This window comes from Dermacentor variabilis, chromosome 6 (assembly GCF_050947875.1).
Source record: "Dermacentor variabilis isolate Ectoservices chromosome 6, ASM5094787v1, whole genome shotgun sequence".
Taxonomy (NCBI): domain Eukaryota; kingdom Metazoa; phylum Arthropoda; class Arachnida; order Ixodida; family Ixodidae; genus Dermacentor; species Dermacentor variabilis.
Window position 1 is genome coordinate 135,363,801 of NC_134573.1, and position 121,712 is coordinate 135,485,512.

General features: G+C 47.0%; 2 protein-coding genes and 1 long non-coding RNA gene across 6 annotated transcripts; 1 reads left to right on the forward strand and 2 right to left on the reverse strand.

Annotated features, from left to right (window-relative positions):
• The first annotated feature begins 35,940 nt into the window (after positions 1 to 35,940).
• LOC142585270 (uncharacterized) lies at positions 35,941 to 56,748 on the forward strand. Its single transcript, XR_012829066.1, has 3 exons — positions 35,941 to 36,018; positions 42,296 to 42,445; positions 56,638 to 56,748. It is a non-coding gene; the product is annotated as an uncharacterized LOC142585270 (long non-coding RNA).
• Positions 36,404 to 38,760, reverse strand: LOC142585267 (uncharacterized). The gene is made up of 2 exons (XM_075695888.1): positions 36,909 to 38,760; positions 36,404 to 36,776 (listed from the first exon to the last, which is right to left on the reverse strand). Exon 1 carries the CDS (start codon positions 38,642 to 38,644, stop codon positions 36,980 to 36,982), a length of 1,665 nt encoding a protein of 554 aa, XP_075552003.1. The 5' UTR covers positions 38,645 to 38,760; the 3' UTR covers positions 36,404 to 36,776; positions 36,909 to 36,979.
• On the reverse strand, positions 52,035 to 119,465 carry LOC142585268 (hepatocyte growth factor receptor-like). Of its 4 annotated transcripts, none has more exons than XM_075695890.1 (21): positions 118,839 to 119,465; positions 90,804 to 92,028; positions 86,640 to 86,819; positions 83,264 to 83,395; positions 78,749 to 78,922; positions 74,904 to 75,052; positions 72,568 to 72,706; positions 71,209 to 71,345; positions 68,919 to 69,110; positions 68,638 to 68,749; positions 66,462 to 66,731; positions 65,585 to 65,740; positions 63,380 to 63,617; positions 60,545 to 60,580; positions 58,765 to 58,911; positions 58,061 to 58,147; positions 56,616 to 56,800; positions 56,215 to 56,324; positions 55,970 to 56,132; positions 55,711 to 55,847; positions 52,035 to 55,609 (listed from the first exon to the last, which is right to left on the reverse strand). In XM_075695890.1, the coding sequence occupies exons 2-21, from the start codon at positions 91,989 to 91,991 to the stop codon at positions 55,390 to 55,392; spliced, it is 4,152 nt and encodes a 1,383-aa protein (XP_075552005.1). In that variant the 5' UTR covers positions 91,992 to 92,028; positions 118,839 to 119,465; the 3' UTR covers positions 52,035 to 55,389. The 4 variants fall into 4 exon arrangements, with proteins under 4 accessions (XP_075552005.1, XP_075552004.1, XP_075552007.1 ...); XM_075695889.1 differs by having other exon boundaries at positions 56,616 to 56,803; XM_075695892.1 differs by lacking the exon at positions 60,545 to 60,580.
• Positions 119,466 to 121,712: the final 2,247 nt, after the last annotated feature.

The following is a 121,712-nucleotide window of genomic DNA, read 5'->3' on the forward strand; positions in this document are numbered from 1 at the left end:
CGACCCTACCCTCTCTGGCTTCAACACTGTGTCGGTCAGTAACGAGGGAGGCAGAGTACTTTACGATGATTAAAAAAAAATCTAGCCTTTATTGAACATCCAATCCAATCTGGACGGGGTAAGATGGAGGCCCTTTTCGTGGAAGTTATACCGCACGGGCGTCTCTAGCAGAGCGTCTTTGTGCTTAATGTCTATAGCCCGCCGTCGCACCAGAGACAGACGTTTAACTCGCTGCTTAGGAAGGCGACTTCGATAGCCAAAGAATCTCCTGTGATAGTTGCTGGGGACTTTAACGCACCTAATGATGCATGGGGCTACGTCAGACTTACTGTAAAAGGAGAGAACCTGGCGAGGATCCTGGAGGATCTTGCGTTTTCGGTAATTACGAACCCAGGGTTCCCCACTAGGCTGGGCACGTCAGTTGCGCGAGATACAACGGCTGATTTGGCCTGTGTAAGGAACGTAGGTAACGTAACGTGAGCCAATAAGCAGGAGAACCTGGGCAGTGACCACTTCATACTAGCGGTAACATTAACGGTGGAAGCCCGACTGGCCAGGGTATTTCGAGTCACGGACTGGGAGGAGTTCAGGAAACTTAGGAAGGAGCGAACGAGCACATTTTCCTCGTTCGACGAGGCTATCGAATCGCTAACGGAGGACGTCGAGAGGGCTACTAAGGTAGTACAAACAGAAGCGGAGGTCCTAAGAATGGATCCGCACCTAGCGCATCTGTTGGAGGCGAAATCGTCAATTCTGATGAGGTGGAAAACACAAAGGTTAAATCGTAGGCTGAGGAAGAAGGTTGCGGAGCTTAATAGAGAGATTGAGAGATATTGTGCGGAGCTCAATAGGCTACAATGGGACGAGGTCTGCGCGGCAGTAGACGGGTCCATGCGCTCAGGAGGGAAGTGGAACCTCCTCAAGCACCTCCTGGGTGACGCGAAGACAAAGCATAATCAAAGGCAAACACTTAGTAAAGTCATACACCGGCACAAACAGGAGGGAGGTACTGAAGAGTCACTTTTGAATGCGATCGCGGATAGATACCTTCCTATAGGGCCGACGCAGGAAGAGGATTATCCGCAGATCGAGTGCGCGACGGTAGAGGAACTGGACGCGCCTTTCAAAGAATCAGAGATCAGGGCGGTGATCTACAATTTAAACAGCAAATCGGCTCCGGGTCCGGATAAAGTTTCTAACGGGCTATTACGAAACCCGGACGATAAAGCAGTGGAACTACTTACTAAGGAGGTCAACAGGGTATGGGAGACAGGAAAGGCGCCTGACGGATGGAGGTCGGCTATAGTGACACTCATCCCTAAACCAGGAAAACCCCTTCATTTGGACAACATGAGGCCAATATCACTAACCTCGTGCATAGGCAAGGTAGCGGAGCACGCGATCTTGAACAGGGTTTCCGGGTACATAGAGCGCAGAAACCTCTTCCCACATAATATGGTTGGTTTTCGGCCCGGCCTATCGACGCAGGAGGTTATGCTAATGCTAAGGAAGCAAATCTTTGATAGCGGCACCCGAGACGTGAGAGGGATTCTCGCCCTGGATCTCACTAAGGCGTTCGACACAGTGTTTCATAGATACATTCTGCAAGCCACGGCCGGGATAGGCCTGGGAGTCAAATTCCAGGCCTTTGTCAGGTCGTTTCTCATGAATAGAACTGCTACTATTCAGGTGGGGCAGATTCGGTCGAGCGTGTACGGATTGGGAGCTCGGGGTACCCCTCAGGGATCAGTCATCTCGTCACTGCTCTTCAATATAGCCATGAAGGGTCTATCAGATAGGCTGGGCGGCCTCCAGGGCATCGGTCACGCACTTTACGCAGATGACATCACGATCTGGTGCCCAGGAGGATCCCTAGCTGAAATGGAGCAAGCTCTACAAGCGGCCTTGGACGAGACGGAGGCTTACCTCGCGGACACGGGTCTCACGTTGTCTACGAGTAAATCGGAGCTGTTGCTTTACAGACCCGCAAGGCAAGGGGTTCGGGGTCTGACACACCTCAACCAGCTACCTGTGGCATGATACGCGAATAATGGGCAGAAAATTCCTAGAGTCGACTCAGTTAAGATCATAGGCCTGCTTATAGACGCGAGGGGCTGTAATGCCAGAACAATTACCCAGGTTACAGCCAAAACGGAGAATATGTTGCGGCTGAATGCTACAGTCTGCTTGAAGGCGCTGCTTTCTGGTCAGAGTTGCATCTCGTAGACGAGGATGGAAACAAAATAGAAGGCGATGCGGCAATAAATTAAATCCGAAAAATAGCAGCCGAATCGTTAAAAGGCAATGAAGAGGTGCATTCTCAGATCCAAAAGAAAATCAGTGTGAGCCAGACTATGGAAGCTTCGCTACCAGGTACCTGGACGAATCGGCTAGCCATATACAGCTTCGCTGTAGAACAACGATGCTGTGCATGCTTGCCTCTTGGGTACAGCCTGGTATATGGTATCTGTCTAATGGAAATCCACTTCTGGAATGCAGAGCACGGTAAAAGGCATGAGCCCCTAAGACGTCAGTTATTTCAGAAGAAACAGGCGAGGAAACGCTCTGCTGTAAGGGACGTCGGTGCCCTGACGGGACGGATGGCGGTTGAGTGAGTGAAGCCCCCCCCCCCCTTATACTACTAATAATAATAATATTTGGGGTTTTACGTGCCAAAACCACTTTCTGATTATGAGGCACGCCGTAGTGGAGGACTCCGGAAATTTTGACCACCTGGGGTTCTTTAACGTGCACCTAAATCTAAGCACACGGGTGTTTTCGCATTTCACCCCCATCGAAATGCGGCCGCCGTGGCCGGGATTCGATCCCGCGACCTCGTGCTCAGCAGCCCAACACCATAGCCACTGAGCAACCACGGCGGGTCCCCCCCCCCTTATACGAAGATAATAAAATGAAGTCTTTGCTCACTGTTCTCAGGCTAACTGAGAGTGGCGTGCCGACACCATACGCCTATGTCGTGGAAATACAGGCAATGCGTTACGTTTGATGTTCGCATGAGGGTAATTATGTAAACGTGCGCGAAAGGGGCCGTTACACAAGCGCTATACAAATGAATTTTTTTTAATCATTGTCATGGGAAAATCAAATGTACCACGCCCTTTAAGTTTGCACGGAATGGAGTGAGTCCATATCATTAGTAACATATACTCGGCCAGCGTTTCAAAATGTGTGGTTTTATTGCAGGCATTTGACATTCTCAGTGCAACATGTCGAAAGATACAGCTTCTCTGGAAATCGGGCAGTGATTCCGCAAGGCGACGCAAGTCTGCTCTTTCCATTTTTTTCCCGAATATCGTTTCGGTTGCTCAAAGGCGGATCGCTTTCGCTTTTCGACACTTTTTAGACATGGCTTCAACGGAAAATTATGAAGGGCGTCGCGTCACTTTCCCGGCCCCGCACGACAAAATACAGTGTGGGTGCCGGCATAGTGCACTACGTTTTGTTGCAATATAGATTACAGTGCCCGAAAGCATAGCATGATCCGAGTGATCTATCCCACGAATTCCAGTAGCGCCTTCAGTGCAATAATTGGAATTGGCCGCAAGAGCAGTACGAAGCGTGATAGAAGGAGTCCGGTAAACACATACGATTGTTGGGAATAGATAAGCAGATCACTGAAAGTTCTTGTCCTGTGCCTTGTGGGCACTCATTCCTTAATTGTCTTAAGCGAGAGTGTTTTCGCTATTGAGCGATATTTATGTTTCTCGAGGCAAGCAGCAACATTTTTTTTTATCACTCAGCACTGTGAGCTACCATGCGATGAAGAGTTACGTTATTATGCTCGGGTTCATTTCGATGGCTATTCAGATAGGCCAGCTTCCGCTAAGCCGCATGTGGGCTTCGTCTCAGCGGGATAATTTTCAACAGATGCCTGAATTCTGCTACGGCAAGCTACTGTTATTAGAAAGAAATGGATGATATTCTTTGAGCGTAATTTATATGCAGCCAACAACTAATATATGTGCAGATATGTTACTTGCGTAAATTTGAAATCTTAGTATATTAATCCCATAAGGTGCCGCTCGCACTCCTGTGTAACCTTTCCTCTTTTTTATTGAAGTGAATGTTAGGAGAGGTTGGCGCCTTCATGGTGGCACCGGCTACTCCTTATCACTTGGCAAACGAAACAAATTTGCGTGGAAAGGGAAAATAGCGACGCAAAATATAGCACTCAATGGAACACCGGATGAATAAAAAATATACAGTCCAACCGTGCATGAGTCGCAAAGCTTCGTGCATAAGTTCAGTACACGTACGCATGTTGCCTGCTAGCCAGTGTCGTTCCACCCCAGTCGTGTCCCACCGACGCGCTGAGTATAACCTCCGCATGTGAACTTCCATAACCTCCACGCGACCGCGCATATAGCCTGCACTTCGTGCACCTGCTGACTTCCTTTCTATATATATACTCATGTAAATTGAATATTTGCGGCCTTCCCCCTCACGCTGACTTGCTCGCTACTGTCGAGCCGGCTGTCGTGCGTGCCGCAGATCTTATTGGCCAGGTCGCGCACTTCGTGGATCGTGCGCATGTCGAGCACGTCGTCGATCCCGAGCCTGTCGCGCATTTCTCAGGAGCTGGGCATATCGCGCGCTTCGCGAAACGTCCGCGTATCGCGCGTTGCGCGTATCTTGGTCACGTCGCGCGTGTCGCACATCTCGGACATTTCTCGCATCTAATGGATCTTGCGGACGCCGCAAGACGTCGTCGGCGCCACCGTCGCCATCTTGCTGACGTTGACGGCGCTGTCGCGGCTGTGGAGGCGGCTGCGGATCTCGCGGTAGCGGTACAACTCCGCTTGGTATCTGGGAGCCATCTGGCAGACAGACCATGCCGGCACGGTTGTCGGCGTACCTATGGCACGTACAGTTCGTGCCGCATGACTGTCCCTCTAGTCTTCGCAAGCACTGTGAGAAGAAAAGAAAGCAAAGTACCCGTCAAGATGCAAAGCAGTGCGCGAGCATTATGTTGCGCTGCAGCAAATCAGTTCGAGAGGAGTAATTCAAGGAAGTTGGCCAAGATTACGCCAACGCATTAACAAACGTGGATTTTGTGTTGGCACACAATACTGTAAGGCGTCGTAACAGTCATTTATTCAATAAATTTTCCCATCGTGGTCCAAACCGTGACTCCTACCGGTGGCCTAACAAAGTGCAGATTTGTTTCCTTACTAACACAGCCGAAATATATGTACAGTATATTAGCAAATTGGATACACAGGCATGCATGCGTGGCTTTTCTTGCTAAGCCGCATGATCGGTCGCGCTCGAATTTTTCACCGGAGGCATTTATATCTGGCCTTCTTATTTACTCTTCATTTGGTGAAACATGAAGGGGCCCGATTCGGGGTCCCGAGAGCGTACTATAAAACCTTTTCCGGGAAATTCAGCTGCCAAAATAATGTGTACATTGTCAGGGTATTGATTACTGCCTTCTTTTAGCCCAAGAGAGAGAGAGAGAGAGATCAAGGACAGGAAAGGCAGGGAGGCCAACCAGGCGAGCACCCGGTTTGCTACCCTACACTGTGGGTGGGGAAAGCGGAATAGAAAGAGGAAAGAGTACAACTTTAAACCGAGTGGACTCAAGACCGTTCTCCGAGCCAAAGATACTCGGACGGTGGCCACACCCGTCACTGGCACAAAAAGCGAGTCGTGCTCTAGTGCACTACGGGAAGTGTACCTGCTTAAGAGACCGTTTATAGGGTCCCTGTGCACACTTCCAACCTACAAAAGAAACACGTTTAATATTCTAAGAAAAAAAATGTGCAGACCCCACGCACTGTGAGAATTATTGTAAGCGAAGCTTACTGGGCTGTTCGTTTTCACTTACGATATTTGGCGGTGATGCTGACTGCCATACGGCAGTCGCTATGCGATGGTAATTTTTACCTTGTGTGCACAACTTGTGTTTGTCTACGTGGTACACAGAGCACACAGTGATACTCAGTTGAAGAAAATATGAACAGCGTGCCATTTGCGAGAACGCAGCATTCGGCGCTAACAGCGTGAAGCCTTTCCAAAAAATTCAAACTGATCTGAGCGATAAGATGAACATGAAAAATCAGAAAAACAGAAGATTAAATGCACACGACGTCCTATTCGAAAAATCCTACATCCATACATCCTATCCGAAATACAGTAAAACGGGGTGTGTAAAAATTCATAGCAGTGGCAGATGCATCAGAGAGTACATTCGTGCAATCACGTGGAAGGGCAGGCTGACAAAAAGAAGAAATCGAGAGAGGGCAGTCGACGTACCCCGGGAATTTGTACAATTTCTTTAAGTAATTTCAAGAATGAATCAATGGTGTCGCATGCAACCGCCGCAGCAGGAAGTACATTCCATTCCCTAATGGTTCGGGGAAAATATGAATTTATAAACGCTTAAGATTTGCAGTAGTAATCGTTAAACTACTTAGTGCGGCTACACTTAGCTGATCGACGACTGAGAGGCTTAATATATGTGTCCTTGTCTATGCCTAGTTTTCCATGATAATGAAGATACGTGTGTACTGTAATCGTTTTTTTATATTACCCTTTTTGTAAAACTAGTTCTGCTGTTTCGAGCATTGCACTTGGTGATGCATACCGGCTAAAAAAATTGAATACAAATCTTATTGCCTTTCTCTGTATATTTTATATGTTTTTTTATGCTGACGTCACTATGTGGATCCCAAACGACGGACCCATACCCCAGGATCGGGCGGAAGAAAGCTTTGTAAGCTAGTAGCTTTATCCAACGGGTTGAATTTCTCAAGCAACACCTCAGCTAATCATGCTTGCGCACGGCTTTCTTTTCTATGTATGACACGTGCTCATTCCATTTTAAGTCCAAACCGATAACTGCACCCGAGTACTTGTAGCTTGTCACTGAATCTAAAATGTGCCCATTGATTGAATACTGATTGTTTAATGGACGTCGTTTCTGAGTCGCGGTCGTTGCAACAGATTTTTTCGCGTTGATTTTCATTTGCCGTGCGCTGCACCACGATAGCACTGTAGACAGCGAGGTATTCAACAACGATTGATCAGTGCGACTACGGATTTCTTTATATAAAACGCAATCATCAGCAAATAATTTTATTTTAACTGGCGATATCTGTGCAATCTCATTAATGAATATCAAGAAAAGGGCCCAAGCACTGCTCCCTGCGGGATTCCAGTTAGTACAGCTTTTGAAAGTGAATGTGTTCCGTCGATGTTTACAGTTTGCCGTCTTGAAGAAACGTACGCTTGAATCCAAGATAGAAAGGACTGATTTATAAGAATAGATTTCAATTGTATCATGAGTTTGTTGTGAGATACCCGGCGAAATGCTTCATCGAAATCTAAAAAGACGATATCAACTTGCCTTTGCTCATCCAGAATAGCTTGGAAATTGTGAATGGTTTCTAAAAGCTGAGTAGTGGTTGAAAGCCCTTTACGAAATCCGTGCTGCCTGGGGTCGAGAAAACTATGAAACTCGAGAAAAACTGTTAGACGTTTAAATATAATGTGTTCAAGAAGTTTGGAACATGTGCAAAGTATAGAAATGGGTCGATAGGAAGAAACCAGTGACGAGTCTCCTCCTTTTCGCACAGTAAAAATCTTTCCAAATTTCCGGCCATGAAGCCATTCGGATAGACATAAGGTAAGAATTTACAGCATCATTCGGCATACCTGAAAAGAAATGCGTTCGGGATGTCATTGACTCTAGCAGATCCTTTTGCATCAATTTTAAGTAAAAGCTTTAAAACACCTTCTTCCGTTATTAAAACATCACTAATAGGGGGAGTGCTGTCCTGGGCCGAAAATATGGAACTAATATCTGATGTCTAATATCTGTACATCAATTGCTTGTGAGAAAACAAACACTGAACGTTTTTTGTGCTCAACCTTAGCGACATGGTCCAAACACATCGTAAGACATACCATACTGTGTTCTGATATGCCGTTGACAACGCTAAGTCCTCAAACCTGAGGAAGCATGCTTGTGCTACCCAAAAAGAGATCTAAGATAGATTCTGAGTCAGTCTGTAGGCGTGTGGATTGTTTTACTAGCTGCGTCAGGTCATGATACATTATAAGATCAACAAATGGTTCAACGATCTGTGCACAGGGCTCGGGAAATTCACCGTCCAATACCACTGATGGGAAATTAAAATTACCGGCCGGTAGTATACTGCAGAATGAAGCTCTGCATGAGAAGAGAAATTGATTAAGTTGGTCCCTGAAACTGCTTTCTATATTAGGAGGGCGGTAATGTCCCCCGATAATGAAAGCTTTGTCATCTGTATACACCTATGTGAGGACAGATTCAATTCCAGGAATGAATGCCTGCCAACCGTTCAACTCGCAATGATTATACAAAAATGATGGCGACACCGCCACCTCTCAAACCTCTATCTTTACTGGCAGGCACGTACCCAGGATTTTTTTACGGGGCGAATTACGGGGATTTTTTTACGGGACTCGCGCAGGAAAGAAGCGTAGGCAGAACACTGCCACGAACAAGCTTACAAGCGACAGAGCAAAATAAAGATTGCGAGTAGCGTTTTTTGAATCACCTCTGGAAAAATGAGAGAGAGAGAGTAAACTTTAATGACGACCAGCAGTTCAGTGGGCTGGGCCTAGGCCTCCCACGATGGGACGTCGAGGTCTTGCCTCTTCGCCGCAGTTCATTTGGATCCCTCGTTTACTGATCTACCAAATTAAGTGCCAAAACCGGCTCGTATCGTTATTTGGGAAGTTGCATGACGATGCGTGGCCGCCAGTCCCGTACAACAGCGTAGAGCGCAAAACGCTGCGGTTTTAGACGTACGGCGCTCACCGCGGATGGTTAGAAAAACACCCACAAAAGCACACCACAAAACCGGCTACGTCAAGCGGCTCGACTGATGACCGTAGGAGGGTCATTCAAAACACACGGAATCATTCTCCATTTCCGGTGGCGTTTTCTATAATTCCTTTTTAAGTAAAACGATGTTGATCCATAAGTATTTCAACGAATAACGGCTAAACTTGTTAGTTTTCGCTTTTCCTTCCTGTTTCGCTGTTGCCTCGACTATAGCCCTTAGTGGATCGATTAATTTCTCAATTCCTTGGCACTCTTCTTTCCAGTTACCACTTTTGCACGAGAAGTGTCGTACAATTACGAAGAAACCAGACGATGTATCGGGTGACATTCATATTGCTTTTGGGTTTATCAGTTATTGCAGGGTTTGATGATGAACGCTGTTTCGCATGATTTTATTGTCCGCCTTACCTAACCCATATAGCGGGCATATGGTTTCGAGGAGCTGCCAGCGTTGCGGCGAGCCGTCATTCGAGGAAATAATCATGCAAAAGGAAATGTTGAACGCAAGTGCCGTTTTCTCCGGCCACATACTGACGGCTCACTACGAACTTATCATTTTGTACTTATCAAACCGGCCCACCGAATATTTGCTCCACTAGACCATGAATTCAAATTAGAACCATTCTCCACCCGAACGAACCTCTATTCATATTCACCTTTAGTCCTCGCTGTTAATCATTGGAATCAGCTACCAAAAGATATTGTCTGTATAACAAACCATGACGAATTCACTCGGAGCATAAAGCTTCATCTTAGTGTCCGAGTGACTTTGTATATTTGTCTCAGATTTATTATGGTGCTTAAATTGTCTTGTTAGAAACACCATATACCATGCACAAATTTTATCACTTGACCACTATTTTAGGATTCGAAAGTTCAGCCTCTTTTGCTTATTCTCTTATGCTTTCCTTTTTAGTTTGTAAGATTTGTCTTGATAGTCGTTTACATTCGTTTTTATCTATATATCGTGGTTGTACTTGATTGGTGAATTGACTTAAGGTGTGTATACTGCTCACCCCCCCCCCTATGTAATGTCCTTGGGCCTTTAATTGATTATGGGGTTTTTTAAATTCCTGGCGTGATAGTTCTTACATCGTGACCTGCAGACCACTTAAGTCTACAGTGTGTTACTTACCTCCCAACTATTCATATAATGTGAAAGAAAGTAAATTCAAGTACCAGGCGGAGATATTCACAACAAAGCGCTTCCGCATGTATCAATGTGCATTTCTTCGTTAACGCTCTTAGCGCATTTTTGACTGCGTTTTACTTGTGCCACTAAACTGTATACATCATCATCATCATCACCATCAAGAATACTAACTTCAGGTAGGCGATCTTGCATGGGAACGCATTCATATGGAGCTAGGCAGTCCATGTAATGCGTAGGGCAGACAGCCGGTGGACCATTAGAGTTACAGAATGAGTGCCAAGAGAAGGGAAGCGCAGTTGAGGACGCCAGAAAATTTGATGGGTTTACGAAATTAGGAAACTTGCACGCGCAAGTGAGAATCGGATAGCGCAAGACAGCGGCAATTGGAGATCGCTTGGAGAGGTCTTCGTCCTGCCAGTGGACATAAAGATGGAATAATGATTATGATCATCGTGATAATGAAAAGAGAAGAGTCGTTGTATCCAAGGGGCTCGATGTCTTTCGTGGTAAGAATCATACGAAACCAACCGAGACCGAATACAAGGAAAGCACCCAAGGTGTCAGTTATACTATACAGATTTTTTAATGAATGAATAAGCAAGCCATTTATTTCAAAACACAATAGCTCATATGCCTAACTGGGGAAGGAGTAAAGTGGGTGTGAGCAGGGTGCATTAAGGGTGCAATTTAGGGTGCATTAAGATGTCCATGGCTTCAAGCTTGCCAGATAAACAACAACCCCCAAGTTCATAAGAAAAACTTATTAGCAAATTATTGTTAATTTTCAGAGGAAACTTACGTTATTCGCGGCAAAATATGTCCGTCTCGATGAGAATTCCCTATTCCAGGCTCTCTATGCTCATAGACTTTATATGAAAAGTAGGTCAATTCTTTAAAAAAACCCTGTAAAGAAATCACCTCTATGATATGATTCACATGTAGAAATCATAAACTGGGTGGCTAACCGAACCCGAACCGAAAACCATACCCGAACCGGAATTCCTTTTAGATCCCTTTTAGCGGCATTCTTCACTCTATGTTGATGCCGCCGAATATGGGAACAGAAATCATTACGCAATATCAGTCATTAACTCTCACGGCCAGGTCGCTGCGGCCGCCTCCATTCCTGGCTCTTCCTCGGAGGAGGCGGAGGAAGCGGCCATAGCCCTGGCCCTCACAATTCCAAATACATCAGTTATCGTTAGCGACTCCAAAGCAGCCATACATAACTTCGGAGCGGGTAGGGTCTCTAAGCCAGCTTTTTTTCTCCTCATGGCCCATCCTTTCCTTCAAACTGTGGCATTAATCTGGACTCCCGCGCATGCGGGCCTTGCCGGAAACGAGGCGGCTCATGCCAGTGCCCGAGGATTTACAGTCCGGGCTCAGGCATCAGATGCGTCGGACCTCGCCACGGAGGAGGTGCCGTTTACAGCGCGGGATCGACTTATTACTTACCACGACATCTGCACACACTACCGATTAGACCGCTTAACCTTTCCGCCACTCATGGGCAAATCCCCGCGTAGGTGTGAAGTTCTGTGGCGACAGCTGCAGACTGGCACCTTTCCGTCCCCTTACCTCCTCCACCGCATTCATCCCGCCATTTACCTTTCTCCCTCTTGTAAATTCTGTGTCTCTCCCAGAGCAGACTTAAACCACATCATGTGGGGGTACCCTAAGCACCCCCTTCCCCCTTTCCTCAAGCAATTAATATCTAGTCAGGAGCAGTGGGAGGCTGCCTTGCGCAGCTCCCGGCTTGATCTTCAGGAGGCCTTCCTGGAGTGGGCTGAGAGGATAAAGGAGGCCTTCTTCAAGTAGTTCCTCCCCCACCCTCTATTCCATTGCCCCCTTCCCTTTAAAGAGGGATAAATAAAGTTTTTCATCATCATCACCTTCCGTTGCATGCCACCGCAATTTTTGACCAGCCACCGCAAGTCAAGTAAGCGAAAGCAGACCAATCGCCGACGCCGGCAACGCCCTCTCTATCCGGTTATCTATTTTCAGTGCGCTATCTCGGCCACATCGAAACCCTCTCCACTTGAGCGTGCTCTTCGCCTCTTGGCAGCCAATTAGATAAGAAAAATCTTTCTATGTAAGCGATGTTATTTGCGTTTAAAGCAAACAAAAGCGACCTCCAATAAACAAGGATCGAGAGCATTTCATGGGGCTGCTTAGGTAATGCTACGGGTCACCGCCCGATGCGTGCGTCGGCGGTTACGTAAATTTGACGTCAGGAGATGGGAATAAAAACATGTTGGAATGGTTTTACGTTAGCGGTTCTGCACGAAGAGGCTCAAGCATACAGGGAGCAAACGGGTGCTCAATACATACCCGATTCTTCTAAATGCTTTTATTTCAGTCAGCCCCCACCCCATGAAAACATTGTTACTACCTACGCGTTATGTGCGACATGGGGATAGGCGATAGGTGCGGAGGACACTTTACACGATATATTGCCAGTGTTGATTGCGTGGTCACGCCTACAAAAATACCGGCATGAAGTGCATGGTTAAGATCTGTCATCTGATGTGCGTTTTCTATTTCTCGTTCGCATTGCTGGATCCACGCATGCGCTACGGAATTAAGACGAAAAGGCGAGAGAATATCAGCCCACACTAGGTATTGTCTGTGAACAGTGAGACCTTACAGATAAAGAATGGGCAGGTCGTGCGCAGTTCTGAACTGGACAACGCAGCAGATGACTTTCACAATGGAGAGTGCTTTGTGCGCTTGTCCATGCTACTGCTGATCTCGCCGTTTCTCGATGCATGAGGTACTGACAATCCATGCGATCATTGTTCGTGCGTTCTTATAAAAATCCGGAAGAGTATACATACGATGTTACTGAGACGTCATCACAACGCAACAACAGCGACACATTTATACATGGCTTGGTCTAGCAGTAAAAACGAAGCTAGGTTTTTATCCTTAGTCCAACACAAGTACATCTGACAGAAGCATGTTAGCACATATCGTTCCTTTGCGTTGGCTCTAATGAAAAGCCCAGTGCAGCTAGAAGCTAAAAAAAAACACAGTTCAGCGATTGAAAAATTACCTTTTGATGCTAAAACGTTTTCTTTGCTCGTAGCTTATCTCAGTACGCGTTCCTAAAGGTATGCCTTCGTTTAACAGATAAATTGTGGGGTCTTACTTGCCAGGACCACGATCTTATTATGAATCAGGCCGTAGTGGGGAACTCCGGAAATGTGGACCACTCGGAGTATTTTAACGTGCGCTCAAATCTCAGTACATGGTATTTTCGCATTTCACCCCCATCGAAATGCGGCCGCCGTGGCAGGGATTCAATCCCGCGACCTCGTGCTTAGCAACACAACACCACAGCCACAAAGCAACCGTGGTGGATTATGCCTTCGTTTAAACGGTATTTGCAGGCATGTAAAGGATAATTATTTCCAAAATGAAGAATGCATTATATTTTACACATTATTCGCAGGCCGCGTCCACTTAAACTGCATACCACTGTTATCTTTGGATAAAAACCATTAGATAAACTCTGTTATTAATATTTTAGATTTTATCATTCAAAATAGCATTTATTGTTCAAAGTGCTGCTATCTCTCTAAATTGTTTAGCAGAGCTTTATAAGCTAAATTCGGCTACCACGTTTACCACAACTGGCGTAAATACTACTTGTAGACTCTGCTATCAGGGCGCAAGTCAGCGGCAGCATTCTAACTGAGGCCGTTGTAAAATATGTTATGTTTCTATGTAGTCTAGCTTTCCTTACTGTAGAAAAAAAACTACAAACGGTCTTACATCATGAGTACAAGCCGCAGTAGATCGTGGCTGATTCACATGTGGAAGTCCACATCTGAAAAAGAAAGTGTGATAATATGCATGAGTGCGGGGAATGGATCGGCTTGAGGCACTTTCAACTTCCTTATGCACGCTAAAGAAATGAGAAAACTTCATAAGCCTGTTCCACTTCACTTTAACAATTATGTTGGGCACAAGATATTATGTCCCTGCACTATGTACTTACTCGGCACTCATAACGAATACCGCCACAAAAAACGAGCAGAGCCCCCTGCCTTCCATGAGGACTGTTTCTGCAGAATATCAAAGGTCGGAACGTTGAAGTCGTGCGAATTCTAGGTACAATTTTGCTCCTTTTACCGAAAGCGCATTTATACCTCATCGTTCACCATATTTTCTTTCTTTTTTCACATAAAAAAACGAACAATGTTGCTTTACCTTACTGTCGTGTTGCTAAAATTATTGATGGCGAGCATGTTGAAACATTTTCGCGACAAGCAAGTGTTGCTAAAAAGAAGAGAGCCAGAAACATTGCGTTTCTCGCTTCACATTATATTGTCGGAGACCGAAGAAAGAAGGCACTTTATTGAATTGCCGAGAATTCCGTCGACGTATACGTGTACAGTCGTCCACATGCTGTTCTGCACAGAGACCAGTGAACACGGGACAACAATGACCTAGCAGAATAGTTCGTTGCAACTGCGAAATCGAACAAATCACAGCTGACCCGTGTACTTGTTCGTCTTTTTCTTATGAGCGCGTTTCACTGGCTAACAAACGTTAAACGTTATCGCTCGGATATGGACGCGCCTGCATGTATCGGAAGTTTCTATACTGCTAACGAATGTTGTATCCGTTGTCGACGTTGTCTTTATGTGGATGTTTACTTCTTCGCTATCTGCTACATATCACACTGCTGCACCCACACACACAAATGCAGGGTGCGCCAGGTATTTGAGAAAACACATTTCATGACCCCCACCCCCAAGGTACATAATAACGGCAAGTAACCTTTTGCTGCAGGTAACCGTGGCAGAACTTCAGCTAACTCAGCAAATGAAGAGGCGTATACTTATCGTGTCCTTTGCTGCTGGACACCCTGATTCAGAGATTGCAACATTCTTGAAGGTTGCCCGATCATTCGTATTTGCAGTTCGTAAAGAACTGGAGGCTGCCAAGGGTGATGTGGACGCTGTTTCACAAAGGAAACGACATTTCCAGTGTTCTGACACTCTTAGGACACCAGAATTCCTTAGTCACGTCCAAGGTATCATTGATGAAGACCCCTGGCAAGTCGATGAGAGCCCTCGCCAAGTAGGTGGAGGTTGATGAGGCTACTGTCAGACGGGTGATTGATGAGGACCTTCGCTACAAGTCTTACACTACGCGGAGAGGGCAGTTCTTGCCTGATAAAACCAAGCAGAACCGCCTGACCAGAGCTAAGCGTTTCCTGACCAAACTGAAACACCCAGAGGAGCCTGGAATGTTGTGGTTTTTCTCCGACGAAAAAAACTTCGTCCAGGCCCAGAAGCTGAACCGAAAAAGTGATCGATGGCTGTTCAAAGACCCCGAGGATGTTCCAACTGTCATGCGCACAAAATTTCCAGCACCAGTGATGATCCTGGGTGTCGTGAGCAGGGAAGGAGACGTGATGCCTACACATTTTTTTCTCGAAGGTGCCAGAGTTAACGCTGTTGCTTACACTGAGGTGTTGAACACGGTTATGAAGCCCTGGATTGCTGCTGTAGCACGTGAGAGGCCGTATGTTTTCCATCAAGATTCTGCACCTTCCCACATAGCCCATACCACGCAAGAATGGATGGCCGAATACCTCTACGACCACGTTACTCCAAACATGTGGCCTCCCAGCTCCCCAGATCTCAACTCAATGGACTACTACGTATGGGGCAGAGTTGACAGCGAGTCCAATAGGCACCCACACAACACCCTTAAAGCTCTCAGGGGAGCTATTATTAATGCAACGGCGAATGTTCCGGAGACACACCTCATCACAGCCTGCGGTCGGTTTCGGCAGCGTGTGGAGCCTGCGATTGCTGCTCTCGACGGTTTCAGTGAATTATCTGTATCCAGTATCCGTGTCTGTTTGCGCGTGGGCGTAACTTTGTTCTCAAATACCTGCCGCATCCGGTGTGTATATATATATATATATATATATATATATATATATATATATATATATATATATATATATATATATATATATATATATATATATATATTAGCAGTGAAATAAACTAAAGAACACACAACGTGGCAAATGTGGCCACTGGTTCATTATTCTTACAATATCTAAATTTGGCTCCGACACAGAGCCATTTCTATTGCGGGTAAAAAAGCAAAACAGGAGAACTACTTCATCGCATTGCCTCTGGATGTGGCGCGTTCATACTTTATGAAACTGTTTAGCGTTGACTGATAAGAATTAAAACTATATACAGGTGACTAATTGTCTGCGCATATTAAAGGAATTGTGATGATGCAGCGATAGCTCTCACGCGCCATCGGACGCACCAGGCCAACTTGCACGTACTCAAATTTTTGGCAGCTTTACTAATGTTAGCACACTCCTGCTATGCATTGCACGCGCAGTATTTGGGGGTTACCTCCAAACCGAGCTCAATGACAAGTGAAAATCCTTTAAGGGAGTCGGACGGGTGAATGAGGGGGCGGAGGGGGGGGGGGGGTGTTGGGCTCAGGGCATGAAAATATGAGTAGTGAAGAGGGGCAGAGGCACTGAATGGCTCAGAGAAGAGGTGGTACGCAGGCCGATTTGTTGGCGCAATCGATGGCAAACATTAGACCGTGGCGGCAGTGTAGACCACGGAAGTAGGTTAAAACAACTAGGGGAGAGCATGACGTCAGGCAGCTACCCTCAGCAAGTCAACCTGCTTTGACCCCGCTCCTCTGTTCCTTCAGAGCATATCTGCGTTTTGGCTCGTGCGAAGTAGACCCTCCAAAGTTCTTGTAGCTTTCAAGGCATCGCTTGGCTAGTGAAAACTGTTAGTTAGGACCGCATCGAGTACGTATCCTTTACTCTTAGCTTTATTCTCTCTCACAGACTGCGCTCGCTGGGCCGCTAGAAATTGTCGCTTGCTTCTCACGTGCGGAGGGCCTGTTTATCCTTAACCTTTCCTTCTAATAAAACTGCGCCCTGAAATTTTCACACGACGCTTACTCCTAATCCTATTTCTCTATTTCTTCCTCCAAGGTGAAGTCAGCATGAGCGCCGGAGGTGGCGTAATGGACCGTCGCTCTGTTGGCTGCGGTGGCAGAGTGGTCGCCAATGTCTTAGAGCATCGAGTACGCGTGATCTTTACGTTAGGCCGAGCTGGCATTGTCAACAGTTGAGCTTCATAATTTCTATATTGCGCTGAAGCTGGTTATTTTTTTTTTTTCCTGGGCGTATCGTTTGCACTTACGCGTGACCGGAAAATGTGAAACGTATAGGCCCCATCTTGCTTCTTGCTCTAAATCAGTTATTCGCTAACAGGCGGTTATTCGCTAACTTTTATGCGGAACACTCTGAGAATATGTTTTTTTCTCACTATATCCATTAAAAGTTATTTTGTTCGTCTGCAGTTATTCAGGAAGCAAACCAAAGCTCTAGGTATTGTCCCATGAACCCGCTGTTGATTGTACTCATTCATACTGAGAGTCACCAACAAGTCTACGTTAACCCAAGTGAATGCGTGTGGGCATTATTGCATAAATGTGACTTCAATTTTTTTTTCGAACAGGCGTGAGCCTAAGTGAATCAAGGTGGCAGAAATCAGACCTGAGTGTGAATCAATCGGAGCTTACGTGAGCCTATGATCTAACAAGCAATGTTCCCGGAGCCAACGTTTAGACAAAACATCGTAGGGTTACTTGTTTCCTTGGCAGGGTCTTTATATTCACTGCATCTTACCCCTAGCGGAGAAGAAAAATAAGGGTGTGCGTAAAATAGAAAAGAGGGAAACGGAAATGTTCAAATGGCTTGTGAGAAAAAATTGATTACAACAACACAAGCACTTATTTTTTTTTTTTTGTAAAGATGTGTACAATTTCCTTCCAACTTAATTTCTTCGTTAATTTGGTTATAATATATAAGGACTATCTGTTTCTTTTCCCCTCGCAATGCTCGACAAGACGTATAGATCTAGTGATAACTCTCATTTCTTATTTGAGCTTTTGCGACTTAATTGCACAGTCTTAATACCCCCCACTGGATTTCTTTTAAATGTTTACTTTCTCTCAAATTTCTTTCTTCATTATCCAGCTTTCTAGAGCCTATCTCTGTTTACTCTCCGTCTTTTAAGAAAGCAAGGTCCGCCAGATTGACCATGTCTAAGCATACTTGAAGATCCTTTCCGTTTTTCTCACCCCTACATTTTGGAATAAGCGGCAGTAGAACCCCTTTTCCTCGTTCCGTCACCAATACAAACGAGGACCCTGGCCCTTTTTGAACACTTTGACTTCCCTCATTTATTTTACACGCAAGATTTTTCCCCTTAGTCATCGAGTTACGGCCCTGAAGACGGCAACACTCCTTACGTCGATGCATTCGCTGCAGCGACAACTCTTGCCTGTCCGCGTTCGATCACTTCAAACTTCAATTCTCCTGTGATCCTCTCTTCTTTGAGTAAGATCAATTAAGTCTGAATAATGTGATCGCAAGCTTTATTGAGCCCGTGGAAACGTGCAATATTGAATTCGCATGTTTCCAAATAAATTTCAATGCTGTTGTACAAAAGCAGGCTCAGTGGGAACAAGCTAACAAATCACTTATCCTTGAAGTATATAAAATCTGTGGGTTACCAAGTTAAGCAGTAAATTGTGGGAGCCTATATTTACGAAATTGTTTCTATATGGGCGTGTTTTCTTGGGCGTGTTTCATGGGCCTAATTCATTCGTCTTGTGACGTAATTCTGTATCACGCACACATGTGTACTTCTTGCTATGATGTTTAAACTACTTAGTATTCCTTGCTGCAAAGAGAACAACGTTCTTTTCATCGAAGAATAACAATAACAAAATAACAATAACAAAATAACAATAACAAATGACTTCATTACGAAATTCTTGGTCTATAACACATTCCTGCACAAGGTTTCTTAGTCGCCTAAACACCCCACTGCCTCGTTTATCTCCGCAAAAGGCTCAATAAGCGCTGGAAGCTGCTTGAGATACCAGTGAAACCAGTGTTTACTTTATTATGAAATTTGAGCAAAATATTGCTTATCGTCTGTTTTTCATAGATGTTCGCGTACCTCCAGGTAGCGAATCACGTAGCGATTCCTTTCCACATTTTCTTTTTTGTTTGTTTGTTTGCTTTTTTATTAAGTGAAGCAATCCTTGCCGTTTGACCCCGCTTTTCGGGGAATGGCTGCGGGCTGCTCTCTTACGCGATTGGTCGCCCCCCTATTAGTGCAAACTATTGCCGGATATAGTGCGAAGTGAGGCGGACCGTTTCGGTTGATGTCTTAATAAGGGCTGACGAAACCTCCAACACAAATACTCATTTGCCTTAATACTGCAGTCGTCATTTTTTCATTTCGTCGTCGTCGTCATTTCTTCCTTGCCATGCTGCCGGCCCGTTCTATCATCGTCACTGCGTCATCGTCACGCTTTCGTTATTACGTCTTGGTTATCGTTACATCACCGTCACACCGCCGTAGTCAGTCGCCTTCATTTCATCGTCGTCAATCTTTCGTTGCCATTTCATCGTCATCGTTCCTTCGTAGTCTCTCCGGCGTCCCTTCGTCTGAAATCAATCTTCGTTATTCGATCAACGCCTTTGTCGTCATTCTGTCGCCATTACCTCATCGTCATCACGTTTCGTCGTTTTGCTCACGCCGTCGTCTTCGTGCCGTCGACATCGTTTTGTCTTCGTCGGGCTGGCATTGCCATTGCATCGTCGTCGTAAGGTCGTAGTCCAGCCGTCATGCCCAAGCCAGCGTTGGCCGTGCCATAGTGATTGTTTCATCGCCGTCATTCCGTCGTCCTCATTCCTTTGTCGTAATGCCGTCGTCACTGCACAGTCCTCCTCGTCATTCTGTAATACTAGTTTCGTCGTCTTTCCAGCGTTGTCATCCCGTTGCAGTCGCACCGTTGTCATCGCGCGGTCCTCGTGATCGTTCCGTAGTTGTCATGTCATCGTCCTTCGTTCGTCTTCATTCCATCAACGTCATTCCTTCGTCAGCATGCGTGGGTCTCGCATGTTGCAACGTCACACGTTTACGTTAAGTAGCGCACTTGCCCGGGAAAATCTGCCCGACTTGGTCGTGTGCTGTGTACTTACAAATAGTCGCTAAAGAACAGCAGCGTTGCTGGTAAACACCAGCGAAATTAAGTTTCACCTAAACGGATTCCCGCAGCGCATCGGATCCGTATATTCTCTTTTTTTTTTCTTCACATGCTTCCTTTCTCTTTTGTTTAGCAGTTTGGTCTGCGCGTAGCTAATTAATGTGGTATTTAGCTGCTAATTAACCGCTGCTAATGAATCAATTGCGTGTTCTTGAAGTGTACACGGCCCTTTATTAATGACAATATTTTCATGCATTTTCCTTTGCACAAGTACCCCAACTTTATTATAAGCGCTAAGGTATGAGCAGTAATATCCGTGCATGTTGAGACTTCCACCAGAATAATGAAGAGCCCGTATGAGCTACCGTCTTCCACGATGCGGACGAACAATGCCAGTTGGTGTTCTGGAGCTGTCAGCCAGGCACACTAACATAATACCAAACAGACGGTGCTGACCGCAATGACAGCCCGTACCACATGGTGATCCTCCATGCAGCCCTTTGCACTAATTGGAGAAACGAAAAAACGAAGGAGCAGGAATGAGAGTATAACAGTGCATGAGAATTTATGTCATTTTAAATAAAACACTTTTCGATAAAGTGCAAGCACCAAATATTGATAACGTTACGTTCGTGATTTCACCATACTGGGTTTCAGGACCGTAGATTCTTCGGGAATTAGCATAGTTCATTTTAAATACACTGACAAAAATTTAGATAGAGGCGCTACTCAGGGCAAACAATGCTTCGCTTTATAAGGCCTATTGCTCCCTGTTCTCGTGCAACAGCAGTGAGTAAATATTTGGGGTTAAGGGTAGACTTGTTAAGGCCTAAAAGGGCTCAGTGCTACACCTTTAACTGAATAGGTTCGATAACTTCCAGCGAAAAAAAAATTAATAAGCCTGATAAGTAAGGAGACATTTGGAAACAATGCTCACCTTCCCCATTTCCCCTCAGCACATATTTTATTCTCTTTTCGTTTTTTTTTTCATTTATGCCGGTGCAGTGCCGAAAGCAACTGCCTACTTTTTGCTCCTTTCCTTCTACTATGCGTTACCCACACATAGTAATTCTTTGAGGTTGGCATCTGACAAAGCTTCCCGAGAGCGGCAGATTACATGACGGGCAGGACGCCTCATAACCGCCACGGCTGTGTTTGCTGGAAAATTGGCGGGGTGTGCATATGTGCGCAATCATTCATTCCGAAGTAATCGTTATAAAACATCCCCCTATTACCATGAACAAGCTCCCGAAGGCTTGCGCCTATGACGAATAACAACGACGAAAGAGAAAGGGGCTCAAAATCGGCAGGAGAGAGACATGCGATATATTAAGAGAGATTTCGCGCTGCCTGCATCATGCAGTAAAATAGTATTTGGGCCGCGTGTTCTGGGCGGCGGTGTTTACAGATCCCGAATGTTTTCGTACCCTCTTCAAAAGTGTTGCAATTCCCTTTAAAGTTGTAAACCATTACGGCGAAAAAAATTGGGTCTGCCCGCCCGTCTGTGTCAGCATACCTTCGATTGCTTCATCGACGAAAGAGTAACTATTTGTAACTGTAACTGTTCATTTTTATCGCAGTCCATTGATGGCGATAATAGTGGCTTGTATATATTTCGAGCTTTCTTTAATAAGACTTAGAGGGGCCACGACCGCTCGTTTCATATCTATCAGGCCAACGTCCTGCTCTGTTTGTTCCATTCGTTCCCAACAGATAATTGCATTTGCTTTAGGTTTTTGTCTAGATGCTTCGATGACGAAGTACATTTTTTTTCCATAAGCGTTATTAGTTGAACGTAGGAAACGCGTACATAAGAATTGAACCGATAGCCATGAGGCTATCGGTTCATTTCTACGGTTTATTTCAATACCAGCGATGTGTTAGGGGCAACAGGGCGCTGTTTCCGAAGTACAACCTCAATTTTTCGGCGCTTAAGGCTTGACAAGAGCTGCTGTATACTATGCACATGGCCTTCGAGATTTGGCAGCGCGGGCTTCAAGTCACGCGCGCAGCCCGAACTCAAAGGCCATAGATTACGAATATATGTTTGTAGTATAGATGGCGCCACAAACTAAAGAAAGGCGATGTGCCCCCTGGTCGCTGTATGTGCTCATAATATGGATAAATAATTGGATTAGGTTGACATTTAGTGTACGTTAGGTTTACTCCTACCTTGCGAACACTAACATCTAGGTGGCATCGCAGTTGTTTGCATTTGAGTTAGCGTTCCACTCGGTTTCGCTGTTCTAAAAGACTATAGTTTGTTGAGCGCTTTAAAGCGTAGGATCGCACTAACGTTGCGACGCTCGTTAACGCTAACGCAAGCATTTTACGCTGTACGTAAACTATTAGAGAGTTTTAAATTTGGGAGACGGAAGCATTAGGGCCCCAAGCGCTATAGGGGCCCCAACGCTTGCGTACCCCTAATCTAAAGCTCTCTAATATTGGCGGAACCACATAAAAGGAATTCTTACGTTAGCGGTGCAAGCGTGCCTAGTTCCTGCATCAGGCTCCTTTGGAAGTCCGCTTCTGGAAGAGAGAGAGACATTTCTTACCATATAAAAGCTGGGAAGACTGCCTAAATCAAAGTTTTGACCTTCTAGTCGTCATTTGGGAAAAGAAATGGGTGTAAAAAGAGACATAAGAAGGTATTGACAATGAGGAACAACATCGTTGTTAATGAACCTTGACAACGAGGGCTCTTTAAAGTGTCAAAGCTTCACCATTTTCTTCTGACCGTTACAAACATTAGTGCCGCAAGCGCTCGGCACGTTTCTAGATATAGGTGTTCAAAGAAACAAAAATGTTTAGCGTTGGGCTGCTGAGCACGAGGTCGCGGGATCGAATCCCGGCCACGGCGGCCGCATTTCGATGGAGGCGAAATGCGAAAACACCCGTGTACTTAGATTTAGGTGCACGTTAAAGATCCCCAGGTGGTCGAAATTTCCGGAGTCCTCCACTACGGCGCGCCTCATAATCAGAAAGTGGTTTTGGCACGTTAAACCCCATAATTTTTTAACAATGTTTAGCGTTATAATTGTCCAGCGCTGCCCCACCGCCACCTTAGCGCCGAGCCCATGCTCCCTGAAGGGCTGCAGAAAATAGCGCCTCTTCCTCTTCACAATTCATATCGCACCCCTCGTTCCTAATTTCGTGCGAAGCTCCAATAACCTTGTGAAAACTGTCTCTATGCTTGACGGGGACAGCGACACTACTGGTACAACGACAGTGGGATCAGGCCCATGACGGCACGATAACCGCGATGATGGCGGCGTGGAAAGCATGACAATGAAGACGACTACCGGGCCACCACGACGATGACGCGGGGACAGCGACCGCGGTATGGGGATGACTATGACACAAAAACGACACTCTACGACATTGATGGCAATAACGGTGGAAACAGCACAGTGGCGGCCGCGGCATGGCGACGACGCTCCGTTGCCTAACGAGCAATAACAGCAGAAAGCACTCTATATACGCGAGAAACACTGAATATGATAACTGCGCGTACTGCATGGCGCAGCAGCCGTGCTGCGTTACATACAAGCTGAGTGCCGGCTGAACACTTCTTCAATACGCTGACGCCATTTTACTGGCACATTCGCCAGCATTGGGAACATAGAATTTTACGCTGACACTAATTAATCACAATAAGTACATGCGTAACGCCACATTCACAGGGCGCGCTGGATCGCTGATTCATTCCGCAGACGAGCGTGACATGGCTGTGCTGCAACAAATCGTGCCACCAGCAGTTTGTCTGAGGCGTCCTTGTATGCCTTGATTCGGCGGCCGTGCGGAACTTCATGCCGCATCGCTGGCATTGTGGCCGTCGTCGTATGGATCGGGTTACTAGCTTTCCTTGCTTTCAGATGACCTGGACTTTAGTACATTTTGAGCCAAGCTTTATACCTACTGCGAGTCTGGTTCAGCGGGATAATGTTTTCCCGTGCACGAAATCAAGCAAATCCTTGACGATAAAGATGCAGTTATAGCGGTGTGATTTTTGTGTTCCTCACACCCCTTTATGCACGTAAGCCTGTTAAGTAGCTCTCAAACCACCTCTGATTATTGAAGAGACAATACCGCGCTACTATCCATGCCTTTCCGGTTTTCGTACGTCGTGACGCCAACGCGGTGCAAGTGTTGGGGCCGGGCATGCCAGAAGGGGTAGCTGCCCATGCCGTCGTCCGACTCATCCACGTTAACAGCGTTGTCTTTAGGGAGGAACATGTTCTCATCAAAAACGAAGAGCACTGGGTTTCTTTACAATATCTACATGAACAGTGGAGCATGAGTATCATCAGTCTAGCATGACTGAATTGAAGCACACTGAAGAGCCCAAAAAGTCCGCTTAAGCTTAAACCCCCTCTGTCCTCTCTAGATCTCTATGCCAGGAAAATCTGCCGCCCCACCTGCGTCCAATCTTAGCGTACCAAGTCGTCGAAAGACCCGCGTTGAGGGTGAGAATTCACACAATCACTTCCACACCTTTGTTCACTGCACACACAGAAAGAAGGGGAGCTTCGTAGATAGGGGTTGTCACGCTTGACCCAAACTGGCGCGTCTTAGTTACTGGGATGATCCAGCAGTTACCTGGAGCGCCCGTCAAGAGACCGTGGCGGTTACCGGAGTCCGCAAGGAAACGCCGTAGAGTACCCTTTTCCAGGATTTTTGTGATGGCGACAATGAACCAGCAAACAACACTCGATCCGCCAAACGTGTCTCGCCTTGCTGTCGCCGAAGGTCTGTCCGAGGGGCACGTATTGTTAGCGTCACGAAACGATTCGTCGCTGTGATGCAGGAGAGGCTAGAAAGTCACTATCCCCGCTGACCGGTCGTACCAGAGGTCACTCACGTGGCATCATTAGGTCAAAAGTTGACCATTGGTTCGTATACGAGAAACATAATTTCGGATTCGTCTGCAAGCATGCCTATGCCATGCAGTTAGTTGCACGGCCGCTCATCCTTATCGTTATAGTCGCCCATCATGCGCAATAAGCTGAATTCACTTCGTGTGGCATGCTTTGCGCTACACGTGCGTCGGCGGCGCTACAGCGTGCGGCCAGAAAATTTGGAGGACGCTTAAGATTGTAACGCTATAGCATTCAAAGATCCTCGAGTGCTTCGCATGCTTCCCGGCAACTACAGCGTATGTAACCGTGATGTTCGCCGGGAAACACTGGCGCCGAACGCTATGCATGAAGGCGGGCTTTCTGGTAGAAATGCGGCCTCTCGCGTGGGCCGCGATGCGGCGGAGGCGAACGCCATCCGGAGGTTTTGCAAGGAACCGGGCAAGCCGCTCCGTGGCCTCGAGGATCCGGAGCACGCAAACTGCAAACGCCGTGGCCGGTCTATGTATGGTAGAAGCGCTGGGAATGGGTTTGTTTGTTTCCGCGTAGCATAATTACGTTTTCTCGTACAGTCAAATTACAATCCGATGCTTTTTTGTCTGTAGGTTGTACGTTACACGTACTTTACGATTTTTCTGTGCGTTTTGCCTTGAGAAATTCAATTAGTTCAGCAACTTCTTTGCACTACATTAACGGCCGGCGTGGTTGGGCATGCGAGGTTGGTTTTGCAAATGCAGCGATTTTTGCCGAAACAACGGTCGACGAGGGACCCCGGCGCCATTATTGTGAACAGCAATGGATTTAGAGCCAAGAACACGGTGACGCATAAGGACATAAAAGCAAGAAGAGCGTTGAAGTGAGCGCTCGTCCTGTCTCTATGTCATTCCCTTTCTGCGATGGTGTTTCTGGCGCTAAATTTATTACTGTTCTACATACACCCTTTAGCCCAACAGCAAGTGTCACTAAAATTCTTGTGAATGAGCTTTCAGGCTTACAAAATTAGCAGTGGACTATTTATGTCTCGCTTCACAAATCCAATGCAAGAACGTTCTGCCATTTCATTAGAAAAATGAATTTGCTGAAACGCTCCCTCTGCATAATGAATACCACTTTGAACGAAAGTGCCTTCTTGATTTATCGAAATACAGGTTTAATTAACGTGACCACAGCGGACATTAGCACAGACCCTTTCCCCAGAGTAGTTGCTCTAGAAGAACGAGATGGCGCTTTCGGCGGTTTGCCGCACGTCGCCTCAAGCGAAAGCGCATGAACACGGAACAGTTACCGCTTCTATACTCTGCTACTGTGCGATCAGCAGTCGGAAGGGCAACTGGGTGTTCGCTAACAGCGCATTGTATTCCTTTCATGCTAAAAACCGACGAACACTAAAGGGAAGACGTGTGCAGTAGTTGACTGCAAAAATATTGTCTGGTGTAATAAGGAATGTTGGAATAACACGGAATAAACCTGTGGGACCAAGCCCACGGACCGCTGCTACAGGAGGACTGCGTCACAAAGGGCCTGCGTTGCCGGAACTTCGCGATGCACAGCTTTACTCGACTATAAAAAATTTAACTCATCCACTATCGTTGTAACGCTAACTTCCAAGCAAAAGTCTTCGACCCGGAGTGCCGGCTAGAGTGAGTACCACTTGCTACGCAGTTTCTTGCATGTTATCTAGTCACAGCCCACCCCAACTCAAATTTAAGTTTACGTCCACTCTATCGATCACGTACAAATAATAAGTAGACGAGCGCAATCTCGAATCAGTCCTCCGAAGCGTGCGTGATGGACTGCACTGACAGCGCACGAATGTTCGAATCTGAACGTTTCGGGACGGTACATAGAGTAAGCGAGGGACTACCGATAATACGTCTTTGCTGCAAGCTATTACAAAGTACAGAACGTCTATGCTCCAAGCCTTGTGCGCAGCAAGAACAAGTCTATCGCAGTAAAGCACACCAGCCATTGATTAGGCAGTAAATAAACAATCGGACAGTGACTGCACCGAGGAACGTTACTGACTGAGATACATGACAAGCCGTTGTTTGAAAATAAATGGTAAATAAAATAAACCGAAGAACGAAATGCACTGATCCCGATTCAACTCAGAAGCAGAATGTTTAGACAACTTGGAATACATATATAGCCCCTCTTTTACTAAACCACTTGGACAAGTCGTACTGAGCTCCGAAATTGATTACGTGTTCTCTGAAGCTGTCTCTTAGGCCTCGTGTCGTCCACCCAGTCACCATCTACGGTATCCGCCGAAACAGAGGAGTTATGAGAAGCACCGGCGTCGTGCATATTCATTTTAATCTGAGGCAAGCAATGGACGCATCCTCACTTGTTCACTTGCTCCACTTTATGTAGAATAATGAATGCCGCCACTTTACCTAGGCATCCAAAACTGATATGCCAAAGAGCGCAATTATTACGATGTTGCCAGGTGCGCATAGGTGACGTCATTTTTTTCGCCTTACCGTCGGGCAAGCATTAGCGAGTTCCTTTATCATAAGACGACCTCTCTCGCTTCATAAGAACAAGACAGGCATATTTAATTGGAAAATGTGAAAACGTAATCAACGCTAAAGGTAGAGAGACACGGCTATGATTCAACACATAGCGCTCGAAGGTACAAGTAGGAGGTAGTCGAGTGGTATCTGAAGAAGTGGATTCCATACTTTCATTTCTGGAAATATAATAGCAGTTGTCTGTGTTTTGTGGGGCAAAGAGAAATAATACTACCGTGTGCGAAGTCAAGTCACGCAGATTTAGCTCACAAGGTTTTGGAAGTCTTAAATTTCCTGCTTCCCTACTCATCAAACTTTGTTTAATTGCTTCAGCAATTGTCAAAACCCATGTATTAGGCAAACGTTGTTGACAATGGCACAGATTGGGTTGTGATACCAAAAATTAGCGGCGCAGTAACAGCACAGTGCATAGTTCTCTGTTTTTAGACATTTCTTACCAATAATTACCTCGCTGGAGCCGCCAAGAATGTACCAACAAATGGCAAAAGAACAATCTTAGCTGCTACATCTTGTCACCACGTTCTACTAGTATACCTATCAAATTCATTCATTCATCCATCAATCTATAACTGCCGTGCGTTTCTTTGACATAAAGCCATCTACAATACGCTAATTTCAATACAGCTGTGCAGCGTAACTGCTTTCAAAAGAACCAGGTATTGCCACTTACTCGATAATCTTGACGAAATCGGTCACCATAAGTATAGAGAGTATAGCAGCCTTCATGTTGACTGTTCTTGTAGAAATGCAAGTTTAAAACACACCTATGGATCGGAAAAATGGCTTTGCGATTGCTATTTCTTATGTAATAAGAGCCACTAGGTCCTTCTTTATGTTGTTTTGCTCCACAGGCCTGCTTCATTTCTCTTTCCTATGAAAAAAAAAAAAACACGAAAGGTGGTGAGCGCTCAGTCTCTTTTTGTTACCACACAATGCGAATAAAATAAAACAAATTCCTGTTTTAACGTTGACGTCATCGTACGTAGCATCTGTTGTTAGACGACAGCTAGCTCAAATGAAAGACCAGGCACTTCGCTGGAAGTCCTTTTTTCGAATCCAGCTTATCATTACAAAGCGAATATCTGTGAATGAGAAAATTGTAGAGCAACATGAAAAACTGCCGATGCAGCTTCGTATCGCTCAATACGTGGTACATAAAAGTGTTTTTCCGAGCGTGAAAGAAGCCCGCGAATACGCTCAAAGTGCCTCGAGCGACCAGTAGTGCGGCAATAACCGTTTGCATTGAATGGGAAGGGTGAGGACCGAGGAGAAAGTTGATATCTTGAGAGGAATAAGACAAGGGTGCCTCTTAACTCCGCTGTTTTTTATCATGTACAATGCTAAGGATGGAAGGGGCGCTAGAAGGAATCAATATCGCGTTCAAACTCTCATACAGACAGGCGGGCGCGATAGTGGAGTAGCAACTTCCAGGTTTGTTTTATACGGAAGACATTGTATTGCTTGCTGACAGGCAAAGAGATATGCAACGTCTGGCTAATGTCTGTGGACAGGAAGGTTACCTTTTAGGGTGGAAACTCAAGAGTTAACGAAAGCGGTTTCATGGGTGCCCTTCAATACTTTTCATCTGATCATGAAACTTTCCCGAACGCTTCCTATACGAACAGAAGGTGGCACCAGGGGCGCTGGCGTAAGTAGAAGGTGAGCAATCTACCGCACCAGATGGTCGGGCTGTGTGTGATCATGCAACACTTTCACGAGGAAGGGTGCCTCCCCCACATTTATTCCAGCGTGTTTGCAAAGTGAACATGCAAATTTAACGTTTGCCAAAAATAATGTAATCTGCGATGCGTTTGTGTTTCGTTTGACTGTTCCTATTTGCACTTTGTCTAGTTAGTTAGTTGGATAAGTGAGTTATATCTGACTAGCTAGCTCAATGTGTTAGTTATTGGTTGATAAGTTAGTAAGTTAATTATGTTTGCTTATTTATTATAGTTAGATACGTTATTAACAAATAATTTTGGTGTTTTAGTGATGAGTTGGAAATTGGCAATTAGTTATTTGTTGGTAGTTAGTTTAGTAAACGTTAGTAATGATTTCGTACAATTAGTAATAAGTCTGTAAATCTCGTAATTAATATAGTAATCAGTTCGTTAGCTTTGTTAGTTCGATACAGCAGGTCTTTTCACGCGCAATTACATAAAAGGGCGACGCGAACTTGCTCTGTAGTTGGTTTCTAACGATGCAGTAGTCCAACTGTACAATTAGGAATTGGGTAAGCATCAGATGCTTACGCATTTGAAAAGGAACTTTCCAGTTATGCCTCAGAAAGTTTGATGCTGGGCATTTATCATCTCTAAAAAAATGATAGGTGAGACATTCAGCAAAAAGTAGATCTTGGTGGCTTAAGCCACCGCCCATTTCGAAGGAAACGCTCATAGCATCCATCTATCCATCCATCTATCGGCTGTATGGGTAGATGCGTAATCAGGTGGTCTGTTCTTCTTTTTTTTTTTCACTATACTTCTTCAGGCAGGCTCCTGAAGAAATCCAGCGAGTTGTACGCGTCATGCTGTGCTCGCACTGCAGAATTCAGTTTTGCGAAAGAACCATACCCTTTAGATACTAATTATCGTCTGTAGCGATTGACTACGCCTTCTGTAATGTTGTGATTCCTTAACGTATTATGCTCTATGATGAGAAGTGAAATATGTCAGCCTGATTGAAAGTTTCCCACGATTTTCGCGATGCAGTTCAAAGCGCTTAGTCTGCGCGGCGCATCATATCTTGGCTTACCCAATTTTCTTTAATGTAATTGTTTTCTTTGCTTCATCTACTTTTTCGGCCGTGTGCAAAGCTTTTATTTCACGTATTCTCTTGTTTTGTCTTGTTAAAGCCTTTGATTTTAGTGACCATTTGAATAGCACGGTGTTTATTGTCAAAAAGAACGATGCTGTGCATTCTTACATCTTAAGTAAAGGCGGGTATAACGTGTCTCTCTAGTGGAAATGCACCTCTGGAATTCAGAGCACGGTAAAAGACATCATCCCCTCAAACGTCACGCTTTTTTTTTTTTAATAGGAAAAAGTGGCGAAGAAACGCTCTCCTGTAAAGGACACCGGTGCCGTGACGGGGCGGATGACGGCTGTTTGAGTCAGCCCGTATACGAACAGCATAACATGAAGCGTTTGCTCATATTCTCAGGCTGAGAGTGGCGCCGACACTGTACACCTATCTGGTGGAAATGTAGGCACTGCCTTACGATTGATCTTCGCGCAAGGGTAATCACGTAAACGTGCGTGAACTGTGCCGTTAGACACGCGTTATCCGCACGACTTTTTCCATCATTCCCACAAGAAAACTAAATGTGACACGAACTTTCAGTTTCCACTGAATGGAATCCATATCTTTAGTCCCATATGCGGGCAGCGTTTTAGAATGTGTGGTTTTATTGCAGGCATTTGAAATTATCAGTGCAACATGTCCAAAGGTACTGCTTCTCTGGAAAATGGACAGTGATTCCCCCAGACCAGGCAAGTCTGCGCTTTGTTTGTTTGTTTGTTTGTTTGTTTGTTTGTTTGTTTTGCAAATGTCGTATCGGATTACCTGGCTTCAAGGCGGATCGCTCTCGCTTTTCAACGCTTTTTAGGCATGGCTTCAACGGAAAATTATGAAGGGCGTCGCGTCACTTTCCCGGCCCCGCATGACAAAATACAGTGTGGGTGCCGGCATAGTGCACTACGTTTTGCTGCAATATAGATTACAGTGCCCGAAAGCATAGCATGATCCGAGTGATCTATCCCACGAATTCCAGTAGCGCCTTCAGTGCAATAATTGGAATTGGCCGCAAGAGGAGTAAGAAGCGTGATAGAAAGAGTCAGGTAAACACCTACGATTGTTGTGAATAGACAAGCAGATCACTGAAAGTTCTTGTCCTGTGCCTTGTGGGCACTCATTCCTTAACTGTCTTACGCGAGAGTGTTTTTGCTATTGAGCGATATTTATGTTTCTCGAGGCAAGCAGCAACACTTTTTTTATCACTCAGCACTCTGAGTTACCATGCGAGGAAGAGTTACGTTATTATGCTCGGGTTCATTTCAATGGCCATTCAGATAAGTCAGCTTCCGCTAAGCCGCATGTGGACTTCGTCTGAATGGAATAATTTTAAACAGATGCCTGAATCCTGCTACGGCAAAATGCTGTTACTAGGAAGAAATGGATGAAATTGTTTGCGTGTAATTTATGTGCAACTAACAACTAATATACGTGCAGATATGGCGCTTGCGTAAATCCGAAATATTAGTTTATATAAATACCATAAAATGACGCTCGCGCTACTCTGTAGCCTTCTTTTTTTTTTTCTTCTTGTGTACTAGCCAGTGTCGTCCCACCCCAGTGCACTCGTGTCCCACGAACGCTTTGAGTATAAACTTAGTATGTGAACTTCCACAACCCCCACGCGACAGCGCATATAGCCTGCACTTCGTACACCTGCTAACTTCTTTTTTTATATACTCATGTAAATTAAACATTTGCGGCCTTCCCTTCTACGCTGACTTGCTCGCTACTGTCGAGGCGGCTGTCGTGCGTGCCGCAGATCTTATTGGCCAGGTCGCGTACTTCGTGGATCGGGCGCATGTCGAGCACGTCGTCGACGTCGATCTCGAGCACGTCTCGCATTTTTCAGAAGCTCGGCATATCGCGCACTTCGCGGAACTTCCGCGTATCGCGCGTTTCGCCGATCTTGGACGTTTCGCTCATCTAGCGGATCTCGCGGACGCCGAAAGACGTCGTCGCCACCAACGCCACCTTGCGGACGTTGACGGCGCGGTCGCGGCTGTGGAAGTGGCTGCGGATCCCGCGCTAGCGGTACAACTCCACTTGGTATCGGGGAGCCATCTACCAGACAGACCATGTCGGTACGGTTCCCGGCGTACCGGCGACACCTACATTTGGTGCCGCACTGTTGTCCCTCGAGTCTTCCGAAGCACTGCGGGAAGAAAAGAAAGCAAAGGGACCCGTCAAGATGTGAAGCAGTGAGCGAAGCAAGTCAGCAGACTACTTAATGCGAGAGGAGTAATTCAAGGAAGCTCGACAAGATTGCGCCAACACTTTAACAAGCACGGATCTTGTGTTGGTACACGATATTGTCAGGCGTCGTAATGGTAATTTATTCAATAAATTTTCTCATTGCGGTCCAAACAGTGGTTCCTACCGGTGCCTTTTCGTTAGTAACACAGCCGAAATATATGTACAGTGTATTAGCAAACTGCGTACACAGGTATGCATCCATGGCTCTTCTTGCTAGGCCGCAAGATCGGCCGCGCTCGAATTTTCCGCAAGAGGCATTTATATCTGGGTTTTTTATTTACTTCGCATTTGGTGCAACATGAAGGGGCCCAATTCGGGCTCCCGAGAACGAACTACTAGAAAACCTCTTCCGGGAAATTCAGCTGCCAAAATAATGCGTACATTTTCAGGGTATTGGTTACTGCCTTCATTCAGTCTAAAGAATAGGTTTAATATTAACCCAGAAGAAAAGTTATGCAGATCCCACGCACTGTGGGAATCGATGTAAGCGGAGCTTTCTCCGCTGCTCGCGTTCGCTGACGATATTCGGTGGTAATGTTGACGGCCTTGTGACAGTCGCGATGTGACGCTAACTTTTACCTTGCATGCACCACTTTTGCCCATGTTGTGCGCATAACACCCAGCGAGACGTGTTTTGCTCGAGGCGCCATGTTGCGCGCCATTGTTCGTAGCCTGGGAGAGAGTTAGCACTGTTGATTCCCTGACACGAGCGCATCGCATTGTGACTGTAGTGTTTGATTTGCTGCACAGGCGCTCGCGTGTTGTCGACTTGGCGCTGCGGTGCTGCTTCAGCGCGGCTTTGTGTTTGCACGCCCTGTGTCAGTCGTCCACATGTACAAACTTGTACGGTGCTTGTCTTTTTTTTTTCAGAAATAGCAGAAACGTGCCGTATCATCCCTTGAATTACAATTTTTACAGCTTGTCCGCAACTGTGGCCGTCCAGGCCTAGTAGTAGCGTTTCTTTTATTGAAGACACCCCAAAAGAAGCATGCTTTCCAAGGGCAACTGTCCTTTCTCTCGCGATCATGCCATGTAATAATAATAATATTTGGGGTTTTACGTGCCAAAACCACTTTCTGATTATGAGGCACGCCGTAGTGGAGGACTCCGGAAATTTTGACCACCTGGGGTTCTTTAACGTGCACCTAAATCTAAGCACACGGGTGTTTTCGCATTTCGCCCCCATCAAAATGCGGCCGCCGTGGCCGGGATTCGATCCCGCTACCTCGTGCTCAGCAGCCCAACACCATAGCCACTGAGCAACCACGGCGGGTGACCCCATGTATGCAAGTTGCCACGAGCGAAGAGTGGCTATTTTTCAGCCGGTACCATACTGTCTTACCTGCTATAGAAGGTCAGTTCAAAAGTAAGCGCTGCAGCTTCTGCAATGCTTGTACGGGGGCTAGCGCGTAATTAAAACCGTACAGAGGGCATTGTGTCGACGGCCAGGGAGTGACAATGACCAGGGAGCTCCCGAGGGCACTTTGACGCCGTTCACGAAGTTTGCACTGGAAAGTGCTCACAGAAGCCTCTCCCGCGTCACCATGGCTCCGATTCTGGTCGCAGTAATATAAGGCAAGTTTTCTGGCAGCATAAACCATGCCGTACGTTTAGCATTGTATATAGTATGTAGTAAAAGTAAATGTGGAGAGAAAAAAAGAACATAGTTGTACGCACGAGAGCGCAAGAAATGCGCCGGAAATACATTTGAGCAATATTTTATTCGGCTCCATAATTTGGTCCCAGATAAGCGTCCGGGCGAACTCTAGCATGGCGTGGCCAGATGAAGTAATATGGCAGTGTTGGTGGACTCGCTGAATTAGATAATGAACTAAGTGGTTCTGCGTCAAAGTGGCGCACCTGACCATTTCTATGGGGCATTTTCTTGATTCAGTTTAGCGATGATATTAATATTTAGAAAGTGATGTCAATATAGAAATGTCGATACAGTGTGCAATAACGTAATAACCTTCCAGTATCGCTTAAATTTGTCTATTTCTTATTTATTTTGCAGAGTAAGTTGTGTTTAAGACTGCTGTACCCCACATCTGATATTGCAGCATGTTACATTTTCGAAAAACCCAGTACCTGCGATACCCATTCTCACATATGCGCCATTGAGTATACAAACTCCTTTACTGTTCTCATCAGGTGTAAAATTACATTCACGGAAAAATCCACGTCACACAAGCTTACGTCGGAGGTGCAGGCGCCGGTATCCCATGCATGTGGAATCCTCTGTAGGAACGCTGCTTCTGTAATTGCGAGTGATTAAAGAACCCTTACCCATCCGATACGTTAACCGAGTAAAACGGACAAAAATCGGTCTACGTTAAGGTTGCATGAAGCTGTGATACAATGTCTTAAGAGTCAGCTGTCGTGAGCAACAAAGGACCTTAACTAGGAAACCTGAGGGCATGAATGGATCGAGCCCTTCAGATTAGGTTTAAATTAGGTTGAATGACCTAAATTAATAATAGGCATAAATAACTCATAAGCCAGAAAGACTCAGGAAGCCTTAGATCACAGAGCAAAAATAAAAAGCAGCAAGAAGGAGGCTAAGTACTAACAAGGTCATGGTGAAGCAATCACGCAAAGACTGGGCAATATCATCGGTAATTTCACAGTAATATAGCCTTCAAAAGGAGCCAAGTCTGGTCTCTTCATCCCACGAGATTATAGTTGCACATCCAAGTCGCATCACATTTCGTGAGTCACTTGTGCACTTTATATTCACTTTGCAACTCACAAAAATGACTTCAGGGTTATTTCCACAGGGTTATTCCCTGGGTTGTTTCCAGGGTTAACTATGGAGTACAATTTCCACAGGATGTTCAATCCGAAGTATTACATCGAAAGTAAGCACCCCAAATAAGTACCCCGTCACAAAGTGATACGTATCAGGCATCAGCTTGCATGAAACGTCAGCATCCGAACCCCATAGACTACACAGTAGAGACCCCGTCACCCAGAGAATGGATACGGTAAAGTTATCGTAGCAACACTTGCCCGTTACGTCAACAACAGCAGATTAACCGGTTAAGTTTTAGGTGGGTGTTTCAAGTGGATCCGGCATGCCATTTTCTTCTGTCAAAATCATCTCATGACCTTGACAGAGTCATGTCATCAGTCAGAACGAGAACTTGTGGACTTACTCCTGCTGTTTTGCCATACCGATGCACAGAACAATTGCAACACGTTTTCGCCATGCTTCTTCATCCAGCGTAACCTTCGAACCTCTTCCTAAGCAATTTTTTCGCACGCTTTAAAGAAAGGAAATGCGCACTGGCGCATGAACTATTGTGCTGTCGGGGATAATGCTGCTGTCGAGGACAATGCTGTAAAGTGGTCGCCAGCTATTCCGAGACAATACCTTCTAGCTACTTTCGTACTGTCGTGACGGCATATCGATTTTTGTGAGCCAGCTTTGGAGGTCTGGTCTGCTCGGAAACAGTGACTTTGCTGCAGGAGATACTACTTCTAAAGGTAAAATGCACAATAATATTAGAATTTGCATATTGTCCTACAACTCCCAGGAAAAACAAAGAGTAACAAGAGGAATTGTATGCTGAATTGTAGTATACCTGAAAAAAAGAGGGTGGAATAACCGACTTTTAATACAGTTACGTAGAAGATATCCGAGTGCGAAATCTAGATAAGTTGGCAGCTTTTCTTTCATTTTTCCCCCGAAGGACGAATCACTGATTGCGATAGCAAGATGTAGCTGTAAATGAATGCTCGCGCCTTTGGGCTAACTCTAATTGCTGTCGCTCTTGGACGACTCCGCTAAATTTTGCTGCGTGTTAACTAAGGTGGACGGCGTCAGCCGTGCACGCAGGAGCCTCGAAGGAAGGAACTTCACTCGTTGGGATCCGTTTCGAGACTGGTTTATTTACAAAAGATATTGAAGAAAGGAGAAGGGAAAGGGAGAAGAAACACAAAGTCCACGTTCTCTTTTGGCCGCACCGAGGCCTTCGTCCTTGTCGGGGGCGCCCGCGCCTCGCACTGAGTGGGCAGTTCGCCGAAAAGGCGGTGGAACGGATCAGGTTGTTGGTAGATGCGCCGGCCGGCACGTGCTGCAGTGGGGCGCCTCTCGTCCGTTCGCCGGCTCCCTCTTTCCCTTGTGTCGTCGGTCCCCCAACCACGGGTGCAACAATGTATGGTGCTCGTTGCGACTTTCAACATCCTCCCCCGCAATGAGCGCCGGCTCATTCCCGGCCACCATTGTTAGCACAGGCAGGCACCTCACTGAGCTCGAGTGGGTATAAGGCTTGTACGGGTCGTCGCAGTTCGCTTTGGTTCGGGAGAAGGATCTTGGGTTACGAGCCAATATTCTTGGGACTGATATCTGCCGAAGTTGAGGAAGCTGTTGGCACCATTTATCCCATGTCTCCTGTAAATCTGAGGGAACCCTTTCGTCCCACGCCGTACCTCGCTCCCAGAGGCTCTAGAACATGATCTTTGCCGTGATGGTAATGGCCGAGAGAAAGCCAAATGGGTCAAAAATGCGCGCCGAGGCCTGCAATACGAATCGCTTCGTGTCTTGCCGACTTGCCAGAAATCCAATCAGGGCGGTCATCTCAAAAACGAATTCGTCTGTGTCAGGCCTCCACTCTACACCGAGAATCTTTGTGGGGCCTAGCTCCGGTAGAGTTTTTTGGGCGCTTTCAGTCTCGGCAAACGATGCAATCAGTTCTGGGTAGTTTGATCGCCATTTCCTGAGGTTCATACCTGCAGCCTTGAGTATGGACTGCGATTCCCTGATTATGCGCTCTGCTTCTTCTACACTGTCGGCACCAGTAACCAAGTCGTCTACATACAGGTTGTCACTCAGGATCTTGGCGGTGCGAGGAAATTTCTCCTGTACCGTTTTGAGATGATGACTTAAGGTAGCTGCGAGGAGAAACGGGCTACATGTAACGCCGAATGGCACCCTTGTCATGCGGTACTCTTTGATTGGAGGGAGCGCGTCGCCCTGCCCTGGTGTACTTTGATACCACAGAAAGCGGACAGCGTCGCGCGCACTCTCTGCAAGCTCGATTTGAAGGAAAGCCTTTTCTATATCGGACATTATGGCCACATTATGCACTCGGAATCGAATCAGGATGTCCGCTAGGTTTGGATTTAGATTAGGTCCTGCGAAGAGGACGTCGTTCAGTGACAGCTTTCCCGCCGCTTTGGAGGAGGCATCGAATACGACTCTCAACTTAGTTGTTTCGCTACCAGGCCGGACAACACCTCGGTGCGGCATGTAGTAAATGGGCCCCAGCGGGGACTCACCCAGTTCGTTCGCTTCCTCGGCGTGTCCAGCTTGCAGGTAGTTCCTGATTGCCTGATCGTAGTCTAGAACGGTTTCTTCATGTCGGAGCAGCTTCGCCGTTAATGAGTGAAGTCTGTGCGATGCTATGCTCTTGTTGTCTGTTAAGTCTGACGCGTTTTCTTTCCATGGGAGAGCTACTTGGTATCTACCGTTCTTCTGGGTGATGGTTTCTTCAAAGGCCCGAAGAACGCTGTCTTCTTTGGCGGTCAGCTGTGTATCGTTGACGATCCCAAGGTGCTCCAGCTCCCAGAATGACCTCAGTTGACGAGAGATTTCGTCGGGTGCTGTGGTCACACCTACCCGCATCACTCCGGTGCTCGATAGAAAGGTTGCGACGGACGATGTAGACTCTGTGCCCTGCAATGTCCATCCAAACGCAGTCTCCATGGCCACGAGCTTCTCACCAAGACGCTTGACATTTCCTGTTGCTATATCCCAGTAGTGATCGGCCCCGATAAGCAGCTCAACTCCAACACCAGGATGGTAGCCGTCAGGCAAGGTGTCAGCAAGCTGGAGGTCTTGTTCACGAGCGATGCTAGCCGTGGAGTCGTCAGGTGGTGGGAGGAGGTCACCGCAGATCTCGGGCACCTCTAATGCTTCGATCCGAACTCTGGTGTTGTTGCGCCAGTTTCGCAGCCAGCATTCCACGCGATGACACCTTCTTTCTTCAGACGGTCTCTCGCTTCCGAAGGCGTAGATAGCTAGCTTCTCCCCTCCTATGACGCGAAGATTGAGGCGCCGGGAAACATCCTGTCGTACAAACGTTCTCTGGCTGCCACCGTCAAGCAGCATTCTCACCAGAGCACTGTTGTGCTGGCCCTCCGCATACGCTCGTGCAGTCTGCAGAAGCACACGGGTCTTTCCCAGTGCTGGTCCCACCTGAAGCGATGATTGTACTGCTGTCTCTGCTGGTGCGGCATCTCCGATTGAAGGAGGGTGTGTCGGTCTTTGATTGAGCTCGCAGACGCCAGTTGCGTGTCGTCCAGAGCATTTGGCACACTTCAGCCACCTTGCAGTTCTACATTCAGCGGCACGGTGCTTCTTTTTCGCACACTTGTAACAGCGCCTCTCTCTTGACATCACCTCCTTTTTCTTGGCCATGGGCACGGGGGCGACACAGTTCGCTGGTTGATGTCCCTCTGCACCACAAAATGCGCATTGCGTTTCGCCGTCGGTTACGGTGAGAACAGATGCCGATGGGTTTTGCAGACGAACATCCCCTTTGATTGGCGCTTTCTGTCTGATAGCGGCGTCCTGGTACCCACGGCGTAGTGCACTCTGTGCTCTCTCTCTGCTCTCAACCTCCTCTCTCATAAAATCGAGGAAACTGAGAAGCTCGTGTTGTGGCGTTTCAGGTGAGGCAGCTTTCCGTCGGAAGTACGCCAAGCAAAGCTCACTTGGGATACTTTTACGAAGGACGGTGAGAAGCAACGTGCCGTAGGTGCTCGACGACACTCCCAGTGCCTCTAGACTTCGGACTCCCGAGCGGATTTCGTCGTAGAGGCTCCTCAGCCTTTCGATGTCCCGCAGATCGTGCACTGGGCGGACGTCAAGCAAGCGCGACATGTGGTCCTCAATTATGACGTCCTCCTTCCCAAATCTCTCAATGAGGGTCTTCACTGCGATGTCGTAATTTCTATCGCTGATCGGCAACCCCTCTATGGCAGCGGCGGCTTTTCCGGTTAGATAACTGGTTAAGTATTGGAACTTCGCTATTGCAGGCAGGGTGCTGTTCTTGTGAATAGTCGATTCAAATTGGTTCCAAAATTTCTGCCACGAGCGCAGGTCCCCGCTGAATTTTCCGATTTCTAACTTCGGTAACTTGGTTGTTGCTGATACTGGCTGGAATGTCGCAGGTGGAACGGAACCGATGTGGTATGCTTCCTGCTCTGATGCGTTGCCTGTGACTGACGGAGTTGTCGACCGGCTCTCGTTGGCTGTCTGACTCCTGAGAGCTCTCTTGATCTTTGTTTTGATGGAGCAGATCTTCTCCGTGTATGCAGCGCAGGCTTCTAATTCTGCATCTAATTCTTGAAGATCTATCTTCTTTTCGATGCTCTCGTTAACAGATTTCAACTCATCCGCTTGTTCGAGGATAAGGTCGAGGTGTTCCTCAAGCTCACCGACTTGGATGGTTGGCGATTGCAGTAGGTCGCTGGCAGCTGCGATGATTTTTTCGATTGCTTGTCGCAGGGCAGCTTGCTTCTTCTGTAGTCGTTCCATGGCGCTTTCGATGTCAGCAGGCGAAGTATTCCCGGGTTTCGGCACCAAAAAATGTAAATGAATGCTCGCGCCTTTGGGCTAACTCTAATTGCTGTCGCTCTTGGACGACTCCGCTAAATTTTGCTGCGTGTTAACTAAGGTGGACGGCGTCAGCCGTGCACGCAGGAGCCTCGAAGGAAGGAACTTCACTCGTTGGGATCCGTTTCGAGACTGGTTTATTTACAAAAGATATTGAAGAAAGGAGAAGGGAAAGGGAGAAGAAACACAAAGTCCACGTTCTCTTTTGGCCGCACCGAGGCCTTCGTCCTTGTCGGGGGCGCCCGCGCCTCGCACTGAGTGGGCAGTTCGCCGAAAAGGCGGTGGAACGGATCAGGTTGTTGGTAGATGCGCCGGCCGGCACGTGCTGCAGTGGGGCGCCTCTCGTCCGTTCGCCGGCTCCCTCTTTCCCTTGTGTCGTCGGTCCCCCAACCACGGGTGCAACAATGTATGGTGCTCGTTGCGACTTTCAACAGTAGCGTTGCGCCCGAACTACGCGGACGCTGCCCTAACTACACGTGGGCGCGGCATGTAGGCATGACACTACATGGGAAGGTTGGGGGATCGTTCCCCACCTGCGGCAAGTTGTTTTTTCATCCACTTTCATTTCAATTAATTTATCGTTCTTTATTTCATTTATTAAGCCCTAGTAATTACCCCTATGTTGTCCTTGGTGTCAGTGTTTGTTGGCTTCTCATGAAGTTGGATGTACTTATACTAACCGGCGGTCAAACTGGTGCCCGACAAAGCCGGCCGCACCACGTAGCACAGCCAGACCGTAGCGTACGAGCGCGAGCACGCACTTAAGCCGCTTCGTGCACAAAGCGAACGCTGCGAATACGCACTACAATTGCATGCGCCTGCAGTCTGCTACGTAGCGCATATACCGCGGCCGCCGCGAGGTGGCGCGACGAGTCCGCTGGCTGATCGCACCGCAGCTTGCTGAGGACAACCGCGTTTTGCTTACGCTTGGAGCGTCGGAGGCGCCGAAATCGCAAGTAGTGCCGTCTACGTGAACATCTAAAATCAAATTTGAGCTACACGCCATGGTCACGTTTAGTAGGCGGAGCGTTGTCGGCACGCCCCGCTCCACCGTATAGGAGCCTTCGCAGTGCAAGTCATTGAAGGAGGAGCGGAAGCACGGCGAAGGTAAAGCCCCTTAAACTTCGTAAAGTACCGCCACGCTTTGAAGAATGCCGCCTCCTATTCGCGTGCTCTGGCCGAGGCCGACGCAGCATCGCTATTGGCCTAATAGCATCACGTGGCCCCTCGCGCCATTCTTCAGCGCCATTTTTGCTCGAGAAGCGTCTACGGAGTGGCGAGGAGCGCATGTTGGCGCCGTTGCTACGCTCGAGCGGCGTAGGCGGTGCCACGGTCGAGGAGGGAGCGTGAAAGAGAGGAGAAACGGAGACGCGAAGGCGGAGGAGGAGAGTGCCACTACTTTACGAATTTTAAGGGGCTTTAGGCGACGGGGGGGCGGGGGGGGGTTGATTGCCAAAACCTCCACTCGCGCACATGTTCTGGGGGTGTTGAAACGCTCTTCCCGACTCTGCCTCAGACAAGTGGGAGAAGTCCCTCCCTCGGAAGCTCACTACTCGCCGACCAGCAATGAACCGTCCAGCAGGACCGCGAAGCGGCGGCCAGGTACTCCCTGTCCTGTCCCTGCGTGGGAGACACCCGCTACGCGCTGAGCGCGTCCTGCAGGACCAGACTAAATTTTTCCAGTCCAGTCCACGTCTGCTGAACATATTGAAGCACTGGATCTATTTAACTAGATCCTAGATCCTGTAATAGCCTCTTTCAACTTGAAATCCATTTCTCCACATCGGTAGGAAGTGGTGCAGGGGCCCCTTTAAATTGTGTAATTGCGTCGCGCCCACAACCCCAAAAGTTGTAATTAAAAAGTTTATTTACTAAAATTTTAGTAAGTCGTTATTGTATGGACAAACCTCGCGCAAATACAACTGTCAACGCTCTGAAGCTTGGTCAGTAAAAGTTATTTTGTCTCGAATCGACAATATTTCGTAATCAGGAACAGTTGTCGTACAAACACGCTGTATGTATGCCATTCCTTGTTAATCTTTCCTGAAGTGTGTGAAAAATATATTATGGCGAAGTAACCTTTAAAATATTAAATCGTATCTTGAGTGTGTCTTTTTTTCTTTTCTTTTTTTTTCTGCACAGGACGAAACTACGACGAACTTCACCGACCTGTTACCGAACCTTGAGTGAGGGAACGAGAAGAACCGAGAACCGAGGGGCCCGATTTTTATTAATCCTATCATGAGAAGCCAACAAACAACGAAACCAAGGAAAGCATAGGGGAAATAAAGGGTAAATATACTTTTACTCACCAATTGAATTAACGAAATGATAAATTATGGCAATGAAAGGGGATAAAAAACAACTTGCCGCAGGTGGGGGACGACCCCACGTCTTCGCATTAAGCGTGCAACCTCACTCACTCACTCAAGTGAGTAAGTGAGAGAACTTTATTTGGGAGGCAGAAATATATTTCGCGCGGAATCTTCGGCTAAGCAAACAGTAATATAACCACGAAAGACGGAAAATCATATCGGGAACGCACCATTAACAACTACCAAGATATCTCGAGCGCGCTTGTGTTTAACGTTCAGGTTAAATGCGGCCTCGGTAATGGTCTTTAAAAAAAGCCAAGCGGCACAAGTTTGTACTCACTCGCCAATAATACTGACGTCCACCGCCCAGGAAAGGCATAATATTGCAACCTTCATCTTGGCTTAAAGTCCGAGGAATATAAGTTCATACTACTCGGCGGGAAGGAATATTCAATTGTTAAATTTCATGGCTTTGTTCACATCTGGGGAGCGTCGTTGAATCATCCGACACCACTGCTTGGATTTTCTCTTCTACGCTGAAGTAGAAGAATGTAGAACAAAAGGATCCTGCGCGGGCGGAGCACAATCCAAACAAAGTAAATAAATCATCTTGAATCTGACATACATTTTATTGTGCATTGTGAAGAACTACACCGATGCAGCGATAGCGTGGATGTCCTTTTACGCCGTGTTCGATATCGCACTTTTGACTGCGTCTTTGTGAATCTCTGTTTGTTTCGAGGTGTTTTGCAATATACAGTGACTATGAACCGAAGCGAGGTCCACATTACCTTGCTGATCGTACGCTCACCTATTCCGCCTAAACCCAGTCCTTTGAGGGGCTAACAACTATTGATCGACGCAACCGATAATTACTAAACAAACTCAAAAATGTTACCAAAACGCCACAATGTTCGAAGAAAGCAGCGAGCATGACCGCCTACCATTCACTACGAGTACAGTCGGCGTCAAGAGCCTGCAGGATGAGGGTTCCGCGAAGAGTGCGAATTTCCGCCGCGTTCTTGCTTGCAACCAGTAAATGAAACAGAACAGCGAATCCATGTAAATGACATGTCTAATGATGTATTTGATCTGTAGATGTTGTTTATAATACGCTAATTTGCTGACTATTGACATCACCATCAATGTTGTTATTATTAACCGAGGGTCCCACTACAGTTCTTTCACTTTGGGACCCTCGTCTGTATATTTGTCATGTAATTACTTCTTTTTTTTGGAACGAATAAATCTGAATCTGAATCTGAATCCCTACCAATTCTAATCGTTGTCACTGCCTCACCTTTCGGAAGAAACTGCAACTGCGTTTGTTCTTGAAATCGCAAGCCGTAAGAATGTTCATTTAGTGTTGCGCTAAGGCCTCCTACAAGCCGTAAGCTAGCCGTCTTCTCCACGCATTTTCGTGGTCAGGGGTTAGCATTCCTGCATGTAGAAAACTACAGGTTCCTCTCTGCAAGAAATCTCACGTGTAAGAGCAATCCTTTTGGGTCTTCATACGAGCGCAATAAATAAAGGCAACCGTGGTTATATTGTCGAATCAATTTACTGTCTTAATAACCGTGAACGCACGTGTGAGAGCTTACCTTTCTTTTGTAATTTTATTATTTATGTATTCATACACTTATGCCTCAGATTACCTTGAGGGATGTTTCACGCGACGGCTAGGGGGAATCAAGGAAGATTCATTTAATTGCAGTCTTGAATTTAACAGCGCCCTAATGGTGGGAGGCCTTCTTCGGGTAGATTTTGTATGCTAGTCGTTGGAAACTCGGAATTTCCAAATGGCTCGAGCATGTGGAGGAAACGTAGTTTTCTGTGACTTGTGCGTAAAGAGTGGCGACAGGCAGATGAAAATGGCCTTGTTAATAAGTGTTGTGGTGTAGAACTTGTAACTTGCAAGTTAGCTTTAGTTTTTTGTATGGCCGCACTACTGCGTAGCACGAACAATCGGTATATCTAAACCTTTGGATTTGAATGAACTCAAGTGTGGAAAAGGAGTTAGATCAACGGGGATCCAAAACTGCGCTCGTGTATTTCAATTGTGGGTGCACCATTGCAGAATAGCCAGTGGTACAACGCAAGATACAGCATGTTTCACGGAGCACCACAAGTAACTGAACATGCGGGTAACTTCGACATTGATGTTTATTATGTGGTAAAGCCAAGGGAAGTCACGTGTCAGGTCAAAGCCTATATATTTCTAAATCTGCTTTAAGTAAATAACGGTACTATTAGGTGCGTGTGCGGGGGTAAGGTGAAGATGACCGCGGTTGAAAAAGGTCAGTGAAGTTTTATTTACTGTCCCAGTCATTAAAGCATGTTTTACGCCGTGCTTCTACGTTATGCAAATCTTGTCAATGAGTGAAAATGTCAAATCGTTTATAAATAGCTCAATAGACAGATAACGATCGTAGAAAATACCAAAGTACGTTAATGGATATTGCAGCCAAGACGTCAATTTTGTAAACTCAAAATAAAAGAGGACCCGAAATGATTTTAACCAACAACTTCACCTTAAGAGATCTAGTATGTAACTGCGCGAAACTTCTGATACCGGTCTGATGTTTTCCTTATCGCTTAGCTAGCTTACTTAGCACATCGGTGAACTCTATAGAAAAAAAATATAAAGGCCAGTCGCCCGTTGGGGCACGTAACAGTCCGATTAGCTCGTTCGTTCGTTCGTTCGTTCGTTCGTTCGTTCGTTCGTTCGTTCGTTCGTTCGTTCGTTCACTCGCTCGCTCGCTCGCTCGTTCGTTCGTTCGTTCGTTCGTTCGTTCGTTCGTTCGTTCGTTCGTTCGTTCGTTCGTTCGTTCGTTCGTTCGTTCGTTCGTTCGTTCGTTCGGTCGGTCGGTCGGTCGGTCGGTCGGTCGGTCGGTCGTTTGTTTGTTTGTTTGTTTGTTTGTTTGTTTGTTTGTTTGTTTGTTTGTTTGTTTGTTTGTTTGTTTGTTTGTTTGTTTGTTTGCAGTGGGTTTTACATAACAGCATCAGCGTGTGAAACGCTTACAACGCGCTTCTAAACGGTTCTTCCATTTCCCCTCCCCAAATGTAGGGTAGCCAACCGGGCACGTCCTTAGTTAACCTGTCTACATTTCCCTCTTCGTTTCCTCTCTCTCTCTCTCTCTCTCTCTCTCTCTCTCTCTCTCTCGCTTGTGTTTAACTGATGCACGATGATAATTTTGTGCTTGTGTAACACAGAATTATGTTCCTGCGTATACGCAGATCAAGAACTACCTACCGAGAACTCCCGGAGACCTATGTTTGATCTTGCAAAGCTCTGCTAAACTCTACAGGGTAGCCAGCCGGTCTGAGAACCGGCTCACCTCCTTGTCTTTCCTTGCATTTCTCCTTGCTAAACTCAAAAGTTGCTCAAAGAACGAAGTGCACGCAGTATATTAAGAACACGTGATCTGTACAGCGTGTCTGTACAGATCACGCGTGATCTGATACAGCGTGATCTGTACAGCGTGGATGTGTTGTCTCCAGCGGCGTGAGCACCGGCGTGGAAGGCGACTGCCAACATCCTCTCCCGCAGATGCCACAGGGTGAGGGGGACGTGGGCGAAGGAGCGGGCGCTCTTTTCTGAGGGCTCGACCCCGACGCCTAAGCCCTTCCGATGCTCCATAGTGTCGCAAAGAACTATAATAGGTGGCTTTGCGGCAAGCGAATGCGTGCCGCAACTCGATTGCAAGGCGGCATGGCATAACCGTTGCACCGGCGCTTCTGCGTGGGCTGTGAAAGTCCGATCGCGAGGTAAACGGGCGAACGCCCCGAAGAAAGCTTTTGTAAGTAAAAAAAAAAATGCCGAAGCGGAATAATAGTTTGAGGAAGACCAACTGCATTGGGAAATAATATCATTCGAGATCACTACTTGACGAAGGTCAAGCGCGCTCCCTGCTAACAATATTGCGTGCGAAGCTGCTAATGCGACTAAAAGAGAGAGAGAGAAGAAAGGGGAAAGGCAGGGAGGTTAACCAGATGGGAAGATCTGGTTTGCTACCCTACGCTGGGGAGAGAGGGGAGGGGTAGGTGAAGTGATAGCAAAGAGAGATGAAGAAAGAAAGGAGCACAGACATACAATCACTGTCGGTCACTGTCATCGCACGCCGTCACCGCACAGCACAGTAGCACTTGCAGCAATGCACCTAGAAGCGCTCAAGAAATGTTATGCTATATATGCCTGTTCTCAGTTTTCCCTGAAAAAAAAAACAAGAAATATAAAGAACGGGTCACTCAACAAGCTTACAGTAAGAAGAAGCGTGGGTAATGTATAGAGACAATATGCAGGCCAAAGCCAACAGATCACAGGGCATGTGCTGGCACCGTTCGCACGTAAGCTATGGAAAGCAAAAAGAAAGAAGAAAGAAAACGATAGCCCGGGTCACTGTGTTTAATTTCAAGCTGCACATAAAGACAATATGGAGCAGGCTACAAGTAAAACGTCGAACCTACAGTTCTCGCGTTGCCGAATTCTCACGACATGAGATGTTTGGCGCTATGTGTGGTAACTCGGGCGTTAGAGCAATGTCCCATCAAGAAGAAGTCTCGCTGATAGAATGAGTTTGGCGCTGTAAGCACAAATGTAAGCCCGTGTTGTAAAGCAAATAGTTTCTTTGGCTCTTTCGCTCGTTTTTGTGGTCGGCGACTGGCGGTCGATAATGGTCGGCCTATCACCACCACCAGCACATGCGCCGAAGCAAAGGGCGCAACCGAATTTCTCTTTTGTACGCCGCGGCATCTTGCATCAGATGCGCTGGTTAACGGCTTCATGTTCTGCGTAATCACGCAATAAAAGAACAAACCGCACCTAAATATCCTCAATGACACAAATATGTGCCTTTGAGCGCATAATTCCTTTAATAAAGTTAATAGGTCTCTAGAAGCGGCCGGCTATTAGCAGTATCAGTAGCAGCATCAATGTGTTTTGTTTGCCTTTTACACATATTGACATATTGGCCGCGGTTGAATTTCTTGAAAGTCCCGCGAAGGGCTAATTGCATAATTTTTTTAAAGGTATTAGTTCAATGTGCGTCCCAAGTGTACCACGTCTTGGGACGTAATCTAAGAGACCTAATACGTCCCAGAAACCGGAAGGTTATGGTCAGATGGTATGAAAACAACTCAGTCAGCTCGATGCAATGGCGGAAGACCACATATCGACTCCGTCCCCCAAAGAAGGCTGCACTGCGTCAAATAGGCCTTTCCATCATACCTCATTCCTCACTTGTCCACATTGGACATGTGTTAAGCGCGTTGAACCGTGCCTTGTACTCCGTTTTCGCTTCTATGTGAATACAGCGTCTTTATTTATCTTCTCCTTCCTCTTATGCCGTAGAGTGCTGAATGGACACAGTTTTTGGTGGCACGGTCGGGATATGGATGCGTACTTCAATGATGTGTGGTGCTACGCTTCCACTGCCTCCGTTTACCGTGATGTGTCCAACATTCTACCCACCCCCCACCACCGCCCCCTTTCATTCTGTCAGATGACGCACCTCAGTGGGCTAGTGCTTTGAAAACGTTTCGTGAAAAGAAAGGCGATATCAAAAAATGCGTGCTCTCGAGAAACTAAGGCATCATACTGCATTTACCTGGTCTACAGCTGTCTGTTAAAGATAAATGAAGGAAAAAACATGTGCCATTACTGTTTCAAGAAGACAAAAATGGCAGATTACAGTAGTTACCTTCTTTTTTTCCTGGTGCGCACTAATAGAACAAACGTTTAGTTACTTTTAGCCAAAATTGCTGTTCATTTTGTTCGCCTATTTATACATACACCCCTTCAAGCATCACTTTTCATATATATATATATATATATATATATATATATATATATATATATATATATATATATATATATATATGTGTGTGTGTGTGTGTGTGTGTGTGTGTGTGTGTGTGTGTGTGTGTGTGTGTGTGTATGTGTGTGTGTGTGTGTGTGTGTGTGTGTGTGTGTGTGTGTGTGTGTGTGTGTGTGTGTGTGTGTGTGTGTGTGTGTGTGTGTGTGTGTGTGTGTGTGTGTGTGTGTGTGTGTGTGTGTGATACACTCCAGGTGCATTTCCGCCGTCGGCGTCAGCGTCGATGTTTCGTACAAAGTTCGATAACATCTCAACCGCGCCTCCCCGAGGAGGATGATTTCTCCATCTCGCGCGCGTAAGGAAGGAAGGCAGAGAGGAAGCGCGCAATCTTCAATCGTGCACAAGGTAGCAGGGGATGCGTTCTACTATAGGTCTCCTCCGGCGGTGGTTGCGTATGGCGCGGTTGAGTATAGCCATGCGGGCCCGCCGAGTGTTGATAGCTTCGTGCGCGCTTTGTTCTCGCGCGCATAGTGCCCGCTTACGCGAGAGGACAGCACGAAAGGGAATTCGCTCGCCGCTGCTGCCGCTCGTTATCACGCCAGTGTTTCGACAGCGAGTGCCCGCGGTCATCGAGTGAGATGTGTTTATCTTTGCCTGCGCGCGCAAGGATTTTGATCCCTAACATAAAAGGTTCACTGAAAATGCAAAATATTCGGGACCCATTTTTCGACTCTTCTCATCTGAACATACCCAGGAAGCTCATCCAGTAAAGTGGTGGCGTCATCGCGCTTCCCACTAGGCTGGTGCATCCTTCATGTACACGGGGAGCATTCGAGATAGAAGATTTAATCAAAGATCGATGCCAGAAATGGATTCCACGACTAGTCTTTAAAAGCTTGCTGTACGCGCTGTCGCCTACTTGCTACCTCAACGTACTGTAGGAGGAATGCGAATGCAGGAGCCCTGAAGAGAGAGAGAGAGAGAGAGAGAGAAATAGAAAGGCAGGGAGGTTAACCAGAGGTAGTTCCGGTTCGCTACCCTGCACGGGGGAAGGGTTAACGGGGATAAAAAGAGAAAACTGAAGCTCAACTCATTTGATGGCTAAAAAGAGGCAATAAGGACACAATATGAGTCTCTTTTCTTTACTACAACAAAAATGATGAGTTCAGAATTCAATATGGGCGTGATTTTTATTTTATTGTTAGAGCGAGACACATCGTCGGGATGACCATACTTGGTTCTTAAAACAGGCTCAATTTCCTCACTAAAAATAATATGATGCAGCATGTATTTCCAGTACCAAATTTACCAGTCTTGGGTGGGTATTCTATAAAATTTTCATAAAAATCGACAGTGTATATTTGTGAAAACCTCTCTAAAGTGTTCCAATGTTCGCTATTTCTGTGATTGTTGGGGTTTTAAGACGAAGTAAATACGCGGTGTAGTTGCACACTTGTGTTTTTTTTTTTTTGGTTTGCGAGAAACCTTTTGTATATTTGTCAGAAATAATTTTCAGCTTCACTGCCTTAGTTGAGATAACCCAAAAGATCCTCTGACATTGGGGTCAATGAGATGCATGCAGTTGCTCAAAAACCAATGTTTGGCAATTTTTCAACGACATACTGTGGGTGACATAAACTTAACTTACCCTGGGTAAATCTTACTAGTGGCGTAGATATACAGAAAAAAAATTTACGTTAATTTTAGAGTTATGAGATGCAAGTGATCAGCGAAATAAGAATGTTTTTCTTTCAGTAAATCTGCGCTAAGTTTCACAAAACGAAGGCCGATTCTTTTGCACAGAGGCATATAGAGACACAGAGACGTATATAGGCATATCGCTGAAAACTATATGCTATAAAGATTTTGTTTGGCGCTTGTGCTGTTCACGCAGGGAAGGCCCACACACCAGCTTCGTCCTAGCGCCTCTATCTTTAAGTGCCCTTGAATTGGTGACTACAGACTTGATACGAAACCTGATAGTGGCTTCATGGATGACATTTGCGAATGTTTGTCGTCAGAGCGTTGAACTTGCTTTCACCTTTGCGCATCCCTCTTGCTGTGTCATCATCATCCCTCATCACATCTTTATGTCCCCGTTCCCCCTCCCCCTGTGCAGAGTAGCAGGCTAGAGCGCCTTAGCTCAGCCCGACCTCTCTGCCTTCTTTCAATTAAATTGTCTCTCTCTCTCTCCTCTCTCGCTGAAAACTAAAAATAGTCGGGAACCCCCTTAGTCTGTCCTTATCTGAACACCCCCTGGCCTGTAAAACTATTATCCTTACTTCGCATAAGTGTCTAATAATTTGCTATTAAAATCGATGCTTCGCCTTGCGAATGAAACTACATTTTTTTTCTCTTTTCTTTTTTTGTTTTTTTGTTGTTTTTTTTTACTTGAAGAGGCTCTGAACGATGCTAGATAGGAACACATCTACCGAAACGTGTGTCTGGAAGTCGGCAAAAAATTCTTCGCTACTATGCTTGCTACGATGTCGCTGCAAGATACACGGAATAGTTCGAGTCAAAAGGTTTCGGTAGCTGGGGTCCTAACTAAAAGAAATACCGATGTGGGAGAAGGCGGGGTGTGGCTTGCGGGCGCTGGTCGTGGCAGTGGGAGAGAGCCTCTGCTGCAGAGAGGGCAGCTCGGCTTCTCACCAGCGTGGCCTCCCCAATATTTCCTTCGCTTTATCTCGGCTACTACTGAACCTGCCGTAAAAATTCTTGCGGTAAAAGGCACCTAGAGGGCGCTTTACAGCTCAGAGTGCATAACAAAAAGTTTCGACAAGGCCTGGTGTGAGGCTCTTTAGTAAGACTGCAAAGGTGGGGGGCTCCTTGGTCTTTCTTATCGACATTCCCAAGAAACAGCGCTAGCTACTGGGTCAAGGAACGCCCAAATTCGACTCGAGAATCTTTTTTAAAATGATCCTGCTCAACACTTCTCTCGTCTTCCGTCCTCCCGTGGTCCTGCAACCGGCTCTGTTTTATGAGAATGTCTTCTTTTAAGTCATCTGGTGGCACACAAAAAGCTTCGAACGCGTTGTAAGTGGTTTATTAGCTATACGAAAGTCAAACGGGTGCCATAATTCATCCGTTATTTGCACGGAGAACTTTTCTTTACCAACGCAACGTGAACCCCCTTGAGCGTCCTCTTAAAGTGACACTGATGAGAAGCATCTAATCAGTGTATATTAGTGAAATATCATTTCACCATGAGCACTATTTTCGTAAATTTCCCGGTGGCAGGTCGATTATTAGAAGGGGAAAATGAAGGCCGAAGTTCCATTTTCCATGTTCGTTCGTGCGCGGAACGCTTGGGAGCAGTGCAATCACGACGCGCAAGCAGGAAAGTCGCGTGGTATATATTTTTTTTTTTGTATTTCGCACGCATCCGCAGTAAGCTGAAAACCACTAATATATAATAGAAAGTTAGAAACTGTCTAATCGGACGTTTTGCAAACCGCTCTGCAACTTTATAATTGGAATCTTTTTCCTAGCTTTGTTGCTTCAGAAGGTGCTTAATAAATTTCGACTAATTATCTAATTAATCAAAATAAATATATTGCGTGACACACTGCATACAAAAGTGAGCAACATGCATTTGGTCGCATCATTTTTAGTCCATGAGCATAGCTTTAATCTCTTGCCAAAGTTATCTGTAACATCTTGTATAAGTTAATGTTATAAGTCCACAAGCAAAAATTTATGAAAACAAGCCATGAAGAACAGTAGGTGAAATGAATTCATGTAAACAGGAAATACCAGGCACGTTTTTATTTAGAAAAACAGATAGAAAAACGTGAGTTCCGACTTTATTTCACTATGTACAATGGAAATACGAAGAGTGAAGAGCTCAAATACTGCTGTATGTTATTTCTCAAAATGATTCAAAAGGAACACATTGAAAACGCTATGTTTTAAACAAAAGCCAGAACGCGAGCACAATGTTGTATAACATACCACTTTTAGAAGATGCTACTTCTGCGAGGTAGTAATGATGAAGCGTATTTCTCATGGTGTCATCGTGACTCTATAGATGTGAGAAACAACCACACTTGGCTGATAAGAAGAGTGAACTTAGCCACTAGTTTAGGACAACATCAACTCAACAGTCTTCTTTACTTTGCCTTCATTATACAGCTGCATAAAAACTTCGACATATTATCGCGATCGCAATCTATAAAGTGTGGGCACGTGACCATATAATCCCTGACTCCGTTTGTTCTTTGCGGCTTACAAATTTCTTGTCTTAATTTGGCTACAAAGCGAAGCATCCGACTTGAGCGCGTGCAAGGTGGTAGGCTTACTTGCCTTCGGTATTAAATAGGTGCGAGAAGTTAGGCAGTGAAAAGTTTTTCAAGTGCCAGCCCGTGCTTACCTCGGAGTTGGACTGTTAACGTCTACACGTTCAGAAACCATAGTTAATAGAACGGTCAGCATAATTCTAAGCCGCCAGAACAGCTTAAGAAAGAAAAGGCCTTGAATACTTCGCAAAGCCAGTAAGCAATGTGCACTGGGCAACTCTCGACCACATCGACAGCCCTGGAGTTGTATATCGCATACGTCTTTTTGCATATCGTGGTAAGCATCTGCGTGTTCACGCCCTTTGTATTCTTCTTAAAGCTAATCTTTCACAAGACTAAAACATAAGGTAAGTGTGGTGAAAAATGCAGATAACCTCTATGCTGTAGCTTTTTTTTTCTTTTCATAACTTTAGTGGGTGAGATTTCGGTGAATAGCATGCGCAACATTGAACAGAGAACCAGGAGCATTCGTTCTACTTTCTCGAACCAAACACAACATCTATCAGTAATTGCTTCGGTGTCGGTAAATAAATTTTGCTTGCGGGGAGTAAACAAACAGCGAGCCTCGCAACTGGCACCAATGCGTTCCATCAATTAGAGTGGGCAACAGGCGACTACTTATTATTGCAGAGAAGCAGCTGTAATTGTTCGATGTGATAGGTTAAGTTTATGCAATGCACTATCAGCATTGTAGTGCGGCGAAAGGGAAACAAGCTAGCGCTCACATAGCAACAATAAAGGAGGCCACGAAACAAAATCACAACACGGTCGCCATTGTAAGCGTCATATATACATGCACGTAAGAAAAAGTTGCGTGAGTGAAAGAAAGGTGGCATTCATTGCACTCATAAGCATGAGGCAGATGATTATGTCAGGAATGTTTCATTCATCAAACACACATTCACAATTTCTACATGCTGCGTTCTTTGTTTTTTCGGAATTGTGACTAGCCTTCTACAGCCAACATGAGCGAAAGAGCAACTGAGGTCATACTTTACATACTGTCTCACTTCAATAATTCTTTATCATGCATTCACAATCCTTGCACAAAAAAAAAGGTTTCATTTGTGAAACAAGCGTTGCAATTTCATTCTCCTTAATACTTTTAAAAAGTAGCGGCACACTAAATGAACGTGAAATGGCTGTTTCCAACCTTCTGGCAATGTGGCATCTTTTCGCAATGTAAAAGCCATAAAGTATCGTGAAAAAAATATTTAAATTTCTAGTTCCTCTAAAGTACTAATTTTGACGTTTGTAGCAGCTTGAAACACTGAAGCAATAATAATATGCCGCCGACAACAGTTAACAAGCGGTATGCATGACGCCCAATTCGCGAAGGTTAGTGTCTCCCAACAAACGCCTTCCTAGTGACAAGCATTTGTGTACGAATATGCGGGGGGGGGGGGGAATAGGGAAGTATTTTGCTAGAAATCCAACTTGCTGGAAACATTTCAAACAAATTCCTTGTCGGTTCGCACCACACTGACACAAGGCCATAGTGCTTTACCAAACGCGTCTCACTTGCCAACATGCAAAGCATTGTCACAATGGTGCTTGAGCGTCACACAGCAACACAAATGACACAAAATGAATATCAGCACGATGCGATAAACTGCGCCAGTCCCAGGCCATGCGCTACAGATGGCCGGAGTCCCTCATCGCACAGCACATGGTCCATCCGTCCAGAAGTGCTCACGACGAAGTAATTTCACGGCTCTGGTCAAGCGACCTCATTTCTTGCCAATGGTCCACAGTTTTCGCTGCCAGGCGAGAGTGAGGGGTCAGGTCACGGTCCTCACATGCACGCTTCAGCGTTTCCTTCTGCCCTGATAGCGTGTGCGAACACTAGAACAACAGCTCGATGACTGCAGTCATGATATCTTGAATTTACGAATCCTGCCACTTGATCCTGCGCTAGTATATGGCGTCAACCAACTTCAGAGAAACAGAGGAGGCTATTTACTCGCAGGTGAAACTCACAAATGTGTTTCCAATTGTTTTTTGTTCGTGTGCTTTCTGGCCATTTTAGCCATCACTCCAAGTAACATATGAGACAAGCATCTCATACAGCTTTGGCACTACAATCGTATCTGCGAAGTACACTCTCAAGTGCACGTCGTCGAGTCTCTCTCTTCCTTTTCGATATGAAGAAGCAGCAAAAACAGTTCTTTTCGGTGGCGGCGTGTTAAGTAGTGATACAGCCCTGTATAGCACGAAAAGAAATATACTGGAATGTTTTCATGCATGGTGGACACACATGGTCTGAGAGTTCAATGTTTCTTTCGTGTAACAAACAGTCACAGGAGTTGATAGGTCATGATGGGCTCAAAATGTACAGCCACACGATGATATCTACACACAGCATCATTCGCACTGATGGTGCAGGTACAGTCTGTGCAACAAAGTGACTTCGCGCCATGGAAAGAGACGAGCGGTTCCGAGACACGCATCCTCCACGCGACAGTGAACTGCGTTTTTCATCTTTCCAGCACACCACAGTTCCCCCGAAAATCGGACGACTTGCTCTTTGAACGACTTGCGATGTGTCTAAGCTTTCGAACTTAGGTACCAGCTGCTGTGGTGCAGGCACACGAATGGCACTTGATCGATCCAAGCAGCGACGTAGTGAATTCCATCATCCGCACGTATTTGAGCATCAGCAGTCTGGAGAGATCGTGAATGGTGGCGAGCCCTGCAATCAGTTCTCGCGGCTTCGTTGGCAGTGGCGCTGTCACCAACAGCGCATTGGCTCTCTTAGGAACTGATATGCATCCTTGCGGCAAAGCGCAGAGGCCGCAGTGCCATTCTGCCTACGATGTGCCATCAGCTGGCCAATCCTCCGTTGAGGGCCCAGCGCCGTCGTTAGCACCGGGGTTTGGACAGTTGACGTACGTCACGTTCAGGCTGACCCTCCTGTTTCGCTTTTTCTTCTCGAGGCTTACGATCACATTTGAGACGTCCGTCACGAGCTGTGCGAACGAAGGTCGTCGCTTGGAGTCGTCCTGCCAGCACTGCAACATGATCTCGTACCTAAGAAAGATAATTGAGCCGATTATAGAACAACGTGAGTGACAACCGACAAATTCTTTGTTAACACAGTTTCTAGGACTGTGTTCTTCACTCTGACTTACAGTTCATCAGGGCAGTAGCTCGGCTGTTGCATGCGCCGTCCTTGCTTCAGGAAATTGACGATATCCCAGTTGTCCACTTCTGGATACGGCGTCACACCACGTGTCATAAGCTCCCACAAGAGCACACCATACGACCACTGCGTCAGAAAAAAGATCGGATACGGTCACCTTCAATGTGCCACGACTTAAAGGCGCCTCGATCAGCATTAAGTACTGGTGGCTATTGCCCGGTACCATACCCAGCCGCGGGTAACCTTACCACATCCGTCTTGTGGTTGTAGATGCCCTTCTCCAAGCTTTCTGGTGCCATCCATTTCACGGGAAGCTTCGTCTTCTTGTTGTCACCACTGTAGTAGTCCTTCTCGTAGACGTCGCGTGATAGGCCAAAGTCGGCCACACGCACAATGAAATCCTCGCTAAGCCTGAAACGATGACTTACGTTTAGACCTTCGCTTAAAGGTCTCTCAGAGACAAGTGCAAACAAATTAGTACATGGCCACTTACATGCAGTTGCGAGCCGCCAGGTCTCTGTGCACGAACTTTGTATCAGCCAAATACTTCATGCCTTCAGCCACGTGGATACCAAACGTGATCAAGTCTTTGACAGTTGGGTTCTAGAAGAACAATAAAAATTCACGCAGGTAAGTTAGCAGATGTAGCGAATTAATTACGGAGTGTTCAGCAGTCTTTAACTACGAACATTGCATGATGATACGGAGGTCTCCATTTGGAATCATGCAGTGCTTTAATAAATTGTATTCAACTGCACTGATAGATGCGGTCCGATTGGTCACGTCAGAGCAGCATTAAACATCAATAGTTAACTTTAGGCTCTGTTTTCTAGCATGCACAATGAAAACGTAGGCTATGACGACAGGCAAAATCACTATGTTTGATATCCTTACGTTTCTCTCGTCTCGAATGTAGGATAGCAGGTCGCCGTACTTCATGTACGGTATGATGACCATCAAGCCGCCTGACTCATCAATGCTCAATCCAATGAGCGGCAGCACATTCATGTGGTGGAAGTCCTTCATGATGAGGGCCTCCTCGAGGAAAGCCTGGCCGTCAGCCTCGACCCCGCGTGAATCTGCTGTGTCGAAGGGACAGAATAAATGAATAAATTATCCCGCCGACGATACAACAAAATGAGAGTATATGTGTAGCGCAAACATGGAAATTGCTAGCAGTCACTTATAGGAATTGCACATACATAAAAAGTACTGCAAACGCTGAAGGCTCAAATTTAATGTTTCATGCTATTAGTGCAAGGCAGCTTCTTGCATTGAATTGAGTACTGGTTTTGTGCCGTAAGCAGGCAAAGTTGTCACCCAAAAACATTTTTTTTTTCAAATGAACGTGACACGACCCACTCGACCATGAAGGATCCCTTAAATTTGCAGCAACTTCTCTGAGCAGATATATCTCAAGCGCCGCTGACATAGTTGGCGACACTGTGTCTCGCTGTTTTACATCACATGTCCGTTCATTCTGCTTTACAATACAGTGCAAATGTTCGCCTACTTTTAGAACTTTCAACTTATAAAAAACACAACGGCATTCAAGATTCCTTCAGTTATATTATCACGTGTGCTTATTTCTACGTTTTGTTTTCACCAAATTATCACTGTCATCAAGTCATCGCTGGGCGCAAGACATGCTTCTCTACAGAATCAGCGACAACAGTGCGTCCGCTATTTACAGATAAGTTGCCCAGCATTCTAGAGTAATCGCTAGCACCCACGTGGCATTCTAGAATGTACACGTACACGACTGTTCGCAACACACGTTTACCAATAGTTAAGATTATGTCTCGCAAACTAAGCAATATCTGTCGTTCTTCCCCGTCACTACAACGCGATAACATATTGAACCAAAGTGCGCGTGTTCCTTTAACTGCGCGACATGCACTAGGCCACAATGTTGCAAACGCTGGTAGTAACGTTCAGCGCGCTTGAGTTGCCTGACTGTTACGACACCCTTGGTTCGGGTGCGAATATTCACTCGCATGCACAGCTCGCCCACTTAAGGCACCAAAATATTGCAGAGTGGTTCTGCGATGCGTAGATCTAAAGTTTACTGAATGTGAACAAAAAAATTAAAGTTTCCGCATAAACAGAGATACAAACGTACTCAATAGTTACGTATGCAGTACAATAATTCCATGTGCCTGCTGTATTATTCGTAGACAAAAGTGCGCGTGATAGGCGCGCATTTCTCGTGATTTTCGTAACGATGGCGCAAAAAGAAACGTGCACAAAAACTTATGTAGTTACTGTATTAGACTTGGAAACGCTCCTGAGGCTAATTGTTATTTAAATTGCCCCAAGTGAGAGATTGGAGTACTCACTGTTGTGAAGAGTTTTGACGGCGACCTGCTGAACCTCACCCTTGCCTTCCAGCTCCAAGGTACCCCGGTAGACGCAACCAAAGTGGCCTGTCGGTTGAAACGGGCGACAGATGAGGAGCTCCACGTAATTCATTTCTTAAGGCTAACAATATGAACTTTTAAACTGGTATTACACAGGGTCCCGAAAGTCAAACTAACAGTAGCTTTATTAAGAATGCTATGCTAGATACGCAAATGCTGCTTGCTCAGGTGCGCTGTGCGATTTGACGGACACAACTTTCGCAAACAAGTAGAGTCAGCAAGTGCATAACCAAAATCCTGATAAGATCAAGCCGTGTACAGTAAATCAGGTTGCACACACAGGGGCTTTCTTATTCATCTTTAACTCACACCCCTACCCCCGTCAAAAGTGCAGTTTCATACGGAGGACCGTTTTTATTAAGGGCACAGGTGACAGCACTAAGCCTTTGCCCACGACATATACCTGTGGGTGCAATTACAAAGTGAGGCCCTTCCCGCAGTAATAAAACGAACTTTACCAAAAAGGTTGTTACATCTGCCAAATTAAGGTAGACGGGGCCTTTATTTTCTCGGTTATTAATCAACGCTTTACCGACGTGATTATGCAGATAGAGTTCCGACTGAGCTATTTGCCGGCGCTAGCCAATTTCGTGTCCGTACGTTAAGCAGTTAGCGTAGCATACCTTGGCCAATGACCGGGCCCAAGATGAGGTGTTCTCTCTTGAAGAGCAGCTTTTCTGATTCGAGCATAAGTTTCGTCTCCTCGTCGATCTGGAAGGTGGAGCTTATGAGGGCCTGTCGAGCGTCGGCTTCACTGCCTTGCACGTAGCCTGTGGAAGCGGGAATGCAACAACAACGCCACTCTTACTCGGGAAGGTCGCCGCACGTAGAAAGCAAAGACAGTTCACCGCGTAGCCCAGAAGAAACAAAATCCAAAGAGACAGGGTGCGTCATGCAGGCAAGTGCTGGAGAGAGTAGTGAGTCAGCTAAATTTCGCTCGTTTGTGAAGCGTAGCTACCTGCATACAAAGTACGCCATAATCGTTTTGTGGTCAAAACGCTGCGGCTTCTTTCGCGACCCGCTGACTCAAACACTTGAAGGCTACAACTTGATTATTTTGGTTAACGTGGTATGCCCTCTTTCTGTAATTCGATTCGATGTTTCTTTTTCTTATTCTACAAATTCTTATTTGTGCAAGTTTGTGTGTTGGCACCAATGCCTGTTGGTGTGAAATTTACGCTGTTTTGTTTCCTGTGGTTATTGCCTTAGCTTTCGTCAGAAAAATAGCATTCTTGCGACCCTTAGGTTTAAATTCCGGCTAGAATAGTGAGGACACCGTGGTTAATATGATATATAAGTACCTTACTACGCAGCCAGAGAAACTGAATAGCAGCTGCATTGACAAGTTCTCCACATATAGTTTCGCCCTGCCCAAATAATGCCGTATCAGCTGTACACGATACTGTTTACTAATGTCCGGCTGATAATATCGTTAATTTCAAGCAAGCTTAAAAAATTGTCGTCGTCTTATCACACACTGACATCTTTTAAACACTTATATGTCATTTGGCATATCTTCTACTAAACCTCATTAGTTAATTCTAGTAATCAAAATCTTATCGAAGGCAAGTCACAGAACTCATTCTAAAGCTTAGCAGCGCATGAGATACAGCTGTCGCCGCTAAATGTACTTTGATGCATCTGTAAAGAAAGGGAGAAAGCACTGGTTAGTAGGTTAGTTCCACGCATCCATGTACCGCTAACGAAACTCAAAAATCTTGTATTTTGCTGCCCCTTGTTAGCATTTACGTAAAGTTAATTCAATGCCTCAACCGTTCCTTCAGACTTTCATGTTCCCTTGAGAATATCTGCTCGCTTGAACCGCTAGGACTTTCGCACATAACCCAAGAACGAATGCAAGATTCCAATTTAAGCTCTCCTCGTCTCGATATCCAACCGCGATGCCTCCCTGAGGCCTAAAGCGCTAAACGAAACAACTTAAAGCATTTGGCCACAGCTACGGACTTTCCCGGTCATCACCTCTTCAACTGTTACGCTTGCCGCAATCACGTTACGTCGAGTTACAGGACCCCCGCGTCACTACACAACATACATCAAGCTACCAAAAACGACACACATTTCTTGATTAATTGGCATACGTGGTCAAAAAACCAGCTCCTCCTCGATGCGCGAGGTATGTGTGAAAGGACCAGCGGTTTAAGTTGCAACTTTATCAAAGTTTAAAATAACCACCCCGAGGCTGTTATCGGTCAAGAATTTCTGCAATCTGTAGCAATAGCGGCATCATTTCCATCTAAATAGGCGGAATCGCCCCTGCATTCCAGCCCGCATCCGTGTTAGCCATGCGCTCAGCTCCAGGACATGTCATGAGACCAGAAAGCCACGAGGGAAAAAGAAAGGCGTATCGCCTGTGGGGTGTGCTGGCGTTTTACCACCTCTTACCCTGAATTTGTGGCAGACTCGTAGGGGCGCCGTCGCCTGAAAATACGCACAAAAAAAAATTTCTGCTCGACCTGCTGAACAAGCCAATTGCACGGCGTGATGCAGCACAGCCGTGATGTCACTTATGCAACTCTAATATAACAGGTCATGTCAAAGAGCTGAATTTCGCTTGTACGAAACATTCAGAAACCGCTACAGCTTTGGCCACTGCCATTCATTTTTTATTTTGCCTTAACTTCTCGCAATGTCCATTTACCTTTTTGTACAGAGGCTAAAACTTTAACAAAACAATTTAAGTTCTTTTGTTTTACATACCACATACACGAATTGATAATAGGCGCGCCATTGTGAGGGACTCTGGCCGCATTTCGCCCCCATCGAAATGCGGCCGCCGCGGCCTGTATCGAACCCGTGATCTCGAAGTCTGCAGTGCAACGCCATCGCCACTAAACTACCACGATATGTCGTTAAATGTTTACATTTTGTCATTTTTTTCGTGAAAGTAACACTATAATTGGAGGGACGTCAGACCTTTGAAAGATCGAAGGCTAAAACTAGGCATTTGAACTGCTCTCCCATGGCTACGTTTACGTTTACCATCACGTGTGGCTCGTGCTGCTTTCACAGTAAATTGGCTGCAAAGACCGGCAGAGTGGGTTTTCCTTATCACTGCACAACATGGATTTATGAGTTTCTTCATCAGTTTTCCAGTCGAAACCGTGTTAGGTGCCTTAGCGATTTTTTTTAGGTGATGTTCAGAAAAAGCGCTGCATGCCATCACCTTCATCATCAGCCCATTTATGTACGCTGTAGAATCGAGGTCCCTCAAGCGGTCTCCTGTCACCCTTTCCACGCGTCAGCCGACTCCGTTCTATAGAGCTTCAATGTTCCTAGTTACCCCGTATCCTCCGCCGTTCTCGATTGCAGTGGGTGGTTTTGTGATTATCCTTGTTTGGTGACACTCTGGAAGGCTAGGCAGGCCTGTAATCATTAGGCGCTTATCAAGGTTTACTTTCACATGGACTCAGCCTGACAAACATACCGTTACAGCTTCTTCCTTGAGCGGCATATCTTTGTTTTTTTCATTCCGCTTCCTAGCCGCCCTTTCATTTCCCGCTACACCGCTTTCTTAGATGAACAATCCTAAAGTGCTGACACATTCCGCAATGTCAACGATTTACTTTTGCAACCACAAAACAATCAGCTTTCACTTTCTAGCTCTTGTTGTACACCACCTCCTAATGCTGATTTCTTGCTTGCACGAAGAACACTTCTGCGGAGCTGGAGCACAGACGAGGAAAAAAAGATAGGTCATCGTATCTGGGAATAAAATGCGTCTACTAAAGACTTAAACAGTCTTTTCTAATATAAGCCTTCCCTAAACTATAGGTAGAATCCAAGTCTTTAGCTTGGTTCACAAATAAGGTGCGCGCTCTCACACATGAGCTTTATATGTACTATCAGGATAAATGTTCAAACGCGAACAATTCCGAAAGTAAACCTATGCGTTGTTCCGTTTCAAGGCTCACATGCATTTATAACAGTGGCTTACCTTAGAACCCGAATCGTACGCGCTTGGGACTACTCCATGCTTAGAAACTGGCTACGCAGCTGTTACGCGTCGCGGTTGCACGTAATTACGCGTCACAGACATTCTGACCGGTTATGCTCGCGTTTGAATTTAGGTTGAACACTTGCCGACCAAACCGCTCCTCTCCTCGCTCGCCCCCAGCCCCTTCTTCCACGTCCCTGACTTCTCCTTGATAACATTTTCGCTTCCACGTAACTGCAAGCTTGATTTGTGCAAGCTTGATGATGCTCGTTTGATAATTCGTCGCCACCTACTCAAGCAACATCCAGATCAGCGTCGCAAATGGAACTTTCCAGCCCCGTGTTCGCGGTCGAGGCTTGCCTCGTCGTGCTAGAGCACAACTGCTCAAGCTGAGGGTTGGTTGCGTGAACGTGCACGAACGTTTATACAGACAAGGGCGTGTGGCAAGTCCATTGTGTACGTCTTGTGGCTGCTGCGAGACACTTCAGCACCTTATATTTGAGTGTCCCGCTTTCAGCGCGCAGCGCATGTCGCTAGTGAGAAACTATCATCTCCTTGGCCTGCGGTGTGCGACACTCGAGGAATGTTTATACCCCAGTGGTTGTGCATCTAAACGGGATCAGGCCCATCACGCCCTACTAAACTTTCTAAACTTAACTAACTTAAGTTCACGTTTATAGCGTGAACATTCAACATTCTGTAGTAGCGTGACCTTCAGTGACCGGTCGTACTGTGTGTGATCTGTACTGTGTTCTAACGCTTCTTCCTTCAAAGATGGGAGGTGGCGGGTTCAAACACCTTGTAGTGTATATTGTGAACCGACTACCGGTGAAACCGTGATTGCGTGCAGCTGTACCTGGCGTCTCATCGTGGAGCGCACAATTAGCCGCATAGGGAACTAGCCATGGATGTGATAGATAATTGTGGAGGCTGTTCGACGCGGCGTCACTTTAATTCCGGCTGCAGAGTCGAAACTCGGCAGAAAAACGTGCGTAATGTACTGGGCTCTACGTTAGTCTTTAAATTTGTCCTGTTGCTCTTCCTTTCCTCTCTCCTCCCCTCCTTCCTATCTTCCATTTCTGTGTTGCTGTCACCTCCCTTCAGAAGAGTAGGCAGGCGTTGTGCCCCTTCCGGTGGCAGTTGCCAGACTGCTACTCGCTTTCCCTTTCCTGTTAACTGTGTATATGTGTACATGTGTTCAAAACAAATAATAATAACAACAAGAATAATCCCTGTGCCATCGATGAAAAACGAAGTACTCTAGTGGGCGTGTGTATACTCACTGTTCGCTCCGACTCCTCTCGCGCCATTCTCAACGTGGCGGTTGTCGAAGTCGACAAAGTAACCCGGCTGCTGTGCCTTCTTGGCGTCACGTCGGCGGTAGAAGAACACCCCCACACCGACGAGCACGATGAGAAACACCGCGACGACGACACCCGCGATGACTCCCGAGTTGACGCCGGACTGTTCTGACACCAGCTTGACGGCGCCCACCGGATAGCTCCGACCCGCGTACACGACCTGTCCACGGGGAATAAATCCCGACGCTTCAACTTCTTGTGTGCCCCCCAGGCACTCAATTACTTACATTAAAATAAACACGTACTGGCGGAAGAATCACGCAGCGTAAACACCAAGTTCAATACATTTTTGGTCTTTTCGTTCGAAAATCACCGAAAGAACATTTGCTGACTGAAAATTAGGTAAATGAGGTGAAAACCAAGATCGATACTTGGGAGAGTTTCCGCGTATTCGTGGTAAAGAGTATATCACGAAAATACAAGGACGGCCGAAGACCGGACACCACAAGCATTGACTCACAACTGAAGCTTACTGTGCCTATTCTCAATAAATATCCCAACGCTATTTGTCGAAATAAAAAAAGAAAGAAAAGAAAATGAAGAGCAGCCACACACGTGAACACTGAAATATACGACATGCAGGCCGCTTTCGGCCTCATGTATTTTATCCTAATGAATTTTGCTGCAGAAAAACAATCAATGTTATCCTTCGTCTTCCAGGACGGCATAGCAATTCGACTAAACTGGAGGGGGGAGGAGAAGTAACTTCTCTGTTTATTCAATCGAAAATCTTTGTCTTGTAGTCGTCCTGTTGGCTTCGTTTTGCTTATTTGTGTCATGCTGTGCTACTTAAGCGTACAATAAATATCCGTCTGTAACAAACCGGTGAGTTCCGTGCGATCAGGTTAAGGGGTCCTGAAAGCCACCTTTTACAGCTTAAGTTTTTCAACAATCGACATTTGTTTTTAAGGAGCAGCTCTTAAGCGCCCGTTCCTGCGTTGGCGCCGGCGTAACCGAGTGAACGAGCACAGCGAAGGTTGAAGGAGCGAACGCGGAGCGCAGTGGGGGATGGAAGACACGAGGAGGAAAGCGGTGGAGGAGGGTATGGCGAAAGTGTGAGGAGAAAAGCGTAGTGTGGCGGCGGTGGCTACGAGATAGCGCCAGAGTAGTGCGCGTCGTCTGGGAGGTCTGGCGGTGGCTGCTATGAATCGCGCCCAGGCGTCACCCACGCGCTGCCTCTCGCGATCTCCAGATTGGCGAGGCAGTCGTGCGACACTTCGCTCCGTTTGCAACGTGCCGCGCGAGACAGATTGTCCGCGCCAGCCAATATATCGCGAAATTAAACCACGTATAGAACTGCAATCTAATTTCGCATTGGAGAGTATGGTAATCGTCGGTGAATTTTCTTGGCTTCCACTACCTTGCTTTCATTTTTAGCTTTCACTATTTCCACTATTTTAGCTTTCGACTTCTTAAGCTCATAACAATTTCAATACAACTTGTTATGAACATAAGAAAACTCAGCAGATTTTTGCTGAATGTAAGAGCTACAAAAACAGAAACCTCGTTATGCTCGCTTGTGGACAAGATGGCACTCAGATCGCACCAAGGTGAAGTATATGACTTCTTTTTTCGTTACTGTGAAACACAAAAAAAGTAAATCTGCAGCCATGGGAACAGAAGCCCTGTTAACATGTACAATTCATATACTAGCGGATTACTACTCTACACAAGGAATAAAGGGGAGTGCTTCATGAGTGTGTCATCATTTAAGTTAAGATATATACTAATAATACTGTTTGGTTGCTTAAACAAGCAACTACGTCACCTTCGTATTAAAATTTTGCAAATTATAAGCAGCCACGAGTTTCTTTAGGAAATGCGCGAATAAGTGAACTAACCTCTTTCATAATCAGCATGGCTTCAATCTATCCCAATGTCATCATCATTGGCAGCACCTGTCCATTTATCTTCGTTGCAGGACGCAGGCCTCCCACAGTGACCTCCAGTTACCTGGACTGCCTCGCTTTAGCAGTTACAATCAGCGACCTCACTTACCACTCGAAACTCTTGCTTTTTGTTAGCAACATAATGCAAAACGCGTCATCGACTTTTTGGCGTAAAAACATTATCTATCTACAGACACGCGCTATTTTCAAGCTTAATCAAGCATGCTTGCGTACTTACATCGAGGGAGTGAGGCATGTTCTCGTCGAGTGTATCAGGCCTTAGTATGCACACAATGACACCGGAGCTGACAGTCGTGACATTACACGCATTGTCGACGCCGTCGACTCGGACGGACACCTGATCGTTATCCATAAGAACTTCGAAGTGGTTTCCCTGAAAGGAATCAAGACAGTGTCAGACACAGATGCTGATTTAGTTAACAGAGCAAGAAAAGACGGCAAGGCAGTTCCTAACTTCGTTTCGAGCTCTCCAACGTGAAGAAGTGTTTACACCAAGGAACTTCTTCGGCATATTCTACTCCATCTGTAGTCTTACATGTTTAGGATCAATGAATTCTAACCACATTAAGGAAAGATGTCCAAACGTTGTTAATGCAAATAGGTACATACTGTTTTTTATATAGAAGAGACAAATTGCAACATCGCCAATGTATGCTAGTTGCGTTTTATAGGTAAACAGCTGAAACACGTTGTTCGTAACAAAAGCTGTTACGAAGAACAGAGATGGTAAAAAATCAATTAGATACGCCTACAACTCGCAACGCCGCATAACTAGAATGACACGGGAAATAAAGCGGTATGAATAAGCACTACCTACGCACGTGAGGGCGGGCACCGCAACTATATAACTGATCCCTAAGACACGTGTGCTCTGAAAGAAATGGTGCCATGAAGCAACGGAATGCCACCGTGCTTCCATTTCCGTCATCTCTTTGTGTGTGTAGGTGCACTTGTGTCTCAACGGTTTTTTAGCATCTGGTGTACGTAAGTACTTTATTAGTAGCCGATCTTCCCTCCGCTACAATCTCTTCAAAAAAGAAAAAGAAAAAAAAACTCCGTTGCGGTGAACGGAGACCTATAGCTGGCATACTCACTGTGATCTGGACAGTGGGCTTGTCCGGGTTGATGCCGAATCCTTCTTCGGGAAAGCGGTCGAAACGTGGCGACGGCCTGTAGACGAAGTTGAAGTGCCCTTCCGAGGCGTCTGTTCGATTCGGCAGGTGCAGACCGTCCATCTCGAATTTCACCTGCACCAGAATTGGAAGCAGGTGCGCCTCCAGCTGCCTGGCGCTGATCACGGCGGACTCCTTGAGCGACGCCACGGGACAGAACATCCTCGTGCCGCTGGTATCTGCACGACAGACCTGTGCGAAACGATTGATTCAATTCAATTCAATTCAATTTATTTCCAGAATTACAAGTGTTCTGGTGGATACCAAAGGCTAAAAGCTGTTGGAAAACAGCTTGACTAGGCCGATAAGAATACTCATATGATACTCATGATATATAAGAATACTCATGATACTCATAATACTCATGATACTCATAAGAACTCGCTTGTGATTTCTGTAATACCTGAAATATTTCATATCATAAAAAGTAAACAAACACTGACGCAAAGGATAACATAGGGGAAATTACTTGTGCTTAATAAATGAAATAAAGGAACGATTTCAGAAAGATTTCAGAAAGGAGCACGTCATCTTTCGGGCCTTAGTGGTTCACTGTCAAGGACTGACTCCTATTGCGCGAAGCGGGAAAGAAACGACACAAAGAAAGGGAACGTGAAGAAAGCTCGCACTCAGGCTTTCTTCCGGTTCTTTCTCGACGTGTTATCTGTCACCCGTCTCGAGCAATAAGTATGTCAGTCCTTAATTATAAAAGAAGCTTAAAGCAGCTTAAAGAGCGCGATCACAGTACCACGACGCGAGGCTTTGAGCTGGTGTTGTAAGCTGTAGGGCAAATAATCGCGTTCAGTGACATTTATTCTTTATTTTCCTTTCACTTTCCTTCCTTTTATACTGCAAATTAAGACACTTTTTTATTTCAATTAGAATCGATCTTTGCCTCGTTTCAGGCACATTACGGCGGGCGGACGGGTTCCTGTCTCGCCTCGATTCAGAACTCTTTAATAAAAAAAAAGAAAAGAATGAAATACACTTGTCCAATTGCGGGTTCGACCCTCAGACTCCCAGCACAGAAATAGCAACTACATTTTTTTGTGATGGCTTGGCACGTGAGTCATGCTGCATTGCACCCGTGAAACCACGCACGCGCGCCTTAGTTTTCGTTAACTTAACGACGAACCAATGAAACTCGCGAATTATTCATTCAACTTTACCATTTTCTTTCATTTGAGCCACATTGCATAGCAACAAGTTACTCATCAAAGCGAGAGCGGGTCAGTTTCTCCTATTCTTTGTCCAGCTTCGTCCAACACCATCGGCAATGGCATGAAGACAGAAGTGTGTGTGCGTGTGTGCGTGTGTGCGTGTGTGCCTGTGTGCGTGTGTGCCTGTGTGCCTGTGTGCCTGTGTGCCGTGTGTGTGTGTGTGCGTGTGTGTGTGTGTGTGTGTGTGTGTGTGTGTGTGTGTGTGTGTGTGTGTGTGTGTGTGTGTGTGTGTGTGTGTGTGTGTGTGTGTGTGTGTGTGTGTGTGTGTGTGTGTGCGTGCGTGCGTGCGTGCGTGCGTGCGTGCGTGCGTGCGTGCGTGCGTGCGTGCGTGCGTGCGTGCGTGCGTGCGTGTGTTGGCGCCAGTTTATACGTCGTTCACTTTTTTGGTTGAACATAAATTTCTCTCAGCTTTCCTTTTGTTCTGGTTTTTTCTCGTCGTTGCTTTTACTTTCACAGAAAGCATTTATTCTTAATTACATTTTGAGGACAAACGGTACTGAAGTATCCAAGACAAGCTCCCCACAAGTGTGCTGGCCTCCGGGACAGTCTTAAATATTTACGATTTCAAAATCTGAATCGCATCTCAATCTGTACAAACTTTCAATCGCATCAATAAACGGAAACTGAAACTAAAAGTGCTTGCCTCGTGTTCAACCGTATTCCCAAGACTGCGTGTACCTCTTTCTATCTGCTCTCTATCCCATAATGCGTTCTCACTATGACCTGGCGCACATAAAGTGAACTTACTCAATCTGACGAGAATGCTTACAAATGAAGTTAAACATAGGACAAATCGTTACTCCTACGTAAAGGAGCTACAAGCGATCCTTCTTTTTTGCATTGCTTAGGACGTCCGTTTGGTAGAACGTACATCTCACCTTTCTTATGTACTCCTGATTCTTGTGGTCGAGAGAAGTCACCCGCGTCACCATCGTGGGCACGGCGACACTATCCAGGTGAGCACCCCTCACCACAACAGTAGAATTCCCACTGCAAATATCACACCACGCATCATTCGTCTATGCGTATTCACATAATATCTGCAATATCTTCAAAAAATGACGACAAACGCGTTCTTTCTTTTTTCAACTCTGCGTAAAGGCAGGCGAAATGCACACACAAGACAGCAGTGACCGCGCACAGATTTCGCTGTACTCACTTGAACGTGGCCGTCTTGGGCGAGATGTCATTGATCTCGGGATCTGGCCTGTAGGTGAACACCGAACTGAGGTTGTCCGCCGGAACGAAGGGAACTTCGACTTCGTCGATGGCCAGAGTGACTTGCATATCTTTGTGCACACTTTCCGGAGACACAGCGCTCGTGGTGCATTGCAGCAGCGTTCTTTCGATCCTGCGTCGAAACAACGGCAAATTTGTGTAGGGCATGCCGGCAAGCTCGTGCTCTGTTTCCCAACACCAGTGCTGCACTGGAGCGCAAGCTACAGCTGGAGCGATTGATGTTTTGGGAGGCGAAATCAGTACATTTATATATGGCGTCGCCGGCTCCTCCGCAAACGATAAATTGCCGGATGACCAAAGAATGATAACCGTGCCGTGAAATGGAAAAAAAAAAGCGTTCCGGCAGTAAGCACATTCCGTATAAACAATCAATATTTTCTGCACTTTCTGCAACTAAGCGCAAGTCATACAGTCAGCCACGTCAATCAAGCAATACAAGGCGTCGAATCGGACGATCACGCGCGACCATGCGAATGCATGCGTCTCGGCGCTGCGCGTCCTTCCGGCGTCATGGCACCGTATTTTCCTCCGTCTCGAGAGCAACCTTTAGCGCCGGAATAAGCCCGGTAGCTCGCACTGTCTACGATATTTTAGGACAGAAGATCCATTCGTGAGAGGTATGAGTAAGGGGTTAAGGGCGTTCGAATAGCGAAGTCTTCAAACCGAATCGAATACGAATATTCGAGAAAAATGACTTTCGAACAGCCATTCAAATATTGACTATTTTCTCGTTTCTAAACAAAGTGAAATATAAAGTGTGCGTGGTGTCGATTTGGAACAAAAGAACAAAAAGAAAGAGAAAGCTTATTTACGTCATTTCAAACATGTATTGTCATTAACAACTTGACGCCAGTTCAACTGAGAAGCTTACAAACGAGAAACAACTGATTTCAGTTGTCCCTTGTGCCATGACAATACTAGCGGTGAAACACGGTATACGGCACGTCTAATGCTGTGTTCGTTGAAGGAGATAAGTGTGATACTATAGCGCCGAACAATGTTTTAGATTGATCCACACATGGTGAGACTGACCAGGTAACAATGTGATTTGGCTAAATCGAGAAAACGAATTCGTAGGCTGCCAAAGCGAGGGATTCACAGACTCGCTTTCGCTAAAGTTATCAACAACGTTCAAGCAAGCAGTGTCGCTGGAGCCAATTGTTTTGATCGCCCCCTTCTCGAAACGTCGGCTACCCCTGTCGAAAGGTTTGACTTCATTGACACTGTTTCTTTGATCACTCTTCCAAGCCTCCATCTTGATGTTTCTGTCACGTCTCGATCAGTTTTACGGAGCAGGACTTATCTTTCCCGTACGTTCGCTCGGAAAGCAGTGCTTCTGCACAAGCTGCGCTAGTTTCCTGCAGCAGAATAGTTGGAAGCCGATTGGCGGCGGTCATAATCACTCAAGACTCCAATAAGTGTGATTCCATGTATTCCAACAGAAAAGAATAATATTCGACAATTTCAAACAGTGATATCTCCAATCGAATACTAATCAAACAGCAAGGAGTACCCAATTTGTATTCAAATTTTCAAATATTCTTGCAGTTTTTTTTTTTTCAAAGGCAAATGAGAAGTCTATTTAGGGAAGAGGTAACAATTGTTCTGAGTGCATTAAAGACTTGTTTCCACTCCACGAACGACTCCAGCAAGCGCACTTAATTCTCCCCTCCCCTCCACCGCTGTTTTAACTGGCAATAAGTGAACTTTAGGAATTTATCACCTCTAAACCACTGCGTGTATTATTGTTTTTTTCTTTTTGTCGGCAGTCGTGGTGGTTGGCGCTAAGCAAATGCACTCAAGATGTCGGTTAAGTTTTCAATAAAGCAAATCATGGTATGCTTATTTCCCCCACTAGCAGCATTTGTCAGCACTGCTACAAGCACACGATGAGGCAAAACCTATATTCGGGTGCTTCCAAATTTAATAAGCACGACAAGCATCTAGCTTGTTGTTCGGTGGCGTACTCACAGTACACTCGAACAAAAAGAACACAGCTGAAAGCTTTGCAGTCTAATTATCGCATAAGCTCAGAAAGCCTAACCCAGGCCGCCGTGCGCATAGGAAGTTTCACAGAGATTGTTTTGTCTTCTGAATCATTCACTTTTTTTTTTCTGTATGCAAAATGCACCACTAAGCTGCAAGAGTTCCGCTAGCACAATCACGTAGGTTAGCATTACTCAATCAACTAGCTAGCTTCTAATCCCTACCTGTTTATCCTGCACGGGTTCTCGCCAATCATCACGGACTGCTGCGATCCGATGTTGAGGTTGGCTCCGTACACGGTGATGTTGGTTCCTCCGGCAAATGGCCCATAAGTTGGTAGCAAGCCTGTGAACGTTGCCACCTGGAAAGAGAAGGATAACTTAGCGCTGTGACAGCAGCTGCCACTGCAACTTAGTGGCTACGGAGTCTCGCTACCGAGCTCAAGGTCGCCGGTTCGATACCTGTCGCGGTGGCCGCATTTCCACGGGGTCGAAGTGCAAAAACGGTCGTGCGCTTAGATTTAGGTACACGTTAAAAAAAAACCACGTTGTCAAACTTAACGAAGAATCCCTCCACTACCACTGCGTGCCTCACAACCAGACCGTCGTTCGGGCATGTAAAACCCGAAAATTTAATTACCTATGACAGTTCCTGTTCCTAGGTTTACGTACCACGTGACGCCTGCGGTTAAAAGGAGTGCTAGCCAAGCGGGCTCTAGCACTCCTAAGGCTAGATCGCGCACGCATACACGAATACCCCAGAAATTGGATGGGAGGCTAGCCGCCGCCGGCGTAGCTCAATTGGCAATAAAGAAAAAAAGCCGGCGTAGCTCAATTGGTAGAGCATCGCACGCGCGTAACGCAGAGCATGTGGGTTCGAATCCCACCGGCAGCGAATTGTCCTTCTTATTTCTACATTTCAATTAAGACGCCACGGCTCATTTCCTCTGTACTTTCCACGGCTTCATTTCCTATTGGCTTTATATGGTTGGGACTAAAAAAAGAATCGAGTCTTCATAGTTTCCCCTTCCTCTGTTTCAATAACGAACCCAAAAATACAAGCAGTGTCTCATTTATTCTTGGGTGTGCCCAGCCCACTTCTGTTCCCGAAACTGGTGTAACCATTCTTTCTTTTAAATCATTTTGTGTATAAATGTACTTCGGCTAAACAGAACTAGCCTTCAAGTATTCATAGCTTCACTCTACATCCAAGCCACTCCAATATCTAGCCAAGTATCACTGCAACAGTAACAGGAGCATGTAGGAGTGCCTAACGTTCACATGTCGAGTGTGCCGGGTGATATGATTGCGCGTGATATTCATTACAGAACTCTGCAACGTTTGTTAACTCTTCTTATCTGTTAAAATGATTTGTTTGCTTGTTTGTTCGCCGGTGTTTTTTCCGTGCTGTTGCAAAGGTCCCTGTATATATGCCGAGCATCATAAAGAATAAGCCTTTTACTAATGGGTATAACTGTGAAAGCAGACGTTCTCAAGCTACAAATAGTAATAATAATAAAAAGAGGAAGTGTACGTTTTATAGCGAGTCACCTGGCATTTTTTTCGCAAAAGTATGCAACTCACCTCATATTCGAAGCCGTTATCAATCGTGCGCTGGTCCTGGACGTCGTAGTTCTTCATGTCACTCCAATGAGTGTCATTTACGGATATCATAATATCCACTTTGGAGCCATACTGACCTGGTGGAGTTTTGCACTGCACACTGCAAAAGTTAGGCAGGTGAATCGGTTAGCATGCAACGTTGATTTTGCAAGTGGAAATTTACACTTCTCGCGTTGAAATCCGAGTTCATAGGATATGATTATTGAGGACAGTGAGTTAAATCAACTATGATGTACACAGCTTATTATCGCGGGAATGCTTAAAGGTATCCGCCCAATAAAGAGGGATTAGATTATGTAAACCAAATAAATTGTATAGAGAGAGAGAGCTTTAGCGAATTTCTTTTTTGCGAGTTTCGATTAGAATACAGAGGCGCTGGTGGCTTCACCTTTAGGCGCATGCTTTAATCAGAGAAAACGCAGCAATTCGCGTCCCAGCTATTATTGCATTGACCAACCATACTTTACTTCCCTGCTGGTGTAAAACCTCGGCAACGACACAAAATAACACGCTACTTTTTTTTCAATTTCCTGCCACTAGAACAACTATATAACCCAAAAATGCTTCTAACGCGTTGTGGTGCACAAAGCGCCACAAACTGTCGCTACCGGCGTCGTTGCTTCCATCCCCGTCTCCAGTAACCCGACGTTCCGTGGAAAGTAATAGGTATAGTTTCAGCTTCTCTGTATACGTGTTACCGCTTATGGAATACGCGCCTTCGGCGCTCTTTGGTCATCCCTGGCCCATGCGCCAATAAAACACATATATCAACATCTATACAGGCCGGATTACCGGTGCCGCACACCACAACAGCAATGCCGGTAGTGAGATATTCTGACGCTTTGTCCAATCACAATGCATCAGAAATGTTTCTTTTTTGTTACGCGGGCGTTCTCGTCGATAAGAAAAAGGACCCGTTGTTGCGTACTCCAGGGTAGCGTACCGTACTGCTGCCGAGATGTAGCGGCGCCTGCCTATCGAAGCTCGACCGACATTACTTATTGGGTAGCGTGGCGTTGTCGGCGGGCTGCAGGCATCCGGTAGATCATGGCGACCAAGCAGGGGCGAGACGATTTGCTAGTACGAAACTTGCACTGTTTATTCAAAGGTAGTTGAAAGAAAATAAGAAAAGCATGAAGTATGAAGTCTCAAGTATGAAGTCTGAAGTCTCTCAAAGTACACTTCGGAGCCCCTTAAATAGGCTCTCTGCAAGTTGTGGGCGGGATCTTGCTTCCGTCGAATGACACGTGACAGGCACGGAGAGAGGGCCCCCGTGGGCTCCGGCTCAGGGGAGGCGACGGGGATGAGGTCAGCACGCGCGATGCCACGATCATGAGAGGCGACGGGGATGACGTCGCTCGTGGGCTTCGGCTCAGGGGGTAGGGTGAATGACCTCTCGCCACGTGGTGTCAGACGCCAACCCTAACACTGTGTTCACGATTACGCCACTGCCGCTTCTTTACACCAGCAGATAGGTATAATAACAATAACTGTAATAATAGCTGAGTCCTCTGTGGTTAAGCTTTGCGCCACGAGATGACGCCACCAACGCGGCCGCTCGACTAGAACGGTTTAAGTCGTCTGTAAACGTGTCAGCGTTTCCGGAATACCGGGTTACCGGAGCATTAGTAGCGGCATATTGAGATGCGGAGTTTAACAAGAGAGCACGTAAACACAGCGTAAAGAGGGGGGGGGGGGGGCGTTGGTAGTGACATAATTGTTAACGTGCAGTCCTTCGGTGATTTTGATTTATACGAGAACACTCCCACGACATCAAAATTTTTCAGAAGCATTGTAGTCGGAACAACAATGTCGAAAAAAGATAAAAACGTACACACGGAAGAAGACCACATGATGACGGTGGAACTACCAGGCTATGTGTGTGTGTGTGTGTGTGTGTGTGTGTGTGTGTGTGTGTGTGTGTGTGTGTGTGTGTGTGTGTTTGTGTGTGTGTGTGTGTGTGTGTGTGTGTGTGTGTGTGTGTGTGTGTGTGTGTGTGTTTGTGTGTGTGTGTGTGTGTGTGTGTGATTTCGAGAATCAACGTTAAGTTAGTTCCAGCCTCGTCCCACCCCCTTCTTTCTTCGCACCTTCAGGCACATTAGTTGGACATAGGGTCACATGGTGTCGCTACCAGGGTTATTACTGCGGTCCACGACTCCGGTAACCATAAATAGTAAGGAGGTTACGGAGTAGCTCGCACTCCCTATTCTCTAGTGCGGTTCTGCTTCGAGAAATGTGCCGTTGCACTCGCTCCTAGACAGTTAATTGAAGTGCAGCCATCAAGCAAGTATACTTACAGCGTGAAATTCCAGTGGACAAGGTCGCACGCGTGGTTGCCCACGGTGATCTCGATGCTGCTCGAAGGCTTGTACTGGGGGTCACCGAAGTTGTCGCCCTGGAACGTGAGCAGGGTGCCGCCTGTCGTGGGACCCTTGGTTGGAGAGACCTGCAACCAATGCCGCAGGTGCTATTACAGCTGCGTCGGTATTTTCTTCAGCATATTTTTTTTTGTTCAGTGCAACTGCCCAGCATTCGGCAGCGAACTTCTAAACAGATTAAATGTTTCACTTCACTTATCTGTATCCTTCATTCATTTGACAGTTTAACGTTGTGTAGAAGCCATCTACTCGCTGTGCTTGTTGCAAACATTTCCCATTCATAATAAATCAATCGATCGTATGAAGTTATTTCTGTGGTTTTCTTTTTCTTTTTTGGCTTACTATTCATCGGTATGAAATTTTGGTGAGCAAGCAAAAGGTCGCTACTACGCTAGGGGCCTGGTCACAGTTACTAGCATATATGATGCCTTCCGCTGGAATATTTTGCCACTGTGAATTGTGATAACAGTGCTACCTCCAGACTTGATTGAAAATAGCCAGTCAAGTTCGTCTGGAATGTTGCCATTATTTAAGGTAAGGAGCTCGATCAGGATACCTATAAGATGTGAAAATGTACATCCTTAATAAATATACGTACCTTAAATATATGCATAGTTTGTTGGCTTCAAATCATTGTGAATTTCGAACTCTCGGCTGCACTTCCTGCGCACTATATATATATATATATATATATATATATATATATATATATATATATATATATATATATATATATATATATATATATATATATGAGAGAAGAAAGGGGGTTCTCATTCATTACATAACGAGGGTCTCGAATCCGGCAACATTGATGCCTTCAGGTAGCATATGTGGGTTTATTGACCAGCTGCCTTCACCCAAAAAAGATCACGTTTTCGTGACGCCTGCGGTACAAAGGACGTCCCACATCCGCCGCCAAGGTCTGTGAGTGGTGGCGCTGGCTAACACTCCCAGGGTTCTACTAGGACACATAAATGCCCAAGAAAGTGAATGGGAAAACAGCGCCGCGGTAGCTCAATTGGTAGAGCATCGCACGCGAAATGCGAAGGTTGTGGGTTCGGTTCCCACCTGCGGCAAGTTGTTTTTTCATCCAGTTTAATTTCCATTAATTTATCGTTTCTTTGTTTCGTTTGTCATGCACAAGTAATTTCCCCTATGTTCTCCTTGGTGTCAGTGTTTGTTGGCTTCTTACGATATATATATATATATATATATATATATATATATATATATATATATATATATATATATATATATATATATATATATATATATATATATATATATGTGTGTGTGTGTGTGTGTGTGTGTGCGCGCGCGCGCGCGACGAAAGGTAACCGAAGGGCCCGATTTTTATTAACCATATCATAAGAACCCAACAAATAGACACCAAGGCCCATCATAGGGGGAAATCACTTGTACTTGCTCAATGAGTTAAAGAAATGCTAACTTAATGGAAGAGCAAGTGGATGAAGAAACAACTGGCCGCAGGTGGGATACGAACCAAAGTCTTCGCATTACGCATGCTACGCTCTTACCAAATGAGCTACCGCGGCGCCGTTTCCCCGTCCACTTCTGGGGTATTTATGTTTTACTACTAGAACTAACCCTGGGAGTGACAACCAGCGCCACCATTCACAAACCTTGGCGGCGGATGTGGAACATCCTTTCTGCCGCAGGCGTCACGAGTACGTGATCTATTTGGGGGACCACAACTGGTCAATAAACCCACACGCGCTATCTGAAGGCATCAATGTGGCCACATTCGGGACCCTCGTGCATGAACAAAGGTGCGTGATATATATACATGTAAGAGTGAGAACGCATAAAGCAACACATATGTCTAAACTTCCGGCACGTTCACGGTGAACACGCACTGGATTTGCTACACGAAAACTATTAGCGATGTTAGCTACATAAAAGCTATCCTTCAGCCACCGCGGTAGATTATATGCTACTGGTGTCGCGCTGCGAAGCGCGAGGTCGAGGGTACGATACCGGGCGGCGACTGTGGCCGCGCACCGACGGGAGCGGTATGCCAAAAAAAAAAAAAAACGCTTTCGTCTTCCGTGTTTTCGGTCCAAGTTCAGGAACTCCATCTGGTCGATATATACCCTCGTCCAACACACGGCGTCTCTCATATAGCACACTGCGCAGCTTCGGTCACGTTAAACCCTACAGTTCAAATTTAATTTCCATTCAACTGACCACAACGTGCGCGCCGACTTAAACTACGCGTGTCTGGCTCGTTCTCGCGCAGGCGTATCTAACATCATCATCATCAGCCTGGTTACGCCCCCTGCAGGGCAAAGGACTCTCCCATACTTCTCCAACTACCCCGGTCATGTACTAATCGTGGCCATGTTGTCCCTGCAAACTTCTTAATGTCATACGCCCACCTAACCTTCTGCCGCCCCCTGCTACGCTTCCCTTCCCTTGGAATCCAGTCCGTAACCCTTAATGACCATCGGTTATCTTCTCTCCTCATTACATGTCCTGCCCAGGCCCATTTCCTTTTCTTGATTTCAACTAGGATGTCATTAACCCGCGTTTGTTCCCTCACCCAATCTGCTCTTTTCTTATCCCTTAATGTTACACCCATCATTCTTCTTTCCATAGCCCGTTGCGTCGTCCTCAATTTAAGCAGAACCCTTTTCGTAAGCCTGGTCAACGCAAACTAGTAAAAAGCAAGATGAGAAAGAAAGAAAGAAAGAAAGAAAGAAAGAAAGAAAGAAAGAAAGAAAGAAATAGAAGCAATGATCCCTATACTAAAGTGAAAACCGAATAATGGCAAAAGTTAAACGATCAGTCGACCAGCCCTATAGTATGCAGCTCGTTAGTGCTATCAGTCCCGTGACGACGGTGTCACGCAGCCACCTAAACTTTCTTTTTTTAACACTGGCGACTGCTGACGCGGAACTGTGCAGCGCGGACAGGCCCGGAAGCGGGGATCATGGCGACGCTTCCTTGCCGCGATGCGTCCCTCGTTATTATTTTTCTTCAGGAACGGCGGCGTTTCGTGCCTACAGACCGCATCATTGCCCGCGCACGACTGTACGTCATAACAAGACGCGAAAAAAAAAAAGAAGAAGCGTGCGTTGCTCGGCGGCGGTACAACAACCACCTTCTCACGGACACGTTCTATCTCTCTTTTTTTGTATCTTTTTTTTTCTTGCGCGGATATCCGCTGTATTCACGCTCGTCATCACGATCAACTGCGTACTTGACGTGACACGAGAATACGAAAACTCGTCGACACAGAAAGCTTCCCTAAGCAACAAAACTCGCGAAACATGTGTGTGTGTGTGTGTGTGTGTGTGTGTGTGTGTGTGTGTGTGTGTGTGTGTGTGTGTGTGTGTGTGTGTGTGTGTGTGTGTGTGTGTGTGTGTGTGTGTGTGTGTGTGTGTGTGTGTGTGTGTGTGTGTGTGTGTGGCGCATGTCTCCAAACTTGCGTCACACTGGAAATTCATTTCAATTCATTTCATGTGGATACATACGCCTAGCAAACTCACCGGCTGCGCTTCGCAAACTGCTACGCGGGCTGTAAAGCAATTTAGTTGAAAAGATAATTAGTTGACTTTCTGTTAATTAGTCGAACGTGCGTTTCAACTGCTTGTGCAAGTAACGTCCGCCTCCCCAAATAATCGAAACTCGAGGACCGGACGAATGACGTTATCCGCAACAGGCTGTCATTAAAAAAAAAAAACATTCCGCGACACTTCGAGAACGCGATCGCCGCGTAATGTGACGCCTGCACTCACGCTGTCCAGCTGTATGGGGCAGCGGCCGGCGCCGAACGTCTCGCGCTGCCGGCACTCGCCGTAGTGTGCGCACCGGTCTCCGCACCAGCCGCAGCGCAGCGGGTCCTGGTGGTTCCGCATGCACTGGGAGCACTTCTCGTAGATGCTGCAGGAACCGACGGGGAAGCGCACCACCTGCAAGGGCGGAACGCGTCACGGGAGCGCGTTTTTCTTTCTTTCTTTTTTTTTTTTTTTTGAGCGTTTGGCAAGCTCAGTTTTTGCTTCGTTTCCACGATCCGCACGTGTGGATTACGGGTCACCGCTGTGCAACGAAAGCACACACACAGAGCGAGCAAAGGGAGTTTTAAAAAAATAGAAACTAGGATGCGTATAGGAACCCTACCGAAGAGAGAAAAACAAGAAAGGAAAGCCGTATGTCCCGTATCCAATAATCTCACAAGAACATGCGAGGGATGGGGCATAAAAAGGCTCGCACGTTCCCATATATCGTGTGGCGATACCATTATGCGAAAACCGTGTGCGCCCCCCCCCCCCCGTACGACACAGGGGAGCATATGGTTTCATGGGATTATTGGCTACGGGGCTTGTGAGCTTGTGTTTTTCGTGTTTTTTTTTGGGGGGGGGGCAGGAAATATTGAATTTCAAAGCCAATGTAAGTGAGCACGAGTGAAGATGGAGTGGGAGAAACAGAATAAAACTCTTAATTACAATGCAGAGAGATTTACGGCACCATGTTAGCGCGGCGTGAACGACCATAACGAACGTTCTCGGGTCATCTGGAGCGAATTCGTCCCGGAAATGCCAAGTTTTAAAGAACAATATAAATGCGTGCCAACGGTGGCTTTGAGTATAGCGTCCTGCTGCACGAGGTCACGGGTTTGACTCCCGGCGCCGGCAGTTGCATTTCGATGGGCGTCGAAGTGGAACTGTCGATGCATTTCGATATACGTGTCGTACTTATGTACCGCACATAAGTACGTAAGTATACCTTACACCTTTACTGAACATTCTTCCCTCGACAGGTATCGCATGTCGCTTTCGTTCTCGTCCGTGGCACTGACCGCTATAACAGCAACGGGTGGTGAGGCTGTGCTCATGTCATCCGCTATACCACTGTTACCTCGATAACTGAAACAAGACCAGGGCCATTGAGATTCCAACGTTGCGTCGCATCTGCGTGTGTTTTTATTTCGTTTTGTCACTATTTTGCGCATGTGGTTCTCTTCTGCACTAAAAAAGAATACTATGGAAGCAGACATTGTGAAAAGTTTCCTCTAACAACACGCTTGTAATTAGGAAGCTTTAACTACGATTGTCTCAGCGCGTGAAATGTGAAAGAAGCTTAAAGTGTGCACAGTAATGCGAGGTACAGTTACTAAATAATGTTATTGCGTGAAATTATTAATACGAAGGATGTCTGATTCCGGGAGAGCAAATAAACAGCAGTGCCCGCGAAGTCGAAAGAAGAGGAATTTTCTTTTTTGGGCGACATTCGTACAAGCATGTCGTATATCGGGTGTCCCAGCTAACGTCAGTCAAGCTGTTCAACACAAAAAAAAAAAGAAAGAAGAAAGCGCGGTGCGAGATGCGACCTTAGGACATACGGTGTTCGATCGTCAGACCTCTCACGACCGCACACCATAAGCTTTATAACTGTATCCTGCACCATGCTTTCTACATCTTCGTTTACGTTGAACAGCTTGGCTTACGTTAGCTTGGACACACGGTCTCCAGCTCAGATTCCGAAGCCACAAATTCTGAGTTAGAAGAAAGTGTCAGTCACAGAGACACCAGGCAGTTTCTCTGACGCTATCTCCTGCTATCCTCTGTCCTCCTCAGTTGCCACTCAGTCGCCACGGTCCTTTTGAACTGCAGAGAGGCCTGCGAACACGCCGCCTTTCTTTCTTTCTTTTTTTTTCTTTGCACAGTGCGAACACAATTATCGTCGTCGCGCTCGCCCCAGATAAGACCACTTCGCCATTCACTTTTTTCACGGCATGAGCTTTACTTTTCTCTCTATTCGGTGTTTCTTACACGTCGCAAGCACCGCGAGGGCCCTATGTCAACGTCAAACAGCAGAAGTCGCTGGCGTTTGCAACATGTCAAGCCACCCGTCAGTTGTTACATGCAATCACTGTCCAGAGACTCGTTCACACCGTAGCACATGCGTGTCGACTGACATCATATGTGCGGAGATTTTTATACAAGTCGTTTCTCCTTTCTTTTTTACGCCACCGCTGTTACGTTACTCCTGAATGATGACACAATGCGCTGAAGTCAATCTTAACTACTAGCCTTTGTATTTACGCATAAAAGATTTTTTTTTCTTTTCATTCTTGTACGCCACAGAAAAGCACAATTGTATGTGATGTAGGAGTATGTAGGGTAGTAGAACGCTTCCAAAGTTCGCACAATCACAAGGATACACCATTTGAACCATCAGTTTAGCGATACGATGTTGTTGTTTCCTTGGTTCTTGGTCCGCAACAAGTGCGCTTGTTTTTCCTTTCGCAATTACTACAATGTGCGAGCATAATGTACTACACGACTGTGAGCACCGGTCCAGCCGAAACGTATTTTGTATTTGTTTTTAAACTTCTAGGTCTGTATTAACAAAAAGCTCTTACGCTGGAGTTGTTCGTAAGAGAGAAATTCCAGCCGAGCCTGATGCTGGGAGGCATATTATTAGCGAAGGTGGCCGGCAAATAGCATAGAGCATTTACGAACGAAATGACTTGCGAGTTTTGCCCCTAATATCTTATGTGGTCGATGTCCATGTCTTTCTTACGCGACCGTGCCGTGATCATCCCAGACTAGACGAGCTTTCCTCATACCCTGAATTTTCGCGCTAATGCACACATTGTAACAAAGATCGAGCTGTCGGTTTGTTTGTTTCTTTTTCTGTTTTTCTTGTTCTTTTTTCAGTGAAAGCTTCCGGGCAAAGAAAGAAAAATTATTATATGACTCCACATATTTGGCCCTCTGTTCAGTATGTTCTACTTTACTTCACTCTTTTCTCTTTCGTTCATACTTTATTTGTTTATTTTCTTTCCTCGTTTTTCTTTCTCCCTCAAAATGAAACACAATATGATATTGTTCGCAAGAAGCTGCCCATTGTGTACAGTGTACAATGCGGCAACAGGATAACATTCACTGAGAGAACGATCAACGCTTACAGACTACGTGAGTAAAGGGAAAGAGAGATCGAGAGAACAAACTGTTGTAAGGGAGACAATGCACGCAACTTCAAGATGGAGAGAATTTTGGCTTGTTCGTGAACAAAAGAGAAAAGGAACTAAAACGACGACACGACAACCTGGCGAACGTGCTTACGGCATAATTATACAGACAATCCGTAATAGAAACGGCCAGCTCGCTGAAACCTATGCTTTGAAAGCAGCGGATCTGTTCCGTCCCCTCAGAAATTCACTGCATCTAACTTGTCGTCCGCCTCGGAAATTACTTCGCTGCCGTTCTTCAACAAAAGGTCGTTTACAAGGATTTGCATTTGATGGTAGTTGCCGACTGCGAGGCCCCCGACGTTTCTTTCAATCACGACGTGCGCCATGTGTGCACGTAAATGCTTCCTTCTTTCTTTCTTTCTTTTCTTTTGGGGGAGGGGGTGGGGGCGGCGGCTTAGAAAGTAATTCTTGCACGGATGACTGCAAGTTCTGCCCGTCAGTGTACAGCTGAGCGATAAGAAATTTCGAGTCGGTGTTTCATGCAGTGGTGCCTTGTGCCTTCGCTAATTGGCGAAAAGAGAAAATATGGCGCGCCTAAGTGCACTGCTAGCTGCTTAGTATGCGCTGAATTACTGGCGGCGGTAGTAATAGACACGAGAAATGGGAAAATTTCGCTGCTTTGCGTTCCTATATTGAGAGCAATTCACGGCGTTTCAATCCGGAAGATGTGCACGTGCGTTTAGCGTTAGAAACGCAGCGCTTACGTGAGCCTCGACACGAGGAGTATAAGCGAAGGGAACAAACCAGTTCTGAATCTCAACTATACTAAACACTCCTCCTGTTGGATTTTCTCTTTGTTCATAAACTGTGACAGTGCGGCAATAAATGTTGACTTCGCCAGAACTATCTATTAGCGTTTTTTTTTTATTTAATGGTATCGAGCACGTGCGGTTTCATCCAGGACAAGAAAAGACAGACAAATTTGTTTTCTCGTCTTACGCATTCGTTTGCCTTTTTTCTTCATTAAGCATGTATATTAGGCTTAACACAAATTTAACGTCCATTCATTCAAGACAGTTTTTTCTGCTATGCTTTCCTTGACTCCTTTTCTGATTGGTTCCGGTGGCTGTAAGTGAAATTCAAGCCCCCTCTGTTCTCCCATTCTGGTTATTGTTTTTCCAGTGACTTGTAAGACGCAACTGAAGGAACAACGAAACACTGCTCAACGCTGGCGCCGCTGTTCAGATTCTCCATTGCAAAGCAAACATCATACAAACACTCGCTGAAAAAATATAATTGGGAAAAAGGTAAAGAAACGGCCGGGTGTACTGACCCTGTCGCCCACCAGGAAGTAACCGTACATTCCATTGCTGTCCACAGCCGTGCTCTTCCCTACGGGGGTACCTTCGCCGTTCGAGAGGTCCATCGAGAAGAGCAGCTTCGACGACTCTCCCTTCAACATGTACTGCAGAGAAAAGAACGTTAGACGGGTGGACGCGTTAAACGTAGGCACAGTCAGCCTGACAACATTAGGAACCGCGGGCCTTTCTTTTTAATTAAGTTGAGTATAAGTTGCAATAGGTAGCGTAGCACTGTTTCGGTGTCTGGCGGTCTCAAACTGTTCGGAAACTCAACGTTCTGCCTTATACTGCGGTCGGTAAACGTTTGACGCCGAACGTATTTGTGATGCGCAAATACAGCCGACCCGGCAAAATTTTTCAGCACTATGCCGCAACGGGGCACGACAGATTTGGCATCATTGAAGAGCAAGCTCATAAATGATCGGTGAAGTGCACGCATAATGTGTTCGGCCAATACACACATTGTCCACCTTTTCTTTTTTTTTTTTTCTTACGTGAAAGGCATTTGCTAGCGTCCAAAAGAGCGCGATTCAGAAGTGCGGCCTTCGCAAACTGTAGAAATATATACACTATTGTGACTCGGGATCGAAGACGAGAGACGGGACTCTAGAAGGAGGAGACCAGGAGTATATGAAGAAGTTTCATAAAGTATGTACAATAGCGCAGGTAATAACAGGTAATAGCAGGTAATAGCATACAGTGACGCGGCCGAAGAGCGCTCCAGACCGACGGGGCGACTCGATGGTGGGTGCGTAGTGTGGCGCAATAATGCGTAATAACGAACTGGGCCTCTCTAATCGGCGGCTGTAAACTTAGGGTGTATGTAGTCTTCTATTTTTTCGTATTTTTGCAACGTTCACGATACCATTCGCAAGAGAAAAAAAGATCGTAAAGTATAAACCAGGTCCCTTATCGCAACTTCTCCCAGAATTGGTCCGCGATATGATCTCAAGTTAGTAAGTTTATTGTTTTACCACTCCCGCCATATATTCACTCGCCGCGTTGATCGCCATAAGAATAAATGTTACCTCCAAGACCTCTACGGCCGCGTTCCGTACTACGGCACAACGTACAACGACACCATTCGAACAAGCTGCCGAGGCAGAACAAGAGGACATGGATTTGTTCATGAGATTGTAATGAAAAACTGCGCAATGTTCGTAAAGAAAGGCATTTGAATAAATACTATTCTTTTTTTTAATAACGTGCACTGAATGTTTAACGCTTGCTACCAGATACCGCTTTTCAGTTTGTTTTTCATTTTTCTTTCTTTCTTTCTTTCTTTCTTTCTTTCTTTCTTTCTTTCTTTCTTTCTTTCTTTCTTTCTTCATCGTTATGCAAGAGCTATCTTTGAAATCACCACGCCGCATCATGCCTCCCTGTACAACTTGAAACTTGCACAGTGGGCTGCTCATAATGAGTCTTCTTGCCAGAATAACTCATGACTTTGACATCGTCTTGCGCTGCTAGCATGTGGGCACTGATTAACGAAAGAATAATCGTCGCTGCGGTATAAGAGCCCTAAATACACTCAACCTTTCACTTGCCGTATGCAAATGTGTATGTACTTCTCAGCTCATTTATTTAATTTAGCGTAGAGTGTTCCTTTATTGACCGTAAGTCTTTGGGACAGCAGCCTCTGAAATATAACGCTATAATTGTGGCCTTATAATCATGTAATAAACAGCCCATTTGAAGCTGTATCGCTGTATGGTACCTAAGTGCAATGCGGTAAAGCCGCATTTCACGGAGGAAGAAAACTTGGGAGAATGACCACCGAAGAAGGCCTGCTATCCCAGAATGGCCAGTATATCAAGTCGCTAAAAATATAAAGAAAAGTAAAAGAGAAGACGCGTAAGAAAAGAAGACCGCATGAATAAAACAAAATATTCCATGTATAGCCGGCAACTTCACGCAAAAATTCGGCAACAAGGCATACACACAGTCAGAGCACACGGAACAGCAGCCCCTAAATGTGCAACCAGTTACACTGCAGAAATTACAATCACATCAAATAAAAGCAAGTTAATATCAGTCAACGCACGAAAAGAAAGAAAGAAAAAAAAGAAAGAAAGAAAGACATGCACGCATTTATAATGTACATCACAGCTATACGAAATGACTGCTTGCGTCTGCACATGTTCATCGCAACTCGCACATGTCTCTCACAAACACTATTCACACGCACTGAACTAAGTATATGTCCTCCGTTAAGTGTTGCCGTTGCACCCCAGAACCAAGAGAGAAAGATGGCATCTGTCTGTGGGTGGCACGAACATACAAACAAGACCCGACCGGATTCTACAGAAAGAAGTCCTCGCTGCTGAAGTAATAACGCAATCCGACGTAGAACGGGCAACGCTAAGCTAAACGCGCCATCTGGTGTACACGAGAGGAGAGTGCGCATGGCGTCACGGTAAAACATCTCTTCGCTAAACAACGAACAGCAGCTCGCAGGTTACACCGACGACGTAAAAAAAAAAACAAAGTTCTGGAAGGTAGCTAAAGAATACTTCTCATTCAAGTTCGTTATGGTGCGACAATCGAGCCTGGCACCACTGACCCCCTTGTCAACACAATCGCTGTACAACTACATCTACTCTTGTAGCTTCGTGCTGTTTTAAAAAGCGATGCCTCGACTACCTATCTCAGGAAATTTCGTCCACCTGGCCGGTCCCTACAAAACTATCCGACCATTCAAAGCACAACCCGCCGTGGTTGCTTAGTGGCGATGGTGTTGGGCTGCGAAGCACGAGGTCGCGGGATCGAATCCCGGTCACAGCGGCCGCATTTCGATGGGGGCGAAATGCGAAAACACCCGGGTATTTAGATTTAGGTCTAAGTTAAAGAACCCCAGGTGGTCGGAGTTTCCGGAGTCCCCCACTACGGCGTGCCTCATAATCAGAACGTGGTTTTGGCACGTAAAACCCCATAATTTATTTTAATTCAAAGCAAAGCATCCTCTCGGTATGTCCAATTCATGATTCAAGCTTAGCTGCTTTTATAAAGAAAAACCAACGCACGCTAGTCGACCTCCAACTAGACACGGGGGAAACTGCGCTGTGGATCTTCTAAAATACCCACTCGTCAGAGCCAGAATGAACACCTGGCGCAAATCCTTGCGCACAACGGCCATCTTTCTGCCCTACGATGATAGGCCCTGTAAGCTAACCCACTGTAGGGAAGTCACTTTGCTCTGCATTTATGCAGCCAACAAGCGAGAGCGCGTCGTAGATAGCCAAATAAAGCATTCATTCATTCATTCATTCATTCATTCATTCATTCATTCATTCATTCATTCGCCAGTGCACACAAGACATGCCAGCCTCCACTTTTCTTTGCACATACCTTGTATAGGAATCCCAGGTGGTCGCCCACCCATATGATAGTGGTGCTATTCTGCTGCATAACGGTGACGGCTGTCGCCAGTCTTTTGTCCAAGACGATGGCCGCTCTGCCGACGAGCGGAAGCATGCCTTCGATGTAGTTGTTCACACCGGGAGAGCACAGGAAGTCATCGCTTGGCTCCTAGTAGAGCAATGTAATGAGGTGGTTCAGCATTGCGCGTATATACCGGGTGTTCAAAATTAAGCTTTATCGTTTTCTTAAAGTTAGGCACTGGGAGGCGCGCGAAGACCACCTGTGCAAATAAGTTCTGCGGCCATGGGGACACAAAGTGAGATGATAATTATCGCTGTCAGCAACCCAATTAACTACAATTGAATAATTAACTTTTTATTGACTGCAGTAAGTGTGTATGTTTATCGAAAAGTTGGAGGCGGTCGTGTTTCTACACAGCTTCACTTGGAAGAATTTTTCCACATCTGTGCTCCGAGATCTCTGACTCCAAATTTTAGTTGTCGTTCGCATGATTACGCGTGCAAGAGAGTGAGGATCGACACAAAGCCTTGATGTGACGCGGCTGGATGTGACGCGACTGGATGTAACAATAACAACGATCCCGCCGCTGCTCGAGGCCGCAACGAGATGCTATGACCAAGGTGTCCAAACCCAGGCCGTCCAGCAGATCTCGGCGGCTCTCGAAAGGCAACGACCGAGCGAAACCGGAGGGAGGCTGCCACTCCAAAAGAGGGGCAGGCGCGGTCGACCAAAGGGAGTAGTGCGGCCGCGGCCGAAGTAGAGGCGCCACACGCCGCGAAGACGTCATGGCTGCGTCAGGGTAACGCCTCCCTAACAGGGGAAGGCTAACCGTTCTGCAGGCAATCACAACAAAGTTTCTTCACTCACTCACTCACCGCCTTTAGTCTGACAATAGGGCGGAGACTCAGGCAAAGATGATAACTGTTCCCTGGACCAGATTACTGGTCCGATTTCTTACATAGACGGATTTAGCGACCACAAGCTCCTTAATTTCCAAATTAATCTACCTTTAACTTTTGCAGGTTCAGCGACTAAAACTATTCGGGATTACAACCGTGATAATTACGATAGATTCAACACCGAACTAGAAGTTCTTTATAACGAATCTTTTGTGTCATTGTTTGCCTCCCGAACCCTGAATGAGAATCGGGTTCTTTTTAAGCAGAACATATTAGAGTTCGTTGACAAGTATGTGCCGCTAATCTCTAAATCCAACGATAAAACTAACACTTGGTTTGCCAAACAACTTCGAACAGCATGAAATAAAAAGAAACGTTTCTACAATAGTGCGAAACGTAGGAATTTTGCGTGCTACTGGGATAAATACAAGTATTCCTTACAAGCTTACTGTAAAGCATTGGGCGCAGCCAAGAAAAAAATATTATTCGCAGGACTTGCCCGCACTTATAAGAAATAATACAAAATAATTCTGGCAAACAATTACAATACATGACGCAAAAGAAATTCCGCTTTCTGATGAAGATTATGCGGTTGCTTTCAATGCATATTCCGCATCTATTTTTACACAGGAAGATTGTTACAATGTGCAGTTTGATCCTAAACAACCCTCCCCTCTCATGGCTCCGATCATCATCACTGCCGAAGGTGTCGCGAACCTCATCACGAATCTTGAAGTTTCTACTTCATCTGGCATTGATCACATCAACTCTAAAATACTGAAGAACACTACTGATATTTCCAGTCGCTTTCTGTGTCACCTCTTTAACCAGTCTTTATCATCAGGTGAGCTGCCTAAGGACTGGAAGATTGGTAAGGCGGTTCCCCTATTTAAATCCGGTGACAAGCACTCGCCCCGTAATTATCGACCCATTTCACTAACATGCATATGCTGTAAATTACTTGAACACAGTATAGCTTCTCATATCCACGTTCACCTTGAACCAAATAACTTTTTTTTTCCTCTAATCAGCATGGCTTCAGAAAAGGCTACTCACGTGACACTCAGTTATTTGAATTCACGACTGAACTTCACTTTAACATAAGACTAACCATCAAACCGATTGCCTCTTTCTTGATTTCGCTAAGGCGTTCGATACTGTACCTCATTGCCGTTTGACTTCCAAATTGTGTGCCCTTTGTACTGATTCATTAACACTGTCTTGGCTACGTAGCTCCTTGTCTTCGCGTCAGCAATTTGCTGTGGTCAACAACATTTCGTCTATAGCCTTCGCGATGTCACATCCGGCGTCCCTCAATGCAGTATGCTAGGTCCATTACTCTTCTTAATATTCATCAATGACTTGCCCGCTAACCTTTCATCCTCAGTTAGGTTGTTCATTGCCGACTGCGTCATCTACCGCAACGTTAAATGTTTCGATGATCATTCTACTCTCCAAAGTGACCTTGAACTAACTATTGATGGTGCGTAACTTGGCAGATGACCTTTAACGCCTCCAAATGCAAGTTAATCTCGTTTAGTCGAAAGCGCACTAACTCAGTGTTCAACTATTCGATTAATAATACCGTAGTTTCGACAGCCCCATCGTACAAACATCTCGGCGTTTACCTTTCATCGAACTTATCCTGAACAACACATGTGGCAGCTGTCTCATCCAAAGCTTCTCAATCTCTCGGGCTACCTGCGTAGAAACTTGCGCAACGCGCCTTCTAATGTACGAAAATTAGCATATCTTGCTTACGTTCGCCGACAACTAGAGTGCGCTTCATCCACATGGTCACCATATCAACATTATCTCATCTGTGTGTTGGCAACCGTTCATAATAGGGCAGCCAGATTCATTTCTAGCAATTACGACTATCATTCAAGCATTACGCGAATAAAACAAGACCTTGATTTCAGTCATCGGGAGATATCACCGCGTCATTGCTCTTTTGTGTCTGTTTCACCGGTATATTTCTAGTAATAACATTCACTATTTGCCACTTCGTGCTCCGGTGCGCACATCTCGACGCATTCACAACGCACTTAGTTTCACGCGCATTCCTGGTCAAACGCAGTCATTTAACCCATCACCACTATACCTAGAGCTGTTGCACATTGGAAATGCCTCCCGGATCACATTGCATCCATCTCTAATCGTGAAACATCCTGTGATAACCTAAATTCGTTACGTGTTAATATTGTACCACGATGTCGCACTTTGCTATTTTTCCGTTATGTAATTAATGTTGCCCCCCTTACTTAATGCCATTCAATGGGCCTGTTAGGTGTTGTGAATAAATAAATAAATATGCTTCTAGTTTGCCTCATGCGTTCATCATAATCATCGTCAGTCTAATTTATGTTCACTGCATGACAAAGGCGATCTGTCAGCGATATCCGCTCTTAGTCGTGTCTCGCATCAGCTGACTCCCTATGCCTGCGAATTTACTCATTTCTAGTCCCCTGCCGACTTCAATTGTGTTTCCCTCTTCTTGACACACATTCTGTTCCTCGGTCTAATAGACTACCAGTCATCTCCACCACGGATTACATGGCCTTCCCAAATCCATCTCGTCCTCTTAATCTCAAATACGTCCGTTTTCAATTGCTAGTCTACACCGCTGCCTTCCTGCCGCTTAACGTTATTGCTGTCATTTATCATTCCGTCCCTCGTTGCGTTGGCCTCAGCTTCTTCTCAGCCTTCCCTGTAATTGTTCCTGCCCCACTTGTTATAGTGGCGGTAGACTGCAACGAATGCACACTTTTTTCGTTTCAAGGACATAGTATAAGCTGCCAGTCACGAGTTGGCAGTACCTGCCATATGTGCTGCAACCCATTTTTTGTTCATCTCGGAATTCCCTTCTCGTGATCCACGAGAACAAAATTCCCGTAAAAATAGTTACTTATATAAGATCGACCTCAAGGTCGGGATCCCTCGCCGCTTCGCAAACTCTGTCTGCATAAGAGTTCTCTGTACACGGTCCTTATGTACATCATGATCGAGTTCGTACACCGGTCAATCGTTTCGGGGCGGTGAAAGAATCACTGGATATATGCACTTTTTTTTGTTTTGTTTTGCCAGCCGCGCGAGCTTTGTAGCGCCCAGGACGCGCGCTCTGAATCGCATGTCTTCTTGTCAACTGGCGCGCAACATACGACGCTTTTGTGAACGCGACAAGCGCCAAGAAGCAGCCAGTGGCGATTAAGCAATCGAACGTTTCACTTACGTAACGCGTGCACTTCAGCTCCGACTGGTCGTTGTGGAAAAGGCGCGACAGCTTGGCCTTGACCTTGCCCTCGTTGCAGTTCTCGATGGTTTCGCGGAACGCGTCTTCGACGCGTCCCATGTCGAAGAAGCACAGCGCCGAGCCCTGGCTCGGATCGTTGACGTCCATGCGGCCGCCGAAGGGACTGCCGAAGGCCACGGCGAGCACCTTGGTCTCGTTGCCCGTGTTCGACATGCCCGAGGGCCCCAGCGACGCGCTGGTGGCGATGGTGTACCGCAGACCGGCGTCCTTGGGGCACTCGATGGGCATCTCCATGTAAGTGAGGAAGGTATCGTCGCTCTCGCACACACGCACCAGCCGCGTCTCGAAGGCCTCCAGGGAAGCGCCCTTGTTCTGCACGGTCACGAAGTAGGCGAATCCGTTGTGGCTGAAACCGTACACGTAGCTGATGCGGTACGACTTCTTCAGGCGCTCGATGACGTTCACGAACGACACCGCATTGCGCTTGAGCGCGCGGAGTTTGAACGAGTTGGATGATCCCAGTACCCTGGCGGACACGGCGTACGGGTGGTACTCCAGGGGCCTGTCGTCGTATCTGGACCCGACGAACAACACCCCCGCTTTTCTGGGGCCACCGAAGAAGGCGGCGGTGCTGTCTCTCGAAGCGACGTAGTTGACCACCAGTTTCTTGTCCATCGTCCGGCTGATGTTCAAGTCGCTCAGCGGTTTATGGAACGCGCAGATGCCCTGCGACGTGCTCCCGCAGGCCAGCACCAACGCATTGGTGCCCAACTGGAGCAGGATTCGGTTGTCGTTGTCCGTGTCGGTCCTGCTGTGGTTGCACTCCAAGGGATCCGGACGGCACTGCGGGCTGTCACTTTCGGGACCCGTGCTGTAAGTAGCCTCGAGCGAGAAATTGTCCGCGGAGAGCTTGTAAAGAGCGTTTCGTCCGCCGACGATCACTGCGTGACCTTTCCCGGGCGACGTAAAGTATATCACGTTTTGCACGGGACCCCCAGGGGCCCGGAAGTCTCTGATGTCAGCAGTGCTTCCCGTGAAAGCGCATGCTAACAACGCCACGGCCCGAAGGAGCAACACCGACGACGATCTCGACCCCGCCGTACGATGTGCCATCGTTGAGCTGGTTCGACGAACGGCGGAGTGCTTTGCACCGTTCACGAAGGTCATAACCGGCTGTAGAAGGATTCGAAATTGCGGGCCATCCCTGCGAAAGGCAAGAATAAAATTGTCAAAATGAGCACAATTGCGCGAGTCGTTCTCGCTCTTCCCATTTCTTTATTACAATTCTCTCCACAACGTTCGACGCGCATGCACGCTATAGCGTTATTTCGGGTTCACACTGCGTGCGTTCGCACGCTTCGTTACCATGGCTATGCTTTCCGGTGCCCACTCACTTTCACTATTCTTTATCACTCGCTATTATCGCTCTGTTGTCGTTGACTGGCTGGCCTATAACCTATAAACTGAAAGCACTTTAGGAAGTCGCGCTAATAGAAAATGGAGCTGCTGCTGTAAACGTTAACATGATGTTCAGAGTGGACGTGCAACGTGGAATACTGTCGGTGCATTGCATTGCTCGAACACGCTGACATAGTCTGTACCACTTCAAGAAAGAAAGAAAGAAAGAAAGAAAGAAAGAAAGAAAGAAAGAAAGAAAGAAAGAAAGAAAGAAAGAAAGAAAGAAAGAAAATCTTTTCGCATCATCTGTGGTCTCTATACTTTTGCTCGTGACTGTACGTACAGACATCTGGTTTCAGTATGCATTCCGTGCACTGTGCAGCAAATGACAAAATGACGACTACCTCGTCAAGGAGGCAATAAAACTGGCTAGGGAAGCAAGAGACAGAGAGAGAGGGAAGAAGGAAAGTCAGGGAGGTTAACCAGACTGAGACCAGTTTTCTACCCTACACGTGGGGAGGGGAATGGGAGTGAAAGAGAGAGAGAAAGAAAACATGAGTCTATACCGCACTTTCACATGCGCTAAGTTAGGTGTAGGATGTCTATCGTCGGGCACTCAAGTCTGTTGCCTTCAGGTAGCGAAGGAGCACTCGAACTGCTTTCTGGGCTAATGAACTGAGGCCAGGCTCCCAAGATCTTTGCTTCTGTAAATGGCCTGTCATCCAGTCTATTCAAGGGAAGCAAGAGTACTCAAAAGCAACCTATGAGCTCAAAGTCAACAAGTTTGACAAAGCTTGAACGAATAACAGGACAAAAAGAAAATAATGTACATGCAGATGCATCGTAACTTACATATTGGAATCTCTCTGAAGCGAAGTTTTCGTGAAGCGGTCAAGTAACTGCCATAAAACATATATGCGACGCGCAAAATTGTCTTTATTGCCATCCCACGCGACGCGACACCTTGCGCAATATTTATGCACCCTGGCAGGCCACAACTTTAATGTCACGCAATGTTGACGTTTATTACACCGTTTCACAACCTACACGGAAGTACAAAAGAGAATTTCAGACGATCGACTGCACACAGTGAAACGTCGACGCAGTGACGTCGCGAGGACGAAGCCAATTTGTCAAAATGCTTGTAGAGGTAAGAACGCTGAGGAGAGGCGTGCGCAGAGAGGAGTATACGACGCGGAAGACAGGGGTAAGGTCGGTGATTCTTCGCGGGTGTCCTTCCTGTGTCTTTGGCCTCATGGAAACCGACACGCTGTTCCTCAAGACAGCAGCAGCAACCACGGTGAGCAAAGTCTGCATGGAAGGGCTCACTGCGAAAGCTTCGATTTTGAGTGCGCCTTCCACGTGAGAGCTGGCCCGCGGAAAAAAATGGTACGCAGCTGCTGTTATACAAGGTCTGTCTTCGGTGGAGACAACTGGCCACGCAGCAAAGCAGCATCTCCGGAACCGCGCCTCGCAACCACGATCAGAACACGTGCTCGAAACGCGCTGAAGGAAACACGCGGCATCTGGGCGCTCCGCTACGCCGGCGGAGGCCCAGACTCCGACGCCCCGTACGGTTCCGGCCGGGGTCATCGACTCGCGCTCAAGTGCAGCGGGAAAGCAACAAGTTACACAAGCCCGCGGCACGCCTTCTCCTCCTCTTTTGTGGGACCCCGATAGTGAGGCCGACCTGGATGCTCGCCCACATGCCGCCTCCTGTGCTATTCAGCGCGTGTTTGGGTAACGTCACGGGCCTGAGGGCGCATCAAGTTCGCTGCAGCAGCGGCTCCACTCGATACTTGACCTGGACGGCGAAGATACATCTATATTCTGCAACGCTCAACTTTTGTTCCCCCTACCCTTGGCATGTCGGTTCTTTTTAGTTGGTCACTCTCCCTTCTGTCTATTCCCCTTCTCCCTTCCCTCAGTGCAGGGTAGCCAACAGCAAGGACTCTTGACCGGTTAACATCCCTGCCTTCTTTTTATCTCTCCCTGTCTCTAGTTTTGTTTGTTTGTTTGTTTGTTTGTTTGTTTGTTTGTTTGTTTGTTTGTTTGTTTGTTTGTTTGTTTGTTTGTTAGTTAGTACAGGCAGACAGACAGACAGACAGACGCAAAGTGTATGAGATAAAACAGATATTGATGATTCAAAATGGCAGGCATAACAACAGTACAGGCCAACTAGGAACAGATTTTTCATTCGAGATCGTATGTCGACGTTTTTGCGCACGTGTAGTAGCACCAAAGGCCAGGTTGTTTCACCGGACGTGTACTTAGCAAGTATCAGCCAGTGACGATGAGGTAACATGCACTTAGGCAGTACAACCACTGCATCGGTACCAAGTATCAGTTTCCTTTCATATCAGATGACACTGTGTACGCGTTGTTGTGCCTACTATAGTAAAAAACGAAGTCCCATCATAAGGCGCCCAACGTTCCGAAAAAAAAAAAAACACACAGCCGGTACACGGCAGCTAGTAAAATGCCACCAAAACTTCAGCCGCGCAATCGAGCTTGCGATATTTCGGCCATTTTTACTTTTCTGTGCCCTTTCGCCCTTTCCGAGCAGAGCGGCATGTCATAGAAACACTGTTCTTCAACAACAACGATCTCGTCTCTAACTCACTTACTTTCTCTCTATATCTCTCTCTTTGTCAGCTGGCATTGGTCAAGAGAGTGAGGAGGTATATAGCAGCTACGACTGACGGAACTCGAATCAAACTCATGAAGAAACGCAAAAGAATAACGTAGCGTGGGGAAATATTCGGCTTTCCCGCCACTGTGCTTCAGTGACTGTATGCGTTCTGCGCATGCATTCGGGTGAGTTCGGAATGCAAAAAAAAAAAGAACGTTCGTGTACTGAGATCCAGGTGCGCGTTAAAGAGTCGGAGCATCCCGCGATATGGCGTATTTCATAGACCATGAGTTATATATCGATACTGTTATTTCATTTGATATACATCGGCGTTGTTTCTCGTCTCAATCCACGCCATCCTCTCTTATTGCGTCTCTCCTTTCCTCGCACCGTTTGTTAACATGAAGCTCTACCAACTAGAGTACAGGTTGTACAATGATCATTAGTTAATCGCCCGTTTAACGACTGGACTTTGAGATTTAATTTCGTTAAATCGAGATTTTCATTAAATATAAAACACTCCAAACGCTCGTGCGACTGATGTTATACTACGTAGTCGAGAGCAAAATAGATGTCATTTTTGTCTGCGTAAACACTTGCCGTAGACAGCGAGCCCACTTGGAGCACGTCTTGTACGTGTTTTTTCATAGGAGCAGCAAACCTTCTAAATAGGTCACTGGTGTCCGCGACCAGACCTGGAGCATTGCGTACCCAAGCATATTAACCATATTTTTTCCCGAAGGCTTCGTTAAATCGGGCGACACATTGAATTATGTTCGTTATTTGGAGGATTTTGAAGCATTAAGCCTTATAACCTTCGTTAAACCGAATTTCCATAGATCGAAGGCTGACTGTGCTGCAATGTCCCGTAACACCTCCTCCCCGCACCCCCTCAACCCCAACGCCCCATACAGGAAAGTATACTACCAGCAACTTTTCACTGAGCCAGGCTTGGCAGTACTGCACACAACACGTGATTGAGAGCTGTTTTTGAATGCAGATAACTTATACAGCGCAACCACTTATGACCCCACCGCAAAGCCAGATAGTATCGAGCTGGAGGGAAGAAGAAGAGGTTGTGGGGTGGAGGGTCGTGGGGGTGAAAGGTTCGCTCTTATGTTTGCAACAAAGCAGAGAGGGCGGGACGGGGGATGTGTGTTTTATAGCCGAGCCGCTTCGGAGCCTGCTATGCGTTAATTCGGGCATGTATTGCCGCACAAAGCCAGGGCATTGCTTAGACCTTTCGCAAGAGCTGCCGTTTCACCGATGATTGATGCATGCTGTCACTGTTTTCGGAGGGGCTCAGGCCGTTTTGTTCCGTCCGACGGGACTTAATTCTCTCCCAACTAAAGCTATTTTTCTTTCCCTTCTTTCAGAGAAGTGATTCGGCCGGCGCTTATTGCGGGATCAAAAGGACGCCTGTTCTCTGCGTGTTTCTGTTCTGCTGATCATTTCACTTTCACCCGCCGAACCACATAACGTACCTCGGACTGGCGTGGCACAAACATAAATTGCGGCCCCCATTCGTGAAGCAGTTCCTAAGTTAGATAGATTCGCAAGAAGTAATGCCGGCCAATGGCGTCAGCTAACGTACTGTTTAGTGAGCGCGGCTGCCAATGGTCAAACAGCTCTTCTAGACAAAAAGCTTCGCGATTTGACCTAGTCTTCGGAGAAAAAAAAAAGAAAGTCAGTCAGTCAAGCAGTCAGTGAATAGACTTCTGCGATTCCTTCGGCTCTGAATTCATTTTCTGCGACATCAGCAAGCATCTCGCTGTGGATACACACGCACCGTCTTCGTGAGAACAACTTATTTGCGAGTCACTGGACATTGTCCTCGTACTCTATATACAGTATCGGCCCATGTACAGTCGTTATAACGCCGTGGGACCTCGGGAGAAGATAACGACTTAGCGTACGTGGGAAATCGTTTCGAAAACAAGGGCGTGCGTTTGCACTGGCGACAATGCAAACAGTGCAAGGCAAGATTTGCAGAGACAGTGAGCTTGCCGATGTTTGTGCTCTCACAGTTTATCAGTTATGCCTTACTTTGGCCGCTTTATCGTCTATACCACACATCAGAGGTCACGAATACTCTATACATTAGGAGAAGGACTGAAATGACACCGTCTTTGCACGACGCCTCCGAAAAGCGGAACAGATGGGACGAGGTGTATTTGACACATAATTTGCCTGGCACGCAATGAATCAACGGCTGATACAGGCTCCTGAAGTTCTATACTTCACTTCGGGTGAATCAAATTAGCTATGTTGGCTACACAAACACTGTCTTTCTTTCGTTAAAAAAAGGAACAATAAATTAGCCTATCTTCTCTCCTTTCTTTATGTGATTAGCACATTTTTTTTTTCTGCAAACTCCACTCACACAACTTGCTGTTGGCTGCTGTCTGGCCTATAGTAGATAACTTCGGTCACTGGGTATACGTGCCACTGGTTATGTATGTATGTAGAACAGTTAAAGATGGCGCCTCAATCACTCTCATAAACACACGGCGCTTGATACGTATCCCAACTCTGTCTCAGTGGCGTGCGTTGCTGCCATCATTATAACCGTCGCAATAATAATCACTATGCAATATAAAACGTCTCCACTACCAATGACAAAGCAATCAAAGGAAAGACTGCAGCTAATCGCATCAGCGTTGCCGCTCATTTCACAAGGATGGGTGCGTAACCATTTCCTTTCCTTTTTAATAAATCTGCCTGACGTCTACAAGGGAAGTCGCCTGTCTCTCTGCGACAGTTCTTTCTTGCGAATTCAGCATCCGACCGCAAGTTATAATGTACGTTCCTTTAATGAGTGCAGCCCAAAAGTTGGTCCTTGATTAATTGTACACATAAATTGCGCCTCGGTTCCTCGTGCATTAAAGCAATGTCTCGAAATGAGTGCAACACGCTCGCCTTCTAAACAAAAAAATTTGCTGTCTAACTCTTACACTGAAGGAAAGGGGGCCATATTTGGCAAAAATATTCATTTGTAAGTGCTGCTTGCTATTAGCCGGCCGAGTACGCTAATGATATGTCCGGCATCACGAATAGCTATAGCATGCGCTGTTACAAACAGCACTTGCGCAAGAACGTTTCTGTGAATACGGGCTCAAATCAGCACCGAGGCAGGCGCACATGCGCTTCGAAACCCGAACGCTTCGCGCAGTTCATGCATCGGGACCCCCCCCCCCCCCTCCACCCATTCAAAAAAAAAAAAAAAACAGCTCTCACGTTAGGATTGTTCGCAAGAGAAAATTTCAGCCAATCCAGATTCTGAACATATCATCAGCGAAGGCGGCCAGCAAATGACATATATATATATATATATATATATATATATATATATATATATATATATATAATAGAGAGAGAGAGAGAAACGAAAAAGCTTCGTGAATTGCTCTCTGCCTATACAACAAGAGCAGCCTTTGTCCTTTGAGCACCGCGAATCACACTGCGGGCGTGTGGGGTTTAGTGACTCCGATCTGTTTCGGCATAGTAGCTCGGGAACGCGTGGTGACACATTGAAATCTCCGCAGCGAAAAGCGTTTCTCTTCTTTTTCCGACGCTGAAAAACGCGCACATAATCATATTTCCAGCACGTTTCGACGCGATATTTTTTCACCTCTCAATGGTAGAAAACAAACACGAAGCGGTCCGCGAACACATCCCTCCTCTTTCTTGTTCGTTCCCGCCAAAATTCCAGGAATACCACCGGCGTATTCGCTTCCCAAGTCGAGCATGACGTCATCGCAGAGGGCCAGATTTGTTCGTTCACCTCACTACCGGCGGCGCCAGCGAGTTGGGGTTGCACCGGTTGCACTTTTCAGCAGCCATCCTTTCTCGGCGATGACTGGAGGCTGCGCGATGACCAATCGAGGGTGCGCACCGGTAAGAAAAAGGGCGGACGCCGAAGATGACGTCATGTCCTAAGAATGAATCGTGCGTGATGCTTCTCAATGAGGTACGAAGGAAAAAGGGGAGGGGGGGGGAGAAGGCGCGCCAGCCGCCTTTTAACGGCAAGCCTCACTGGCCGTCCTGTCCTCGCTTGCGCACGTGAAAAAGAAAACAGCGTGGAAAACCGGTTTTTGCTTGTTTCGCGGCACGCGCCTAGCCGCAACAAAAAACGATGCAAAGCGACGACGGAACGCGTAACTGGCGTCTGATCGTCAGACGGTCAGGTTCCGAAGTCTCGCGCGAATGAGCAGTTTTCGCGGATGTCGTGATTGGCGAGGGCCAGAGTGCCGGCCAATCGCCCAAGCTGATTCGCACCGCGAAACAGCTGGCGCGAACTTGCACAGCTTTTCGGTTGAAAGTGCTCTTTGCCAATGGCTGGCCGCCTACGCTAATGATACATTCATCATCAGCATTGGCTGGAATTTTCACTTGCGAGCGGTTTTAACGGAAGAGGTTTTTGTGAATACGGGCCTAGGTTTTTTTTTTCTAATATAATGAGATTTAGACATGAGTGTTTGCAGACATCTTAGAAATTTACAATACTTCCATATGTATTTCAATATCACTTTTGCCTACACCTAATCATAGACGTGCTGTAGACACCACGTTGACATAAATGGTAAAAAAGTGCTAATATATGTATACCGCTTACGCATCTACCACCCCGGCCACCTGCCAGCTTCGCGAGCTCTGGTGGTGAGTCGGTGCTATTTGCATGCGAATGTATGGACACGCTGAAACGTTCTTGCAGAGATGCAGCCTTTACTTAGGCTTTCCGAGGAAGCGCAGTCCACTGCTTGTCTATTATAGTCTACGCACGGTACAGCAACCCACAGAAATCGACGGCATACCGCACATATTAATACTGCAGACAAACGTCTACAGATCTTCTGCACACGGCCTGCGCTGACGTCATCGCACTTCGCCATGCCCCCGAAGACACGCGGTGCGATTCAGAGCACGCTCCGGCAAGCGACTAATCGTATCGACAACTGCGTCCAACGAGTTTCCACAAAGTTCCGCCACTTTCCATCACGTATCGACAGGTTGCAAATAAACGCGTCGCATTGAACGTGCCACGTCGCGTCGTACACGTCGGCCTATGCGAGAGCAGTCAGTACGGTGGAGGACCACTCGAGCTCCAACATGGCTCCAATACGGCGTACGTGAGGCCACATGCAAAGTGTCAATATATTGGATTAGCCGAGTCGTTGCAAGGGCATGCAGCGAACACTGGCCCTTCTTTCGAGGTGATTGCCTTGTGCCGTTCTGACAGCGCTGCGCCGTTTTGGCGAGGTAACGTGCATACGCGCGCGTTCCCTTTCGCTCCAACGGTCGAAAAAGAAAACACTCCGAAAGCCGTTGGCGTTGTCGCTACTCTTGCGTGCCACGGCGCTTCAAGGGCGGCACACTTGGCTGCGCGTTCCGCTCGCCGCGACGTTCGGCGGCAACAGGCTGAGCGGAAGCCGCGGGGCAAAAGTCGGCGGAACCTCGCGATACGCGTCCGGCCGGAAGTGGAGCCCACGCGGACGCTTGTATCTGCCGCTCGCCGCACGCAACTCCGACGGAGTGGAGAAAATATTTCGCGATCAATGTGCTACGTACAGCTCCCGGCTGTCCCGACAGCCTCGTGATCTGCGAGCTCGCCGATAAGGCAAAAAGACGTTTGCGCGAAACCGAACGAACGAAGAACCGGCATACGGCTGGCCCAGATAAACTGCCGGAAGGGAACGGTGCACGTAATTCGCCAGGGAGGCAGATGGCAGCCACGCACGCCGGGGTCTTTTTTTTTTTTTTCCTTCCAACTTGCACGTTCCGTTGCTTCAGACGAGTGCAACCGCCGTATCCGACGGAAAGCTTTCGAGGGTAAGGCTGTAATCGGCGCCTGTCAGTTGGTTAAGCCAGTGGAAGTGGACGTAGCGAAAGAAGTGAAACGCATATCCCGTCGGCTGCCACTTTCACATCGCATATATACGGGGTGTCCCACGTCACTTTAGCCAAAGTTGTGGGAATGCCACGTAGCTGGACAGAACCAAGGTAATCTTGTCTGCCGTCGCTTGGAGAGACTCAGATTATTTTTTGCGTTCCGCCTAATTACACAGTTTATTTTAATTAATTAACTTATCAACTATATTTAGATGAAACGTGTCAATGAGAAAATTGTAGAGCAGCATGAAAAACTCCCGATACAGCTTTCTGTTGCTCAATACGCGCTACATTAAAGTGTATTTCCGAGCGTGAGAGAAGCCCGCGAATACACGGCGTGTTGGACGACGGTGACCCGCCGTGGTTGCTCAGTGGCTATGGTGTTGAGCTGCTGAGCACGAAGTCGCGAAGTCGAATCCCGGCCACGGCGGCCGCACTTCGATGGGGGCGAAGTGCGAAAACACCCGTGGTACTTAGATTTAGGTGCACGTTAAAGAACCCCAGGTGTTCGAAATTTCCGGAGTCCTCCACTACGGCGTGCCTCATAATCAGAAAGTGGTCTTGGCATGCAAAACCCCATAATTAAATAATTAAATTAACACGCAAAATTGCCACGCGACTGGCCACTCGAAGCACTTTATACGTGTATTCGCGATAACATCAAGCAATAATATCAAGCTCCTTTGACTGCGTGATGAGGCCTGACACAACACGTGGCCGATGAAACGCGGAGACTCAGTGAAAGGCTCCGAATAAATTTCATCTCCACAGTTGGCTTTCAAAGCGCATATACCTAAATCTCTACAAAGCTGATCGATTGAAAATAGCTATAAATGTCAGGCGTGCCCGTGATGATGCATTACTGAGACCGCTCTCTATACATCCGTGTTACACAATAACGATTATCGATAAGGTATCGATACCTTATCGATATCGAATCGCTTATCGATAAGGAACACGTAACCAATAGTTGTGTGCTAGCAATCCATTCCTATACCGACGCGGTAACTCAGTGGATCTAACGTAGCGCTGCTGGGCACGAGAAGTAGTTCTTGTGGGGAAGGAGGAAAGGCTAGCACTAGGGAGTTTTAGAATAGGGGCCCCAATAGTTTGGGGCCCCAAAGAGCTTTGCGGGTGTTAGCGTTGGAGCACGTAGGAGTGAAGAGTTTTAGAATAGGGTTTGACGTTTGCGGATAGCGTCTTGCGCTGACTGCGCCACTACGGCGTCAAAGAAAAACTATTAGAAATAATTAAATAAAATATACCATTTTATGATAGGAACAATAATTTTTACTTGCGTGTATTCGCGTTTAAGTACAATTTAGAGGTTATTCTCTGTAAGCAGCAAACAATTAGTTGCGCTTAGTTTTGAGCAAACCAACTTTACTAGCCTTCACCAGCCAAGCTTAGCCGTGTTAGGCCTACGAGCCATAAAATCCACAATCGAATTCAAAATCAGCGGCGTCTAATGAGTCAATCTTCATAACATACGCTAGTTGAGAGAAAGCAATAACCGCACTCACTTCTCCTAGCTTGCGAACTTCACGCGTTGCCGCGAATCGAACCCAGTTTTGTGGTAGGTTAGAGCCGTCGCTTCGATGGGTGTCGCCATGTATGCCGACGCAAAGCTTTTGGGGCCGCTATTTGGGCTCCCCCTAAATCGGCGAAATAGCGTTCCCAACGCAAAACCCAAACGGAGTTTGCGTCTTACGCATGCGCAGTGGCTTCGACGCTATTTCTTTGGGGCCCCAAAACGTTTGGGGCCCCTATTCTAAAACTCTCTACTATCTTTTGCAACCCATGCGGGAGCACGGCTCAACGCCAGCAGGGTGGGGGCGATGGGATTATGAGGTCGCTGGTTCTATGCCCTAAGCCTTTCCCAACGGAGTTTCTCGTAGCCCTCCTTGCAGCTCGGGTGGTTAAACCCGCCCACTATTAATTTTTAATCCATTCTTAGGCGAACTTAAGGATTTCATGCCACGTCGAGTCGTCGACATCACAGAAAAGCCAGTGTATTCGTTGATTGTAACTGTTTACTTCCATTAACTTAATCTATGTGCTTGCGTTCATCTTTCCGTTCGCAGCATTCATTTGAGATCAGAGACCAACGTAATCACATCTCTTTCGCGTCGACGCCGTGCCATCTAAATATTAGCTGCAAGGTTGTCATAACAATTTAGGATGTGCTACCGCGAGTAGCTATGCGGCTATTCATAAGCCATTTCCTTATTTTCTCCTAATGCAGCTATACGAAGCTGTCGGCAGCGTCTGTCGTCACTGAGTTTGCAAGTGGAATCGTGATCCTTCAAGGCTGGTCAGGAAGTTCACTGTCATTATGATTGGCCGTTAACGATGGTCTCCATTGAGGGTGAGCAGGCATGCCTGAGTCACCCAGCAATGTCCGGACGGGCAATGGGACAATGAGGATCGTGATCATAAAGATGAAACCATACGGTTCAGGTGTCGGAAGACATGACTGACGAAAAAAAAGAAAACGTTGCACCACGAACTTCCTTTGCCTTTTTCACAACTTTACCCGTTTCCGCTGGGGCACTGAGTACGCTGCAGTAGACGGCGCAAACCCAAAATAAGCCGGTAGGCTGAACTGCATAAGGAAAACTTTCTTGGGACATTAGACGTCCCAAGCGATGTTTTTTTTTTATTCGTGTAAGTGAAGCACATCACATACAGGACGAGCCAAAAATAATGATGTGACATTAAAGAAGATGGAACAAAGTTCACTGCATGCTGAAGGAACCGGAAGCGCTAAAGGCGACCGACTGTACAGTAAAAGACTGAGTAATTAAATTCTGGTGTTTTACACGCGTGGGCGACTCCGGGTCAATTTTGACCATCTGGGTTTCTTTAACGTGCGCTTAATGCACGGCACACGGACGTTATTGCATTTCACCCCCATCGAAATCCGGCCACCGCGACAGGGATTCGATCCCGCGCCATCTGACTTAGTAGCTGCAGCGCCATAGCCACTATACCCCACCACGACAGGTCAAGGAATTGTGTCTACTTGTCACATGTCTCTCCTTTATGACTGACATTATTTCCTCATTATAGTCATTTCAATTTATTGTCTTTTTTTATTTCTTTACATGCTCTGACTAAATTGATTGATTCATTGCAGCATACTAACTGAGATCGGTAAAGAGATCGGCCTTCTGGCAAAGAATGAGGTCATTGTCATTCTTCACGTCTCGGCTACCGATTCAAGAAAGGAAAGAAAACTCGAGGTAAGCAGCGTGTATATCAAGGAGAAAAAGAAACCGGTGTTTCGGTACGGAAGGCAATGAAGTGGTGACTCAGGCGGGACACGGCGGTACACGTATTGCCCCCGAAGCCTCACAACAACTCGAAATTCCCGACCCTGCGGGCGTTCGCCTTTCCGAACGGCGACCATGAGATTAAAGAGGAAGGCTTCCGGACTCGATGATCTTTTCCCACAAAAGAAACCACCGCTTAGAACGCAAAAAAAAAAAAAATGAGAGAACTATAAGCAGGTTAGTCTCTTACCCTCACTATATAGAGTGGGCTGCCCTTACCTTAGCCGGACGCTTCGAGCCGGCAAGTCGTGACGCCTTCCGTGCGCGTCACGTCCCGAGTGAACTAGCCCCCTGTCATTAGTGTGAGCCAGAAGCACGAAAACTTCAGATTCTTTCTTTCTTTCTTTCTTTCTTTCTTTCTTTCTTTCTTTCTTTCTTTCTTTCTTTCTTTGTCACGAGATAACAAAAGAATCGCGCGATTACCGCCAAGAAAGTTCCGGCTATTAATCTCAGCCCTTGAAACAGGACGCATCTCCGACGCGAACTATCGCGTCGAAACCAACGAGATTCCCTTGTTTTCTTTCGTCCAACAAGCGTATCGAGTAAAGGCTGTAGAGTGTGCGCGCCGAGATTTCTTTTTCTCCCTTTGTTTTTCTTTCGTCAAACAAACTTAGTAGAAGCCGGACAGCATGTACTGCTCTCGAAGCTCCACTGACGTCATATACCGCGCCGGTCGTTGCGTGCGTCGTCATAAACAATGGCATTGTTTCGTTTTGCGGCCCCAATCAAGGTGACGCGCTGCGTGACGACGTCGGGTTGGGAAACGTGAATAACGAGCTCTGCGCGCGATGCTCTCGACGGTGTCAGGGTCGTGCTTCTAAATACCCTATGCCAATGTGCTTTCCATCTACGCTCGTAAGTTCCACGTTGACTCCTCCAGAGCACGCACAACGTCGATAAGAAAAGACGCGGACGGGAGCCGATCTAGCGCTTTCGTGAGAGCCTTGACGCCATCGAGAATACGATATGGGTCAGTTCCATATCAGCTGCAGGGCAGAGTCCACCTTTCCGATCAGATAAACCACATACCGACTCGTTGTTGAAGGAGTCTCGCCCGGCTGGTAGGTAAGACGGGAGATACGTCCGGCATCTCTGGGACTGTTGAGTGGCAGCCGCAAGATTCCTCCATGGCGGATTTGGTGTTGATGCTTGGGCTCCTTGACATAATTATGCAATCATACCAGTTCCGAAGCTCTGATTCAGAATTCGGTAAAGTTCTAGATAATTTTGTGGGAAGGGTTAATCGACTAAGCGCCAACAGTCACCGACGAAATGAGACGCGTCATCATCCATCTATCGCCTGCAAAAGAGTGACCGAAGTGACTAAACAGGCTGAGAAAGTTAATATATATATATATATATATATATGTATAAAGGCGGTGATTGTAAATGCTGCACTTCGGTTGTGCTTCTGTACAGCGATTGCCCTTATTTCGTTGTTTTGGAAAACGCTATTTTATGGACTGTCATGTGTTCTCCATAGGGAACGAAACACGCAGCAGACAACCGCACGTTGATTCGAAACGTGTGGGGTGGTCTGCCAGGAGTGTCACAACCTGCATGATTGAAGGGCTGTGTCAGCGGCTTACCCAGGCTATAGTCTATAAAGCCGCCCAGCCCGAGCAACAGCGAACTGTCTGCACGACCAAGACTCCATTGAGAAAAATCATCTGCTCCGTTCTGGGCACTCCTGACAGGTCACGAGGAGGAGAGGGAGATGGAACTGGCTGCTAACGGTGCTCGCGCCCTTTCCTTACCGGCTGCATTTTTATCATCAGTTCAGACGAAAAACAAGAGTACGCCAACGGTCATCAAGTGCACGTTTACACAGCTGTGGCCTCGTGGCCTGGGCAACGCCACACGTACATTATGACGATGGCGCAGCAGATGTTCGAGGGAATATATGGACATGCGGATTTTATACTTCTTTCTTTCTTTCCTTTCTTTCTTTTGCAGTGCAGCGTTCCTTTTTGATCTAGTACTACTTGCTGTTGGGCTGATTTGCGCATGTCGAACAATTACGAATTCAGCCCCGAAAACATGATCGCAGAGATGGCAAAAGAAGGCTCTGCCTTTATTTCCTCCCCTACCTGCGATCGTGCTTTTGGCGCTAAATTCAATATTCTTCCTTTTTGACAGCGACAAATTCTTACATGACTTAACCAGTTCCGAAAAGGAAGTTTAATGTAAGTACACATATTACGTTCGAGCCAAACGGTCACGCTGTTAGCGTTTGCGTGTTGTTTCCAATGCTTGTGTACTATTTAGGAGTATACATAATGCTTTCTCCGTGACGCAAACTATATCAAACAACTTCCACCAATGAATGGCCCTTCGGCTTTTTAACTCGCGAAGAGGCGCCACTGCTCCGAAACGCAAATTAACGTTCTTACAGCCATTTCCAGAAACTTCAATTATAATGCAACTCTCATGACTTGTGTCAGAAAAGGCAGAGTTTCATCTTTGTGAACATGTAACTGGCCGACTGACGCCATTGTCTCAGCTGCACGGGGGACACTCATGCTGTCCTCTGACTTTTGTGTGTTGATTTTTGAACTTTTTTTCCCCCTTCTGACAGTCCTCTTTCGCCCCTCTTCAGACCGAAACCTTCTGATTCATCCCACGGTTGATGTCAACGGTAAGCTCAAAGAGAAGGCTTTCTTTTTTTCTGTCCGATACCCCTGTGGCAATCGGTAGGGCACATTGTTTTTATTCGTCTTAAACAACGTGTCACGCAGTCACACACACACTGCCTTTCCTTTCCTATAAAAGTTTCCACATTGATGTTACATGTTCGCACTGGTCTGTAAAATTAGGGAGGCTTAATTTAATGAGAAGCCGGAGATGCCATAGCTTGTATAATGCACTGTCATGCTACTCCCATGTGCTGAGTGGAAAAGACATCCTACGCGTACACAATGGTCACACGAACACGCAGACGTCACATATACCAAGCCATACACCCACCGTGTTACCCTTCCAGCACCCTCCCCCCCCCCACACACACACAAACAAACACTAAAGCTATTATTCACAAAGTTCAGTAAGACATGCAGCTCTAAATCATAATGTATACAAGCGCCTTCTCCACGGGCCGAGAATGTACCGCGGCTCCACACTCGCGAGTCGTGGTGCAAGTTCAGCGCTGCCTTCCGAGTTTGTCTGTCTGACAAGTACGAGGACTTCAATTTGACAAACCAAGAGACCGCGGCACTTAGAGCTCCTGGACAAATGTCACGAGCGTGAGGAACGCGCCCTCCCGTCAACACGCGCCCTCTTAGAGCTGTAGCGGCTGTCTCACGAAATGAAGTCAGTGGTGACGCGCGGCAATGCGCACGCACATCCTACAAGGCCATTTCGTTCAGACAAGTCCGAGCTGCAACACGCCTGTGGAACCACAACGCTACTCGGAGGCTTCTCCACCGCGGCACGGTGAGGACGTTCCAAATATATTGGCTTGGATGGAATTCTGCGTAGACGAAAATGTATTACGCCGAAAGCGCGCAACCTCAAGGAAAAGTACACCAGCCGTTGCGATGTCTCTATCTACACATGCATACCGACTACACACGAACTTTTGCCGCTGCGTGGTCATATTTTCCTCAGCGCGAGTAAATATATAGCGCCCGTGGAACATTCTTATAGCCGTGCTATAGAAAGCCTATATGTATTTACACACCAGCAACGCTTCGATGTCGTGCTTTCCGGATATATTTGTCTTCATTTTGTCATTGGTATAGTGAATGGTGTAATTACTGAATAAACATGACGTTGTTATGGACGCGTCTATGATGACACGCGAGCTGTTCACAAGCACCGTACACTACAACGAAAAGACGCTGTTTGCAATGCTTACCTCTACGTATCTGGGAAAGTACAAGTTCTTGTACACACCTGATGAAATACAATGCTAAATTTCATAAGGGTGTTTTAATGAGACATCATTAAGCAAGAGCACCTGAGTAAAAGGAAAGCGTTGCTACGCGCCTCGCTTACTATAGATAAGTCTCCGATTACATTCTGTCCGCTTATTTCCTTTCTTCGCGCGTCTTTTTTGGGAGGCCCTATCAAATTCCAAGATAAACTTTCACACGGGTGCATACAATGAAAATTAAAGGGTCCCTAAACAGAAAAAAAAACATTAACCTTGACGATTATCCACGTCATACGAAGCATTTCTGAAAGGTATAGTCGGCGCAAACGTTTGCGAAGAGGGGCGAGGGTAGTATGACTGCGATGGTGTGACGATCACGGGATGACGAAGCTATAGAGTGACCGCGACGGTGTGACCGCGATGGTATGACGACGACGTGCGACGACGACGACGTCATGATCATGATATAACGACGCTGGAATGACGACGATGGTATGACGACAATGACGGCGTGATAACAACTTAGTGCCGACGCTGGAGTGACGGCGATGGGATGATGGTGCCAAAATGATTGCAGTGATACGAAGACGATGGCGTGTCGACGACAGCACGACGACAAAAGTGTAATCGCAAAGACGGCGCGAGGACAAAGGTACGACGACAATGGGTGGACGACAGTGCAATCGATACGACAAAAACTACGGCGATGGAACAGCCACGACGGCGACTTTGTGATGACGATGCGACGTCGACAATGGCATGACGATGATCGAACGATTACAGTGGTGCGACGACGACGGCTCGAAGACGACGTGATGATGATGGCGATGTGACAACGCGGTGTGAGACGGTCGCAATGTCGTGAAGGCGATGAAATGACGACGACGGAATGATGGCGACAGCATGACAAAACGACGGCATATGTTGGTCTTCTCGGAGCTGCTCTCGCGTGAGTCACCTGTCACAGCACGGGACGCCTTTAATTCGCGCTGTACTCGGTGCCTGCGCTATGTCCGGCGGCTTTTCCAACAGCGCTACTACCTTCGGGATCGGCCAACATTTTTTTTTTTCGGAGACAAAATTGGCGCGTCCTTGCGCGTGGCCTTCCTCTGACCTTGGCTCCCCATAGGCAAAGAAGTGCTTCGCACTTAAAAAATGAACTCGCTTGTTAGTAAATTACCGTTCCACGATACCGAAAAAGCAAGAAAAGCAACTCTTACCGCGGGAAAGCGCTTGGTAAGTCAGAAAAGACGCAAACCCGACAGACAGGTGGCGACGCCACCATAAAATTCCCGCACCAGATTGCCGTGACGTCATGGATTTTGACGCGTCGTCTGCTCGAGACCAGGTAAGTTACTGTCGGTAATTAATGTCAGTATTGAACTACATAGCATCTTAAAAGAGCCAGGGAACGAACTTATGAAGTTTGAAGAAAGTTTATACTGAACCATATATCGGCAGAATGGCGTTGTGGTTCAGTACGGGCCCTGGAGTTCCAACGCGAAGTTCAAACAACGAAGCTTTCACCGTCATTTTCTTTCTCTGCTATAATCAACCTCATTACCACGGAATCGGCGCAAACAGAATTCTTCCAGGGTACTTTATCAATCTACACTGATTCAGTGTTTAGCGTTCGTGCACGTGCCTGTGAAACACGAGAGAAGAGGGAACACTTTTGTAGAGCACCTACTCAGGTGCTATACATATTACTGCGTAACTAACTGCAAAAAAAGAAAACCTTATTTTGGATCCGACCTGCTGGTACGATCTGTTGGGAACTCGGCGCTGACGCCCGTGGTTGTACCTGGGTCGCAAGCCCCAAGGGTAGCGTTGGCCTGGCGGCCTGGGGTACAACTGCAAGCATCCGAAGGTCCCGGCAAAGCATGAGTCGACAGGTAACAACGAAACAACTTGTTTATTTTAACATCGCAAAGAGTTGGCGGTCAGGTTTGACCGAAGTAGAGAGACGGGAGAGCACTTCACTCAACAGAAGAAATCGGAGCCCTCCTCTGGCGTCCGGGGGCAGCTGTTTTTATACTCTCGCAGTTGAGGGCAAGAAGGAACCCCTCAAAAGACGAGCACGTGAATGTACAATGGGCTAATGGTGACGCACACTGTCGTAGCGATGCCGTAGCACCATGTCGTGGCGCTGCGCACGATCTCGTAGCACCTGGTCGTGGCGCTGCGCAGCACACTGTCGTGGCGCTGCCGGTCGGACACAATGACTGTAACGAGAAGATGGTCCCTGCTTTGGCTTCGCCTGTTTCGGGCACAATGACTGGAACGAGATCCCTGCTTTGGCATCGCCTGTTTCGGGCCCAATAACTGGAATGAGATCCCTGCTTTGGCATCGCCTGTTTCGGGCACAATGACTGGAACGAAATCCCTAGGCGGTCGCATCGCCGCAGACGCGCCTGGAAACACCTGGCGATGAGTGTTGCGGTGACGACGATCGGGCCAAAATGTCCGCCGCCCCGCCGCCGTCGCGCCGGCAAAACCACGTGTCGCAGGCGAAACGCAACAGACCGCCCCGCCGGGGAAAGGAGATCCCGATGGACAGGGGACTGCATCCGCTGTCCGGAGGGATGTCGCTCGATGATGCTCATAACCGAAGTCGGGCGTCCCTTGACGTTTCTTGAGCGCAGCGTACAGAGAAGGCCTCGTTCTCTCGTTCAGGTTCGCACGGGACACTGCAAAGTGACTTCGGGAGAGTTCACATTTTTGTTCTCGTTCCCGGCAAGCGTTAGAACTACGCTGAAAACTCAACCGCTCAGTCAGCAAGCACGGCACAACCCTCACTAAGCCCTGCCAGGCTCTTTCCCCTTTTTATACCACTGCCTAGTTCCTTACAGTAGTCTAGCATCACTCAGAACGCGTCCACAAATTGAAAAATTGCACTAGAAAGCATATCATCACTTTGAAACACTAAACAAAAGCAATATGTTAAAAAAAATCCTGCCTCAGGAAGAAAAACATCAGTAACAAACAATTTTGAGGCTGATTCCTACGTTAGGGGCTTCGACTTAAGCCATCGGCGTTACCGTTGAGACTCCCCTTTTTGTAACGCACCTCAAAGGAATATTGTTGTAAAGCGAGGCTCCAGCGCAGGAGGCGGCCATTTTTGGGAGAGATGGTCTGCAGCCATTGGAGAGGGCAGTGATCTGTCTCAATGATAAACCTCGAGCCGGCTAGATAGCATGACAATTTCTGAACGGCCCACACGAGACATGCACACTCTTTCTCGGTGGCGCTATACGCCTGCTCACGACTGGTCAGCTTACGACTAGCATACAGGACGGGGTGTTCTACTTCTCCATTTTCCCGTTGGCACAGTACAACGCCCATGCCTCGCTCACTAGCATCGCACTGAACAATGAACCCTTTTGTATAGTCTGGCGATCGTAGCACAGGCTGGCTTGTTAGGGCACTCTTTAGGGCGCTAAAAGCTCTGTCCTTTGTCTCGTCCCAGACGACTGTTTGAGGCTCTGTCTTTCTTAGAGCATCCGTCAGGGGAGCCGCGATATCAGAGTACCTAGGGATGTACCTCTGATAGTAGCCGGCGACACCTAAGAACGACCGAATATCGGTCTTTGTGCGCGGTTGCGGAAAGTCTCGCACAGCGGCCACTTTTATTTCAGAGGGGCGGCGACGACCCTGACCAATCACGTGACCGAGGTAGACAACCTCGGCCTGTGCTAACTGGCACTTAGGAGCCTTTACTGTCAAGCCTGCTTCGCGCAGGCGGGTTAGCACTGCCCGCAAGTGTGTCATATGCTCAGACCAGGATGCGGAGAATATCGCTACGTCGTCTAGATACGGTAAAGCGAATTCTTGCTGTCCCCGCAACACTTTATCCATGAGACTTGAAAAACAGTATGGCGCGTTCTTCAAACCAAAACTCAACACTTTAGGACGGAATGTTCCCATTGGTGAAATGAACGCCGCATACCTACTAGCCTCTTCTGTAAGTGGAACCTGCCAATAACCCCTGACAAGATCTAGGGTGGAAATAAACTGAGCGCTACTAACTTTCTCAAGGCGCTCCTCGATGTTAGGGATCGGATAAATTTGATCCTTAGTGATGGAATTAAGCCTGCGGTAGTCGACGCAAGGACGAGGTTCCTTGCCCGGTACCTCAACTAAAATCAAAGGGGAGGTATAATCACTCTCACCTGCCTCAATAACACCGAGCTGTAGCATTTTCTTTACCTCAGCCTCCATAATATCGCTCTGGCGGGGTGACACCCGATACGCCTTGGATCGTACTGGCTCTGTGGAGGTAAGTTCTATATCATGAGTAAGTACAGAAGTCCTACCAGGCCTCTCAGAGAACAGACCTTGAAACTCTTGTAATAGCTGGTGTAGTTCGGTTTTCTGCTCAGGCGACAGCGGTGCTTTACTGATAAGGTCACTAATGACTTGACCGGTGTCTTCCCTGTTCGTCACTGAGCCTAGTCCCGGAAGCTCGACCGGAAGCTCTTCAGGAACGTTTACCATCATGCACACCACTGCTTCCCTTTGTCTATAAGGTTTGAGCAGATTACAGTGGTAAACTTGCTGTGCTTTCCGCTTTCCTGGCAGACTTACCACGTAGTTAACGTCCGACAGTTTCTGAACAATTCGCGCTGGGCCCTCCCACTGCACGTCTAGTTTGTTGTTTAGCGATGTGCGCAATATCATGACCTCATCGCCAACCTCAAAACGACGGGCCCTGGCTGTCCGATCATAATAAACCTTGGCCCTCTGCTGGGCCTTTGTCATTGCTTCACCTGACAACTCCTGTGCCCTTCTTAAGCGTTCGAGGAGCTTAAGCACGTACTCCACCACGACTGGGTCGTCGCCCCTACCTTCCCATGATTCTCGAAGCATGCGAAGCGGAGATCGAAGCGAGCGACCGTACACCAGTTCAGCTGGCGAAAACCCCGTAGCCGCATGCGGCGCGGTCCTTAAAGCAAACATCACCCCAGGCAGACACAGCTCCCAGTCAGTTTGATGTTCAAAACACAAGGCTCTCAACACGCGCTTCATGACGGAGTGGAGCTTCTCAACGGAATTCGACTGTGGGTGGTACACTGAGCTGTGTAGCAGCTTTACCCCACACCTTTCGAGAAAAGTTGTCGTCAAAGCGCTAGTAAACACTGTGCCCTGATCTGATTGGATTTCCGCAGGAAAACCAACTCGCGCAAATATGGACAGTAGTGCATTAACTATCTCAACTGAGCTGAGTTCTTTAAGCGGCACTGCTTCAGGGAACTTTGTCGCTGGGCAGATCACAGTCAAAATGTGTCTGTACCCCGTGGCTGTTACCGGCAGAGGTCCCACTGTATCAATAACGAGCCGTCTAAAAGGCTCCGTAATGATAGGTACCAATTTCAACGGCGCCCTCGATTTGTCCCCTGGTTTGCCCACTCGCTGACAAGTGTCACATGTCCTCACGAAATGGTCTGCGTCCCGAAAACACCCTGGCCAATAGTACTCTTGCAAGAGACGGTCCTTAGTTTTCTTAACTCCTAGGTGTCCGGACCACGAACCCCCATGTGACAAGCGCAACAGATCCTGACGATAGCATTGAGGCACGACCAGCTGATCGAACTCCACTCCTCTGCGGTCTAGATACTTCCGGTACAGGACTCCACCTCTTTCCACAAAACGCGCAGTTTTCCTGGCGATACCTTCTTTGACATTGCAGCGCACGTTTTCCAGGCTGCCATCCTTTTTTTGCTCGGCTATCAAAGCCGACCGGCTGACTTTTAGCAACCTATCAAGTCCGTCTGACGTAGGCGCGATGAGCAAATCAGTAGATAGCTCTTCTAACTTTCCCGCGTCGGGATTTTCCTCTCCAGTATCTGGCGCCTTCAACGCTACAGACTCAATTTTATTCTGTTCGGGCGTGCTCTGAATATCAGCTTGCTGCGCCTCTGACCCTTTTTCGTTGTTTGATAACGTCGGCCCCGCAACTACCGCCTTTGCAGCGAGCTCCCGAACCTTCGATCTGGTTAAGGCCTGAACACTAGCTTCACCAAACAAAAGCCCCTTCTCGCGCAGGAGGTGATCGGACCTGTTTGAAAATAGGTACGGGTACTGGGGTGGCAGCATAGATGACACTGCCGCCTCTGTCTCAAGCGCTCCGAAAGGTCCTTCAATAAGCACCTTTGCTACTGGCAGACACACGCTATGAGCTTCCACGGCTTGCTTGATCCACGCGCACTCGCCCGTGAACATATGGGGTTCTACGTAGGAGGGGTGAACTACATCCATCGTAGCTGCGGAATCGCGAAGCACTCGGCACTCTTTCCCGTTCACGAGGAGGTCTCGCATGTAAGGCTCGAGAAGCTTCATGTTCTCGTCCGTGCTGCCTATTGAAAAAAACACAACTTTTGGTGTTGTTTCCGGACACTGCGCCGAAAAGTGACCCGGCTTCTGGCACGTATAACAAACGCCCGCTCGCCTCATCTCGAACCGCTTTCTGCGTTCGGCTTCGGCTGCCGTCTCTTTACGTTTGGTCGGATTGCTTTCACTCGCATCCTCACTACGCGTGTCCCCCTTAAATCTCATGGGTGTGAACTTCGGCCTCTCAAACTTCGAGCCAAATTCACCCTTTTGACCGTCCTTAGCTCCGCGAGCTCGACGCGTCACAAACTCCTCGGCTAGCTCAGCGGCTCTAGCCACCGTACTCACGTCTGGCCTATCCAAGACCCAGTATCGCACGTTCTCCGGTAACCGACTATAAAACTGTTCTAGCCCGAAACACTGCAGAACTTTATCGTGGTCACCAAACGCTTTCTCTTCTTTGAGCCACTCCTGCATGTTCGACATAAGCCTATACGCAAACTCTGTATATGACTCACTTCTGCCTTTCTCATTTTCCCGAAACTTCCGACGGAACGCCTCCGCAGACAGCCGGTACTTTTTTAGAAGACTCGATTTCACTGTGTCGAAATCCTCTGCCTCCTCTCTATCCAAGCGAGCGACTACGTCGGCCGCCTCGCCGGGTAACAAAGTGAGCAAGCGCTGTGGCCACGTTTCCCGAGAGAACCCCTGCTTCTCGCACGTTCGCTCAAAGTTAACCAGGAACAAACCAATGTCCTCTCCAAGCTTAAACGGCCGCATCAGGTCAGTCATTTTGAACAATACGCGTTCTCCTGCACCGTGTGCCTGACTTCCATTACGAGCGCGTTCCATCTCTACCTCAAGACGCTTCATTTCCAAAGCGTGTTGACGGTCACGCTCTTGTTGCTCTCGCTCTTTCTGTTCTTTAAGTTCGCGCTCCTGTTTCTCTTTTTGCTCTTTAAGTTCGCGCTCCTGTTTCTCTTTTTGCTCTTTAAGTTCGCGCTCCTGTCTTTTTGACCTCTCCTCAATAGTCTCAAGGCATTCCGACAGCTCGTCATCCTCAGCCTCTAACTCAAGAATAGCCTTTAGCAGTTCTGGTTTTCTTAGTTTGTCTGAGACATCCAGACCCAACTCTCTTGCAAGCTCCAACAATTTCGGTTTGCGCAACGACTTCAAATCCATGGCTGCTCTGAATGCTGCTTTTTCTACTGCTTACTATTGTCTTGCCGCAAACTAACCCGGCAGCAACGACAACCACAATTACCAGCTCTGTTTCTGACACTAACAAAAAGCCTGGCAAAGCTCAGTAGAAGAAAGTCCCGCACTCACCAAACCTCGCAGGCAGGAATTCCGCGCAGTCGTTCCGCTGCAGGCAACCAGTCGTCACACAGGGCTCGTTGCACTGCTCCCGGATCGTCGTTGAGCTGCTCAGCATACTGTCAACTGCATCGCTTTGCCGCTGGCCTCCGTTGTCGCTGTCTCACCGCTGGCAGACAGATGTTTGAAGTCGTAGGCGATCCCACCGCTGCCACCAGATATTTTGGATCCGACCTGCTGGTACGATCTGTTGGGAACTCGGCGCTGACGCCCGTGGTTGTACCTGGGTCGCAAGCCCCAAGGGTAGCGTTGGCCTGGCGGCCTGGGGTACAACTGCAAGCATCCGAAGGTCCCGGCAAAGCATGAGTCGACAGGTAACAACGAAACAACTTGTTTATTTTAACATCGCAAAGAGTTGGCGGTCAGGTTTGACCGAAGTAGAGAGACGGGAGAGCACTTCACTCAACAGAAGAAATCGGAGCCCTCCTCTGGCGTCCGGGGGCAGCTGTTTTTATACTCTCGCAGTTGAGGGCAAGAAGGAACCCCTCAAAAGACGAGCACGTGAATGTACAATGGGCTAATGGTGACGCACACTGTCGTAGCGATGCCGTAGCACCATGTCGTGGCGCTGCGCACGATCTCGTAGCACCTGGTCGTGGCGCTGCGCAGCACACTGTCGTGGCGCTGCCGGTCGGACACAATGACTGTAACGAGAAGATGGTCCCTGCTTTGGCTTCGCCTGTTTCGGGCACAATGACTGGAACGAGATCCCTGCTTTGGCATCGCCTGTTTCGGGCCCAATAACTGGAATGAGATCCCTGCTTTGGCATCGCCTGTTTCGGGCACAATGACTGGAACGAAATCCCTAGGCGGTCGCATCGCCGCAGACGCGCCTGGAAACACCTGGCGATGAGTGTTGCGGTGACGACGATCGGGCCAAAATGTCCGCCGCCCCGCCGCCGTCGCGCCGGCAAAACCACGTGTCGCAGGCGAAACGCAACAACCTGAATGATCGATCCCCTCTACGATCGATAGCACTCAGTCGTGCCATTCAACCTGAGCATTTAAACCGATGCTGCCCGGGCCCATAGTGAAGAAAGTAGCCCCTTGATGTGCGAACGCCGAAACTTCCATTGATCTCAAAGACCACTACAAAAATCATTAGGCAACGTGTGCCACTCGAACGTACATACTTTCACCGAAACTCTTCACTGCGATTTACAATGTAAGCACGACTTTGCTTTTTTTTTTCTTTTTCTCGCGCGGTGGCTATGACACATAAGGCTAAACTTTCGCTTTCCAGAGTGAAGCTTTGCTTCGAGCGCGCACGGCGCTTGCTGCTTTGGCTGCAACCACATCGCGCAACGAGAGATGGCCGAGCTTCGGGGCATTGTTTCGAGAGAGACACGTGGTGTTGCCGTGAGAGCGAGCCGATTGTTCCCGTTGTCGGAGGTGATGTGACAGGCAAGGCGCGCAGTAACCCACGCGAGCTGCAGTAGCGTCGGAAGCTGTATAGTAGAGCAAAATAAAGTCATCGCTGCGGGCGAGCCCACGCCCCTCTTTCTGCGTCACGTTCACGGCCTGCCACTGTACGCCGTGTATTTCGAGTATTCGTTCGGGCTTTTCTACAGTATATTTTATCCATGACATGACCGGGGTAGTTGGAGAAGTATGGCAGAGGCCTTTACCCTGCAGTGGGCGTAACGAGGCTGATGATGATGATCATTATTATTATGATGATATCTATAACCGCGTGGCGTCGGAAAGTGACGGACAAAAGGTTGTGAGCAGTTTAACGCTTGTTGGTCCGCCATGTTTTGAAGGTTTCTAAACGTACCGCCATTTGCAGGTCAACTTCTCTCCTCCTCCTCTCGTGCGCTACAAAAATCTTCGTGATAGAAACGGTCTGCCAACGGAAAAGGTAACCGCACTCCCGTTACAGGGATTTCGAGACATGTCTATTTCTTCATGGGACGTCGTAATAGGCGTTCGGCACTCGGGAGGGTGCTGTTCACTGGCTTCGTCAAGATGAGAATTGCCTCCGCAGTGTCATTCGGTACCGTTAGAGGATTGACGTTGTGTCGCAACTGACGTGGACGGCCAAAGATGTGACGCGGTCAGCAGGCAACCTTTAAAGGAAAGATGACGTCTCAACGAGGAACAAAAGTACGTATAAGCAAGATGTGCGTGGTGATATTTAATACCCCGCAAAATGTGGCAACATATGCTCGTATTTTACCATTCTGTCTTGAATGGATGTAAACGAGACTACGTACGCTTATGTTATTCGATTTGCTTTCTTATTATGTACGCGTATGTGTCGCACATAATGTGAGCTGTAGGAGCAGCGTTTCTTATTTTTAAACTTCCTGACGCAAGCTGTGACAGTCACAAGATGGAGCAGCTGTTTTCTGTACGCGCACAATGGTCAATTCTGCCGGACTATAATATAGATGCTAAACAGCCCATTGCTACGGAACGTGAACCAAACTGCATACGAAGTCTGGAAAACTGCATCATGAAAGTGAACACGCTTTTTACCCGCTTAGACTACATATTCCCGCTTAGATTGCACATTTAGAATCCACAGGTGCTTCACTGATGTATGGCCTGGCTAGCGTCTACTCATCCAGTGCAGATTGTAGCGGCCGGGTTCCACCGCAGCAAACCGCGCTTCGCGGGAAAAACGTCGTTAGATAAGAGCAAAATATCGAGCTAAGCTGGCGCGTTGCACGTATAGGGAGTGGCGCGCGACATTGTTTTCTCGCGTTAATGTCGCTCCTGTTAACTGTGCGCAGCTACGGTAAGGCCTTCGTAACTGATGCAAACGCTTCCAACGTGTATGGCAATTCAGCACGATTAATTCAGTGGAGCCCGCAACACCGGACATCACAGAGCGCAGACACCTGTTGTGCTGACTAAAGCGGCGCGGCAACTGCTGTTGCCGCGGCGTGGATTGCCCATATATAGCGTACTGCAACGATACAAGCTGACAAGAGAGCGAGAGAAGGTATTCCTGTTGTTTCCCGCTATTGCGAAAACAGCAGTAGTCAGCGGACCAAAAGTACCACACGTTGAATGCGTGTCCACCGACAGTAGACCGGCAACGCAGCAGCGGCAAGATAAGGAGAAAAAACGCGAACACGAAAAAAAGGACGAGCCAACAAGGCGTGTCGCCGAAAAGCCACACCGGCTTCTCCGCAACTGTCTGCGTTCGCTGCGCGCGCAGGGCGACCCACCTGGCGTGGAATGCGCTCACTCTCCGTCGATGTCGCCGGCAAGAGGGTAGATGTCACGGTCGGTCGCTGCTACCGCGGGACAACCACCAGATCGCGCACGCACACACACAAAACACTCGAAGAGGCAGGGAGACACTTCACGGAGACCGCGCCATCGCGGCACAATGCGGCTGCACACCGATCTCGAAGAGTGCCCAGGTTCACACCGATCGCACGGTGGGTAGAAAAATCAAACAACTGAAAAGGAAGCGTCGAAACACAACAGGACGACGCTTCGGAAGCAGACGCCCCCGCTCAGCCCAATCGCCCAGTACCCTGCTCGAGTTTCTTGGCGCTTGTCTGACGGTTAGGTAAGGGCTTTTTTGCGTTGGTTACGGCGCTCCAAACCCGTCGAATAGAGGGCTGTGACTCTTGCTGCCTCGTCGTGGCTAAACGGATGTTGCCGTAATCGCGGCGTCCGTGTCGGCGGCGAGGCGCGACGCGCTACGACGTCGGAAATCACGTGGCTACCGCTCTTTGGGACCGTCGTAGACGGCTGCTCGCTCAGCCTTCTCAGCTCCGAGACGCGTGCTGCTGCAGCCGAGCGACGGCTCCTTCGTGTGCCTTGGCGTGCGCCGGAATGTGGGCGGATCTTGCTCTCTCTCTCTCTCCTTGTTGGAAGAAAACTCGTCGAGCAGGAGGGAGGGGGGGGGGCGAGCGAGGGAGGGAGCCAACTTGTTCCTCTTCCCCTCGGCAAAGACAGCGCAGCGTCCCGTTTGCAGATGCCGCGCGAAGAGATCCCTAGCGAGGCACGGCTTCGGAGTCGATGGCTCTCGCATTCGCGCGCTGGTCGAAGCGTGAAAACGCAAGAACCAGGAAATTGTTGACAGTCGGCCATTTGGACATGGCAGGCTGCATACGCGCTTCTCTCTCTCTCTCTCTCTCTCTCTCTCTCTCTCTCTCTCTCTATTTTCTCCTACAGAATCATAATTGACAATTAACAGCTCTCAATGGGGACAGCCTTGGTTGGAACTGGGCTCTCTCTACGAACAGCTTTAGGTGATATCACACTGAGTGCTCGTTGGGGTGCCTTTCAATTCTGCGAGGTATCGCTCTGAGCTGTGTTTAGGGAATAGATGCGTTGCAAGCGTAGGTAACGGTGCAAGATAGAGATATAGAGGTTTTAAGCACGAAAGCACGGATAAAAAAATTATGAATAAAGCAAATATCGAGATCAGATCGGCTGAATACTAGGCGGCGATAGATGCAGGAAAACCCGCCGCGGTGGCTTAGCGGCTATGGTCTTTCGCAGCTAAGCACGAGGTCGCGGGATCGAATCATCCAGAGTCACCACTACGGCATGCCTCATAATCGAATCGTTGTTTTGACACGTAAAACCCCAGAATTCAATTCAATGCAGGAAAACCTGATTAGATCAAGCAGGCTAGGTGTCTATTTGTCCTCGCCCTGCTTCAAAGTGTATGTCAATAAATACGATCATCATATGTCTATTGCAAGAAAATGTGGCCAGAGATATCATAGGGGAAGCTAGCTGTTGTGTTTAATTAAAGTGTAGAAATAATCAGGTAAAGGGAATATTAAAGTGCGCGAGAAGATAACTGGCTGCAGGTAGGGCAAATTTTGTTATATAATGTTATGGAGTGCTTGATCAGCTTCGTTTTCTGTACTGTAGAAGGAGAAATATATTGGATTTCTACGATGCAAAGCATTTCTGTGTGCACTCGTTTAAGCCAGCACCGTGAACACTTATGCGCTGTCACAAAATCTGACATTTTACCTAGCTTGCTAAAAAGGAAAGGAAGAAAATCTGTGTATTCGCATTCCTGAAACAAGAATACATCAAAGGACTCCGGGAAATATCAGCTGCATCATGCGTGAACTCCACAAAGTTAAGTCACACCCACAATTATGAACCTGCAGCCTGCAGGGTCTCCTCGAGGAACTCTTCATTGATTGTTTTTAGTGTCACCACTGCAGTTTCCAAGTCATCGTCGACGTTGTCGTATACGCCATTTGCTTCTATGCGCGCCCCTTCTCCAAATCTACCAGCCTGGCCCTCTCGCTCAGCCAAATTAATTAGCAGGCTTCATTTGGCATCCGCAGAAGTTCGGCTTAACCGAATTAGCGGCTCGTGTTACGCAGATTTCTAACATAGGCCCTTCGGAAAACCTACGAAAAATTCGCACACTCTTCCTCGTATCCGAAGAATCGAGTTAACCGGGTTCGTTGTTATGAGGTTTCCGCTTTATTTGGCTTGTACATGGTGACCAGGATGCCATTTCAGGGCACCAGACTTGGATCTAAGGAAATGCATAAGCTGGGGTGCAAACGGTTCGGAAAGCGAAGGTGCCATTCGTTTGAATTCGCGTGATTGGTCAGAATCGAGTTTTTCATGACGACAGCGCGATTTTGCCAAGCGAACCGTTCGCTTGGCAAAATCGGACGGTTCGCAAAGCGAACCATTCGCAGCCCAGCTTCTCGATTTGGTGGTAGCCCTGGTCACGAACGTCAGCGCAAGGCACGTATTTCAACGTTAACCCAATATGCGATTTAATTAAAAGCTAAAATGGGACTCTGTCTGCTAGCAGCAAAGTGTGTATAGCTGGATTACTGGCAAACTTGAAGCGCGAACGAAATAAAGGGAGGACAGGATCGATACGCGCGATACGAGCGCTGTCTTCCCTATTTTTCCTCTCACACTTCAAGCCTTCAAGTTTACTAGCGATGGAGTGGCAACTATCCCGCTCTCAAGTTTTTGCTAGATTGGTGCGCAAAGAATGGTCCGGCAGTTTCAGGTGGCGGCTCGAAGTCCTTGGACTCGGGAGCATAGAATCAACTGCAGGCGTTGATAAAGCTCATTCCCTTTATTTATAA

Excerpts from the sequence above, each read along its gene's own strand:
- LOC142585267 (XM_075695888.1), bottom strand. The coding sequence starts at position 38,644 with ATGCTGCTTGACGGTGGCAGCCAGAGAACGTTTGTACGACAGGATGTT.
- LOC142585268 (XM_075695889.1), bottom strand. The coding sequence starts at position 91,991 with ATGACCTTCGTGAACGGTGCAAAGCACTCCGCCGTTCGTCGAACCAGC. Across the intron at positions 78,923-83,263 it reads ACTTCCTGGTGGGCGACAGG|GTGGTGCGCTTCCCCGTCGG; the intron begins GTCAGTACACCC and ends CCGCCCTTGCAG. Across the intron at positions 63,618-65,584 it reads ACATGCCTCACTCCCTCGAT|GTCGTGTACGCGGGTCGGAG; the intron begins GTAAGTACGCAA and ends CCCCGTGGACAG.